The 144,179-nt window shown below is 38.2% G+C and overlaps 1 protein-coding gene across 2 annotated transcripts; it reads right to left on the bottom strand.

Moving 5' to 3' along the window:
• Nucleotides 1-26,033: 26,033 nt before the first annotated feature.
• rab3c (RAB3C, member RAS oncogene family) lies at nt 26,034-125,398 on the bottom strand. Of its 2 annotated transcripts, none has more exons than XM_028805435.2 (5): nt 125,241-125,398; nt 119,034-119,261; nt 44,384-44,502; nt 34,951-35,075; nt 26,034-31,531 (listed from the first exon to the last, which is right to left on the bottom strand). In XM_028805435.2, the coding sequence occupies exons 1-5, from the start codon at nt 125,256-125,258 to the stop codon at nt 31,341-31,343; spliced, it is 681 nt and encodes a 226-aa protein (XP_028661268.1). In that variant the 5' UTR covers nt 125,259-125,398; the 3' UTR covers nt 26,034-31,340. The 2 variants fall into 2 exon arrangements, with proteins under 2 accessions (XP_028661268.1, XP_028661267.1); XM_028805434.2 differs by lacking the exon at nt 125,241-125,398 and adding an exon at nt 124,452-124,601.
• Nucleotides 125,399-144,179: the final 18,781 nt, after the last annotated feature.

Here is a 144,179-nt window from a genome sequence, read left to right as displayed (position 1 = left end):
TGTTGTTTCACCAAATAGTCAATCAATCCTTTTCTCTCCTTAATTTCATAAGGGCCTTGCCAATGGGTGAGTAATTTAGAATGGGAGGTGGAAACTAATACCATGACACGATCCCCCGGACAGAATTCTCTGAGCCACGGTCATAATAACGGGCCTGTGCTGTAATTGCGTGATATATTCCAAAATATTTGTAGAGAGAAGAGCCTCTCCTTCCCAGCCTTCTTTCAAAATATTCAAAATAATTCGGGGTTGTCGTCCGTATAATAATTCAAAAGGTGAGAACCACGTAGAGGCTTGTGGGACTTCCCGATAGGCAAAGAGAACGAGGGGGAGGAGTTGATCCCAATTCTTCCCATTCCCACTGACCACCTTGTGAAGCATCTGCTTGAGAGTCTGATTAAATCTCTCCACTAGACCGTCGGTTTGAGTCTTTAAGTGCTTTATTTTCAGTAACTTGGCCATTTCCCTGAACGTCTCCGAGGTAAAAGGCATCTCCTTGGTCCTGTTAGGACTTCTTTGTCTTCTTGCGCAAAGACCCCTACTAGTTCCCGTGCAAACGCTTTAGACATAGCTGAGTGCAAGGGAACAGCTTCCTGATATCGAGTCACATAATCCACGAAGACTAATATATATTTATGTCCTCAGTCTGAGGGCTGTAAGGGTCCTACAATATCGACCACAATTCTTTCAAAGGGGACATCAACTAAGGGTAGGGGAACGAGAGCAGCATGGTCCATCCTAGGAATTTGCCATAACTGACATTACAGACAAGAAATACAAAAACAATGAACCTCCTCGTCAATTCCTGGCCAATAAAATCTGAGCTTGATCCGCTCTGAAGTTTTTTCGAATCCTAAATGGCCTCCAATGAGGTGGGTGTGTGCTAATTCTCAAACCTGCCGCCAGTAGAATTGTGGGATTAACAACACTCTCTGGACCTCCTCCCCATGTTCTGCGACCAGATATAATGGATCATTTTCTGTTACAAAGTGAGGTCCCTGTGGCATGGGCTGATGTGTGCGTTGGCCATTGACAAGGACTACTGCATTTTTTGCAAATTTTAAGGAGTCATCATTCCACTGCTCCCTTTTAAAAGAAGCTGGTGTTTTTCTAAATTGAAAGTGTATGTTGGAGAGAGGGTCTGGTCTGACCTCAAGGGGCGGGGATTCCTCCCGACTTGTCGAGGTGCAGGTGGATGACGTATTCGCCTGCGACGGTCCAGGAATCTCCCCGTCCTCCTCGTGGGCTTCCTTATCTCTCTCTACCGGCTGTGTACACAGCGTAGAGACAGCTTGAGATGGGTTATCCCCATCTATAACGAGGCCTAAATTTTTATCGGGAGTAGTCAATAGTTTACCGCATTTATTATCAGACCAGTCCCACCTCAGAATCACTGGGAAAGGTGGATTAGGGTGGACCGCCATGGGGAATTTTTTTTACCAATCCTCCCTGACTCACTACATAGGGCAGTATTGTACATACGGATGCCTCCTGGTCTTTTCTTCAATTCTTTGTTGCGGTAAGACATATTGGCAATCAACAATGGTAATGTTCCTGCCGGAATCAATTAAGGCATCAAGTTTGTAACCATTAATGACTATGTGTCCCGTATTCGATAACGTCAGGGGGTTGACAAAAGTGCACAAACCATCTCCTCCCCTCCACCTACATCCCGCCTCGTTCCCAGGTAGGTCGCATGCCCGGTGGAACTCAGAAACAGGCTCCGATTTATGTGGAAGAGACTTATTTTGTAGGATGTAATCTCTAGGAAATCCACTAGAGGACTGTTCTGTTCTCCCAGATTTCGAGACCGGCATGGGTGGTTTTATGAGCTGTATAAGCTCTTCCATAGAATGGAAATCTCCCCAGTCCAGCTGGGCAAAGTTTTTGGGAAGGCTTTGTAGAAAAATAAAGCAGGCTACCTGCTGCACTATTTGGCAGGTGGTCAGTTCAAATGGCCTTAGCCATAAGGCCACCTGCTCCCAGAGGGTCATAGCCTACCCCTGGATTGATCTCTCCAGATCAAATTCCCAATTTTTTATTATTCTTCCCTGCTGGACTGGGGATAGCCCATATTTAACTGGGACCTCAGTCCCAATGGGGGGCTCAGCTCTCTCCTCCGAGAGAGCATAATAAGCCCTTTTTGTTTCATCCCCAGAATCCAGCCTACGTCGCTGTGTCCCTTTCACACTCTCCACTTGGTAAGTTACCAGCCCAGGTTTGTATTTTGGGAGCGGAGCCTGCACTGAGTCCTTCCTGACCCCCAAACGCACTACCCCCACCGGAAAACTCGGCACCTGGTTTGTTTCATGTTTGTGTCCCGGTTTCTTCTGGGACTTCATCCTGCCGGCTATGCCACTGTGATAATAAAGCAACACAGACATCATAAAGATTTGGGGCAGCCACCCGTATATTGTTTTCCCAGCTGCAAAAGTTAAGTTTTTGAAGCACGATGTGCAGAGAACAGAGTCCAATTGATTATTACAGACAAAGATGGAGGCTTTAAAGGCCCGTAAAGGAAGTGACGTCATCAAAAGGGCTGGAATCGGAAGTGATGTCTTCTGGGCCGGATGTGACGTCAGCAAAGGACCCGGCACTGGAAGTTATGTCTTCTGGTCCAGAAGTGATGTCGGTAAAGTGGACGGCTCCAGGGATTGATGTCTTCTGAGGCGCCGGAACCTTGCTGGATTTCCCAGGAAAGGTCTGTAGAGAACTGAGAAAGACAGTCAGTGCACTCTGCCGCGCCCTGTTCGACTGTTTTATTACAATTACTCAGGCCCTTTAGCTGCCTCCTACTCGCACGTGTGTGACAATAGGTAATGAAATACCGTGAATTGAAATACCTACATGTTCCCAGTCTACAATGATGTGTGTAAATACAGAATGACAGAGGAAATCTGAGGCAAGAAATGCTGAACACATGGCTAAAACAGAAAATGTTTTCATATGTTACAGTATAATGTTGACGTAAAGTGTGATGACTGAAGCCCAAATATCCAATAAACACTTTCATAAAAGGTGTAACAAAATAAGTATGCCTATAAAGAGAAAACTGAAATCTTAGTGATTGGCAATAACGGATACAATGAGGCTATTAGAAATAAACTGGATGCATTAGGATTAAAAGTCAAAACAGAGGTAAAAAGCTTAGGGGTAACCGTTGATTATAATCTGAATTTTAAATCGCATATTAATCAGATCACTAGGACAGCATTTTTTCACCTAAGAAACATAGCAAAAGTTAGACCTCTTATATCATCGAAAGATGCAGAGAAATTAGTTCATGCATTTGTTTTCAGTCGGCTAGATTACTGTAACGCACTCCTCTCAGGACTACCCAAAAAAGACATCAATCGTTTGCAACTAGTGCAGAATGCAGCTGCTAGAATCCTTACCAGGAAAAGAAAATCCGAACACATTTCTCCAGTTTTGATGTCACTACACTGGTTACCTGTGTCATTCAGAATTGACTTTAAAATTCTGCTTATGGTTTATAAAGCCTTAAATAATCTCGCCCCGTCTTATATATCGGAATGTCTGACACCTTATATTCCAAATCGTAACCTCAGATCCTCAACTGAGTGTCTCCTTAGAATTCCAAGAGCAAAACTTAAAAGAAGTGGTGAGGCGGCCTTCTGCTGTTATGCACCTAAAATCTGGAATAGCCTGCCAGTAGGAATTCGCCAGGCTAATACAGTGGAGCACTTTAAAAAAACTACTGAAAACACATTATTTTAACATGGCCTTCTCATAACTTCACTGTAATTTAATCCTGATACTCTGTATATCCAATTCATTATAATAACTATTCATTCAAAATCTGTACTAACCCCTACTCTCTCTTCTGTTTCCTTTTCCAGTGTCCTGTTGGTGGTGGCGCACCCAAAGCACCATGATGTTCCAACAATGATGGATGGATTAAAAGCCAGAAGTCTGTATGACCATCAGCATCAAGTGACTCCATGAGAACCCTAACTACAAAGAGGACTATTTCATTAATATTAGGTAGAATGCCCAGAGGGGACTGGGTGGTCTCGTGACCTGGAACCCCTACAGATTTTATTTTTTTTCTCCAGCCTTCTGGAGTTTTTTTTTTTTTTTTTCTGTCCACCCTGGCCATCGGACCTTACTCCTTTTCTATGTTAACTAATGTTGTCTTATTTTAATTTTGTATTTTGTCTGTTATTTTTCTTTTCTTCATTATGTAAAGCACTTTGAGCTACTTTTTGTATGAAAATAAATGTTTTTGTTGTTGTTGTTGTTATATTCAAGAATAAAACCAAAGAAAAAGAAATTGCTCAATTGACATGTTGCTAAGCCCATCTATCATTCGGTACAAAATAAAAGACAATCACATACATGTGTGTTTGCACATTTCATTTACAAGCAGTTGTCACAGCTGTAGCACCTTTAGAATAAAACAATAATACAAATCATTCAAATGACATGTTGATGTAAATGTCCGTGTACGAGAAAAAAAGTGACCTCCACCATTGACACTGCAGTGTCTGTTTGCTCAACATAACAACAAGAAGGCGTTCGTTGAGTGTGTATTTTCACTGTGTGGCTATTTGTGCAGTAGATGTCATTGCAACATGAACAAATCTCTTGAAATGTGATGCTTGTTTAAAGCTTAACAGCAATGTGCTGCACAGACTGGTTTCTTGGGTTGAAACATTTGATCTTGCTGACTGTACTCATTAGGCCATTTAATAGTCAAGCTGTGTTTAACAGCATTATGAACTGTAAGTGTATTTTGTTGACTGAAACATAATTTGCATTTATGTGTAGGCCAGCATTTGTGGTCTTGCTACAGAAAAAAAAACTAAAATAGTACTAATATATAAAAAAACAACTAAATAAAATAAAAAGTAAAATTTTAAGCACAGAACTAAATAAAAATAAAAATTATTGACTCCACTGAAAACTAGAACGAAATAAAAATAAAAATTAATTTTATAAAATAAAATAAAAAAATAAAAACTACAATTAATATCAGAACTGAAACATAACTGCTGGACTCCAATTGAGAGGCAACCATCAAATTAAAGAAAGAATTGCTGTCAGCAGGAGGATCTACAGACTTAATGAAAATGTAGTGACATTCAGGGTGGTCCATTGGCCTCACCTCAGGCCTCTGCTTTTACATGCAGTTTAGACCTGAGCTTTCTGAGTTATACAGCATGAAAATTACAGGAGAAACAGGATACATAAAAACGGTGCAATGACCACGTATCATCCCTCTCCCACTGTGCCCCAGTATTTTTGGTCTGTTTTTTCCCTTTCTGTGTTAGACATTCTGCCGGATTTGTACTTCACTGGCTTACCAATGGCACCATTTGTTGCTAAGGTCATGCATGTGACACTCTGGTGTAGGTCACAACTTATTTAAGGCCAAGCAATATTGAGTTCAGCATCTGCACCAAATTTGAAATAAAGGAAAGCCTAATCTGTGAGAGAGAATGCTACCTTCTTGAACTTCTATGTCCACACGTTTTCAGGTTTAATGATTGTCTGATCTTATGCTTGTTCTTGGACTCGATGGCTGTCAAGCCCCATTCTTTGGCTGTTGTTCTGCACTAAGTGTACTGACCCTGTCTGTCTAATCACTCTCTTAAAACTGTGTAGCACTTCTTCAGAAATAACAATTCCAGTCAGCAAGATCTCTCCACAAGAAACCTTACAAGCAGGACATCATCAAACAATACACTGGCCAGAGATAAATGCCATGGAACCAACAAAGACGTCCATGCCACATCCTGACATTGACAGACCACGATGATGGCAGGTGTGATGGTAGCCAAAGCAGATGTCTGCAAAGCCGTAAAGAGCCAAGGGTGCACCCACAAAGGGTCTAAATAACGAATGTTCTCAGACGTCCTCATTTACCTTGGCTTGTGTAAGGAACACCTGAAAAAATTTCACAAGCCAGTGGATTCGGAGAATTAGAGGAACATGTTATGGTTAGCATATCGTTTTTGATTTTTTGTTGATTTTGGATGTGTTTTCTTCTTGTCGTTTTTTTTTTTTTTATTGCTTTTGCACACCTGCATCACAGAAAACTTTTCTTCATACACAGAACTACAGACACATGGAATAAGTTATCAAGTAGTGTGGTAGACAGTAGGACTTTAGGGACTTCCAGAACTTGACCTGATGTTATTTTGAAAAAATTAGATTAGTGTGCTTTGCTGGGCTAGATGGCCTGTTCTTGTCCAGATTGTTCTAATAAAAGATAGCAGTGCAGACAACTGTTGCGAATTGGGACACTTTTTTTTGGTGTCAAATACATTTTTTCCATTATCTGTATTCTGCCTGAAGGTGAAAAGAAGACCAGGAGATGAAGCACTTGTCAAACCAGAAACAAGTTGAAACCATAAAGAACACACCTATTACACCCAACCCAGAAATCAAAGTCAGAGAAAAAAACTGAAAGTCAAAAATGAATATGTGTTTCGTTTGGTAGAGTTTTTATCCCAATCCTGGATGCTGAATGAATCTTTGCAGCAGATGCAAAAGGTCATGATAATGACACCCTGCGTGATGTCGTGCTATGCAACTTCCACAAACTGAGTGTAATTGCAAACCACAGTACCTATGAGGTCAGTCCATAACATCACGAAACACCATCAACATCAGTCACGTAACACCCATCGCATTAGACTATGGTTAACATTATGGCCCCGTTACACTATGGTTAGGATTAGGGTTGTGGGAGGGTTATCTGATTCAAAGGGCGTTTCGTGACTGACATTGTGGGCATTATCTGACCTATGTCATAGGTATTGCAAGCTGTAGTTATGGAATGAAAACATGGGTGTGCCTGATTGTAAAACAAAAGAACATGATGGCACTGGGAATCATTAATCATTAAATTTAGAAAACGTGAAGAAACCACACAGAAGGTACTGGTCCAAATTCCCACGTAATGTATTGTTCAAAAAAAATATTTTAAGAGAGAAGTAAAAAAAATTAAATTCTCACAGTGTACAATTCCAAATACCCTGTTAGAGATCAATTGAGACTTCTCACTTCAAGAAATGTTTCTGTGTTTCCATTTTATTTTAATACTTCAGTTTAGGATAAATATAAATATTTTTCCAGTTTAATTTGAATCTCACCATTCAGTAGTCTGAGTCTTTTCATTGGGTTGCTAGGACTTGATGTACTGTTGCAGAAGGCAGCCTCCCAAGAGACACCATGTCACTACGCTCCACTTTATACAGAGCCTGAGATTACAGATTTCAACCATCAACCACCTCAGTCTTGTGCTCAGAGTCTTTAAGGCTTCTGGTTAACGACTCATAGCACTCCATCTCGACTCAGTGGATATGAAGCGTCTGTAAGTTGCCATTTGCAGGTCTCTCCACAGACCTTCTACGGGGTGTAAGTCTGGGCTTGCGCTGGGCCACTCAAAGACAATCAGTGACCTGTCCCAAAGCCACCCCTGCCTTGTCTTAGCGTTATGCTTCTGGCCACTGTGGTACTGAAAGGTGAGCCGCTACCCCAATCTGAGGTCACGTGCATTCTGAAGCAGGCTTTCTTCAAGGACCTCTCTGTATTTGGCTGTATTCATTCTCCCTTCAGTTCTGACCAGTCTCCATGTCCTTTTTGCCGAGAAGCAGCTCCATAGCATGCCCCCGTACATCAACATGGTACACCGTAGGGATGGAATTAGGCAGGTGATGAGCAGTGCCTGGTCTTTGTCAGACATAGTGTTTGGAGTTCTGCCCCAAAGAGTTCAGTTTTTGTCTCATCAGACCAGAGAATCTTTTCCCCCATGCACTTAAATTCCTTTAAATGCAATTTGGCAAACTACTAAAGCTCTGTTAGAATGACCATTGGGTTCTTGGTCACCTCCCTGTCCAAGGTCCTTCTGAGCCAGTTGTAGCAGTGCTACATGATTAACATCGTCTTAAATGTATTCTATGCTGAGTCGTGTCTTTCGTAGTGTTGTACTATTTACATGGTTTGTGTGTCTGTGTAAATTTTGTTCCCTGGAAACAAAGGGAGGAAGGATAACACAGTGGAACCGTGGTCCCTCGTGATAGTTTGTCCTGTCAATCCCATCATTTGCATCCAGGTCATTTACTATTTAAACAGGAGGACTAAAAGAAGGAAAAAATCCCGTTTACTACACTGAGACTTCATCACAGAGTGAAGAAAGAACACTGATCAAATCACCTACACCTTCCCATGCTTGCTGCTTTCAACGTCAGACTTTACAACTTCACCGTTATAATGCAGAAACTCTGGGGTTCAGGATTACGCCGAGATGCTGAGGATAAGAACGGTAATATTAAGCCATCATTTTCATCTGTGTATAATTGCCGTAGGCCACTTTTCCAGCCGAACAAGGTTCATAATCACTATTCATTCTCCATTTAATCTTCTGCACTTTTATGTGCGTTTTGTGTTACCGTGTGTCTTATTTGTTTCATGTTCAGTGTGGGGTCAAGGAAGGGTTTATGCTGTATATTAGTTTTTTTTGCTGCACCTTTTAATTATTATATTTCACCAGTCACTTTTGGGGTTGGGTGTGATGTGGGAGCTTTGGTGAATTATATATCATTTTGTTTCTTATCACTATTAATATATATACACATTATTATTTTGCAAACTGTTTGCTTTATGATTATTTAATTGTCGATTGGGGAAATTTATTTGGAAGAAGTACAGCTTGTTGGGTCTAACGTTCCTCAGCTCACCAGGCCACGGGTCTTGGTGGTGTAGCTGCCGTTCCAGGTGAGTGGGTCGGCTATCACACAGTTACTCATTTTGGCCTGACAGCCAAATCAAAAATGAGACCTGGTGGTCCCAAACTTCTTTCATTTCACAAGTATTAAGTGTTTTTCCACTGCTTTGTCTTCAGGAACCAGTGACTTCCTGTACAATGAAGGCCCGGACCAGGGGTGGCAAACTCCAACCCTGGGGAGCCACAGTGGCTACAGATTTTTGTTAAAAACCCAGTTGCTTAATTAGAAGCCAATCCTCGCCAATAACAGATCTTATTTAAACTGATGGCTTGTTAGTGTTTTAACTCTACCATGTCAGTTAATTCTTATGTAATAGATTTTTTTTCCTTTCTAATGATACATGTATCATCCAAGTGAGTTGAGGCCTAAAACGGATAAGTCATTTTCAGTTCTTCACTTTCTCTTCAGTTTCCTTCTAAGTGTTTAATTAAAACAAACAGTGAATGATGAATACACACAGGTGGAAATGGAGACAAGCTGGATGGAGAACTGCTGGTTCCTCTGTCATTGGCATCTTATTGCTAAAAAGTAGCAGTTAAAACAATGAAAACAGCTGGTTAAGACTAAAATAAGCAATTAAGGGTTCAAAATCTTAATGAACAAGACAACTAAAATGAAGCAGAAAAATGTCAATTGAGCAAGAACTGCATCATCAGCAATGAATGATTTCTCACTAACGTCGCTCGGCCCTAATTTAAAGGGTGTGAGTCTTAAATAGCAAATAAATGAAATGAAGTTAATCAGTAGCAAAATCTTAAGGAAATAGTTAGAATGAAAACCTGTGGTCACTGTGGCTCTCCAGGATGGGAGTTGGCCACCCCTTCCCTAGACCACTTATGGTTCCCTTCACACAACTAGAAGTTTATGCAAAATAAGTGACGTGCAAAGAAGAGTGAACAGATGTAAAGTGAGCCGCATTCGGGAGTTCATGGGGGTCCCAGCATCTTATTGCTTTGAAGCGGTGCATGGCATTGTAGCAGTGCTATCGTGGGAAGAACTCCATTTCCCAGCAGCCAAAGGGGGATTACCCACATAGGATGACTGAAAAGGAAGCAGGGGCTGCTGGAGACGAAAGAGGCCAGCGGGAAAGATGAAAAGGGGGGCCTGACGGAACAACAGGAGATGAGTGCTTTTGTGTATCCTGTCCAGCATGCCGTATAAAAAAGTCAATTATGCCCTGGATCGTTTCCTGTTAGGATGAATGGACTGTCTCGTATAGTGGTAGATTTATAGCTGTGCGTCATGAAAAGGAGCGCTCCTGAAAATCTCACCCCTAGCTGCTCAGGACTACCAGTAGGACTGTTTCACTCATTTTTTATGGAAGCTGTTCTCGGGATTCTGATCTTCACACTATATCATTTCACCTGCTTTTGCTGTATTGGCCATTGTTGTGAGTGTTTATTGTTATTGTTCATTGTTATGTTACAATTGTATCGCCGTAGGGGGAAAGGGGAGGTTTGTCTGATTGTTGTTGTTTTGTACTGGGCTTTCATTAAATATATTATTTATTCATTCATTGTTTTATTGTCTCTACTTGTTGAGTGTGTGCGGGTCAGGCCAAGGGTGGGTGTGTCCCTGGAATCTTCACCAAAATAATAAATAAATCAGCGTGAATCTTAGCGGCACTGGACCGCTACAGCGTAGTGCATCAGGAAGGTGGCTATGAAGAGTGATGTGGCAGAAGTGCCCCATTCCGTCTACATCAATAAGATAGATAGATAGATAGATAGATAGATAGATAGATAGATAGATAGATAGATAGATAGATAGATAGATAGATAGATAGATAGATAGATAGATAGATAGATAGATAGATAGATAGATAGATAGATAGATAGATAGATAGATATTATTATTATTAATCTCAAGGGGAAATTCACATACTCCAGCAGCAGCATACTGATAAAGAACAATATTAAATTAAAGAGTGATAACAATGCAGGTATAACAGACAGACAATATCTTTGTATAGTGTTAATGTTTACCCCCCCGGGTGGAATTGAAGAGTCGCATAGTGTGGGGGAGGAACAATCTCCTCAGTCTGTCAGTGGAGCAGGACAGTGACAGCAGTCTGTCGCTGAAGCTGCTCCTCTGTCTGGAGATGACACTGTTCAGTGGATGCAGTGGATTCTCCATGATTGACAGGAGCCTGCTTAGTGCCCGTCGCTCTGCCACGGATGTCAAACTGTCCAGCTCCATGCCTACAATAGAGCCTGCCTTCCTCACCAGTTTGTCCAGGTGTGAGGTGTCCCTCTTCTTTATGCTGCCTCCCCAGCACACCACCGCCACAATCGTCTGATAAAACATCTGCAGCATCTTATTGCTGATGTTGAAGGATGCCAGCCCTCTAAGGAAGTATAGTCGGCTTTGTCCTTTCTTACACAGAGCATCAGTATTGGCAGTCCAGTCCAATTTATCATCCAGCTGCACTCCCAGGTATTTATAGGTCTGCACCCTCTGCACACAGTCACCTCTGATGATCACGGGGTCCATGAGGGGCCTGGTCCTCCTAAAATCCACCACCAGCTCCTTGGTTTTGCTGGTGTTCAGTTGTAATAATAAGTCTCCAAAGATCAAACTAACAACAGATATGTGGTCAGCTAGTTAGCACAAATCATCACCCGAGTACCATCCACAATAGCTCTTGTTAAACAAAAAGTACAAACCCTGGAGTAGGAGCTAAAAGATGTACCAAGGACTACAAACGGCCCAGGTTTTATAGGTGGGAATGCTACAAAAGTTACACACTTTCTAAAAAGTCTCTAGTTCCTGAAGGATATTCCTGTGGTGGGAAAGCACCTATTGAGACCACTGTGCTCCTGGGAACAATGAAAGATTTAAAAATAGTTCTGCACCGTACCCCTGATCCCTGCCTCACCATAATTTGATTGTGGAGGTCTACAGTGAGTTACTTGGACTTCATGGCTTAGTTTTTGTCCTGACATGCAAATTGTGGGACCCCACAGATGTGTGACTTTCTAAGTGATTGTCCAATCAATTAAGTTTTCTGCCACCAGACTCCAGGCGAGCTCTAGAACACAACTCAAAGGGAATGAAAGCAAACAGGATGTACTGTACCTGAACACAACATGGAGTGACACAGCAATGGCCTGATTACTTAAATAAAGGAAAGATTTCAGTTTATCAGTTGTCATAAATATGCAAACCTTTTCAGAAAATCTGTTTTTACTTTGTCATTATGGTTTGTTGAGTTTAGATTCATAGGTGAAAAAGGAAGATTTAACACAAAAAATACTTGGTGAAGCCACTGTACATTAACACAGTTCTCTAATAAGACAAAAGACAACAAGTAATGACTAGAAAAGAAAAATTAAAAAAAAAATTAGAACTAGAAAAGACAAATTAAAAAAAAAAATCAGGACCTCTGATGAAGCTCGTATATTTTAAAATAATTGTAGTAAGTATACACATTAAATTATAAACCTGAACAATATAAAGGCTGGTAAAATCATTATTCATTTAAATTCAGATTTAGAACACCATACTGCAAGTTTTAAGGTACAAAACAGAAATAAGTGTATAAAACAATAAAACACAACGTGATCATAAATAAAACTGCATTACATGTCTCTCTGACAAGCCTCCACTTCTCCAGGACAAACTTCAGCAGCCGCACAAACTGCACATGTCAGCCGTCTGACAGAAACGAGGCACGAAGAGCCGCAGAGTTCAGGCAGGCAACTACAAGAAGCGGCGAGAAGTGGGACTGCAGTGCCCTCTAGCGGCCCTCAAATGTACAGGCTGACAAACACTGACTAATGTCTGGAAATTTACTGTTTAATCTCTATGCTTTTATTATTATTATGTTTTACTAATATCATATTTATTTGCTGTAACATCAATTGCATGCTTGCAGTAAGAAATTCAATGCTAATTTCAGTGTGATATGAATACTCTTCAATTATAATAATAATAATAATAAATACTGCGGTGGGTTGGCACCCTGCCCAGGATTGGTTCCCTGCCTTGTGCCCTGTGTTGGCTGGGATTGGCTCCAGCAGACCCCCGTGACCCTGTGTTCGGATTCAGCGGGTTGGACAATGGATGGATGGATAATAATAAATAATAATAATTTTAATTTTATTTTCTGTGTGTGTTTCAGGGGGCTTGTTGTTGTTAATTTGTTTTAATATTTATGTGTTTATTTAACTATTTATTCAATTTCTGTAAAGGCCTAATTTCCTCATGGATAAATGAAGTTCTATCTATCTATCTATCTATCTATCTATCTATCTATCTATCTATCTATCTATCTATCTATCTATGCATGACATGCTGGTCAGATTTGAATGTCAATGTACTATGTATGTGTGACAATACTATTATTGCTACTACAACTTATATTATCATTATTATGGTATCATTGTTAATAACCACAGAGGTACTGTAGTTCATTGTGTGGTGGGTGAGGCAACACACTGTATCAGTGCATGCTCCCAACCTCTTTATTGTTAATAATAATATTATTATTATCATTATCTATATATATAATTCACTAAGCCGCCGACAAGTAGACACCCATGGAAAGCACGGAAGACAGCCACGCCCACCAACTCTAAGACCATTGGATACGACGACAACTCACAGAGCCACGCCCACCAACTCGGACGTGACGCCTCGGAAAACACGCCGTCATTTATGTTCGTCTGTGCTACAGTCCACATGCACCTCTGAGCCACGTTGACTTTTCGGTTACGACGCACGACCGCGTGCACCATCACAAACTGTTTTACACACTACATACAGCAATTCACATCCGCGACAAACGTGTGTCTTCTTAGATGGTCCTGCAGGAACACAGAAAACGTTTCCCCGCCCACCAACACTCCTTATTCCCCGGCCCACGTCCACCCTCGCTCTCTAGGCATTCACACTGCCTGCTCATGTGCCCGGACGCAACAACTCACCGACCACCCCGTAAGTCGCTTTCGTCTGTGCTAGGAGTCCACATGCACCTCTGAGGCATGTTGACTTTTCATTATTCTTTTCGGTTACGACACCTAACCGCGTCCACCATCGAAAACCATGGGAAAGGAACAACGAAGCCCTGCCCAGAAACTCTACCCCTCCTCCCACGTGATAGGCAACGCACCTCAGAGCACTGCCCGCCAACTCGAACAGCTCATCAAACACATACTCATTCGCTTTGGTCTGTGCTGCGGTCCAAATCCAGCTGTGAGCCACGTTGACTGTTCATTTGCCCTCCATGGCTACTGCTTCAAATGTATTTTATGGAAACAACACTTCTTTCAATGTTATAGAAATTCCTGCATCAGGTAACTGTTTGTTTCTATCAGTCAGGTTTTTCTGCAAAAATGTCATTGACAAAACTGTTGCTTTCAAACTTCGCAACATGGCTGTTGGCTTTGTTTTCCAACATTGGGATAACTTCGGCGACATGGTGTCCGTTGTTGTTAGTCACAGAGGCATTGTTATACAGTCTGCTCAACAATATGCTGACTACATGAATACGTCCGGAGTCTATGGTGGCGAGGCAGAAATTGTGGCAATGTCCCAAATCCTTCCAGCTACTATCACCATTTACTTCCAAGAACGTCCTCATGCCTCTCCTGAGTTTACAATCCGGCCCAACGTCTCTCCATATCCCGGCTCTTTAGCGGTCCTTTGGATCATGGGCATTACGAGGTTCTCATGCCTCTAAAATACACACGTGATAACCTTCTGGTGACATCTTTTGACGCTGTCGGTATGTGCACACAGGGTGCACACCCACTTGCTCGCCACACTAATGTGACGTCACCTGCCCACTCTCCTCTTCCTGAAAAACATTTAAAGACACACTCCCCTGAACACACGCATTCCACACAGGACTTTCAATGCACCTTTTGTTCCAAAAATGTCCGAGTGCAGAGATATCTGAACGCACATTTAAGAAAACACAACACTAACCGAATGATGCAATCTGAACATTGCCAGCAATGCTTCAAAACAACTCGCGCTCTCAAGAAACACTTACGAACTCATTCCACTCTCACCTTCAATTGCACATTTTGTAACGAGGACTTCACAGGTGAGATGGATCTCCACAACCATATGCAGATCCATTCAACACAAACTTTTGTATGCAAACTTTGCGACAAACACTTTCACGCACGCAGATACCTTACTACCCATCTCAAAACATATTCCCTGATGAATTCTTTTCAGTGTCAACACTGCTCCAAAACCTTAACGTGCCAGAAATCTCTCAAAGCACATTTAAACACACACTCCACTGAACAAACGCATTCCAAACAGATCTTTCAATGCACGATTTGTTCAAAAACATTCCGAGTGCAGAGATATCTCAACATGCATTTAAAAACACACTCCACTGAACGAATTATGCAATGTGAACATTGCCAGCAATGCTTCAAAACAACTCATTCCAATTTCCTTCAGTGTCAACACAGCACTAAATCGTTCATGCACAAACATCGCATTCAGTTTTCTGCAGCTTTCAAGAAGATACTGCCATTCACGTCCAAGAACATAACATTGGCCTACCTACTGCACTATGTGCTTCTTGCAATGGTCTTCATTGGCCAGCAGAGGTCAACAAATCCGGACATTACACTAAGTGTTGTCATGCCGGCAAGGTGTCTTTGCCACCGCTATCCAAACCCCCTCTTTTTTTAGAAGACCTCTTGACTGGCAAGAACCCGCTGTCCCGAAATTACTGTGATCATATCAGGGAATACAACTCTGCTTTAGCTTTTGCGTCAATGGGCACTCACATTGCTCAACCATCAGGACAAGGACCGTATGCTTTCAGAATCCACGGTCAAATTTATCACCAGGTCTCTCCTTTATATACCAATCCTGACACGTCACCACAATTCGGTTAGCTATATATCTTCGATTCTGCTGAGGCTACCAGTCAACGTTTGCAAAAGGAATGTAATAGCGCTTGCAGTGACATTTTGTTGCTTCAACTAGACAACATGATATGACAGGTTAATCCCTTCGCAAAGTCTTACATGCAAATGCATGACATTATCACTCACGGTAACCCTGTTACTGCTGTACGAATGGTGTTCATGGAAAATCCAAGTCTGGTTATGAGAAGGTATAACGCCCCATCCTGTCAAACTGATGTTGCTGCCATCTTTGTAGGTGAAGACGGGGAACCTCCTGCAAAACGCGACATTTGCATATATCCAAGGGGAGATGCTTGCAAGTGTATCTCTGTTCTCAATATGAACTGTGACCCCATGGTTTATCCACTGCTATTCCCTTACGGAGATCCAGGCTGGCACGTACAATTGACCTATGTTGAGGAAAAGCGAACCGTGAAAAGAACGCGAGTCACACAGCTCCAATTTTATGCTTTCAGGCTTGCCATGAGATCTTCATTTACTGCACGCGCGCTACACTGAATGGATCAACGTGTGTCTACCCGGCGCAGAGAGGCGTGGGTAAGCCGTTGAACCTAATTCGTGCTGGAAACCGGGGCTTGCAATTGTTCCCCACGAACGAGGAATTCCCAGTAAGTGCGGGTCATACGCTCTCACTGATTACGTCCCTGCCCTTTGTACAAACCCCCCCGCCTCGCTAATACCATGGTCGGGTGACTTGGTGGATTATATATAGAAAAGCAGCCAGAACCACAAAGAACAATGAAAAGTCTACGTGACTCACAGGTGCATGTGGACTGTGCAAAGACGAAAACGACTCAGGTGACGAGTTGGGGGTGGGCACATGAGCAGGCAGTGCATACTGTACGAGAAATCAGCAGACTAGCATGATGGAGGGGGCGGAATGGGCATCCTTCCCCTCTCCTCCCGTTCTGCCCTCCTTGCCCGAGTGCCGTCCACCCCCGTCCCTCGCTCTGGGAGGAGAAGGCGCGACAGCGGTCCTCCAGTTTTCAGTCACGGACAATTGTATGTTGGTTCATACCGTGCATTGTTACAATGTTACTTTTCTTGGTGGTTTATTAAATTACGGATTTTTCAAATGTTAATTTTTTCCCTGTGCTTAAAAATCATTACAAAAACGGAGTGATTATGCGGCGTATGGTACGCCGCGGGTTGGCTAGATATTATATAAATTCCTGTCAGACCAGCATGCCACACATACATAGATAGATAGATAGATAGATAGATAGATAGATAGATAGATAGATAGATAGATAGATAGATAGATAGATAGATAGATAGATAGATAGATAGATAGATAGATAGATAGATAGATAGTGTCACACACGTGCGATAGATAGATAGATAGATAGATAGATAGATAGATAGATAGATAGATAGATAGATAGATAGATAGATAGATAGATAGATAGATAGATAGATAGATAGATAGATAGATAGATAGATAGATAGATAGATAGATAGATAGATACTTTATTAATCCCAGGGGGAAATTCACATAAAGGGCCTGAATGATAGTTCTGTAATTCCACGGCAGACAAGGGGACGGTGAGGTGCACTGACTTTCTTTCTCAATCTCCTGCAGCCCATCCACAAGATATCCCGCATGGTTCCGGCGCCACTGATGATGTCACTTCCGGTCCCAGGGCCACTGATTACGTCACTTCCGGTTATGGTGCCACTGTTGTGGACTTGTACTTGTGAACATCTCAAAATTATTTAACCCCTTTGCAGCCAAGGCACATTATATGGGTGGCTGCCTTGATGTTTTCACATCATTTTTGTGGCAGTGTCTTAGTCGACAGGATCCTTAAAGCCCAGAGGAAACTGGGACTGGACCTGAAGTATAACCAGGTGGGAAGAGTACCGGGGCAGAGTTTCCGAATTGGGGGGTTCATCCCATGGTCTGGAAAGATCCAGTGCAGGCTCTGCTCCCAATAAAGTAAAGAAACAAAGGGAGTATGTGGGAGTGGACTGGTTCCTATGGGAAAAGCAAAGGGCGCTTATTATGCTCTCTCGGAGGAGAGAGCTGTTCACCCCACTAGGGTCAAGATCCCAGCTAAACGTGGGGCATCCCCAGACCAGCAGGTAGAAAGATTAAAAAATTGGAAATTCGACCCAGAGCGGTCGACCCAGGAGCAAGCTGCCTTTTTTTTGTGACAATAGATAGATAGTACTTTATTTGTTGAGAGCACAGTGCAGGCTGAGGAGCTTGAGCCGAGTGTGCCACTGATGGATATACATCTGGTGCCTAGGCCAATGCCACGTCACGGTCAGAGCCCTACTCGAGGAAGTCTTGAGCCTGCTGTGCGCCTCCAGTCCAGAGCAGCTCAAGACCAGCGAGAGACCTGATGCTACACCTAGAGCAATTGGAGGTGTGAAAGGATGACATCGCCCACAGCTTTATCAACAGACACGAGACTGTCCATGATCTCATCGATGCCACAGCCGTCCGAGTATCCAGTGAGGCGGCTGTGAGGGTGCAGCGTCTTCAACAGTCCTTCGCACGGTGCGTGCAGTGCCTGGAAACGAGTATGAGAGAGGAGATCAGGAGGAAGGTGCAGATGAGGTAGCGTGCCGTCTCACCCGCCACTAAGATAGTTGGGGAATGACTGGAGACAGTCGTCCTTGTTGGTTGCAATGTCATGAATGGAGTTCCCTAAGCTTGCCCCTGAGTGTGCACCCACGAGCATTGTCAACTTTGTAGAGGAAGTTGACCTGTTCGTGGAGCTGCATCCACTGAGCAGTGTGGAGCTGTGGGGATTCCTGATCCCGGCACTGAACAAACCAGCTCGTGCTAAGTGGTTAGCTGAGCAGCACAAGTGTAATGACTGGGCGGAGTTTTGCACTGCCTTTCTGAATATGTTCCTCTTGGAGGAGTACCAGGCACTGTTGGAAGAGAAGCTCCGTACTTTTGTGCAAAAAGCATCTCAGAGTCTCAGAGACTTTGTATTCGAATTCCGTGCGTTATGCCTTAAGTGGCGTTCTGACATGCGCAAGGAAGAGATATTGCGACATGTCCTTGATACATGTCACCCTCGGGTGGCAGCTGCTCTGAGGGGTATCGTGAAGTCGGTGGATGAGTTGATAAAGTTGGGGTCCTGAGTGGAAAAGGACTGGGTGGCCATCGGGGTTGGGGGGTCTCGCAAGGGTCCCACGCAGTGATATCCCGTGTAGTGGGAAGTGGCCCCAGCCTACAGTCTGGACATCTGATAGTTTATGAACCGAACAGGATCAGTGGAGAGATGAGACACAGACAAAAATTGAAGGGTGAATGGTGCAAGTTTATTTACAAGAGTGCTGTACAACCAAAAATGCAGTAGTGTCAGGTGGGCTATGTGACAGAGTCCTTCAACACTGACACCTCCTCAAAAAAAAAAAAAACCAAAAAAAAAAAAAGGAAAAACATGGTGTATTTACAAAAACCGTGCACTCCTACAAAAACTACACACACACACACACACTCCAATAATGAAGGTTGTCTTCTTTTATTTCTGGCTCAAGAAGCTCCTCCAACAGGAAAGAAAAAAAATGCACAAAAACAAGTGTGTATATATACAAAAACAATTACACCAAACCCCAAATCAAAATTATCCCTGCACCAAATAAGTATATATACCTCCACCGAAAATGATCACTAGGAGATATATAACTCTGTATACAAAAGAATATTTATAAAGCCGCCAAAATCAAAACTGCTGCTCCAATAGCTCAGCAGTGCTTACTCGTACCTCGCCTTTAGGTCCACTGACGACCCCTGTTGGCCGGTAACTCCTTAAATATAACCGGCAAGATTGTCCAGCCAATCTACCACCCCGTCTACCTCATGCACCTATCCAGGTAGATGCTAGCGCGTTCACGCCATGCGCCACGACACACCAGGAGCAACTATGTATTTAAAATCGAAACCAGGCGGGTTGCGCCTATAAACCCCTCTAGATGGCCAACGGTTATGCTGAGCTCAAGGACATCAGCTGCCGACTCACCAGTAAGGAAACTCATTTATTTACAATATAGGATCCCAATCTCAGACTCAATCCTGTTTATACAAACAAATGCCGGCTTTTTCTTTCAGGTCCACCGAACCTCAAACCACCTGAGCTGGCCAGGCTGTGAGGACACCGGCGTGTAAAAATGAACACATGCAGAGGAACCCGTACTGGCCATTATACCGGCTCCATGTGTGTCCAGACAGACAACGTGCCTCACAGCGCTCACCCGCAAGACAAATGGTAAGCGCCTTTCCTTACAACCTTATAAATACCATAAATAGGCTTCTTCAACTTAATTTTGGTACCACACACACCTCGAGAAGTCCTCTGTCCCAAACCATGAGGAAAAGCCCTAGCAGAATCCCATGCCGATCTCACCTTGGTGCAAGCCACCGCACCCCTCTTAGTGGTGCCCATACAAGTGCGAGGGTCACTGCAAAGACGGTCGTAGATACAGGCAGCACTTACATCCTTATGCTTTCACGAGGCACACTAGGTGACAGAAGTAATTATTCTATCCATCTGTCCTTCCAGTGTCGTGCCAGCACCAGCAAGAATACAGCGCGAGGCAGGAACAATCCGTGAATGGAGCGCCAGCTCCTTGCTAGCGCTGTGACACCGTGTCCTCACATGTTTAATTATTAACAATGTAGATCATTTAAATGATGTTAACATTTTATCTGTATAATGTAATAAACATATTTTGCTGCATTTCATCTTAAAAATGATATTGTCATCATATGTAAATACGCACTTTATAAAGTGGCTCAGGTTGTGCAATATTGTAACTGTATTGCAAGTTTACAGTGAGGTGATTGTACTTATAAGTTCAAACAGTTCTACAAGGAGCACTTGATGGTCTGATTGATTGCGTTTATAGTTCTTGGGATGAAACTGTTTCTGAACCGTGGGATCAGTACAGGAAAGGTTCTGGAGCGTTTGTCGCATAACAGCAGTTCAAATAGTCAGCATGGCTGAGGCAGCGTGTGCTAGATGCTGCATACTGATAATTGTCTTTCCGATCAGCTGCACTAGAGCTGTGATTCCACACTCAGATGCAGTGATATAAATACTCTGAGTGGTGCAGTGAGAGTAATATGGAAAAAGATGATCCGTGGCAACCCCTAACGGGAGCTGCTAAAAGAAGAAGAAGAAGGTGCAGTGAGAGTAACAACGCTAAAGCAGCTATGGTATTTAGAATACTTTGGCTATTCTGTGGACCATTATATTGTTACGAGTTAATTACAATCAATGCCTTAAACTAATAAACAAAATGCAGTTAATTTCAGTGTATATGATAACGCCGCGTCAGGGATGTGGATCTAAAAAAGAAAGGGAAACCACACTGGAACAAAAGCACTGCTTTGACACTGAGTGTCGCCAGTTTGCAAAACCAAGCGGAGAAGCTGCGTACGCCAGAGTTTTAGCTAGTGTGAAAATGTGCTTGGCTTTGCGCTAAGTTTAGATTTTATACATCGCAATTTGAGCATGGAAACGGGAGTACGCAACATTTTTGTGCGTATGCAATGTTTATACATGAGGGCTCAGGTATCTTTTATTCGTAGTATGATTTTGATTTGATGGTACCGACAGACAGGAATACTAACATGGAGTTTTTTCCCCCTTTAATATATATAAAATTCATAAAAATGAATCTTTATTGTGTCTCTTTCATTATTACTATTTGATTTAGCAGACACCTCAAAGTAGAATGTGACAAGCCATGACTTTAAAGTTTGGGTGGAGGAAGAGTTGTCTATAGTGGTACACTCTCTTTTCCAAAACTATTTCTCTGAACTTACCTCTGTAGAAGGAGGTGGTGTAGTGTGAGACTGACAGGTCTAACAGGGTAAGAGGCAGGGGAGCGGTGGTCCAGAAGAGTTGAGCTGGCTGTACATGTGTCCGTGAGAGAACTGAGGTGTTCCTGTTCACCAACTACAAAGAAAATAGAACTAGATTAGTTGCTGGCAATGCTATGTATGAGCCACGAGAAAGTTGAAGGGCCTGAGATTAATTCATTAATGGAGCTCAAGGAGGTGAGGTGTCCGTTAATGTGTTGTATTTACATGTGTGCATGAGGGCCTGCATCCCCTAGTATAGGAATTAATTTGTGACTGCAGAACGTAGTGCCATGGAGGAGGCAGTATGTGTACCTACTGGTGGAAGTTTAGGGATTAGCTGCGGTAATCCAGGCACTGTATAAATCAGCAATGCTGAAACTTGCTTGGGAGACTTGTCTTGTCATCCTCATCATTTAGTCTTCTTGTAAGTTAATCTTCTCATTAGTTGGTTATCTGGTTTTTCGTCTTCTCGTCACTCCATCTACAGGTTTTATAGTGTGGCTGCAGAGAGGAACCCTCTGACCATTCCATACTGTGGAGAAGGTTGGGCATGATAAGGAGTCTTTGAAGGTTAATGAAGTTGAGGCAGGAATGTGGCTGTGAATACAAGCTTTCTGACTACTCAGTGTTGGGGAGAAAGGTGTGTGTAGAGTCTGATGTGCGTCCACTGATTTTAATAGAGAGAAGGCTGAAATCTGAGACTGGAATGGTGAGCAAGTCGTTTGTCATTTAAATCCTACATTTTTTTCATCTGTGGAGTGGGAGGCATTGAGCAAATCATGGAATGGTCCGGTGGTCTTTGGCCCCAATTAATATATATATGGGAGAATGTAGGTGATCACATTAGGTGCGAGAAATGGATTCAACAATTTTTTAAAAATATTTTTTAATTTTTTGGTGTCTGTATTTCTGTTTCTTTGACACAACTGTTCCGTTATGAACTACAAGATGCCCCACCAGGGATTTCACAAAGCATTTCATGGAGTATCACAAAGTGCAGTACAAATGTAGGGTTAGTCCCAAGGGTAGATGAAAACTGGAGTTGAAAACAATACCCACGTTTCTTGAAGATCAATCATGTTAGAGATGCTACAGACATTCGGATGGAGAGCAGAAAAAAAAGTCTAACATATGGGAAGTTCATTCCACAACATGGAAGCAAAACCTCAAAAATGTTCTGCTGCTTCAGTATGTCTGGCCGGAGTAGAAGCAGTCAGCAGGCAGGCTGAAGCAGAATGAAAACGTTTTGAAAGAACATATGGATAGAAGAGAGACTTTCTGTCTCAGCTGTGTGTCAGTTACACATATTGTGATTTTCTGTTAAAATTATTTCTTGAAAAGAATAATTAGGACTGTACCATCTCAAGAGGAAAATTATCTTAAAAATGTACAGAAATTTCAGTTTCACACAATTTGTACTTAATAGACCACTACTGAATTTAGCAAAATGATTGCAATTTGTGTCATCAGTTTATTACTATTTGATCTGTGAAAGTCCTTTAGTTTTACATTTTCATGGAGAACCTTATTGAAGTGGCACGCAATAGTACAGATAAGTTTTGTATATTATGTTAGCATCAATTTTAAGACACTCTGATGAGTCTTCACAATTTGAAGATGAGGTTGATGAGTCTGATATAGGTGTTGAAGTTGTACTTTCTGAAATAACTTTCATCCCTGGAATTCAAAAAAAATTCTCAGTTTAACTTCCTGAAATCTCAATTCTTATGTTATCTACTCTCGAGGTATAGGATGCTCACACTGTAGCTCCCTTCTTGTGTGCATAGGTCTGCTGATTAGTATAATCCATTGGCTCACTTTTCCACTAATTATATTATTTTAGTTTAGTCATCCTTGTTAAACCTTACATAATTAACTGTGACAGGACTTTTTTTTTGTCCTTTACTCACTTTATTTATACCTGACTAGCAGAAGTACCTGGCATTGCCAAGCTGTCCCCCGACGTGTACTTTTGTTTGAGAAGACACCTGGAAATGCTTGGCAGAGTTCTAACGCAGTAGAGTATCCCTACATAAATATTGTAATCATCATGGAGAAGACTCACTTGATGAGAGGAAAAGAAGCCTGCAGTAAAAGACTAAATGACACAGAGAATAAATAAAAAGAAGTGTGAGATAGAGAGAAACAGAAAAGTAGGATTTTAGAACACTGACGTCTTCTATCGAATGAGAATTTTTCCTGTTTTGAAAGATTAATATATACAGTTACTCTTTAAAGTTTCAATAAATTAAACATATACTTTAAGTATGAGTGAACAAAAGGCTGGAATTTAGAAAAAAAAAAAGAACAACAAAAAGAATTTCACATAAAGAACATCCGCAGTGGCCTTAAACAAATCTGAAATTATGTAAATTGTGTCTCTCACAATCAGAATGCAAGTTATACAACATACTCTACAGTGCCCGACTAGTAACATCTTTTTTCCTATACTATACTATAGGAGTGGTAAGGAGGAGGAGTATAGGGACCTAATCAAGGACTTTGTTAAATGGTGCGACTCAAACCACGTACACCTGAACACCAGCAAAACCAAGGAGCTGGTGGTGGATTTTAGGAGGCCCAGGCCCCTCATGGACCCCGTGATCATCAGAGGTGACTGTGTGCAGAGGGTGCAGACCTACGTATAAATACGTGAGAGTGCAGCTGGATGATAAATTGGACTGGACTGCCAATATTGATGCTCTGTGTAAGAAAGGACAGAGCCGACTATACTTCCTTAGAAGGCTGGCGTCCTTCAACATCTGCAATAAGATGCTGCAGATGTTCTATCAGACGATTGTGGCGAGTGCCCTCTTCTACGCGGTGGTGTGCTGGGGAGGCAGCACAAAGAAGAAGGACGCCTCACGCCTGGACAAACTGGTGAGGAAGGCAGGCTCTATTGTAGGCACGGAGCTGGACAGTTTGACATCCGTGGCAGAGCGACGGGAGCTCAGCAGGCTCCTGTCAATCATGGAGAATCCACTGCATCCACTAAACAGTATCATCTCCAGACAGAGGAGCAGCTTCAGCGACAGACTGCTGTCAATGTCCTGTTCCACTAACAGACTGAGGAGATCGTTCCTCCCCCAAACTATGCGACTCTTCAATTCCACCTGGGGAATTGTAAACATTAACATTATTCAAAGTTATTGTCTGTCTGTATACCTGCATTGTTATTACTCTTTAATTTAATATTGTTCTTTACAAGTATGCTGCTGCTGGAGTATGTGAATTTCCCCTTGGGATTAACAAAGTATCTATCTATCTATCTATCTATCTATCTATCTATCTATCTATCTATCTATCTATCTATCTATCTATCTATCTATCTATCTATCTATCTATCTATCTATCTATACAGTATTTCTTGATGTTATTTTTTCAGAGTATCACTTTATTGCAGCGGTTACCAGTGATGTGTCACAGTCCTGAGGTTCAAATCTTGCCTTGCTATTCTTGTGTGGTATTTTATCCCAGTGGATTTTGTTACGGTACTCTGTGTGTGCCCTGCGATGGATTGGAGTCACATGATGCACATCTCTGTTTCTCCATGCACTGTGACTGTATGGCAGGTATGGCTAATTGATACTAACTCTTCAGAATAAAGATCAAATGCTGCTGATTCTCTAACTCCAGTACCTATGATACAACAGATGCATACCAGCTTCATGTATTCTTCAGTGATCTGTGACACTTCTATGCATTGCTTTCTTAGCTTAGAAAACTGTCGACATTTTCCTGGAGACAATGTGTCACATACTTGTGTGAAACACAAATGTTAGTTCAAATATACTGCATTCATTTTAGCTTTAAAATCTGATATATCCCCTCCAGTGTTGATAATTACTTTTCATATTAATTGTATCTTCCATTGCCTCTGTCCTACAGTAAACCTTTACTCGGACAATATAATGTACCACACATGTCCACTTAGGGGGCAGCCAAAGTGTCCAAATAAGCATGAAATAACCAGAGATGGGGGGGTTGGAACAGAGTACTAAGCCTTTTCTCCTCTCCCAACAGACCAACCGAAGAAAAATAAATATTTCTCACCTGAGTCCCAGGCAACGGCACTTCCGGCTTCCCATGAAGACATCACTTCTGGTCCCCATCTGACGAGTTCATTTCCCGCTCACAATGATGATGTCATTTCCGCACCACAGTGATGATGTCACTTCCTTCAAAACCACTTCCACTTCCTCTCTGGTTCTAATTCCTTCCTGCCATTTTTCCATAAAAATATATTCTCTAATTGTCAAATGTTTTTTTTCAATTTTGACCATAGCAACAGTCCTTTATTTTGAATTGGACCACCAACATCATACAGGGAATTCCCCCAACTCTTTTTTTGTGTTTATCTCTCCTTTGTTCTTTACAAATGCCATATTTAAAATTTCTCAAAACTGAATCACGTGAGTACTGTGTTAATACAGCTTCATTTGACTGCCCAGATGCTGTTCTGTCATTGCCGTAAACATAATCATACCCACTCTTTTATCTTCGGAGGAAGACATTACCAGAAAATAAAGAAACATGAATCCACAATACAATGCATATATTTATTGTCATCTCCAAAACACTCTAAGTGTACATAAATCACATACAAACAAAATATCCAGATTTTTAGTATTATTCATACAAGATAAATAGAATAAAACAGTGCACAACAAAATATAAATTTAGTTGCTGGGGCTATATGTTAAAGACATATATATATTTTTAATACAGCTGTTTGATATAAGTAAGTCACCATAATATCATTATTTGAAATACACCACCTCACTAATTACAGGCAGTCATTAACCAGTTTATTTTTATAGGATCAGTAAAAAAAATTACTTATCGCTTCAAAAAGGCAAGAGGAACAGTGCAGAATTAGACTAAGTATAAAGCTAGTTCCTAAAATTGGCAGCTATTTAAATATACGCTTCATATCCAGTACTTCTTATGCTAGACCAATAATATTAGCTACATTTTGCCATTGGCCGTTGGGTATACAGTATGACCCTTGAATTCATTACATTATGAAAGTCCTGCAGGTTACAAAAAAGCTACGAAAAATGTACTGTCACTTAATATCCACAGGAGTATGGGTGCTTTTGAGGACAGAAGACAAACAGGATTGTGCTAGTTGGAAACCTTGAAAATGCTATGCAGCAAATGATTAACATACGGCATATGCACAGACATTGCTTTTGGCCAAAACACCAAATAATATTCCTTAAAAATGTTGCAGAATTTATTGTACTAATAGAGGACATTGGCACCAATACAAAACCTTAAAGAGTCTAACTGACCTAAAATCTAAATGTTTTCATGTTGACCTAGAGGGAATTCAGATCTGGAAATCTCCAGAAATACCTGATAAATCAGAATGAAACATATTTTTAACTATGTTTAATATGGTATGTAAAGCAATCATGATATTTGAGTGTGATTGGGGACTTCTTAACTCTTTATGTAAAACAACACAATCTTATTAATAATGATGGTTATGCTGGAAATGATTATTACTGCCTTGTTCACTGTTTTAGCTGCCTACGAAATGCAAACATATATCAAAATAAATGCCATACTACTATAGGTTTTACCAAATGTTACTATAAAATGGTACTTTAAGGTGCTACACTTTGGAAAATGTAAAAATACAGTATATACAGCCTAATTATTATTAGCAATCATTTTCCATTCAATCCTTATTTTCTAACAATATCTATTACTATCTGTAGTGTCATTTTCATAAATGTTTATATTTGATCATTTAGGAACCCGTTAGAGTAACAAATATTCATTTGCGGTTTGGGGAGCTAGTTCTGTCTATGTTTAGGCATCCTCAAAGAAATTAATATTTAGAAATTGTCTGTCCGTGCTCTTTCAGACTCATTTGTCATGGTTCAGGGGAGATGGAGCTGGAGCTAAACTCCAAATCAGAAAGCCACATTACACTTCTTCCTAGAATGCAAACAAACGCTGCCGAACACACACACACATTCACCCTGGGTGCAAGTCAGAGCTGCCAAATGACCTGCCAGCATAATCTGAACAAAGAGATGAAAGTAATGCAAACATATGGAGAACAAAGATAACCACACAGGCACGATTAGCCTTTAAAGGTGGATAATAATTTTCATTTTAAAGTAGTTAATCACACTATTTTTCAACATTTCACAAAGAAACAAAATTACATAGGAAAAGGATATTATGAATAAATTATTACACCATTCATCTTAAATAAGCACTACTGTACATGTACTTTATTAGCAGCTGTACCCATAAGAGTATGGGCAGCAGTATGACGATTGCACTTCTTTGTTTTTGATTATCAGCAAACAGCAACTTAGCCTGAGTTTTAAAACGCTTCATGTATTCTGCAACACGACGTAGACACAACAGTTTTTCATACTGTGTACAAAATATATGACAGTGTAGCAAGTTCAAGAAATAAGGCTATTGTCTATTGTTTACACTCTGAAAGGATAAAGGTAATTCTATACACTGTATACTTATTTAAAAGGATTATAACAGTCACATCTTCAATAATTTACTGGTAATTTTATAATGAATGTAAATACATATACAGCACCATTCACTTCTATAACAGTATTAAAGATACTGTGTAATACTGGAAACCATCAGGTTATAGAAAGGCAAGTATTTATAAAACACAATTATTATTTTGAATTTACTCACAGAAACTGTTGGGGTACAAACTAATCTTGATAAATATAGTCTTGGTGCAGCCCACCACCAGTTGACTGGCTATTACATACACAATAGATAAGTGTTCATACATTACAAAGTTGCACAAGGCACCTAATGCTAAATGAGATTTCTAGACAGACAGCCACTGCACACCTTTACATCTGAAAACACATGAATACACTTCATTATTTACAGGGAACAGCTCTTTAAATATTGCACTTCTTGGCCCATTTCACCTCAATCCTGAGGTTAATTTATAAAAGTATTTTACTATGGCATGCAACATTTAAGACACAAGGAAATACTACAAGGCATGAAACCAAACAATCCAAAATCACATTCAGTCAGCTCCATTCATCTCAGACACTAATGACTTTCTGATAAATCATTCATAGTAAAGTTTTTGTTTTTTAACTTACTACATTGTGAACTCTACAATAAAACGTTCCTAGCATTATATACAGTCTTTTCCACATGCATATATTGTTATGGATTGAAAAATGTACTACATACACTCTTATTACATATGAAACATGTGAAAAAGAAATGGTTTGGCATTTTTAGAGTGAGGGATGTGTTTTCGAAATGCTGGGCAATGACATTTAACAAGCTCAACAAAGAACAAATCATGAATTTGCATTTCCCTCTTAAACAGTGTATCTGAAAACAGAAAGTTATTGTCCTTTAAATTATCTGTTTACAGTTTGTGTGAATCCACAGACGTTTCTTTGATCTTGCTGCTTGTCGATCTGACCTGAAGTTTTCCCACTTAGACTGATATGAGGACTCTGACATCACTAGTTACATTGGCTATCTTTATGCTAATATTTCCTTTTAAAGTGAATATGCCCTGTATATTATTAGTGTAACAGGCATAAGGCAGTAGAGGGCAGACCTGGCACAAGACCATAACAGTTCTGAATCCTGTTGCGAAGAGTGTTGGCTCTAAATTTCTGACAGGCTGAATTACAGTGGAGTGCCTGCCAAACGAAAATGCATCTGTTTCTTTGTGTGGTGGCAACTTGGGACTGGAAATATTTGTACACTATTTGAAATCTTAATGGTTTAATGTTGTAGTAACTGAAAATGAACTTCAGGTGGATGTACTGTTTTAAGACATTTTTACTGATCAAGCATGAAATTTTAATTGAGACAGTTTCCTTATTCTTTTGGTTATACTTTAACTAAAATCAAATAAAAATGATACTCTCTTGAGATTTTTTTAAATCATATTATTCAGATAGAACACGAATTTTTCTAATGGGACATTAAATCGTTTCTAAGGGCATTTGACAAGCCACAAGGCTTTAGTGCCAATGTAACAAGCATAAAGCATGTTTTTAAATTCTAAAAATCTTGAAGGGTATATAATCAAATCAGAAGTTCTCCCCTTTCAAAGGGATTATTTAAAATAAAAACAAGCTATACTGTAACTATTTCCATGTGGAATATAGGCTGGGAGTATTTTAACTATACTACTACCTTTCTTTGGATTAAGGAAGTATACAAATGATTAATGATTCGTTTACTATTCTGTATTGTGATTGGAGAAAGAAATGCACTGATGGATTAAAAAAATCCTTAAATGGGAAACTTTTCAATAAAATTTTCAAATACATAACACCATCATGTACATTTTAAATAATGTACTGTAAGAATGCTACACATTAAAAACATCTTCTTGCCTCACACAAGAATTAAATTCAGGTAGCAGCTAGGGTAGAGTGACATATAGCAGCTAGAGAAAAAAAATGTGTAGAAAAGTAAATATTTATGTAGAAAAAGCAGTATTTATTTCCCCCATGCATTTATTGCATGTAAAAATTTAAAGACCTAACTGTAATGACAGTGTGTGTATAAATATAACACACAAATTCTTAATAAAATAAATTTAAAACACATTAGTGGCAAAAGTTTAAAAAAGAAAACTTGCACAAATATAAAAACCCTTAGACGAAGTATTAAGACAAACATGGTTACTCACAACGTTCCAAGCGTGAGCAAGAAGAAATATCAAACTGGAAACTCCACCAGAATGAAGGTAACTTTTGTATAAATTATGTTTTAAAAGAACAATTGAAATTTGACGCTGGACTATGCTGGCTTACCGTAACAATTTATTTTTCACAATACTGTCCTCAAATGTGCTTTTTTTCTGATGACGTATATTCAGCATAAATTATATACTACAACAGAAACTGTGAGTGGCTGCATAAAGAATACCACTGATTGCCTCCCAAACTGAAGGAACGTCACTTCAGTTCAGAAGGTTAACACACTGGCCTGACAGAGGAGCTGCAGTTAGTGTTATGAAACCAGAGTTCAAAACCAGAGTAGCACTGGATCAACTAAGGCCATACCGGTAACAGTGACTCCTTCCTGTTTGTACATAAGTCATTCAATAATGAATGTGTTATAATGCAAAGCTACATAATTGATTCGTATCAGAAATTTGTAAACATGTGTCACCCTTGGTAGTCAATAGTAAATTTCGCAAGTCTACTGTATTTTTAACACTTCCCCAAAACTGTCTGATATCTGTTACAGAAAGATAAACTGAGTAGACTAAATAAATAAATAAAGTAGAGGTCTACTAAAGCATTTTTCTGTTTCAAAGTGTTTGCATGCAGACAGGTCTACTGTTCTGTAAACATACACAACAATCTCAAGTTCAGTTAAAGAGATTTCTCAGATGGCCATCTGCTGCGTACCAAGGTTCCAAAGATAATCCAGTTACCAATGTGTATCAGAGGCATGAATCATTTATTCTAGTGTGTCCAGAGTGTGGTAATACATGTATTTTTCCATTTATCTGATAACCAATAGGATACTTTATTATAGATGGAACAATAAAAATAATCATACATTTTAATAAATCCAAATGAAAAATGCTGTATATAAACTTTTGTAAACAGATTATGCAATATAAGCCTGCAGTGATTGTGTGTTGATCCACCCACTAAAAGAAGAGGTATTTAGAAAAACTATACTGTGCACATAAAAACTAAAATATTTATTTTTACTCATTTATTAGGATCTGTAAGCTATAAATGAATTTTTAAATACTGTATCTAAGGATTTATACATATATATATCTATATATCTTGGCAACAACACACATCTCAACTACCTTTAAAATGCTACGAGATATTAACACCCACAGTTGGGCTGTTGTAAAGGAGTAGGGTTGTCTGTTAATCGTGTGTTTTGCTTCCCAGCATTGACGTTAGGATCAGTTTCTAAGCTTTCAGACATTTTGTCACAGATGATGTCCACAAGCCTCTCAAATGTCTGTTTAACATTGATGTTGTCTTTGGCGCTTGTTTCAAAGAATTCAAAACCTTCAGAATAAAAAGGAAGAATAAAGAGAGAAATGTGTGTTATTTTCTAGTATTTAAGTTTGCTTTGTAAACAGTAATACTCTTTTATATGCTGTAACACTGTCTGGAGAGTAACTATACACAGACCATTTACAATATAAAATAAATAATTAAGTCTTTTTCAGACAATAGCTGGTGGAACATGATATCATATGTATTAAATTACCGATTATAAAGCCAAAATAAGTACATCAACTCAAGAGAATTTGGTTATCATAGTTAGCTTAGGAGAAAATGCACCTCATCCTCAAAGAATACCCCATTCCCATTCCACCCTGCACACCCCACCAAGTCGAACAAAAGGATAATTTTGAGTTTGGGTGCCTCCTCTGAATACTTTTCACTCATTGTTACAGCATAAGCAACATAGACATCACAGGATTTTTTACAGTAACTTTGTCACTTTACTTCCTATGCCTTTGTCCCCTTCTATGGAAATAAAAATGAACTGTGGGCATATCTCCACAATTTGTAAACCCCACACAATTTAAATAATTTGCACATGCCATGTGTTGTTACATTACATTAGAATATTTAAAAAAAAATGTAAGGCAGGTGACCTGAATATTTTTTCCTTACGGCTCATTGTTAAATTCATTGTGAGTCAAGTTAGTAGTCAGTTTAACAGTTTGCTGGCTGAGGTAACCAAAATGAGTATTACCAACATTGAAAAGGTTCTTTAAGGCTCTTTAAAGAGGTGATTTGTTATGATTAAAAAGGAATATTAGAAATAAAGCAATTTTTATTTTCCCAGCTTTTGTTTGCTGGGGAGGATGCTTACCAGTACTGGCATAATATACTGTAATGGTAAATCTGCAATTTCGAGATAAACAGTGAACAGAAAAGAATAGAGGAAAACTATTTAAAAGATGTTTTTTACTACAATGGTAGATCTAATAGCAAAGCACAATGTAGAAAAATCTGTCCCAAAATGCTCTCTGAAGGGTTGTGTTCAAGATGGCCATTTTGCTAATGACAAGCTAACTAAACAGGATTTTACTGTAAGTGATACGCAATACTGATTTGTAAATACTGAAATTTTGCTTGGAGTACGAGTTATTACAATGCTAACATTACTATGAGGAAATATATTTTTTTTACATTCTTAAGTCAGGTTTTCCCTTTGAATACATTTTTAAACACTGTGAAAGATACCCACACACAGACAGACAGATGTCCAAAAGCACACACGTTTATTTACACAACACTACACTGCACTAACACAGTACACAAATTAGCCTAAACACAGCTCGCAGTCATTTTCTCCTCAGTCTATCGCCGCCTCTACTCCACTCCACTCCACTCAAGCTCCGTCCTCTTCCACCCAACTCCGGCTCCTCGAATGGAGTGAGGCGGCCCCTTTTATGGCCCACCCGGATGTGCTCCAGGTGTTCCCTGATGATCTTCCGGCAGGCTGCCCTTGCACCTGGAAGCACTCCAGGCGTATCTGGTTCCTGTTCCAGCAGCACTTCCTGGTGTGGCGGAAGTGCTGCAATCCATGGCTCAGGAACCATCCAGGTGCCCCCTGGTGGCAGCCACGGACCCCCACAAGGATGAACTTCCCAGCTCTGTATCCGTGGCCCTAATGGAATCCAGGGAGGCTACCCTCTTGCGTCCAGGGGAATATACTGCCACTCTCCCGGTCCTTCAGGGTTCCAGGCGTCCCAGTGGGGCAAGATCCCTGGCTGTCTGCCACAACACATTCAAATTATATTTGAATAGTAATGTTCAATCAGACAGCCCTTATTCATATTAGTGTAGGGCCTCTTTCAATTACCTTTGTTTGGTTGAACTATAGGTTTATTACTGGTGCTCATTGTACAAGCTGTCATCCAGTGAAGGGTCTCTGAACAAATTCAAGGTATCAAGCAAACAGAAAACGTGACTTGTATGTAGCAAATTAAAACAACAGCAATAATATAAAGATACTGAGAGACACCAACATACTGTATAATATAGTGAGTAGTATGGTGTAATTCTCAGGTCAAACAAACATAAACACAACTACTATATATACGTAAGTAGTACTTAACAATATTGTTTTCACTAATAAAACTTTATAAACCTTCACAATAGTGAATAGTACCAGCTTTAAATTAAGCACTGCAAAAAGACTTACAAATATAAATAAATGATTTATAAAGATGTAAAGAAGCGTTATATGTTTGCTAACAATTGACTAATGATTTATCATAAACTGTTACCAATATATGAATTATCATTTAATTTCATTTTCTGTGTAAACATATGAATAAACATGAACTAATAATCCATCCATTTTCCAACCCGTTGAATCTGAACACAGGGTCATGGGGGTCTGCTGGAGCCAATCCCAGCCAACACAGGGCACAAGGCAGGAACCAATCCCGGGCAGGGTGCCAACCCACCGCAGGACACACACAAACACACCCACACACCAAGCACACACAAGGGCCAATTTAGAATCACCAATCCACCTAACCTGCATGTCTTTGGACTGTGGGAGGAAACCGTAGCGCCCGGAGGAAACCCACGCAGACACGGGGAGAACATGCAAACTCCACGCAGGGAGGACCCGGGAAGCGAACCCGGGTCTCCTAACTGCGAGGCAGCAGCGCTACCCACTGCGCCACCGTGCCGCCATGAACTAATAATCTGTTATATAATGTTTGCTAATAACTGATTAATCAAAGTTATTATGAAGTATTACCACTTTATCTACATGTTGGTTAATTGCAAACAGTGAATGCCAAGAGTATATTGCTAATCATTGGCCAGTACAACAGGAAATATCAAACTAGTGGATGAAATGTTAGCCATAGCATTGTGCCCGCAAAGCTTGCCAACAATCTAACAGGGAGTACTTAAAGACTATTACAACCATTGTTATTACAAGCCTGCATAACAGAAAACATGCCACAAAGGAAAAGTTACTCATTTTTAGTGGACAATTGTACCTTTTAAATATGAAGGGAAAACAGAGCAATATTTTTCAAACAAGAGTTACGTGAATTAGATACATGGTTGCTTCCAGTCATATGAAAAACCGCAAGACCAAAAAACTGGATTAACTGCTGTGTGCTAGATTAAACATCTTTTGCAGCTTCAGGGCTTGTATATAAATTGGGCAAGGAATTTGTAACACTCAAATCTCAGTGAGGTGTAAACAGTCAAACATTTGGAGATGGAGTACGTTTATGCATCACCATTCATGTGTGAATCTCTGAAGGTATTCATTCAAGTGTATTGTTAAAAGTTAATGCATTATAACAGGTACAAAGGGGACTGAATTAATGATATTCTTACTCTACAATCTAGTATTGCGAAAATAATTTCCAAATGAAAGGTTACAGCAGTTTAGAATGTTATACAGTATACAAATGTTAAACAACATAACCTACCAAGTTGATCTGCTAGCTGTCTTCCTCTTTCAGCAGAAACTACACGTTCATCTTCCATGTCACACTTGTTTCCAACAAGAATCACTTGTGCATTGTCCCACGAATATGTCTTTATCTGGGTCGACCTAGATAAAAGATTAAAGTAATAACATGTGACAGTATTAAAAAAACATGCAATTTATTTTTGGGAACAATGTAAAACCATGTGAGGACACGGTGCCGAAGCGCTAGCGAGGAGCTGGCGCTCAGTTCACGGATTGTTTCTGCCTCACGCTGTATTCTTGCTGGGGCTGGCGCGACACTGGAAGGATAGATGGATAGAATAATTAAACATGTACTACGAAGATATTTCAATGTTCCTTAAAAGTTTTGAAGAATCGGCGTTCTAAGCTTACAGATGGCTTAACGTCTATTACAAAGCTGATTGTGTGGCAACTGGGTATTTGGAGAAAGAAAAGTAAGGACAGGAATTGGGGGTTAGTACGTTTGAAAGAGACAGTACTACTGTAATAAATTATTTAATCGAAGGTCGCGCACGGCGCAGCATGCATCTTGAGTGAGGCATGAACAATCACTGCGCCACCATGTTCCCATGTTTAATAACATGCTTTAACTCCTATCATCATGAAAATTATATCAAGTATACATCTCACTATTTTAATTATTCAGAGAGCTGTAATATCACAAATATAATGGATTCTGTGTCCTATCGGAGGAAGAGAAAGCCATTTAAGAAACACATAGTGATTCACACACATAGAGCACAAAGAAGATCAAATACAAAACAAAGCATTTAATGTGCTACTTTAGTTACGATGGGATTTGAGAAACTAGTAAATTAAACGATTTTACGATGCAGTTTATGATGTTCTACTTTAATGACAAAATATACTATGTGATTAAAGTGGAAATTCTGAGATTAAAGTTGACATTTCGTGCTTTTTTCCCCACTGTGTGCCTATTTTTTTTTTCTCTGTACCCTAATAAGCTTTCATATGACACTCAGACGGTGGGCTATGACTCGCCTTTTCACGGCGACTTTGATATCTGACAACTTCTTTTTTATTTCGGGCACTGTGCGACTTTGTAAACTTGAGCTTTCAAGTTTCTCCGACACTCTATGTCACTCGATCAACTTCCTTTTGTTGGTTATACCACCGTTTCAACCAACAAATAGTATGTTTTTCCTTGCAAAAAATTCCACTTGGTATTCGCTGAAATTCTTCTATTTTCCCCTGTGGTTTTGTCATTGTCATTTCACAGAACGCTGAGCTTAAGGGCTATTTATATTGATTTGCATATTCAAAGAGGCGTAATTCTGGGAGGAGTTTGGGGTGGGGCAGCAGGTGCATGCACGTGCGTTACTTTTCACGCTGACCGGGATTTATGTAGTGGAAGAACATGGAAGTTGGCCAACGCACAGATTTATGCATCTGGATTTTTTTGTGCGTACGCACATTTCAGCCTTTGTCCTTATGCCATGTTTTAGTGTGAATTCTACACACGGCGTTATGCATGAGCCCCCAGATCTGTAAAAACATGAAAAAACTCATTGGTGACATAAAAAGACACTGAATCACCTTAGAAGGAGGTTGAGGAGAGGAAAAGAGGAGATCAAAACCACAGAGAATTTACCGTTAAGAATTATCCCACTGGAAAGTTGAAGTCTCCTCCAGTTATGCAATTGTATGGATCCTGGGCATGTCAGCACCAATTTCCTCCTTTAGCGCAAGTCCATGTACTGTGCATGGGCCAAAGGCAGAAAATACTGTGGTGTTATGGTGTCTAATTCATATTCTTCCTCTCAACCTGGGTGGCTTCTTAAATGACTGTACTGTAACTTCTTTAATCAACGATGGTAGTAACATTACCATTGTTGTATACCATGTTGTTCATTCACAACAGTTAAAAGGAAAGACTAGTCTTTTTTTTTTCTTCAGAAAAGACTAGTCTTACCTACAGTCAGGGAGCTACACAAATATATTGTGAAAGATGGCCGGCAGTTTATCCCAGCCAACACTCCCAGGCCGCTAGATGGAGTCCTCCCTGCAACATGGAGGTGCCCCGAATTCTCGCAGGGCATCATGGACAATGTGATTTCGGCTTCACAGCCCTGCTGGATACTGTGGGGGCCGCCAGGGGACGTTGCAGGGAGGCACAGGGATTTATATTTTCCTTATAGCCCGGAAGTACTCCCTAGTCACGGGGACGGAAGAAATTAAGTACTTCCGGGCTGAAGAAAAAGAAGTGTTTTCATCTGACCCGGAAGTGCTATGGAATCACATGAAATGAAGGACAGAACCACTTCTGGGTCGAGTACTATAAAAAGGACTGTGGGAAACCTAGCAGACTGAGCCGGAGTTGGGAGGGAGTGCGACAGAGCTGCTGGGTGGAGAGAAGAGATTGATTTACTGTTGATTATTGTTTATTATTGATTATTATTGTGTATCGTGGAGGTGGAGGTGCTTTGTGCACAGTATTGAAGAAATTAAAATTATTTTGATACTTTTACCTGGTCTCTGGACGGGTTGTCTGCGGGTTTGGAGGAGCGACAGCGCCCCTTATTGTCACAATATCCACTCGCTGACTGTACTGTGTCCTTCTAAAGACACAACAAATGGGGGGTGGGGCTTGGGTATTTGTCAAAAATGTAAGCGTAGAGTGTGTTTCACGGGTATCAGGTCACCTAATATTATGAAAGATTTTAGTGTGACAACGTCACAAATCCATTTTCTTTTTGCCTTAAAATGGAAGTGATCCATATAAAAGACTAGGGACATAATTTCCACCCAGGATGACAACCGCTCAACCCCTTCCATTTCTGCCCTGTTATTTTTCCTCCATTAACAACAGACATTAAACCATTTGGTGCCTCAAACCACTTCTGTCTCCTTCTTATAATTTTACAGCTGCTTTTTGTACCTCCTCTTGTCTATTATTTGTTTAATATCCCTTTGAATCTCATCCAGTTTTTTTTCCTTTTCAGTCACACACCAGATAAAGGCTACAGAGCTGAAGCAATGCGTCTTCAACCTTCTTTTCTTTTTTAATCATGGAAATTGTCTTTACTCTTTTCCTTATACCACATAGCTTCAGTAATTGTTAAGAGATTCATACAAGAAACATACAAGACAATGCATTACACTTAAACAGTTAGTTTGGGTGAAAAATACTATTTACACCATATAGAAATTTCAAGTTATTAATGTGTAACATTAAACAACACATAAAAAATAGGAATATTAATAATAAGACTATTTGACCTGACAAATAAATTACATTTAGTCAAATGATTCCTGGAGCAAGGTAATTTTCAATATATTTTCACTTTAGGCTGAAATAATTTATACTTGAAATATACCTACGTCTGCACAACTCCATTGTTACCACCTAACAATGATACATGTTACAGATTTTGTCAGATAGCTTTTCTTCATACAGTTGTTATGCACCCATAATTGGGAGTCAATTTTAGGGCTCTTCTATCACTGATACCCCCCAAACCATGGGGTGGTGTTGTCACATACTGACTTTCCTGTCCTTCGATCCCCAGACCAGAAGATCAACGGTGTGTGGACCTCTGATGTCACTTCCGGACTCGTTCTTTCTTTCTGAAAAGCCATAAGAGGGCCACCATGAATGCAGCTGGGGCTCATGTCTGAAAAGATGTCATCTTGTTAACTGTTCATTCGCTTTGCCTTATTGTTTTGATCTTCATTTACACGGGAATCACTGTCTGTTGCCCCAATGCTTAATGACCTTTTGTGTCCTTTTGTTACAAAGAATTTTGAATTCTTTACAGGCTAATTTTTTTTCTGTCATGGACGTGGGCTATTTTTTTATAATAATATTAATGTTATTTTTTTTTTATTTAAATTTCGGATAATATACAGCTAACAACTACATGAACAGTCAATACATGATCATTTTGAAGTGTATGACACCAAGACAGCTTGTTTAGAAATTTTTTTAATCTCCTTTAACAAAGTTCATTGTTATAATGCACAATGCACCTGTAAACTAAGAACGCTGACTTAATGATGGCATTGCACAGGAGTAGAAAGCAAAGCACAAAGCTGTGCAAGTACATTATCGATAGGCAATGTCTGAAGAGGAACCAAATAATTTGCAGTACTGTTTGTTTTTGTGGGATTCTACCTACTCAGCATGAAGAAGAGTTTCAGGGCATAGTGATATGAATATTACATCAAAGAGAAGGGAGGCAGAGTACCCCTTTGAGTTTTGAGCACCTGATATACCTGCATTTTATCAGTCAGTTGGGGGGGCATGCTTTCCTCATCGATTTTCTAGAGCACTGATATAATTTGGTGTTTTCAGAGCCTGAGGGGCCAGAATACATCCATTTACTACTAGTAATCACTTGCTTAAGCTTAAGATATGGCAATGGGTATGCATTAAATAAAAAGGAAAAAGTGTTTCTGACCACTTTTAAATGTTAATGGAGAGTTCCGATCTCCAACCAGTCACAAGTGAATGTACTCCTTACTTTTAATGTGGTCAACTGCTATTCAATCAAGATTGGTTCAAATGTTAATGTCTGGAGTTAACAGAGCCAGAGTTTGGTTGGATTAGAGAGAGACGGCTCATTTCTAGCAGAGTCCAGAGAAGAACCAAAAGCTAACAAAACTCAATACAGTGCTCATTTTATTTAAAAAATGTATATTTGTTTGCTATTTTATTATTTTAAAAATCACTTGTTACTCAAAGATCCTGGCACAGTGCTGTTACTAAACCTCCTGCCTTCAAAACAAATCATTCCAAAACCTTTTCTTGAAAAGAATGGGCAAACATGTCAAATTCATGCATTTGTGTACAAAGAAAGTACAGTATCCATCCATTTTCCAACCCGCTGAATCTGAACACAGGGTCACGGGGGTCTGCTGGAGCCAATCCCAGCCAACACAGGGCACGAACCTATCCCGGGCAGGGTGCCAACCCACCGCAGGACACACACAAACACACCCACACACCAAGCATACACTAGGGCCAATTTAGAATCGCCAATCCACCTAACCAGCATGTCTTTGGACTGTGGGAGGAAACCGGAGTGCCCGGAGGAAACCCACGCAGACACGGGGAGAACATGCAAACTCCACACAGGGAGGGCCCGGGAAGTGAACCCGGGTCCCCAGGTCTACCAACTGCGAGGCTGCAGCGCTACCCACTGCGCCACCGTGCCGCCCAAGTACAGTAGATTATAGTAATATTTTAAGTAACAATGTCACATAAATAAATACATTATTTAGATCTGTATAATTATTAGTTTCTTTACATTGTTAATACCATATATTATTTCCCTTTAAGAGGTTTGTGTGTAATCTGAAAAGGGTATAAAACATAACTTTATACTTAATATAGTCAAAATGAGTATGTGAAAGCTTTTCCAAAATAACCACAGCAACTAACTGAGTAGCTGGAGAATTCAATATTAAGTGGGTTTTAAACACTCATAAAAATGAGATAAAATGAGGCAATCATTTCACTAACAGGTGATGCGTCATGAGCTTCATCTTTAGGTCATTTTGGCAGGTCAAACATGCACTGCAGCATACTGCATGTGAAATACAACAGTATAAGGTTTCTCCATGTATCTTGCATTACTACATCTGTGTATTTAATGTTAAGTTATATTATATTCCTTTCTTTTTGTTTCAATTTCAGGTTTTTATACAATATGATAGTCATTAAAACTGAACATTCTTCAAAAGGCTTTAATTTTAATATAATACCACACCCATAAACATCCAAATTCATTTCCCAAACTATCATACTGTATTTTCACTTGAAATTTTAATTTTTCCTGTCTGTTTCCTGGTTTCCTTCTTTTCTTTTGACATTGTTTTTGGGGTTTATTGATTGTCATATTTATTTTGTGTTTCAACATATGTACAGCATTTTCTTATGGGTGTTATTGTATTATGGTACAGTTGCCTTGCAGTAAACTGCTGGTTGTTAGGGGACATGTCCTGAAAGTTGTGCTGTATGCTGTCATCTGACACTTTGTCCAAGATTGTGGATTCATCGCAAACACGCATTTGTTCTTTTACTTTGTTTTAAATCTTCTGGTTACAAAATTTATCCCATTCATTTACTATTATTTAAGACAATTTGTCTGTGATTATGTGTTCATTTATTGGTTAATGAATTTCCTACACCATTTCCTGAATATAACTTTTGTTATATATTGTAAGATGTGTTGTCTTGATCTTCTTGTTACCAATTTTGGCTTGTTACCTAAACTTTGAAACATTTCCTGGTTCCATTTCCATTCAAAACTGCTGTCACCTTGAGTTATATTTCAGCCAGGCACTGTCTCCTGACTAAATTATGTTGTTTTTAAATTTTTATTTCTCTTGTGTTATTTACCAATTTGCAAATTTAAAAAAAATACTGTTTTCTTTAAATATGATTTATTATTATATATTTGTGCAAATTTCATTAATGGTTATTGTCTTTGTGTTTTATAGCTGAATCTCCAAGAGGTGGGGCCATGACATCATGCTTAAGAACACCATTTGCCTTTATGTTCATGCTGTGGAGTTAACGTCTCTCAGAGGATTACTGAATGCTGGAGGATTTGGATCAATTTTGCAAGCACTATTCTGATGTTCCTGTGTTATATTACAGCCAGGGTTATGTGTATTTTCCATTTTATTGTTACTTTTGCCATTTTGTCACCATGTCATTACTAATACAGGACAGCCATTAGCCCTTATATTGAGGTTGAGGAGATAGTCCCACTAGTGTGTCATTGTAGTTTGTGGAGAGAAGATCTTAGGCATGATTATGACATTGTAACAAGCTGCAAGTGTGGACCATGTGATTGTCACACCTTGCTGTCACCAATGAAACAAGATGCAGTCAATCAAACCTTTTCAGACAAATCCTTTTTCCTCATTTATGCCTCCTTGCCTGGTTTTGCCACATTTTTTTCATTTTTATGTATGTTATGAACAACATTGTCTTATTTTAATTTTGTCTTTCAAGCCACCATGCTTTTTGGTTTTCTCTACCTTGAAGGATATTTTTGTGTTTTTTACTTTACATGCTGGTTTACAATGTACGAGCTAGGAAAAAGTACTTTTAATTAAAAGTGAGTGCACATATAGATTATATAAAGAAGTTAGCCAGGATTTGTAGGTTTCAGCTGGTAGAATACTAATGCATCAAAGAGTCAGGAAATGATTAAAGGAACTATTTATTTCAGAGGCAATGCAATGATGCTGCTTTCTATGAAGTGTAATCATACTATATTAAACTTTCTTATGCTCTGTGCTGTATTTTATAAAACACACTAACTAACAATTAGTATCAAATAATGGGAACTACTAAGGTGTTAAAACTGTCCTAAAACTGGAAGTATCATTCTGTTGTTTTATTTCTGCAAAAAAGATCTTTTAAGTCAGGGTATTAATGTGTCAGTGGTGCCAGTATCCTTCAGCAGAAGACAACCAATTACAGCTGTAAACAATCTTCATACTGTATCTGTACTAATTGGTAACTAATCCCATTATTCACCCACTAGGTACCATAATGTGCATGCAAATGACAAAGCATATGACTAAATTTCTTCATTTTTTCAGATGAACATTTACAGTATAATGACAAACAGAATATCTGATTCACAGCACCGTAAATGAATACAGTGCATCCGGAAAGTATTCACAGCACATCACTTTTTCCACATTTTGTTATGTTACAGCCTTATTCCAAAATGGATTAAATTCATTTTTTTCCTCAGAATTCTACACACAACACCCCATAATGACAACGTGAAAAAAGTTTACTTGAGATTTTTGCAAATTTATTAAAAATAAAAATACTGAGAAAGCACATGTACATAAGTATTCACAGCATTTGCCATGAAGCTCAAAATTGAGCTCAGATGCATCCTGTTTCCCCTGATCATCTTTGAGATGTTTCTGCAGCTTCATTGGAGTCCACCTGTGGTAAATTCTGTTGACTGGACCTGATTTGGAAAGGCACACACCTGTCTATATAAGGTCCCACAGTTGACAGTTCATGTCAGAGCACAAACCAAGCATAAAGTCAAAGGAATTGTGTGTAGACCTCCGAGACAGGATTGTCTCGAGGCACAATTCTGAGGAAGGTTACAGGAAAATTTCTGCTGCTTTGAAGGTCCCAATGAGCACAGTGGCCTCCATCATCCGTAAGTGGAAGAAGTTCAAAACCACCAGGACTCTTCCTAGAGCTGGCCGGCCATCTAAACTGAGCGATCGGGGGAGAAGGGCCTTAGTCAGGGAGGTGACCAAGAACCCGATGGTCAATCTGTCAGAGCTCCAGTGGTCCTCTGTGGAGAGTGGAGAACTTTCCAGAAGGACAACCATCTCTGCAGCAATCCACCAATCAGGCCTGTATGGTAGAGTGGCCAGACAGAAGCCACTCCTTAGTAAAAGGCACATGTCAGCCTGCCTGGAGTTTGCCAAAAGGCACCTGAAGGACTCTCAGACCATGAGAAAGAAAATTCTCTGGTCTGATGAGACAAAGTTGGAACTGTTTGGTGTGAATGCCAGGCGTCACGTTTGGAGGAAACCAGGCACCGCTCATCACCAGGCCAATACCATCCCTAAAGTGAAGCATGGTGGTGGCAGCATCATGCTGTGGGGATGTTTTTCAGCGGCAGGGACTGGGAGACTAGTCAGGATAAAGGGAAAGATGACTGCAGCAATGTACAGAGACATCCTGGATGAAAACCTGCTCCAGAGCGCTCTTGACCTCAGACTGGGGCGACGGTTCATCTTTCAGCAGGACAACGACCCTAAGCACACAGCCAAGATATCAAAGGAGTGGCTTCAGGACAACTCTGTGAATGTCCTTGAGTGGCCCAGCCAGAGCCCAGATCTGAATCTGATTGAACATCCTTGGAGAGATCTTAAAATGGCTGTGCAGCGACACTTCCCATCCAACCTGATGGAGCTTGAGAGGTGCTGCAAAGAGGAATGGGCAAAACTGGCCAAGGATAGGTGTGCCAAGCTTGTCGTATCATATTCAACAAGACTTGAGGCTGTAATTGCTGCCAAGGGTGCATCGACAAAGTATTGAGCAAAGGCTGTGAATACTTATGTACATGGGATTTCTCAGTTTTTTTATTTTTAATAAATTTGCAAAAACTTCAAGTAAACTTTTTTCACGTTGTCATTATGGGGTGTTGTGTGCAGGATTCTGAGGAAAAAAATGAATTTAATCCATTTTGGAATAAGGCTGTAACATAACAAAATGTGGAAAAGGTGATGCACTGTGAATACTTTCTGGATGCACTTTAAATATTACAGAAATCTTACCCCTAAAAAACCAAGAAAAAGAAAAAATAACAGTTGACACACATGCATAAAAAATAAAAAATAAAACTGGCAATTTTGAGATTTATATCTCAAATATTGTATTTACTCACCAGTCCTGAACAGCGTTGAAAGATTCTTCATTGGTTATGTCATACATTAAAATAAAACCCATTGCCCCACGGTAGTAGGCTGTAGTAATTGTTCGATACCTCTCCTGTCCAGCAGTATCCTGCAACGACAACCACTTATAAAATAAAAAATAATGGAAAAATACAATAACTTTCTCATATATAAATATGATCCTACAATTGCAATAATATGTTTCATCATGAAAATGTCAATGTCAATTTATTTATATAGCACATTTAAACAAACATTGTAATGCTGTGGCCAAAGTGTTTTACAAAAACAGAACAAATTAACATAAAACATAAATAGAAATAAAACATATGAACATAAAATAAAATACATAATAAATAGAAGTAATGTTATATACATAAAAAATAGAAGTAATGTAATATAATCACAAAGAGGAAGCCATCAGTATTACTGAAGGTAACTGAATGCAAGTGAGTAAGAAAATGACATCATCTAGTCAAATGTAAATTTATTTATGTACATAACACTGTCATGACATAAATTTTACATGCTTCGTATGATGACCAGTGCCTGTTGTTAAAGTTGTCAGTGGTAGTCACATTTCAGAAGTCATTTAACGGTTAATAAGATTATAAAAAGATTTAACTTTTTACTATGGTATGGTAAGTACAGAGAGATACAAGTTGGTAAACAGGAGTAACTAGTGGATAGTAGGCATTACTTAATCATTACATACATCTATTATGAAGAAATCTTGAAGGACTGGTGAACACACCATAAACTCTGGAAAAACATGCAATATAGGGACATGGCTGTGAAGCTTGTCTGTAGCATTTTTAAAAATCTAAGCTGTATTCACGGGAAAGCTGCTTTGGCATAATTTTTCACACCCGTTTCTGTGTACTTTTATATAAGCAGTGATATAAGTACTTGTCCAAGTCCAGATATTTGCTCAGTTATGTTGCGGATAAGAGCTTCCCACCAATTGAGAATTAGTCATCACATAGAAGCTCTCTTATCTCACTAAGTAATAGAAGAAGACACCCCCTGTCAGTGAAAAGAACAGTTTGTAAGTTGCAAACAGCATGAATTTGTGTGTGTGATGTCAGGCTGGCTCTCTCTTAGTTCCCAACTTCAACATGCACCTCTACTGTTACTCTCCACCACCTGCAGAGCAAACCCTGTCTGCTGCACCATTTGTCTAAGCCCAGGACTGACATGTTGCTGGCTGCTAATCACTGCCTGAAAGTCAGAAATCAGAGTCGTTCTGGTTCTAAGCTTCTAAGGTGCACACAGCATGCTTCTGTGTGTGTGATGTTACTCTCTCAGCCCCCTACTCCTACATGTATGTGGACTGTTAAGAGTACTGACTTTTTTTTTTTTTACTTCATTATCTTATACAAAATTTTAACTGTGCCCATCCCTTGTAAAACATCTTTGCACTCAGATAACATACTGGCCACTATTCTTCCATGATGAATCTTGACAAGATATAGCTGAAGAACTAAGCATCAAAATCTTCAGCACATTCCATACAACATTAACCGGTATATTTTTGTGGATAGGTTTTAGTTATACAATGCAAATCAAAAAGTAAACTCCTGGATTTTCAGTTTTATTCACAATTTACATTGATTATTGTGATGCTGAATAAATGAAAAAAAATGTATCTGATGCTTAGAACAATCTGTCCAACATGCAAAATGCTCTCATTTTAATTTTGTTTATTACCACCATAAAAGTACATGGTTTGAAAAGATATAAAGTGTGAATACTTAAATTAATTCTTACATATATATTTTTTTTGCATATAGCAGAATGATAAACTACAGATTCATGCAATTCTAGCACCGGGCATTCATTTGTAGAATGTCTATATTATTTAATACGAGAAACCAAAGATGTCCAAAAGCCTGAATCACCAATAAGTGACTTTTCATTGGAGTATACCCATGCAAACAACTATAACCTTTTAATCTTGTGTCCAATAGAAAATGCAGAATGCCAGCTTTCACTTATAGCCTACTTTACTTTCCTGTGACATCAGGCTACTCAGACTAGTTTTGTAAAACCTTTACAATGAGTGACTGCTTACTTTGTCATCAGTAAAACAGATTATTCACTCAGTAGGTTATTGGGCCTACTAGATTATTTGAAGATGTCACTTTGTCAACTTTCAAATTATTGCAGACATTTACGTTATTTGTATGTAACTGTTTTTCACATATGAGAGGAGGGAATCAGATTACTGCTCTGGAAATGTCATTGTTTTAACTTTCAACCATCGTCTTGAGCTTGAGTTTTTTGTTCTGTTTATTTTGATGTATCAAAGTAAATAAACATATAATCTAGAACAAAAGAAAGACTGATAATAAAACAGACTTTACAAGTCATTTTACATGACAGTGGTTGTAAGAGCCAATTTTAGAAACTTAAAGTTTTGAGTTAAACTCATATTAATGTTTGCTTTATTTGAATAGAATATAATTTCTTCTATAGTCATAGACAATGGTAAAGTCTTTTTCCCCCCCTATAAGTTAGTAAGAGATAGAATCTTCTTGCTATAATTGAGAAACAGTGTGATATTACGTTTAGTTGTGTTTAGAGCAGGTCCCAGTAAACAGGGACTTGAAAGACCCATTTTCAAGTTAGAAATGGGATAAGCATACAGTTCAGAAACGCTTTGAAATGATTCAGAAACGTTTTGAAATGGTATTATAAGTGACTAGTAACGATTTAAGATGTAACAAGATTAAGCTTAGAACTAAATTTTTTTCTTATTATAATTTTTCCTTTTTTGCTATTTTTAATTTTCTTTTTTGTGTGAACTGTTTTACTTTCAAACTTAACTAAACTTTTAAAAACGAAGATATTTTGTCTGTGGAATCATTTCTGCGCATCAGGCTTTTGTTGAATCCCATTTTTTTTAAGTTGGAGCTGCTGAATTTTGGAAACTTTGGGAAAACGCAGCTACAGTGGTTGTAACTCTTAGACTAAACATTTTCATATTGAAACACAAATAGCAATTTTTAATTGAAATAAATTCATCCATCTATCCATCCATTATCCAACCCGTTATATCCTAACACAGGGTCACAGGGGTCTGCTGGAGCCAATCCCAGCCAACACAGGGCACAAGGCAGGAAACAAACCCTGGGCAGGGCACCAGCCCACCGCAGGGCACACAGACACACACACACCCACACACCAAGCACACACTAGGGTCAATTTGGAATCTCCAATCCACCTAACCTGCATGTCTTTGGACTGTGGGACGAAACCGGAGCACCCAGAGGAAACCCACGCAGACACGGGGAGAACATGCAAACTCCATGCAGGGAGGACCCGGGAAGCAAACCCGGGTCTCCTAACTGCGAGGCAGCAGCGCTACCCACTGAGCCACCATGCTGCCCTGAAATAAATTCTCACCAGAAATTGGAAGATGAACATACTGTATGTTAGACCATTTCTTAAATATTTGTATTGCTTTTTAAATTGTTTTATTTTGATGCTATAGTTGTGTATACCTCATATTTATTATAACTTTCCCTGTTTAGATTAGTTTGCTTATGGAATAATGAACTCTGAATGAAGCATGCAGAAGATATAGTGCATCCGGAAAGTATTCACAGCGCATCACTTTTTCCACATTTTGTTATGTTACAGCCTTATTCCAAAATGGATTAAATTCATTTTTTTCCTCAGAATTCTACACAAAATACCCCATAATGACAACGTGAAAAAAGTTTACTTGAGATTTTTGCAAATTTATTAAAAATAAAAAAATTGAGAAAGCACATGTACATAAGTATTCACAGCCTTTGCCATGAAGCTCAAAATTGAGCTCAGGTGCATCCTGTTTCCCCTGATCATTCTTGAGATGTTTCTGCAGCTTCATTGGAGTCCACCTGTGGTAAATTCTGTTGACTGGACCTGATTTGGAAAGGCACACACCTGTCTATATAAGGTCCCACAGTTGACAGTTCATGTCAGAGCACAAACCAAGCATGAAGTCAAAGGAATTGTCTGTAGACCTCCGAGACAGGATTGTCTCGAGGCACAAATCTGGGGAAGGTTATAGAAAAAATTCTGCTGCTTTGAAGGTCCCAATGAGCACAGGGGCTTCCATCATCCGTAAGTGGAAGAAGTTCGAAACCACCAGGGCTCTTCCTAGAGCTGGCCATCTAAACTGAGCGATCGGGGGAGAAGGGCCTTAGTCAGGGAGGTGACCAAGAACCCGATGGTCACTCTGTCAGAGCTCCAGAGGTCCTCTGTGGAGAGAGGAGAACCTTCCAGAAGGACAACCATCTCTGCAGCAATCCACCAATCAGGCCTGTATGGTAGAGTGGCCAGACGGAAGCCACTCCTTAGTAAAAGGCACATGGCAGCCCACCTGGAGTTTGCCAAAAGGCACCTGAAGGACTCTCAGACCATGAGGAAGAAAATTCTCTGGTCTGATGAGACAAAGATTGAACTCTTTGGTGTGAATGCCAGGCGTCACGTTTGGAGGAAACCAGGCACCGCTCATCACCAGGCCAATACCATACCTACAGTGAAGCATGGTGGTGGCAGCATCATGCTGTGGGGATGTTTTTCAGCGGTAGGGACTGGGAGACTATTCAGGATAAAGGGAAAGATGACTGCAGCAATGTACAGAGACATCCTGGATGAAAACCTGCTCCAGAGTGCTCTTGGCCTCAGACTGGGGCGACGGTTCATCTTTCAGCAGGACAACGACCCTAAGCACACAGCCAAGATATCAAAGGAGTGGCTTCAGGACAACTCTGTGAATGTCCTTGAGTGGCCCAGCCAGAGCCCAGACTTGAATCCGATTGAACAGCTCTGGAGAGATCTTAAAATGGCTGTGCACCGATGCTTCCCATCCAACCTGATGGAGCTTGAGAGGTGCTTCAAAGAGGAATGGGCGAAACTGGCCAAGGATAGGTGTGCCAAGCTTGTGGCATCATATTCAAAAAGACTTGAGGCTGTAATTGCTGCCAAAGGTGCATCGACAAAGTACTGAGCAAAGGCTGTGAATACTTATGTACATGTGATTTCTCAGTTTTTTTATTTTTAATAAATTTGCAAAAACCTCAAGTAAACTTTTTTCACGTTGTCATTATGGGGTGTTGTGTGTAGAATTCTGAGGAAAAAATGAATTTAATCCATTTTGGAATAAGGCTGTAACATAACAAAATGTGGAAAAAGTGATGTGCTGTGAATACTTTCCGGATGCACTGTATATTGAATTAGATGAAACTAGCACAGCAGACTTGCACAATATTTATTATTTTTTTGTCATTTCATAACTTTTTTCTTATATTTTCATTTCAGGCTTTTATGAGTTTAGGTAAACACATCTGACAATATAAAGCATGTTTATTTGCTGAATATGCACAATTTAGAACATATTGTGTTACATTTAATATGCACAATGTAATTTATTCACCAAGTATAGACATTCTGAGAGAAAAACACCTGGGATTTCTTTTGATATATGGGGTGTGCATTTTGAATGGAAAATGCTGAAATTATGCAAAAGTAATTAATTATTAAAAGTAGCAGAAAATGATAAAAAAAACATAGATTGAATAGAGTGCTGAACATGTACTGCATCAGTTGAGCATGTCCCCTAATAAGTGCAGTCATAAAGAATGTACTGGACACCTCTGAGACTGTTCAAGAGGATTCTGCTAAACTCTTCAGTTGTGAGCAAGATGATACTTCACAGAAGCTGAAAAGTCCTTCAGACTTTGGTTATTTTTACCAGTTACTGCTACTAACTGCAAACAACTGACTTCTATTTTTTACCAACTTTAAACAAAAATTCAAAGCAAAATGACAGTACAACCAAACTAGTCTAAACAATGACACATAGGCTTGATAATATTTGTAAAAAACACAGTTTTTTCAATAATAATAAATTTATTCAACATAATGTAATGCAAGTCTATCTTTGTAGTTGTGTGACTATCTGTGACTATTTGTATTTTCTTTATATCAGGCAGCCTACTAAAGATGACAATATTTGAATTATAATATACAGTACTCTGCCAAGTACAGTGGAACCTCGGTTCACGACCATAATTCGTTCTAAAACTCTGGTCGTAAACCGATTTGGTCGTGAACCGAAGCAATTTCCCCCATAGGATTGTATGTAAATACAATTAATCCGTTCCAGACCGTACGAACTGTATGTAAATGTATATATTTTTTAATTTTTAAGCACAAATATAGTTAATTATACCATAGAATGCACAGCGTAATAGTAAACTAAATGTAAAAACATTGAATAACACTGAGAAAACCTTGAACAACAGAGAAAAGTAACACTGCAAGAGTTCGCGCCATAGTGCTAGGAACTGCTTGCTAAAAACACTTTTTTTAATGAGTTTTAAGCACAGGGGAAGAAATGAACATTTGAAAAATCCGTAATTTAATAAACCACCAAGAAAAGTAACATTGCAACAATGCAGGCTACGAACCGATCACTGTAAACAGAACTGAAAACAAAAACAAGCCTTCTCTACCTTATGCGTCCCTCCCTCTCTTGCTCTCTCTCTCGCGTGCGCCTGTGTGTGTGTGTGCATGTGTCTCTCTTTTGCGAGCCTGGAGCGCCTGTGTGTCTCTGTAGCATGCTCCTGTGTGTGTGCGTGGCTCTCTCTCACGCTGCCTGTGTGTGTGCACGTCTCTCTCTCTCTGGCGCTGCCTGTGTGTGTGTGTGTGTGTGTGTGTCTCTCTTTTGCAAGCCTGGAGCGCCTGTGTGTCTCTCTCTCAAGCTGCCTGTGTGTGTGTGTGTGTCGCGCTCTCTCGCTCTCTCTCTTGCTCGCTGCACAGGAAATGCACAGGGAGAGACTGAACATGTACAAACTGAAAGGGAACCTGGCTTGTTCGTATACCGAGTGTGTGGTCGTGAACCGAAGCAAAAGTTTGGCGAACTTTTTGGTCGTAAACCGATTTGTATGTGTACCGAGACGTTCGTGAACAGAGGTTCCACTGTATATGGTAAAATGGTGGCACAATGATTTGTACTGCTGCATTGTACTAGAGACTAAAACCTGGTAATATCTAACACATGTTGTTATAATTATTTGAAGACTGTCTTGATTGAATACGTTTGAGTCATACTTTTATATTTTAATTTTAAAATGAATAATGTTACATCTCCCAGTAAGGGAGCTGGACAAACCAGCGCAGGGCAAAATTAGGACTCACAGAAACTAACCTCTGCATTGAGATGGAAGATGAAAACACAAGCAGGTTTGTTGTGACCAAGGCTGCCCTGGAGAATTGCAGATGGATGAGATGAAAAGACAAGCATATTAGTTCTGGCCAGGTATTGACCTGGGGTGTATGTATGCCTAAACAAGACTGAACTGGTCAAAAGGCTTGAGAACTGAACACAGCGGAGAGTCTGCTATGCCCCCTATGGTTCAAGACGTATGCCAAGTATTACAGGACTGTCATAGACTGACAGAGAGACCATACTGTCTCTGCTATTCCATATATACAGAGGACATGCCGTGTTTCTGCTTCTCCCTCGATATAGAGGCCAGGCAGTAACTCTGCTACTCCATCCATACCGAGGACAGGCCATGTCTCTACTACTTTTTCCAGAGGCCATGCTGGAGAAGAGGCCATGCAAGACCAGAGACCAGTCACCATACTAAGAGAGAGGGCCACTTGGTAGTCTAAGCATACTGAATGTTTAAGACTCCTAGCAAGATGAACTGCTTATTATCCAAGTTGTATTAGGATTATTTTGCCAGCACTCATTTTACTCTGTTATGTTTTGGGCATAATTAGAAATCTTAAATTAATCTATGCAAGAATATAAGTATACATCTTCTTTCCTGCCTATTTTTGTTAGCTAGCTAGCTGGCTAGAGAAAAGATAGAGGACACCATTAAAAATGTGATAGACATGCCTTATGCCAGAAGCTGCCAGGATAGACTCCTGCCACCCTGCAAACCTTATCTTGGATTATCCATGTTTAGAAAATGGATGGATATTTCTATAGTCGCAGTAGTGTTTTATTGTGTGTGATTTTGTGATGCACTACACTACAAACATATATGATTGTGTAATGTCAATTGTGGTATGGCAAACAGTGGAACAGATACTGTGAAGGTACTTTTGATCATTTATGAAAAAACCTTGAAGAAAAAAAATGAATAGACAAAAACTTTTTGAAACAGATAATGATAATAATAATACTGTAATATTAGACTGTTAAATTGCAAACTGTGCCTTTTGACATTACACATACAGAAGAATTAAATAACCAATAAAAAACACTACATCCATGACTAATTAACAAGATTAGTAAGTAGTGACGAGTAAACCCCACTAATTTCACAGAATCACAGAAACGTTCAGGAATTTATCCAAGCTCGGCAAAATGAATTGAAGTCAATGGAGAAAGAGAAACTGAACTAGTTTTGAGTGAATTATAATAGTGCAGTGATCTTTGAAGGGTCCCAGAGGACTAGGGGAAGCATCCTCCAACTATCCTTGACTAATTAATGTGGCCAAAAATGTGACCTGAGCTGTGAGGCAGCATTAGGGGTGTGCAATATTGGCAAAATATTATATCTCAATATTTTCTGGAACAATATTTTGCATTCTTTAAAATGTGTTTGTAAAAGTCTTATTGATCTAGTCTGATCTTGTTAATAGGATATTGATTGTAAATTATTGATGAGCTTAATGGAAACAACAGTTAAGGAAAACAGGTCTTCTTTCTTTACTTAAAAGTGAAGTAAAATAACACAAAAATATTAAAATCACCAGTCAAAGTATTTCTGAGATCAAACAGTACAAGTATGAGTAAACCATTTCCAAGTGGCCTACAGGCTTTACACAAAATATTGCACTAAAACCAACAAAACTATTATAATGAGAGCATTTTAAACAGACACCCTTAAGGTAAACAACATATGAATCTACAGGGAATAAAATACTAATCATGACTAAACTAATCAGCATGAACATTGCAGTCTGGATAAACATAAACTGCTCTGCTGTAAGGAGAAATGTACAAGTAAGAAAAAAAACCTAACATACTGTACTATAGTGTAAAAATCCAAAGTTCTGACAAGTACTGCACAAGAAAAAAAAACTATAGTATCTGTAAACAAGTTCTGTCATATACAGTAATCCCTCCTATATCGCGGGGTTGCGTTCCAGACACATCACCAAGCGAAATGTGAAAATCCGCAAACTAGAAACCATATGTTTATATGGTTATTTTTATATTGTCATGCTTGGGTCACAGATTTGCACAGAAACACAGGAGGTTGTAGAGACACAGGAAATTTATTCAAACACTGCAAACAAACATTTGTCTCTTTTTCAAAAGTTTAAACTGTGCTCCATGACAAGACGGAGATGACAGTTCCGTCTCACAATTAAAAGAATGCAAACATATCTTCCTCTTCAAAGGAGTGTGCATCAGGAGCAGAGATTGTCAGAGAGAGAGAGAGAGAAAAAAGCAAACAATCAAAAATTAATAGGGCTGTTTGGCTTTTAAGTATGCGAAGCACCGCCGGACAAAGCAGCTGCAAGGATGTACAATGTAAAGGTAGTCTTTCAGCATTTTTTAGAGGAGCGTCCGTATCCTCTAGGCCAGTGTGCGAACAGCCCCTCTGCTCACAGAGAATGTCAGAGAGAGTGAGAGAGACAGAGAAAAGCAAACAATCAAAAATCAATACATGCCCTTCGAGCTTTTAAGTATGCGAAGCACCGTGCGGGAAGCACGTCGCTTGACAAAGCAGCTGCACAGAAGGGAGCAACGTGAAGGTAATCTTTCAGCATTTTTAGACGAGCGTCCATATCGTCTAGGGGTGCGAATAGCCCCCCTGCTCACACCCCCTCCGTCAGGAGCAGAGAATGTCAGAGCAAGAGAGAGAGAGAAAAAAAAGCAAACAATCAAAAATCAATACGTGCTGTTTGATCTTTTAAGTATGCGAAGCACAGTGCAGGAAGCATATCACTTGACAAAGCAGCCATATGTAAGCCCAGCAAGGAAGAGAGCAATGTGAAAGTAATCTTTCAGCGTTTTTTGAGGAGCGGCCGTATCCTCCAGGGGTGCGAACAGCACCCGTGCTCACAATATATTTGAGGAGTTTTATTTAATACGTAATACGCGCTCTGGTTGGGTAGCTTCTCAGCCATCTGCCAATAGCGTCCCTTGTATGAAATCAACTGGGCAAACCAACTGAGGAAGCATGTACCAGAAATTAAAAGACCCATTGTCCGCAGAAATCCGCGAACCAGCAAAAAATTTGTGATATATATTTAAATATGCTTACATATAAAATCCGCGATAGAGTGAAGCCGCAAAAGTCGAAGCTCGATATAGCGAGGGATTACAGTATAGCACAAAGATAAAAAAAAACTATAATATATTTAAACAGATTACTAACCTCAAGTTCTGTCCAATATTGCACAAAGATATCAGAAAAAATAAAACATTTGTAAAGTCCCACTGAGGAAACCAAAACACTAGTCTGTCCACAGCATCTGGCTTTAGAGCAGCACAGTTACATGTTACAACATTTTATCCGGTACTGAAAGCCCTCTAAGAAGCACTGCTTGAGGCAGGGATGTACAGATCATTTTTGCAAGCTTCCCCAAATTGGGGAAATGCACTTCTGTTTTCCATTTTCATCACTGTCCACCTCAGTTATCATCAAGCAGCTCTTGACTTCATTTTCAATGGCAGTGTGCAAAGACTTGTGAATTACTATGTGTTTTTTAAATAGCTGCCAAAATATTTTTTTCTTCTTTTCTGCTCCCCTGGTGTGACATCACCTGCTCCAACTTCTGCAACCATAGCGGTGGAATGGAGTAAGACAAGGAGGTGGGGATATGTGTGAGGTTATTTAAATAATTAAAGAAAAAAATGGGCTTTGGAATCGAAGACCCCCAGCCAAGACGACTTGCGAAATAAAAACACTCCTGATAGGCATATGCTTCTTACGGAAATAATAATCAGAACGAATTATGTAATTTGTTTGAATGGATTAATAATCCGTCCAAACTGATTTTTTTTTTTTTTTTGCCTGACACCTATGGGGCTTCATACTAGATCAATTTCACTTAATATTTCATGTTATAGAGGAACCCAACTTACTCATCAATGGCAATATGAACTCTATGTCCAAAACAAACAAATCTCATCCAGTTGATAATCCATAGTGCAATGACAACATTAGCCCCACTGTTTGTTGTCATGCAAACCATCCAGTCCTCTTGCAGCCATGTCATGCCATCCTTTGCTTATCTTGTCATATGGTACTTTTTTGAAGATTGATTCTGCTAAAGTTTGCTGAGTGTGTTTTTGTGCTTGTACCTAAGGTGACTTAGGTCTGTCGTGGACAGCTTTTTACTGAAGCGTTTTGTATTCTTCATATTCTGTGTAGTGGTTGTTCCACAGATGGTGAAAAAAGTTTGTTGTCAAGCTGTCTTTAACTGCAAACGATTTCTGATATAGTTTGTAGATTGACATCTTTTGAGCAACATCAGTCTTTTCAAAGCCAAACCACCATGATCTACATCCTGTAACTAAATCTAACGACATATATTGCGAGGCTGTTTTATCCCAATGCTGTTTGCTTGTTTATTTTACTCATTTTAGGCAGCTAGGAGCTGACCAATGCACACCTATGGGCTCACTTTGCTTACGCGCAGTAGTTTATCCTGTTAGGTTACATGAGACAGCGCATGCGTGGGTTCTCAAGGCATGTTTTTGATAGTTTTTTTGCAAACTGAGTGACACACTCCATAATTTCAGCTCTTTTTGCAAACTGAGTGACACACTCCATAATTTCAGCTCGCACATTGTTAACACAACAATTAAGATATTACCGTACATGATACATATCGCATACTCCTAAGCAGCAGTACTAACTACTGTGCCATTGAGTCACTTTCCAAAGTTGGTTTATTTACAGAGAAAACACACTTTCACACAGAAAAAGTCAAGAGATATACTGGGTCAGCAGTGGCCATGCACAAATCTCATATCTCACGGTAATAAAAACACTTACAAGTGAGTGATTACGTGATGCAATCGGCTTAACTTGTCTAATATTGTCTTGTGCCTTGTGCAATCCTGCCTCCTCCAGTGGGACAGCCCACTACAGGATGCCATGAAATTCTTTCAATTTTAGGAAAAATGTTTTTTGTCTTGAAAGAATCCAAGTTCAAGAATAGAGTGCTTTCTTTAAAGAATTGTTTATATTTTTATTGGTTCAACTCTGGACCTGACACATGACAAATGATTGTACAACACAACTGGCAATGGCAGTTTTAGCTATTTTGGAAGATTCCACCAGAAGAGAGTTTTCAGGGGTTGTACTGATTTGTGTTCTGTGACTAATTGGACCCTACATTACAGAGACCATCATGCAGAAATCGGGCGATATCTGCTCTAATACAGGTTTTAACAACTGTAGGGTATTTGACAATGAGTGCTTTTCAGCATGAAATGGCTGATTGATCAAGAATCTTGGGGTCATCCGGGATCCGTGTCATGCCATCTGTATAAGATGGTATAATTATGAATACTTAGAGACATTTATTTCCTTATGGTCAGGGCAAGCTAGCTGAGATCAAAAAGCAATTTGTAGTCATTGCTAATTTTTAATGTAATCAGTGGAATTGACTGCACACATGTTGTGTTAAAGGCACCATAACATATTTGCTTTTGTAAGCAGAAAGCAGTTTCATTCAATTAATATACAACAAACATGCAATGCTCAAACATGTCTGACTATTGCAAGGTTGCAAGGTGGCCAAGATTCCTTTACTTTACAAATAGTAGTGTGAGCAGCAGATGTCAGGGTCATGCTGTGGGTGACTGTTGGCTTCTTGGTAAATAAGCCTAATTGATTGGATTGCAATTATGTTTACTATATTACAAACAACTTTAATAATCTTTCTTTCAGGTGACAGTGGGTACCCACAAGAGAGGTGATACAATGAAAGGGACTCCTACACACGATCGGTGAAACAACAAACCATCTGTACATGGAAAAAAACATAGACGAATTATGCAGTCATTGACTTGATACTATAATGATACCATTTTTCTGGTGGAGTCCACAGGTGCCAACTGGCTTTTTTTTTCTGAATATTGAGATATCAACATTACCCTGATGCTGCTCATTGGACAGTTCCAAAATAATAAAACAAGTCCCCCTTCAACCTGCCTACCTCTTGTTGTTGTCAGCATCCCGCCATGCTATATGAATATCTGTGGGTTCTTGTGAGGTTTTCCCATAAGTACTGTATATACACAGAAAATTAACAGATACTTGGACATCTGTAGATGTGGATATTGCAATTAGAGAATGAATGCGAAGGCTCTGTTTCCTTAGGATCTCTGTATTAATAAGTGACTAATCTCATCAACATTTTGTTTTCTTTTACAAATTCATGACACTCCAAGTTAAATTATTACATTTCACTTCTGACCAGTCACATTATTGCACTCTCAAAGCATGCACAAATCTATTTCTAAACTAAAACTATAATGAGATAATGAAAGCCTATGTAGGTGTTTGTTTTGGTGTGTATGTTTTTTTTGATAATAATCACAATTCTCACAATTGACTTCTGATGTTTTTCTTTCTGACATTTGTTGAGGCAGTGTCTTTTTTATATACAGTATTTTACTTAAGTTATTCTCACTTATTACTGTGTCTTCTGAATTAATGTGTCTACTTGCTGTCAGTCACGCATGAGTGTAGCGCCGACTTTTACTTTGTACTACCAATAGTGTAAAAAAGCTAGTACTGTTACATTTCTGGAAGCCTTGTACAAATTTGGTACCAAAGTACCTGTTCTTCTGGCATCCCTAGCTGGAACCTTTCTTTTAGCTACCCAAACCAACAAATATTTTCTTTGTAATCTAGGTACTGTGGATGGTGTGATAGGAATGTGTCAGCTGTCTTCATCCTCACAAAATGAAATGTTAGCACATCTTGCCTAAAGCAATGAACTATTGCTTAAAAACAATTATTTCAAATTTATGCAAAAAATAAAAAAGAAAAACATTTTTAAGGTTTCAGCTAATTAACTCCCACTACTAATATTTCTATTTTATCATTTAATGGCTGGGGCTGCACTTCATAGCCATTACCACAGTTGTTAAAATCGATTGTTTACAAAAGCCACCTTTAAGAACTGCCTTTTAGCATTTTTTGTCATTTTAATTGTGTTTTACACTTTGACCTTCACTTAAGTTTGTATTTACAATTTTATGGATTTTATCACTGTTCTCTCTGCTTATCTGAATATGACCATCTGCATATTTTGTAACAATTCTCAGGACAACATACTCAGGATTGAAATAATACAATTAGATGTTTTCTTCATGTTTGTTTTGTCATATCATTTTATATGGTGTGATAGATTAAGGTCTCCGTGACCCCTTGAACCCTCTGATCAGACGTCAGACACCAGGTAAAAGTCCAAATATTATATTTATTAGGACAATAACGTGCACAAAGCACCCTCCTCTCCACAATACTCAATAATAAATCAATAATCCAATAACAATAAACACAATCCTCCACTCCCAGACGCGTTGCCACCCTTCCACCCAGCTCAGCTCGACGTCTGGGATTTCCCATAGTCCTTTTATAGTCCTTGATCCGGAAGTGTTTCGCCCTCTCTGTCCACGTGACTAGGAACACTTCCGGGTCATATAAAAACTCTTCTTCACCCCGGAGGCATGTCGTTTCCTGTCATGTGATCATGACGCACCTCCGGGTTATAGGACACGTAAGAGTCCGACAGCCTCCTGGTGGCCCCCATGGTATCCAGCAGGGCTGTGCATATAAACTACAGAGTCCATGATGCCCTGCTGGAATTCGGGGCACGTCCACGCTGCTGGGAGAGCTCCTCCTGGCGGCCTGGGGGTGAGGGCCGGAGTAGAAAGCTGGCAATCCTTCACAATGGCAAATACTATGATCTGGAAATTAATTTTGTTGCATGATACAGTCAATCATATGTGGCATATTTCCTACAGGCCCTTGCCTGATCAAAAGCTCACACCTTGGTGTGAACTATGTGCACTCTTTCCATTATGGGGCAGCAAACCAGCACAGTTCTCTTGCCTTTATCTTAAAGGAATATTTCAACCAAAAATTTTATTTTTTTATTTGTCACATACCCCATGCAGCTTGAAGTGACAGTCAAGAAAAAATGTTAATCTTATGTTTTCATGCAGAATGGAGAGAAAAAGGTTTAATTCAAAAGCAAGGTAGCACAGTATAGTGTTTATGATGAATGATAATTTTTACAGAAGTAATAATATTTTAGCAAACAATGCATGTGTTTTGCATTGTGGACTATGCGATATGAGTAACGTGAGAATTTTTTTCTTTTTTACATGGATGTTTTTCACATCATTGAGATTGTACAGCATTGATCACCATTGGATTTTATTAATCATACCTATTATATCATAGCTGTATGTGAGTGTTCTGTAATAAAGATTACAAGACACATTAAAAAAAAAAAAAAAGTTTACACATTCCCCCAACAGTAACAAGAATCTTACCCATTCTGGAATGACCATTCCAAGTTGTTTAAATTTCAAAATGTAGTACACGTAAAAATGATGACTTTTATTAATTTTTAAATTGTTTTTTGTAATTCAAAAACACAATTATAGGATATATTTTTATATCTTTCCTTTGTCACTGAATTTATGTTTAAGAGTTATTTCTAATTAAAATTACTCCTAGAAACAATATGATAGTATCAGAAATATACTTCTGAATTAACTTTACACAGATAATTATGTAAATTAATTTTATACTGTATATGTTAATGATTTGTCCTCAGTTAATAAGGCTATTCAGGAAAACTTGCTCTATTAAACAGCCATGTCTGTTTTTTGTCTTGCACTTCCACTTTGAATACAGTATTGATCCCACTGTCTCGAGTCTACCCTTTATCCTTTTATTGTTTTGATAAATACTGTAAGTATAGATACACTATAATGTTGATTAAAATAAAACTTCCTGTCTTATACAGGTTATCTTGCATTTATTCTGTAAATTTTAAATATTCAGACGTCTTAAAGAACACATTACTTTCCAACAAGATAATGTAATACAGTGTTTTAGCTTGTAATGACTCTTAGAACTTAAATTTTCTTTTATATGTGGCATCAAACTAAAAAACTCCTACTGCCAGAAAAACACTAATCAGATGTACTGTAGATTCATGTAAAACAATAAATATAACAACAATTCCCTTTACTGTGTCTTGGGTAAAATTTGAACTCCAGGTCATCACTTCAATATAACTGACCTCTAATGTAATAAGTTACTGAGTTTGACAGACAGCAAACCTATATTGATTTAATTGTCTGTGAGCCACAGAAAGTGGGGTTATAACTTCATGTCTCTGTAACAGACTGCCATACACAGTCTGTTTTATTTTACCATTACATAGGGGGTTTTCCCATTGAAAGTCTAGACAGAACATTACTCATTTCTACTTTGAGAGTACATGGGTGAAAGACATTAGGGAAGAAATATCACAGCAATCCTGTCAACCAAGTCTAGTGTGATTAAGTACCCTGGTTTTGAAATAGAAAAAGAAAATACTGGCAAAGCAGTACCCACAGTGATACAATAAATGGCAGAAGAAACACAGCTATGTGCATATGAATGAAAGCATCATTTTATTTCTTAATGCTGTTCAGTCATCTTTTCAGTATCATGAGAGAGATTTCTAACTTTTGTTTATTTTTATAGGCAAAAACCTCCAGAAGAAAATCTGCTCTTGTGAAGTAATTTGTCCATGTACATGTCTAAATGAAAAACAAAACATGTGGCCATGTTGCCTTATAGTTAAATGTCCAACAAGCTAACACTCACCCTCAACACATCTTTTTTTTCATTATTTGCAAAATACCAAAAATCACAACTTTGTTTCTTTCATGTACAGTATTGCATCATGTAGGCTCTTTGTTATATTTGCTTACAAGGGGTTAGAAAAAGATATTTTATTTTTTATTCTCAAAAGCTAGCTTTAAGAATTTTTATTTTAATTTTCCATGAAATTCAAAATATATGCAACACTTGCCATTTAATTTATAATTGAATTCAATTTGCATTTACAATTATGGAACAAGAAGCTTCACAATCACAGGATTATTATCTAAAATGGCTTTACAAAATGACTTGTAAATGACTTTTATATAAAAAGCACTAATATTAACATTTTTCCATTCACATATGGATAAAAGATCATCATATCACTTGTGACACTTACATTCTAGTTATACATTCTAGTGGATAGGTTATATCTACAGTAATGATTATACCAGCTGTTCTATAATATAGCCTTTGCCTTTCACTATTTTAAGGGCCCAGTTGATCAGATCATTTCTGTGAGTGTCTGTTGTTTTATTAAGCTTTCCAAGAGAAAAAGACTTCTCATAAACTGTTTTGATTTACAAATAATGTGGAATCAAAACAATCACTGATAATGTAAGATCAATGCAGGGATAGATAAAATACATGATTTAACTTAGGTCTCATAAAATGAAATACTGTGCCAGAATAAGTTAAAGGCCTGAGGCATCTTATGCTGAATGAATGGTGTCAAGTTAAGAAGAGAAAGTTCCATAAAGAAAATAATTAAATACTTTATGGTTGGATAGTAGTTTGTACTATTCCTTTATAGCAGAATAGGTCTCAGTTGAAATTCATAACACAGGTTTCGGCTCTTGGGAATTTTGCATGTTCCATCTCAAATATATGCAAATTAAGGAATAACAATTGTAAACAACAATAAGGACAAGGATAATTCCAAAAATTAAGCTGAACAAATCTGTATATTTTCAAACTGGACCGTAACTAGTAATCATAAAAAGTACAGAAGTAAAACTATAAAAAAAACTTAATACAGCAAGCTCAGATTTGTTTTAATAGGTTCTGACAAATTTGTGACAATACCCTTCATTAATTACTTTCCCCCTATTTTATACATTTTTTTTCATCTGTCCCTAGAAAAACACCAAATGGGGATTCTGCTGTATTGCAAATCTCTCCAATGAAGTAAGAAACTATTCAAATAAGCAGTTTCTCAGAGACCAAATTAAACTATACCTATATTGTGCAAGACAAATATGTTGCAATTCGGGAAAAACTGGGGGTATGTATACATAATGCTGTATACAACATAATAATGAAACATTTTGAGACCCCAGTATTTTATTTCCATATTTCTGCACAAATAATGAAGATTCTACCTGGGGCTGGGGCTCGCAGATCGCTTGGCATATCATATTCTTATTTATTTATTTGAAAAATGTACAAAATATTTCTGTTTTCAAAAATTATACATGCATTTTTGTGACTGGCTTTGTGGAGGTCTGATAAGGGGGCCTTATGGGTCTAGGGATCTCCCCAAGTGGGGACAATCTCCTATGCCAGTGGGGAGTCAGTTGACCTAGGTCTCCAGGACTGTGACTGTGTCTAACTTTGTCTTTTGACTTTCGGTATTTTTTTCACCAAGGATGCTGCTGATTCAAGGTTTTGTTTTCCATTCCTCTCTTGTCAACAAGGACTTTATTCAGTTAATCAGATTGGAACTGCTTTGTTTTACTATGGAGGTGAGACTGACTGGGGATTCCAGTGTAAGAAATAAATAAACACTGGATTTTTGCAGCCTACCTAACACTTTTATTGCAGGGTTTTCAGCACTTACGTTTAGGCTAAAAGGGCCATATACTTAAAAACACTGTTGCCTGACAATGCAACTGTATCATCAAGAAAAATGTATATTAAAATTCTATTTGTTTGGTTGTTTTTAGGCCAAAGGTATCAAAACCAATTAAGTATATTAGTTACATCATTACCTGCAAGTCACTATGATGGAAATTAAATAATGCTAAAAAAATGTTGATTTTGATATTGGGCCATCACAGTTGGGCAGTGGTTAACCTTATAGTTCCACAATGCTGGGTTAAACTTTTAACTAGGTTACTGTATTTATGAACCTTGTTTTCTCCATGTTTGTGTAATTTATTCCTTGATGACCTTCTGACTCCTGCTTTGCACCTAAAGATACTGCGCCACATGTCACAGTGTACTGGAACAGCAAAGTTCTTAAAATTGATTTATGGTTGCAGTATAAACTAATTAATAAGATTACAGTTTAATTTATTGATCGCTAATTTTCTCCACTGGCAACACAACCAAAACCAATAATCCATTTTTTGTTTGCACTGTCAAGACTGTGTTAACATTTCTCCACATCAGAGTCATCTTTTCTGTAAAGCACTGTCATGTGGCAGATGTTACCATCTTGCTCAGACTGTTCTTGTGTGAAACACTCTAAATTAACTATAAAGTTTCAAGGATAAAGTTTAAGCTGCTTTCACAAAAAATAAAGATATGCTTTAAACACAGAGGAGGAACAAAAAATGAAAAATAATAACAGGAAACAAAATCATTTGTGTCCAGAACACTGTGCTATGTCAGCTTTTAAAAATCCACATCTGATGACACAGTTTTGCTGAATTTCTGACAGGAAGGTTAAGTTTGTCCACCACAACTAAACAGGTATCAACCACCAGTTTTACTCTACTCCAGTTTTATGCAGCATTCTCCTCTTTTCTTCATATTTTGAACTGCAAATATACTGTATACTTTTTTAAATACTAAAAATATGCAAACTCCTCATTATCTGTTCTATACCCTATTAAAGAGGTCATTGATGCACTTATATCACTGTGCCCTAACTGTGCCATAAAACAAGAAAGACCCCATGAAAAACTCCATCATACTTCTGGCAACTGTAAATCCACCTAAAAAGTATAATTATATTCTTAGTAATCTTTTTCAAACATAGCAAACATAGAGTATTTGCCTGTGCCTTGACCTAATATAATACTTTAACTCTAGTACATCTCAAACTCCAAAGCAGATGCGGGACATTGTAGGGCCATTAAATAGGTACACTAGGAAACAGGCCCAGGGTTGTAGCTGTATCAACATTAATCCCTGCACAAAAAATACTGTATATCTGGAAACAACATATTTTTACAGATTATAGTATCCCCAAAGATATAAAAACCTTGTGCTTCACAACAAGTCACAACATCTTAGTTTTTAAAATGCTCTATTTTGTTCTGAAAATAACCACCAGATGGCAAACTGCGTCCTGTAAAAGTCTACTATAATAATGCACAGGCTTATTGTGCAGCCTCTTAATCAATGTTCTTGTTAAAAAGTTGTTTTTTGTTTATCCCCAATATTCTAGAGGCTTATTCATGCCATTATTTTTCTTTTTAATTGCCATTAATTATAATCATTATTATATGACAAATGTACTACTTAGTTTAGGGAAATCCAGCTGCACCTTCAGGTTTGATTCTTGCTCCAGACCCTTCCTGCAGATGTAGACTCTTAATATGTTCTGCTTATACTGTGTGTGTACTTCTGTCCTATTGGAATATGTGCAGAAGAAAGTTACATAATGTGCTTAGCAATAAGAGGCACATAATCCAGAGGTAGGGCATTCATAACATATAAATCAAATATGTGCAAACATGCATCACTTGCAGGCAAACCAACAGATTTACAGTAGGTACTCTTTTTGTCAACTTCAGAAGGAAACATTTACACAGATATAATTAAGAAAAACAGTCTCTTGAAATGGAACCAAAGTACTTGGGCTCTGATTTATATATGGCTCTGCACTCTTCACTATACTGACAACATCTGGTGTAAAGTAAGAAATCACTGGACATGTTGCCAGTCTATCACAGATCAGAGTAACACACAAATTCCACCCTCACTCCAATTAATAGTTGGTCAACAACAATTGCCAGCAACGCAGGTTATGTTAGCCAAAGCCTGTCATCAAGATATGCAACTCCACTTAAAGCAACACCCATCAATCTTTTTATAAGATGTACAGAAAGGCCTGCTTAAAAGAAAATTTCCAGAAACATTTTTGTCTTAGTTTACCACAGGACTCAACTTTCTAAAATTCTCCAAAACTAACATTTCAATTGCCTTATACAGTGGGTGTATACATTGTTGATAGCTTCAAGCAGTATCAGAAAATGACAAAACTGATACCAAAGTTAAAAACAGATGATTTTTAAATATCAATTTGAATATTACCAATTACAACCTTCCAACATTATGAATTCTGTCTGGGTTTACTGCGGTTTAGGGTTCCAGTCCCTATCCCAAGTGTTATCTATGTGGAATTTGCATGTTCCCTCTACCACACATGGGTTTTCCTTCCAAACACTTTATTTCAAGACTCAAAACTAGCCCAGTCTTATTGTGTACGTTAATTTGCAGCATAGACTCTTGCTTTGAATGAAGTAGTTTTGAAACTCCTAAATTCCTCAGAATGTGTGTGTGTCTGTGTGTTAAGGTGTTTGAAAGTTACCACAGAGAAGAGGAAAGAGATTTGGTGATCTCATGGAGAGAGTTGAGCAGTGCGTCACTTTAGAGAGATAATAAAAACAATTCTTGGAATTAAGCTTCTTTGTCACTTCTGATACTGAATCAATCTAATTTAATTAGCTGTTCTTTTTATTTCTTCTTCCCTTGTTCTGCATTCAGAAAAACACAGCAGGGCGAGTTTACATTTACATTACAAGATATTTATAAATATTAGTATTTTTGGTAAAGATTTAAACGCTTAACTTTTTTTTTGTTGTTTTCCATTCATCTGTTATTTTTCTGTGTAGTTTGGTCCCTTAATTGTATCCTAATAATGACAATTAACAATGACCACAGCAGACATCCAAGAAAACGGCATTGAATTCTAAAACTACTTCAGCAACAGATCCAGTACCATGCTTATTAGTAAATAATAGATTAATAACAAGTACACCATGAAAAGCAGAATGAAAATCATGATGATGACGAAAAATTGAATTAAAAAACAAATGCTTAACACATTCTAATAAAAAAATAAACTTTTGTAATTTTTACATTGAGGCCAAAACACAGAAACTGGGAAATAACAGGTTATTTAATTAGTCTAGGAGAATTAACACAGACGTTAGTTACAATAAAAATCTGTAGCCACATGAGGTCTCCAGAACCAAGTTTGAGACCCACTGGTTTAAGGCATAACTTTATTATTTTATTTTACCTTTTATTAAGTAAAACATTTATTATGTATGTTTATAGGGGTGAAGGGCAATGTCAGCCACTGTGCCACAGTTGATATTACATAAAATATGTTGGTTTGATTTTAAGAAGTAATAATGTGCAAGTGGGTGGTGGTAGTGAAGAGTAAGGAATAACTAAATGCTGCATTCTGCTATTATATGTAAAATAATCGCTTTTCTTTTTGTACACTCCTTTTAATGTTCAAATAATTTACAAACATGTACACTGTACTGATGAGAATTAATTTTGTGTAGCAATGCCTTCTGATGTACCTGCACTTTGGAATCTGCATCCTGTCTGATGATGTGCAAAATATGAAAAGCTTTTCATTTTATTTGGGTTTGGGGACAATGTACTTGAGCCAGTTCTGGTAGCTAAGTAGTTTAATTTCATTTGCTGATGTACAATACTGCATGAAAGCAGAATAATAAAACATTAAGGGATGGAATCATATATTCAGAGAATATTAACAAAACTAAAATATATCAGTAGTAACTTGCTGTAGTCTTTTTATAATAACAATCTTGCACTTTAAAGTTCAGCTGCTACTTAAGGAGTGCTCATAGCTGTCAAAGTGTGTTTCAATAATTGCTCAATATATTGAATTATACTCCTCCAGTCCTCACAGGTAATAAATATTTGAACAGAAATGCTCAGAATTGGCAATCTGATTCAACAATCAAAACCAGCCAGAAGAAAACTAATTGGTGCAACACTATTAAGTCATTTGGGTATGTGCTTGTGTCTTTTTATGAACATTCATGCTCCCAAAATACTGTCATGAAGAGAAAAAGAAAAAGAAATGCTAGAGAAAATGAAACTTCGTCTAAATGCCTTCTGCAAATGAAGGGTGTGTTTGAATATATTGATGGAATTTCAGTATTGACCTGGTTTAAACTACGTAAGGTACCAAATGCTTCCAGTATGTCTGAAACTGATGGCACTTGCTCAGTAATCAGATACAGACAGAATATGTTCACACTGCGGCTCAATTCAGACTTTTTCACTCACAAGTTACACACGTGTGAACAGCAAAAAAGATGGAATCAGAATGCTTCAGATAGGATATAGGAATCATTACACTATTTTACTTCACTGTTCTGCAAACTTCATCATATCCTTGCCCTGTAAATCTAGCTCAGTGAAGGTACAGACTTATTGTGTCAACGGAAAGAAAGGAAGCTGGAGGACTAAATACAAATTTAGGGTGGCTGTAGCTAGGCAATACAATCCACTTTCTACTTATTTTCCAAAAGAAATGTTGTGCCTAGGTATTGAACAGGTATTTTAACAAAGTGTGTCAGACAGCTGTTGATATAAGTAATCGAACATCCTCCTCGACATTCTGATATTGTAATGCAACAGTTTTGCACCAAACTCTTTCACATCTCGCTCTCACCAGTCCTCGGTCCTCTTTTGTGTGCTCTGGCTTCTCTAAACACAATTGTGGCCAGGCTCCTTTCAAAATGATCTCTAGAATTTCTATCCTAATTACATCAAGCATTCAAGCTTTTGAGCACAGTTAGCTATCTTGAACTACACTTCTATCGCACTGGCAGAATGAACTGAATATAACTGGGGTCACTTACATGAGCCTACAAATGGAAGAGAGCCCAGTCAGTAGTAGCATACACAAGTGGGCTAGTATAAAGGAGAAATCAACAGTGTCTTGCATGCCAAAGACATTGCCACTTGATGGTGGCAATGCTCCTATTTAATTGAAAACACGGAAATGTAAGATACATCCAAATATTGTACCACTGATCATACCTGCCACTTTTACAACAAAGAAAATATATTTTAGTAAACAACAGATAATGCTTTTATATGCATAAGAGAATATCTGATTTAGTTTAAAGAAAAACTTTGTGACTGATGCTTGAATGTTATCCAGAAGAATTTGTTGATATTGGGTTGAATTCATCCGACCCTCAACTTTAACAAGGGCCCCAGTCCCTGAACTAGCCACACAGCATAATAGAACCTCCACCAAATTTGACAGTAGGTAGCAGGTGTTTTTCTTGGAATGTGGTGGTGTTCTTCCGCCATGCAAAGCGCTTTTTGTTATGAGCAAATAACTCAAGTTGTGTCTCATCAGTCCAAAGCACTTTGTTCCAAAATGAATCTGGCTTGTCTAAATGAGCATTTGCATACAACAAGAGACTCTGTTTGTGGCGTGAGTGCAGAATGGGCTTCTTTCTCATCACCCTGCCACACAGATATTCTTTGTGCAAATTGCGCTGAGTTGTAGAACGATGTACAGATACACCATCTGCAGCAAGATGTTCTTGCAGGTCTTTGGATGTGATCTGTGGGTTGTCTGTAACCATTCTCACAATCCTGCGCATATGCCACTCCTATATTTTTCTTGGCCTGCCAGACCTGGGTTTAACAGCAACTGTGTCTGTGGCCTTCCACTTCCTGATTACATTCCTGACAGTTGAAACTGACAGTTTAAACCTCTGAGATAGCTTTTTGTAGCCTTCCCCTAAACCATGATACTGAACAATGTTTGTTTTCAGATCTTTTGAGAGTTGCTTTGAGGATTCTATGCTGTCACTCTTCAGAGAAGAGTCAAAGGGAAGCACAACTTGCAATTGACCACCTTAAATACCTTTTCTCATGATTGGACACACCTGCCTATGAAGTTCAAGACTTAATGAGCTAATCCAACCAATTTGGTGTTGCAAGTAATCAGTATTGAGCAGTTACATGCATTCAAATCAGCAAAATTACAAGGGTACCCAAATGTTTACACAGCCAGTTTTTCACATTTGATTTAATTTCATACAACTAAATACAGTACAGCTTCACTAAAAATCTTTGTTCGGAAAACATCCCAGTACTCAGATGTTCCTAGGAAATGAAAGACATACCACTGTTATCTTTTTTGTTGAAAGTAAATTATTATGCAGGCTGAGAGGGGTTACCAAACTTTTTCATATTTTATTGAGCACATCTATCTCATTTAAAAGTGTCCAAAATGTTTCCAAGACAAGATCCAACCCATGAACATTGCAATCCACTGCCAGCTTCACATAGGTCACATGTTTTGGGCGTGTACCAAATTAACATCATTCTGGACCAAATCTTTAAATGCCTATCAGGCAGCCTTGGTGTCACAATCCCTTCTAATCCATTAACAGCTGTGTCGGGAGTACTCGCTTAAAGTGGAGATTTATCTTGTTCAACTGGAAGAATCCTAGCCCACCTCTTTTACATCAGTGGGTAACTGATGTTATATACTATTTGAAATTGTAAAAAATCAAATCCTCACTTAGAGGATCTGTTCAAAACCTTTTTAAAACCTGGCAGGATCTAATCAATAACATTTAAGAATAAGCATTTATATTGGAGAAAAGGATCCTCCTCCCTCTTTTCTACTCTTTTAAAGTTTTACTCTCGCTGTTGGCCTTCCTCTCTCTCAGGTGGGGGTTAAATTTAGTTTTCTTAAGCTTGATTTGATTGTATGGAATGTTATTTGCTTTTAATAAAATAAAAAAAGAATAAAAAAATCCTGGCTCCCTGACAATGCTCAAAATGAGCTAAAAGGACAGAACTTCTAGCATTGACTAATGTGTTTTCAATTATTACAGTACATATATAATCAAAGACCAACAATTCTTGAGACAGGTGGCAGTTATTTACCAAGAGTGATGGTATATTGAAATATACACACGTTTACTTCCCCACAATTCTAGAATATTTGGTAATTTAGGAAAACTGGACTTAGAAACCAAAATAATTACTAGACTATTGAGTTGTGCATTTGATTAACCTGTAGTTACTCTTATTTGACTGGCTTACTTGCTAGTTTTATTACTGGCAATAAAGAAAAATATTTTTAAAAATCTCAGTTACAAAATAACTATCTATTTAGTGCTTTGTTTAATTCACTTATCTGACTAACATAAAACAACTCCCATCTATTAGCTAAAGATATAACCTTTTTGTGACGAATGGCTTGGATCAACATGTTCCCTATAAAAGTTTTCTGTTTTTATAAAACTAATAAACATTGAGAATGAACACAGAAATGAACACGTCATCCCTCTCGTAATAACACATTTTAATTTTTCTTAGAAAAATCGGGGCATCAAGTGATTACCAGCATAAATGCATTAATAAACAAAGTAAGTTAAAATACTGGGCAAACTGAAAGTTTATTTCTTATTTAAAAACAATTTTACCAGATAATACATTAGGAATGCAACCTTTTCACTTTGGTATGATTGCACTGCAAGGCTTATTTGTTAAAAAAATGAAGTGAATGGCTCCATCAGTGAGCGTTAAGAATGCATTGATATAACATTTTTGGATTAATACCAGCAAGTGACCTGTTGACTTTCTAGTTCAGTTGCAGCATCCAGCACATTGTATTTACTTGTCTTGCCTTTGCTCTGTCTATAAAAATACATTTAAACAGCTGTACTATGCATCTGTAATTGTAAAATGAATTGAGATGGTGCTTACTACGGAAAATATCTATATAAAATTAATGTTTTCGTGCCAATCTTGATAGTGTCATTAATATGTTTCTTACATTGTATTTATATGTAAATTACAACATTTTTCTGCATAAGCTAATAACTTAACCTCTAGTGCCATGGTCATTTATCATTTTATGTTTGTTTCCATTAATATTTTTGACCTTTCTCAATAAGTTTAATTTAATTAAAAATTAAGCAAAAATAACATAAACTCCTACCCTTTTTAAATAATTTCTTGGTTGTTTTAAATGGAAGCTTAGCAATGAACATCAGAGTAAAGAATGTTGTTTCTAGGATACCTTGACTAAATGTTTTAATTTTCTTCCATATCCCCCTACCAGATCAAACAGCATCAAGATGCAATAAGCACAACAAAGGTTTTTGCCTTTTATCTCTGAAGAAGGCATCATATGTGCATATGCAATGACCTTTTAGATGATTATTCAGGTTATAATTTTCCACTATAACCCACCCAAATTGTCACAAATAGATATTTTACTGTTGCTGCCATATACGGTGAAAAATGACCAAACAGCTGATATTTTACCTAGCAAAACAGAGTGTTCAATGAACAGCTGTTAGTGACAAACTATGTACCAACATGTGGGTCTAGCATATTAAAAAATACCTTGCAATATACAACTCTAAACCAGTAAGATGCCTTTTTTATTAATGAGCACCAATATCCTCATTAAATAACAAAATATTCACCAGTCTCAGGAATAGCAAGTCAATATGCCAAGAGGAAGGAGGAGATTTTCAAACAGCTGGAGCATATGTATTTGAAAGTCACAGATGAGGTAAGGGATCTAAGTAAACTTCAAAGTCAGTGAAGATGCCTTGCAGTTTAGTAGAATATGGGTAATATAACTTTCACATCTATGTACCTGTAACTCTTTTCTAAACTGAAAATTTCCACAGTTAGGAAACTAGAAAGAGATGTCACTATGTGGCCAGTACTAAAGTTCAAAGAATTAAAAAAGGCTTATGGGTGATATGGGATAAAATGTTTCTTCAATCAATCAATTAAATTCTGAACTGTAATGGTATGAAATTTCAAATCCCACAAACAACTAGTACTGTAAGTATGATGAAACATTTTCAAGTAAACATCAATTTAAATGAATACCTCAGATGTTTTTCAGTTTTATGTTTTATATGTTTTAACATTGTATCTCTTATTTGAACTTAATTAATATCAGGTGTACCAATTCACTGCAGTGTTTTACCTTTCTTTTCAAATCTTTATTAAAAATGTTTTTCTTAAATATTTAAATATAAATATATATTAAAATATATATTTAAATATATTAAATAGGTCGTGTCGTCGGACTTGCGGCCACATGTCTTGGACACTCGGGTGAAGAGAGGGGCGGAGCTGTCAACTGATCACCACCTGGTGGTGAGTTGGCTCCGATGGTGGGGGAGGATGCCGGTCAGGCCTGGTAGGCCCAAACGTGTCGTGAGGGTCTGCTGGGAACATCTGGCAGAGCCCCCTGTCAGAAGTAGCTTCAACTCCCACCTCCGGCAGAACTTCGACCATGTCCCGAGGGAGGTGGGGGACTGAGTCCGAATGGGCCATGTTCCGTGCCTCTATTGTTGAGGCGGCTGACCGGAGCTGTGGCCATAAGGTAGTCGGTGCCTGTCATGGCGGCAATCCCCGAACCCGTTGGTGGACACCAGCGGTGAAGGATGCCGTCAAGCTGAAGAAGGAGTCCTACCGGTCCCTTTTGTCCTGTAGGACTCTGGAGGCAGCTGATAGGTACCGGCAGGCCAAGCGGAATGTGGCTTCGGTGGTTGCTGAGGCAAAAACTCGGGCATGGGAGGAGTTTGGGGAGGCCATGGAGAACGAATTTCGGACGGCTTCGAGGAGATTCTGGTCTACCGTCCGGCGTCTCAGGAGGGGGAAGCAGTGCAGTGTCAACACTGTGTATGGTAGGGATGGTGCGCTGCTGACCTCGACTCGGGACGTTGTGGGTCGGTGGGGGGAGTACTTCGAAGACCTCCTCAATCCTACTAACATGCCTTCCAATGAGGAAGCAGAGCCTGGGGACTCAGAGGTGGGCTCCCCAATCTCTGGGACTGAGGTCACCGAGGTGGTCAAAAAACTCCTTGGTGGCAGGGCCCCAGGGGTGGATGAGATACGCCCGGAGTTCCTCAAGGCTCTGGATGTTGTAGGGCTGTCTTGGTTGACACGTCTCTGCAACATCACATGGACATCAGGGACAGTGCCTCTGGATTGGCAGACTGGGGTGGTGGTCCCCCTCTTTAAGAAGGGGGACCGGAGGGTGTGTTCCAACTACAGAGGGATCACACTCCTCAGCCTCCCTGGAAAAGTCTATTCGGGGGTTCTGGAGAGGAGGGTCCGTCGGATAGTCGAACCTCAGATTCAGGAGGAACAGTGTGGTTTTCGTCCTGGTCGCGGAACAGTGGACCAGCTCTACACCCTTAGCAGGGTCCTGGAGGGTGCATGGGAGTTCGCCCAACCAGTCTACATCTGTTTTGTGGACTTGGAAAAGGCGTTCGACTGTGTCCCTCGGGGAATCCTGTAGAGGGTGCTCCAAGAGTATGGGGTACCGGACCCCCTGATAAGAGCTGTTCGGTCCCTGTACGATCGGTGTCAGAGCTTGGTCCACATTGCTGGCAGTAAGACGAACCCGTTTCCAGTGAGAGTTGGACTCCGCCAAGGCTGCTCTTTGTCACCGATTCTGTTCTTAACTTTTATGGACAGAAATTCTAGGCGCAGCCAGGGTGTTGAGGGGGTCCGGCTTGGTGGACTCAGGATTGGGTCACTGCTTTTTGCAGATGATGTTGTCCTGTTTGCTTCATCAGGCCGTGATCTTCAGCTCTCTCTGGATCAGTTCGCAGCTGACTGTGAAGCGGCTGGGATGGGAATCAGCACCTCCAAATCCGAGACCATGGTCCTCAGCCGGAAAAGGGTGGAGTGCCCTCTCAGGGTTGGGAGCGAGATCCTGCCCCAAGTGGAGGAGTTCAAGTATCTCGGGGTCTTGTTCACGAGTGAGGGAAGAATGGAGCGTGAGATCGACAGGCGGATCGGTGCGGCGTCCGCAGTGATGCGAGCTCTGCATCGGTCTGTCGTGGTGAAAAAGGAGCTGAGCCATAAGGCAAAGCTCTCAATTTACCAATCGATCTATGTTCTTACCCTCACCTATGGTCATGAGCTATGGGTAGTGACCGAAAGAACGAGATCGCGAATACAAGCGGCTGAAATGAGTTTTCTCCGCAGGGTGTCTGGGCTCTCCCTTAAAGATAGGGTGAGAAGCTCAGTCATCCGGGAGGGGCTCAGAGTAGAGCCGCTGCTCCTCCGCATCGAGAGGAGTCAGATGAGGTGGCTCGGGCATCTGATCAGGATGCCTCCTGGATGCCTCTCTGGTGAGGTGTTCCAGGCACGTCCAACCGGGAGGAGGCCCCGGGAAAGACCCAGGAAACGCTGGAGGGACTATGTCTCCCAGCTGGCCTGGGAACACCTTGGGATTCCCCCGGAAGAGCTAGAAGAAGTGGCCAGGGAGAGGGAAGTCTGGGCATCTCTGCTCAAGCTGCTGCCCCCGCGACCCGACCTCGGATAAGCGGAAGAGGATGGATGGATGGATGGATGGATGGATTAAATATTTCTTGGCCAACAAGAGCTGCTCTCTTTGACATTGTGTACTCTGAAAAAGATTATTATGCCTGTCATTATCTTCCATAGGAAGAAAAAAATATTGTGGCCAAGAGGCTTTGTTCCTATTAATTTAGGAAAGCCAGCACCATATTCAGCATTTTTCCTAAACAGGAAGCTCTGGAGCCTTATGACTTAATTCCATAAAAGAAAATCATAACCTCCAAGTTTTTAACACTAGAATTACCAGAGTCTACGAAAAAACTCGTAGATCCGGCCCACCTTAAATCGCTTCTTAAATCCGTTCACACCTCTCCGCCAGCGTCTTTTGTCCTCTAAATGTGCTGATAAAAGACAAGCTGCAAGCAGCCGGCTATTCCATCACCCCTCCAACTTAGAACGTGAACGCACTTTTCCCAGCTCATGCCTTGATTGATTGTCTGGGAGTGAACTGGAGTTTTAGAGTTGAAAGAATAGATCGTTATTTGGAACACACGCATTCCATGTGTGTACCGTTTCTACAGTAATCTGTGTAAACACATTGTTAAAACAGAAACTTTTTCATATTTTAGTAATAAAATGTTACAAAATGTAGGCATAAACTATAGAATTTGTAAAGCCCGAGTTCCTAAGATCAAATAAACACTTCCACAAAAGCTCAACACCCCATACAACAGTTTCCGTGGTGTAGCGCGCTAAGATTTGCCTCTCAGAGCGAGTAGCTTTTCTCTGCCTCACAAACATGAGTTCAATTCCCCGCTGGGGATAAAGTGTTACTTCTTTTTTTTTCTTTTTAACCTCAAACGGACATAAAATTTGTAAATTGGTATGCACTGTCAGTTAATGAGATCGTTATATTTTCATGTGGAATGCTCCTTTTAAAATATTTTTTTAACAATTGAGACTGCAATTAACATGAACAACTGTCCTTATAACTTATTTTTTTCAAGATCCATAATACACAGACAGACAGAGCACTGCGTAATACAGAGACAGACAGGCAGAGATATATAAATAAACAGGGAAGGCACATGTACTGAAAGAAAAAAAAATCAACATGTGCGTTGTTCCTGCAGCACTGAATAAGCTCACGTGCTCTAACATCACCCCTCCCCCGATCTGACTCTCTAAGTAACAGCGCAAGTACAGACACAAATCAAGTGCATGTGTGTACTATATAATATTAACAAAAAGAGTAGCTTACTACTGAAAACGGCAAATATAGGAGTGAGTGGGGATCAAACCGGGACTCTTGATTACACTTGGTTTGCGTCTGTACTTGCGCTGTTACTTAGAGAGCCAGATCGGGGGGGGAGGGGTGATGTTAGAGTGTGTGAGCTTATTCAGTGCTGCAGGAACAACGCACATGTTGATTTTTTTTTTTCTTTCAGTACATGTGCCTTCCCTGTTTATTTGTATATCTCTGCCTGTCTGTCTCTGTATTACGCAGTGCTCTGTCTGTCTGTGTGTTATGGATCTTGAAAAAAATAAGTTATAAGGACAGTTGTTCATGTTAATTGCAGTCTCAATTGTTAAAAAAAATATTTTAAAAGGATCATCCCACATGAAAATATAAAAATCTCATTAACTGACAGTGCATACCAATTTACAAATTTTATGTCCATTTGAGGTTAAAAAGAAAAAAAAGAAGTAACACTTTATCCCCAGCGGGGAATTGAACTCATGTTTGTGAGGCAGAGAAAAGCTACTCGCTCTGAGAGGCAAATCTTAGCGCGCAACGCCACGGAAACTGTTGTATGGTGTGTTGAGCTTTTGTGGAAGTGTTTATTTGATCTTAGGAACTCGGGCTTTACACATTCTATAGTTTATGCCTACATTTTGTAACATTTTATTACTAAAATATGAAAAAGTTTCTGTTTTAACAATGTGTTTACACAGATTACTGTAGAAACGGTACACACATGGAATGCGTGTGTTCCAAATAACGATCTGTTCTTTCAACTCTAAAACTCCAGTTCACTCCCAGACAATCAATCAAGGCATGAGCTGGGAAAAGTGCGTTCACGTTCTAAGTCGGAGGGGGGATGGAATAGCCGGCTGCTGGCAGCTTGTCTTTTATCAGCACATTTAGAGGACAAAAGACGCTGGCGGAGAGGTGTGAACGGATTTAAGAAGCGATTTAAGGTGGGCCTGTAATTCTAGTGTTATTTGGTCTGGGCAGTCTCTTTATAACCACCTTCAATATATGTTTATAGCTCATCAGGAAGTACTCTTGTCAGTTACAGATAAACATAATAAGGACAGTAACAAAGACATTTACAGAAGATAGCTATGCAGGATTACACCAGTGGGAAGTACAGTAATTTCATTTTAATATGTCACCTTCCTGTCAATCCATGTTTTGTGTACTTTAAAGTATGATAACAACAATCAGCTTCTATCAGTGCTAATTTAATCAGATTCTATACAGTATGTTCTCTCTCTGCAAAGAATATTTTATTTTACTGCTTCATCGCTATATTGTTCACTTTGCCTCTGCAACAGTGAAGCATTCTTTACTGCTGAATTTGCAATGAACAAAGAATTTCATGAGATATGAGATATACGGTTAATTTATTTAGCATTGTTGCCCTGTTCTTTAATTAATACTTGGCAACAATAGAAATCAGTCATTTCATTTTATAACTGATAATAATTAGGTAAAGATGACCTGGGATTACTTGCACTTATTACATACAGAACACAGTCATCCCTTTATAAATGCAACAAGTGTATTATATAATCACATTTCATATTTTTAGGTTTATTTTAATAACTACCACATGAATTCAAAACATATGAATCGGCTTTAAAAATAACTGACTGAAAGAAAATGCTCTCAACAATCCTTAATCTAAGACAATATTAGTGAACAGGTCAGATTACTAAATTACTAAGCATCACAGTGCTTTATCTTGGTACGTTCTAGGGTAACCCTAGTCTCACTTGTATGTTTACTCTTACCAGTCTGGTCAGGGTTGAATTCCATTGCAGTTAAATATTTCCCCTTTTCTTTTACGTCTATAAGTTTACCCAACTAGATAAAGTAACAGAATAGTCAGCAGAGAAAGTTTACACATTTGCTCATACATTATAGATAATATGCCAGATCTCTCATGTGGTGTACCCTGTGGATGGTTGGAATGGCAGAGACTTGGCATTAGCTCTGTATTGATGGAAAAGCAGAGACACTAATCATCTCTTTTAGCTCTGTATTTATGAACCTTGACATGTCTATCGGACCAGTGGTGGTGTAGTACAAAGTGATTCTCCTCTGTGTTCAGGTCTCATGCCCTTTGACCAGTTCAGTCATGTTCATGCATGACTCGCCCATTTACTTTATCTAGACCAGATTTTATAGCTTGCTTGGCCTTTCATGTTCCACCTGCATGGAAAAGTCAGTTTATATATATGATCCAGTGTGTCCTAAATATGCCCTAAGCAAGGAACAGTTCATCTATGTTTCCTCACTGTCAGCTTAAACAGTATTCTTTTTAATAGTAACGTAAAAAAATATGGCTCAAACTTTTTTAATAATGACAATCTACAAATAATTTTGAGAATATATGCTAGATATTAAAAATGTTTACTCTCCAGTACATATAGTAAATCTGGAAATTTCTCAGTGACAAATTAGTGAGGCTTAATCTGAGCCAATAGGTTGAATTAGGGTGATAAGGAGCTCTAAGTTACCATTATTTCAAATCTGCTTTTACACAGTCAAAAGGTTGTGACAGTCTTAGGTCCTAGAAGATAATGGAAAATTAAAAACAGAATAAACAACAAAAAAAAAGAATATAAATAATAAAATTGTAAAAAAATGATCACAAAATTAGATCAACTATGAAACCTGTGATTTCACAAAATGCTGCAAACTGAGACTAGCCAGGTTTCCATCCAAGGAGTTTTTGCGAAAAAATATTTAGCGCTTCAAATTTTTTTACCGATATAGCTGATGGAAATGCTAATTATCGATAAAATGTTGTACATGTCGACATAATATTTTTCCGTTTAACTTTAGCGCATAAATTCCATATCGATACTTCAGATGTCGCAAAAGCTACATTGGAAACACTTTTTGTCGGAAAAAAGGGCTTTAACGCAAATAAATGTGTCACATTTTCATCACGTGCAATCAAAACGAGAATGGCGGAGCGGTTCGCATGGTCTGATGAAGAGAGTTTTTTTTTTGATTAAACATCGTTATTTTGGATTAATTCAAATTTCAGTTTTAATTAAAAACCTTAAGGGAAGCAGGTTACAGTACTAATTCAGTTGTTATCGCACTGAGAAGGGATGTTGAAAGGTAGGCTCACCTGTACAGATCCAATGCTGCAAACACTGCTGCATCATGGGCACTTCCAGGAGTGCCAACGCAAATGTCTCGTGTCATGCACCTGTCATCAACAAGGGCCTGGAGAACAATAGATGGCCACCCTTTGTGATTAATGTAATCGCGGTAGCCTTCCGTCGGGGGAAGAATAGGCACATGCGTGCCATCCAGCGCACCGTAAATCTGTGGCACAAGATGCACCAAGGAATTGCGGTATGCAATTTCATTGGCCTCCGCTACAGTCGGAAGTCTGATATAACGGCGCATTAATTTTCCTTTAATAGCGGTGCACACAGCATATACACATCGATGGACGGTAGTTTTACTAACCCTGAAAGTTTCTCCAACTACTCTATACTCGGCGCAGGTTGCCAGCTTGTAAAGGGCGATGGCAATCCGCTTTTGGGTTGGAACCGGTGGTCGGTGGCAACCTGTGATGGGTGCAACATCAGGACTGATGAAGCCACACAACATCTCAAACGTCGGCCGTGTCATTCTAAAATGTTGTAGCCAGAGATTTTCTGTGAAGTGTCTCTCCACCACCTCCTCCCAGAAGGTCTTATTCCGTCATCTCTCCCATACCCGTGGGTTTCGTCGCACTGGGGTACTTTCTTCGAGCTCTAGGGCTATCAGACAAGCAACTGCTTCATTCTGCTGTCGTCTTCGGATATTATGTACAATTCCAATTATTTGTGAAACTGAAATAACAGTAAGCTGGCAAATTAAAAAAAACTGTCTGAATAATCTCTCCATTTCTTTGTTTCTTTGTTTAGTGGAGGGGGTGTAACGTGGAAAACAAAAGGTAGATAATTTGCGACATACACAAAATTATGTATGGAAACGGCTCAAGGGCAGATTTTTTTCGCGATACAACAAAACTTATGCGACAGTTCGTTTTGGGGGGGAATGACGTCATCACGCACACCATTTTATCGATAAAAAGCCAGTTGGATGGAAACAGGCTGGAGACAGCAAATTTCGCACATTTTTTTTACGTATATTCTGTTTGTCGATAACAAAACGTCGCAAAAAACTGGATGGAAACTTAGCTAATGACAGGCACTCACAAAAAGGAAAATAATGCAAGGTTTTAAACAGCTTGAACAATTATCTGTTTTTCTTTCAAAATCTTTCTGTATCCATTGTTTCCTAGTACACATACAATTAGGTTACAATAGCATTCTTAAAACTGAAAAACTGAAAATGAGGTACCTTCAAATTGTTATCACTGTTTTGGCCTCAGCACATTAGTCTCCCTTTCACGACGGAAATTTATAAAATTTCACTTTTACCTTTATTATTTGTATCATGCAGTACTACTTAAAAAGCCTGTTACTAAAGGCATAATTCACATTTAGAATTGAATTAATCAAGAGCAAGAATCTATATAGTGTTTTAAGTTTATTGCTACTGTTTCTGTTTAATGTTCTGACCATTAGACTTACCTGAATTAGTGAAATTTTCAGTTGTATTTGTGTTATACTGTATATCTTATAAAGTAAGAATGTTCATTGATGCATTATATTTTTTTCAACCTGTAGACATATTGGTTAGCATTGCCTTTGGTACAATTCCCAATCAAGTTTGTCTGTGTAGAATTTACATGTCCTCCCCATAGGAGGAACATATATCCTGGGAAGGCTGTCTACATTGTCCATCCCCTATAGCGGCTTCCCTGCTAAATTGGCTCATTTGAAATGAGTGTGCATGAATTTGTCCTGCGATGGTCTGGTCCTCCCTAAATTCCAGCCTTGTATCTGATGCAGTCAGATTAGTGTTCAACTCACAACATCATGTATTGGATTACAGGGTACTTTAATAGACAAATGGTTCATTATCATTCATCTTAAATGACAATAATATGTACCCACAACCAATAAACTGTTTGTTTATTCCGTTCTCAGTGTTCACATCATTGAACCGTTAAATGATATTCTAGAAACTGCTGTGTTATTGATTTTCTTGAGCTCTGTGTTCAAACTAGGGATGGGCGTATCAGGCAAAATTGATATTGTACTTCTTAAGGTATTAAATAATGTTAACCCATTTCCCCTAACCATGCCAAACTATTTATTTATATATTTTTGTTGAATGTTGAAAGACCATTTACAATAGTAAAGTAATAAGACTTGAAAGTAATAATTATTTCATTGAGCATGCCAGACTAACAGGCCACAGCTATAGTAAATGTAATTTAGTCTAAAAAATGTCCTTGCTATTTATGCTAATAAAAATTTTATAACATTCCTTGTAAATTAGCCTACATTAAAACTTTAGTGCGATTGCTAAAGACTAAACTACAACTCCTTATCTGGCATATAATTCACTTGTCTATTAAGAAGAATTTACATGTCAACATGTTCTGGGTGAAGTTGGAAGTGCAGACAGTTTAAGTGAGTTCTACTGTGGAAAACACTCTCTCTGAAAACGTGGATGTAGCAGGCACACATAAATATATTTTTGCCAGTACACTTAATGCTCATTTGCCTTCCACCAATCCAAGGGATCCAAGTGAAATGGTATGCCAAGGGATCCATGTGAAATGGTATGCTGCTTCTTTTTAAAGGCAGTTATGCACTTTAACTGCCAAAGCACGTTTTACTATACTTTTCATGAACTTCAGGTGTATCTTTGGGTCAAGTAAACAATGTATTATATGGAACTTTGTGAGCGCAGTCAGTATCTCTGGATGTTAGTTAATACTCTAGTGATGCAGATACAGTGTGTTTGAATAGAATGACTTTGGATGACACTCCTTGAGTTTCACTCAGAAGTTTTCAAAGAAGAGTTGCTGTAACACAATATATCATTGAGACAGACATTATGGATTCCCAACACAATCCTTTACTAGCACATTATAGAGAGTCTAGCCCAGGTATTACCTGTTCCATAATCTCCCAGCGATCATCACTCAATTGAGGATAAAGTCCCTTCTCTCTACATTTAGTTCTTTTTTACCTTTGGTTTAATGCCCTAGCACCACGTAGAGAAGCTATTAGGTTCCATTCCTATTTTGCGCTAAAATACCCCTATTTTTCATAATGAAGCTTTGCTTATTGGTGTATATCGCATTTCTTTCTTGCCTCTTCTAGGGATTAACACTCAGGGGGATATGTTTGATGACACTAAACTCTAGACATTACATCCACTTTGGTCCAGGTTCTCCATCCCTTCCTATTCTTCTTTTATCTTCAACTGAGATCAGCTCTTAGGACTTGAAGTATGTTGCTTTCTTTGCATCTTTCTCCTCATCTGCCCTTGACCTACTGTATATTCAAAATGGCAACGTGGTGTTTGATCTTCCACTACCTTGTCATGGAACACCTTCTTTAAGAATATCACTCTGTCCTCCAGGGGCCCCAATCATCTATCTATCTATCTATCTATTTGCATATATCCATCTTCTATTATTCTTACATCATAAATAAATTGTATTATTTGGTTTATTGTTGGGGTTATTTGTTGTAAATAAGTCTATCGCCATGTTCATACTACAACAGAGAAAGTGAATGTATTTAATGTAGACTAACAGAGGTCAGTTATTTAGTGGCCTGTGATGACAAGATTTTTTGATTAGTGATGCTGGGTCTATTTCTTCATATATAATTGTAAGGTTGGGGAAGGGTGACAATTGAGAGGATGAGTTCATCTTTTAATTTCTCACATACTGTTTCTCTTTGTATTTATTGTATTCTCTTAAAAAAAATGTTTTAACAAAAACGTAACTCAATTTAAGTGTGCTGCATCTGCCCTATGTTGGAATATAGGGTTTTAAATTTAGGGAGTGCAAAGAGAGAACACATAAAACTAACATTTTTGTTTTAACTTAAAATAAGTAGTAGTCTAATTTAATATATTATGACTTTTGTGGCTATTCAAAAAGTCAAGAAAATCACACTCATGCCTAGCTTAATCATTTACTTAACTGTACTCTTCTCTTAAACATACAATAACTTCCTTCTAGGTATTCCCTGTGGACCTTCTGTTTTCTATAATAAGAAAACCTAAAATATATGACTGTTTTACCATTATAAGATCTCTTCATTTATTGTAGGAGTCGGCAAACAATGGGCCGCGGAGCAACTGTTGCCTGAAAAAGTTTTTTTTGGTCCACATTAGTGTCATTTCTTTCCCACCTCTTCTTGCAAAAGGGCAACGTCACCTACTGCAATTTACTTTCTGTTAATTGCTGTGTTAAATTGAGGTCATTATCACTGTAAAATACGACTTAATCTTGAACACCCCCCTTACGGTGAGCTCCTCACCTAGTGAATATAGCTTATTTGTGTTGAAACTATAGGTCTATTGCACACCGCTAGATTTTCATCACATCAAAGAAAGGAAAGACTGATGCACAAGGTCGGAAATATCAAGAAAAATTACCAGAAGAATACCTTTGTATTCCCTGGAAAAAAGGGTAATTTATCTGATCTGCCAAAAAAACTATTGCAGTAGTTAAACAATACAATATCAAAACATTACAAGATGAAACATGAGGCGAAGTTTTCAGAATACACAAGAGACAGGTGGAACACCTAAAAAAGTCACTTTCAGGACAGCAAAGCATACTTAGAAGAAAACATGCAGAAAATGTGGTGGTGGTCAGAGCTGGCTACTGAATATCACAAGTTGTTGGTAAACTCTTCACTGAAGGCGAGTTTATTAAGCAGTATATGCAAGAGATTGTGGAGGAGGTGTGACCAGAGAAACCGGACTTGATATAGACAGTGAGTTTGTCAGTAAAAACTGTTATCAAATGAGTGGAAGAAATGGCAGACATCTGCTACAGCAGCTCAAAAGCAAAGCACATAGATTTGTTAATTATTCTATTGCCCTTGGCGAGAGTACTGATGTAGTGAACACTGCACAATTGCTGGTGTTTTTAATAGATGAATGTTTCAATATCACAGAGGATCTAGATATCCTTCATAGTTTGACAATAAATGTAACTGGAGAAGAACTATTCAGATGTGTGTGTTAAATACTTAAGCAGTTTGATTTCAAATTGGAGAATTCAAAATGTGTTATAACTGATGGCACAAAGAACATGGCAGGAAAGAAAACTGGCCTAATAGGGAGAATAAATCATCATGTTACCTCAATGGGCATCCTGAAACTGCATTACTCATCAGCAAGGACTCTGTGAGAAAGCTCTCAGTCTTGAAGATATAATTACAGTTGTCACATCTACTGTAAATTTAATTCGCTCACATATACTAAATCACAAACAATTTCAAAGTTTTTTGGATGAAACCAATGCACAGTACAGTGATGTACTGTATCATACCATGCCTGATACTGGAAGGATTTGGAAGTTGGAGTTTCTAACTGATCTCACCCAGCACATCAATGAGTTAAATTCTAAACTACAGGGAAAGGGAAAACTCATATGCAATTTGTATAGTAGTGTCAAAGCATTTGAATTATGTCTGCAGTTATTCAAGGAACAGATATCATTGTGAAAACTGGATCATTTTCCAGTCTGTGCAGAATTTAAAAAAAACACATTAGATACAAGTTTTCCAAAAGACTCAGTTGTCCAAAAACTTGAATTGTTGCAGGATGAGTTTGTTTAAAAGCAAGCACACACATCTCACTAAAGGTTTTGTGATGGATCAAGCTGTCTGGCCCCCAAAGGTGAGTTGAGTTCTATTACTGGCCCTTGGGGTAAAAAGGTTGCCGACCCCTGATTTACTAATCTTCTTTCTGGCATTTTTCTTTTGTCATCTCCACAAATTCTATTTTTTGTAACACTGACATTTTTTTCAAAAATTTTACATGAAAGTCTTGCTGCATTAACTCTTTCAAGCTGCACTTCCAGAGTCTTCTACTATTGGTTTGTCATTTTCAAACTCATTTCAATAGCACTCTCCTACTCTCACTATAATACCACAACAGTCATCTCATCATCATACCATGGACAAATAATTTCCTTGAATTACTTCCCCCGAGTTTACTTAATTGTCATGATATTAATTATATTTCTTAAATGTTATAATAATCATTAATAATAATATTATTTCTTTCTTGCATTAGACTTGGAAACTACTGTTGACAAAAAATAGAGGCAGGATTACAGTACCTTGAGACTAAATATTTAACACTAGAATCCCTGAAGCCTACGAAAATATTTGTAATGCCAGGCCACCTTAAATTCCCTCACATCTCCTCGTCAGTGTCTTTGTTGCATGGAACACACATGAAATTAATGCATTCTAAATAATGATATATATACAATTCCAGACACCTAACATTCAGATAAAGAGACTTCAGCTTTGAGAATTTTACATCTGACTTGACTTCAGCTGCCTCGTTGGGAGATGGGATAGCAGGCTGCTTGCTACTTGTGCTGACTGACACATTTGCAAAACAAAGACATGGATGAGGAGGTGAGAGGGAATTTAAGGTGTCCGGGGATTACAAATATTTTTGCAGGCTTCATGGATTCTAGTGTTAATAAATATACTCATTATAAAAATCTAACAAAGTCTATATTCTAATAGAAAGAAGGTTAGTAAGACAAAATGCACCATACAGTATATAATTAGCATGATAAATTGAATTGTTAAAGGAAATATGATGAAATTCAAAGCTTTTAAAATAATAACATTAACTCACAGTTTTCCAGTTATTTTACAGGGTATGATATTAGCAAATGATATTAGCTGCTAAATTGTGCACTTGCAGGCTTGTGTGTCAGTGTTCCTTGAAATAGTCTGCCACTCCATTCAGAGTTGGTTGTTGTTTAATGGATAATGTTGCACCAAAACCGCTAAGTGATTAAAAAATAGATAAATGGATATATATAATATAATTTAATTATTTTTTTTGTCTGAAATTGTGCTTATCTCTTTTATTAATACAAAATCTGGTTCCGATATAACATGAGCATCATGATACTACCTGTATAGTATCATGTCACGGCATCATTCTGTATTTACTTGAATAATCCCAAACAACATGCTTGTAACGTAGTACTAAAACACCAAACAATCAAAGTAATGTACCAAACAATCAAAGTAATGTATCAAAGTGCAAAAGTGACGCTGGAGTATTGGATTTGGCTAAAATAATCGTTTCAACATAGGAAGTAGAGTACTGTATATATTGTAATTTTTATTGAGAGTAAGGTAAAATACAAAAAAAGTAAATATTGCAGACATTACTTTTTGCACCCTAAAAAGATACAAATTAGGGCTGAGCCGATGATTGATGATTTTGTGCATCACTCTCAGACTCTAAGGTAAGTGCCCATTCCCAGGCTAATGCAACATGTCAGTGACGTTATCATATTTTTTTTTATTCACCATCCTTTTTCCAAACCTGCTTATCCTGGACAGGGTCATGGGGCACTTGTGGTGTTATCTATATATATAAAATCCCTATGTGCGTCCAGGTGTCCGTGTGTGGGTGTCTTCTGGTGAAGTGCGCATGCGTGGGCACGGTGCGATGCGCAATATTACTGTCAGAGAAAGGTTGAGGCGTTTTACGGAAATACAAACCAGTATTACTGCGAGAGGAAATTAAAGGTACACAATACAGTGACGCATATTACAGCCACATACAAGCCAGTATTACTGTCAGGGGAGATTAAAGGCATATTACCGACGCGCACGCCTGTATTACCGCCAGAGAAAATTAAAGGTATATTACGGACGTACAAGCCAGCGGACGTACAAGACAGTATCCTTCAATAAGGGCGCGCACAAAAAGGCGAGCCTCAAAAGGGCGACCTCAATTGGGCACAGAGAATAAAGGCACGTGTAAATAAAGATCTGCACCTTTGTTGCTCTTCACATATTCCAGAGCCATTTGAACTAAATTATCTACGAACGCCTTTATTCGCCGCGCTCAATTGAGGTCGCCCTTTTGAAGCTCGCCTTTTTGTGCGCGCCCTTACTGAATAGAGCCGTACAAGACAGTATTCTAGCGGCCGTTATTGGAACAGGCTAAATGACTAGTATTTTATATAACCTATGCAGGGAGATTTGAAAACAATGAAAGTGGCAGCATTGTGGTGCTTATTTGGTCTTGCTGGCTATGCTTGCACGGGGGCCCCAACCTTGAACCGAATGTTTGTTTATCAAGGCAGATTTATCAAGGTAGATTCAAGAGGACCTCCCCGCGCCCCAATAGCATATACTAACATACACATGCTCTGATGTCCAAGGGGGGATCCCCAGCCCTTTAGAGGAAAAAAATGCTGACTAAGCAGAGTACTGCCAATAACGTAGTTCCACTTCAAGCACTGCTTGCGGGCAAATAGGAATATAATTGTAAATAAGATAATTTAGCTAAAATAAACTTATTGCACTATATATCAAAGTCACTGCCAATGTACACTAGCATGTCATCTGCACACGTGATATGAAATTGCAAAATACAGTATTTGCTATAGCCAAGCCATTTTGCAATAATCAAAATATGATTTTGATTATGATTTATATCACATGCTGAGTCTTTATTTTTGTTCAGAAGATGGTAAAAGTAATTAGTAACTTTTAGTTTTCTGTTGGTTGACATTTATTAAAATCCACTTTGTGATAAGGCTCTTCTAATTTTAGAGTTTAGTGCCAATACGGTATTTGTAGCAATTTAATTTGCTACAAATATTAAATGAAGTTGGAATGAATCACCTTTGAATCATCATAATAACATTACCAAATACGGCTACATGTGCTGAGTTGCAGCAATCTATGAGACAGCAGAACTACTGCATTCTGAGCTAAAATGCCCATGCACCATTCCTTTATCACCCAGTGTAGATAGAGATAGATAGATACTTTATCAATCCCCAAGGAGAAATTCAAATACTCCAGCAGCAGCACACTGATAAAAACAATATTAATTAAAGAGCAATAAAAAACGCAATGCAAGTTAAAAAAAAAAAATGCAAGGTGGAGAGTGCAAGGCAGGTATAATAGACAATAATCTTGTATAGTGTTAACGTTTAACCCCTCCCCCCGCCCCCCCACCCCCCCCCGGGTGGAACTGAAGAGTCGCATAGTGTGGGGGAGGAACAATCTCCTCAGTCTGTCAGTGGAGCAGGACAGTGACAGCAGTCTTTCGCTGAAGCTGCTCCTCTGTATTGGAGATGATACTGTTCAGTAGATGCAGTGGATTCTCCATGATTGACAGGAGCCTGCTCAGCGCCTGTCGCTCTGCCACAGATGTCAAACTGTCCAGCTCCGTGCCTACAATAGAGCCTGCCTTCTTCACCAGTTTGTCCAGGCATGAGGTGTCCCTCTTCTTTATGCTGCCTCCCCCAGCACAACACCTCGTGGAAGAGGGCGCTCGCCACAACCGTCTAATAGAACATCTGCAGAATCTATGTATGCCAGCCTTTTAAGGAAGTATAGTCAGCTCTGTCCTCTCTTGCACAGAGCATCAGTATTGGCAGTCCAGTCCAATTTATCATCCAGCTGCACTCCCAAGTATTTATAGGTCTGTACCATCTGCACACAGTCACCTCCGATAATCACAGGGTCCGGGAGGGGCCTGGGCCTCCTAAAATCCACCACCAGCTCATTGGTTTTGCTAGTGTTTAGGTATAGGTGGTTTGAGTCACACCATTTAACAAAGTCCTTGATTAGGTTCCTATACTCCTCCTCCTGCCCACTCCTGATGCAGCCAACGATAGCAGTGTCATCAGTGAACTTTTGCACGTGGCAGGACTCCAAGTTGTACTGGAAGTCCGATGTATGAGGGCAATCCCAAAAGTAAGGTCTCCTACTTTTTTAGAAATACAAACAACCGTTTATTTTCTATAATGTTTACATCATTTTAAAGGTTAAAGACTTATTTATTTTTCTACATAATCGCCATTTCGGTCGATGCATTTTTGTAGACGCTGTGGTAGTTTTAGAATGCCCATGTCATACCAGCTCGCCGCCATGTCCTTCAGGAACCGTTGAACCTCATCTTTCACCTCTTCGTCGGAGCAGAATCACCTTCCGGACAAATGTTCTTTCAGCTTAGGGAACAGGTGGTAGTCACTGGGTGCCAAGTCCGGACTATAGGGTGGGTAGGTGGTGAAGTTCCAACCGCCGATCTTTACGCATGTTTTCCTCAACCTTCGCAACTGTCTCGTCGGAAATTGACGGTCTCCTGCGCGAACTTCGCACTTGGTGGTAGCGTTCAACGGGAGCTCCATTTTCAAGGGCTGCCAAGCCAAGATTGAGCATCCCAGCGAAGCCGCACATGCTTGTTTGGGAGTGGAGGAAGCACCAATCACAACAGTGTGGCCAACAGCCATACGAACAGTTTCTCTACGTCCCCACTGCTTTGGAGACCTTACTTTTGGGATTGCCCTCGTATATAGGCTGAACAGGACTGGAGAAAGCACAGTTCCCTGCGGCGCTCCTGTGTTGCTGACCACAATGTCAGACAGACCTGCAGTTCCCGAGATGCACATACTGAGGTCTGTCTGTAAGATAGTCCACGACCCATGCCACCAGGTATGAATCTACTCCCATCTCTGTTAGCTTGTCACTAAGGAACCGAGGTTGGATGGTGTTGAAGGCGCTAGAGAAGTCCAGAAACATAATTCTTACAGCACCACTGCCTCTGTCCAAGTGGGAGAGGTATAAAGTGTAGACACTTTCTGTGGTTTATGGGTACAGCAACTAATTATCTGTAATCCACAAGCATCTCTCCACAAATATACCCACCACCCCACCCCAGCAATGGTATTGTATATCATCTTGTATGTTTTGAAATGAAAATGTGATGTGAACTTTTAAGACATCACACAGCCCTAATACAAATATATTCCAAAATCATTGGCCTCCATAAATTCTAGATAGAAGAAGTCCTGTACTTCCACAAGATACAGGAGAGGTGGTATCTTACAGATTTAGCATCCTGAGTTAGAATTACATGCCTGAGTGATGTTTCTGTGGAATTTGAATGTTCTTTCAGTGCTTGTATGAGTTTTCCTTTCATATCCCCACAGACATATTGGTTAAGCTAATTGAAGGCTCCGACTCACCTGTGTATGCGTACAGTAAGTGGCCCCTGTGATGGGCTGGTACCAAGTTATGTGCTGTTTACTGCCTTGTGCCAATTGCTGCCAGGATAGGCTCCAACCCCCTGCAACCCTGAATTGGACTAAGGAGGTCGAGGAATGTTATGTCATATCATACAATGCAAGAAGGACATTTAATTTGTAGACAGAACACTGCAAATACATGATATTAAAATGACCTGTTAGAATAATAATCATTGTGAGGATGACATTTAAAACTGGTGACACAAATCAGAAAAGGCTACTTAAAATCCACTCATCCATTTCTTGAGCCTGTTTAATCCAGATCTGGGTTGTGTGTTGGCTTTGTACTCTGATAATTAATAATCAATAAAGGCAATATTTTTCTTTAAATGAGTTAATTTGTATGAAAATTATGTCCAAGTAGTTCATGAAACTAAAACATTATTTTACTTTAAAAACGAACTGTAAACAATTTAAACCCTTCTTGTAATTTTAAATTGCTCACAGACAGCAGTGTCTAACAGAAATAAACATTGTTCTTTTCGTGTTAAAAATAATATGCTCTGATCTTGCAGACATCCTGTTCAAAGACTTAATTATTGTAATACCTTTGAATTTTTCATGAATCACACATGTTTGCATAGGTTACCAGTTAGGGTCCCATCAATAATAGACTTTAAAGCACATATTGTTTTTTTAGAACAAATGATTGCAGCCAAGGCTATAAAATAAATGCTTTTCCCTTTCAACAGCTGGGTGTGCCTGCTCTTTCTTCACTGGATCTCATTGGTTTATTACAAGAACTATCTGCTATAGAGCAGTGGGTGAACAGTGTAGATAACCATATTGCAAAACAGATGATACAATAATGGATGAATAATGCCTTTGGGCTAGATTTGCTCTTTTCTTTTCCAGAACAGAACACTGAGGTTGACTGGCACACTGAACTGGCATTGACAAGCAAACAAGACAAGTAGGCTCACATTCAAAATGTCTGCCTGTATGCATTGTAAAACTATTATACAGTGCTATAATAAAAGCATAAAACTATACAAAAAATATTTAACACTCACAACATAATACAATTTTATATAAACCTCTGTAAGTTAAAAAAGTAAGGCTGCTTTTTTGAGTTAATCATACAGTCAGTCAGTCATTCTCCAACCCGCTATATCCTAACACAGGGTCACGGGGGTCTGCTGGAGCCAATCCCAGCCAACACAGGGTGCAAGGCAGGAACAGATCCTGGGCAGGGTGCCAGCCGCAGGACACACACACACACACACACACACACACACACACACACACTAGGGACAATTTAGGATCGCCAATGCACCTAACCTGCATGTCTTTGGACTGTGGGAGAAAACCAGAGCACCCGGAGGAAACCCACGCAGACACGGGGAGAACATGCAAACTCCACACAGGGAGGACCCAGGAAGTGAACCCAGGTTAATCATACAACAAAATAATAAAAACTAAAGATACTGTATATCAACATTCACATCATTAAGTTTGACAGCTTCAATAAGGGCTTGAATTTCAGTGCAGGACATCACGTTAAATTAAAAAATTCTACATTGTTTATCTCAAGAAAGCAAGTAAATAACATTGACCTTATAAGACAAGAAAGACTATGTTTATTCTTATGTGCTTTAAGAGAATAATGGAGTGACCAATCACTTTTAACATGTATCATCTAAAATTGAATAAGGGAATTACACATTGTAGCAAAATAGATCACAAGCTAATAAAAACACTATTCCAAACTCAAAATAAGGACTTTTTTATACTGATCCTCTGAATGAAGTGGATACAGCTGTAGTTGTGAATCCACTCATCCATCCATTTTCAAATCAGTTTGTTTAGTTCAGGAGCATAACAAGTCACTGTCTATCCCAGCAATACTGGGCACAAGGATGAGAATCAGCTTTGGATGTGGCACCACACTCTTGCAGGACATGTGCACTCAACCAGATTCACTCACATGAGAACAATTTAAAAGTAGTCTATACACCATTCTATTCATCTTTGAGATGTGAGAAGAAAGCCAGAGTATTTAGAGAAAAGCCCAAAGAAACCAGGGAGAAAAAACAAACTTCACACAGGCAAGTTGCAATCTCTGTAAATCTGGCTAGACTAAAGCAGTAAAAACATTAGCTACCCTAAATGATTATTCCCAAATAAGGTTTAATAGTGTTTCAAATTTTCTACATTGGTCATACATTTGTTGTGCAGCTCAGCTCAACAGCTCATGATGCTACATTGATGCACAAATCAGATAACAGTAACAAAAAAAAATTAATTTGTTAACGGCAGTACATAATCACAGATCTGGATAGACAGCGGTGGGAATGCTAAAACAAAATACTTCAGTGCTAAAAAATAATTAGCACACATTGACTTTGTGGTACTCAATGGGTTTTTGAGGTCTGTGAAGTGTTTATCAGTACAACCAAAGAAATATGACAAAAACAGTGTATGTATAATCTACTAAGCATATTTGAATAGTTTGCAATTCAGTGATTCAGCCTCACCGATGGATGACAAAATTAATTGCAAATAAAGCCAGCAGCCCTGTTCTAGTTATAATGTTGAATGGGTCCAGGCAAAGCAATAACAAACCTCTGGTCCCTTATGTGAAACATCTTAGAAACAAAAGACCAAAGACAGTTTTTACAGAGGTTCTGAATTCTTGGATTTATTTTAAACAGAGAATTTTGGTTTGACAAAGGCAGCCTTAAACTGGGGATAAGTATAACCTATCAGGAAGAGATTTGTTGAAATAAATATTGATCATTTCATCCGCTTAAGCCTGTAAAAGTCTCAGATTTATAGTTACATAGGTCTAATATCTAATTAAAACAGTGTGTCTTAGGCACCTCTAAAAATCATACAAATATTATAAATGTGCTTATTTCATTGGGTAAAGTTTGTCTATATTCTGTAACTTGAGTTGGAAATAGGAAAAATATTTCATTGCCTTGCTGAAAAATGGACATCCACATTTAAGGAAATCCAATGCAGTACAAAATTGAAAACCTAGACAAAATGAAATGACTACAATGCACCTTATTCAGGCAAAAAGTGATGCAAAATTAGAAGGCTCTGCAGGACAATTTGGTTAATTATCCTGAACACCAAACACAGGGCAAGATATTATTTTTATTTAGCTATTGTATTGCCTATTGTTTAAGCAGTATGTAGTCATACTTACAGATTGCATACTAGCACCAAACAGTATAAAAACAATCCTGACAAATAATTGGTTAATTATTTATACTACAAGTACATTAGAATTTGATGGGTCAATACTTTTAATCTAATCTCATGTATTTATTTTTGCTATGACTTAATACATACTGTAGTTATTTGTATTAAGATACAATTCCAATTGAATACTGAGTAAATGCGTACCTAAAATAGAAGGATGTTGACTAGTTATTCCTAGTCCTAGTTATGGACCACTAATCCAGAATTACTTAAGAAATTTTCTAATAGAATGTTTATGGCTTTACTCTTTAAGATGTGGTCTCTTTTGTACCCTCCCCAACAGCACCACTATATTCATTACATTGAAAACATTATCCAAGTGTTTATTTGTAGACTGGGTTTACCAAAATTACTGTAAAACTGGCTTTGTTCTAATGTAAAGATTTTGAATGACAGTTGACACCGAAATATGATAAATATTGAATAATACAATATTTAGAGCAAAGGATTTAAATAAAATATGTTTGATTTACATGTTGAGTATGTCTAATCCGAAATTCCTGGGACAAGAAGTATTTTTTATTTTGGATATTTTCAGATTTTCGAATATCTGCATATACACAATGAGATATCTTGGGGACATCCTTGATGAAGTAAGGAAATGTAGCCAAACCAGCGAAATGATGACTCACGTGTATATAACTCATATCACCAAGTCATTATTATTGACATAACAAATATATTAAACCCTCTAAAGTGATAAATATGACATACTGACTCTGTTTTAGATCCCTTTTATAAGGCCAACGCTATGCATTTGAACTGAAGAACTTTTTTGTTTTTTTGGTCAGTTTATATCAGCTACCTGTTGTCACTTCTCAGCAAAGTGGCCGACAAGTCAGGAATATCTCATCCAAGTTGCACTCCATCATGCCTGCTGTGCTGGAAGCCATTAAAAGAATGAAGAGACACTATATTCAGTTTTCATATGAGGTTGGTGTACTTACGTAAAACATGTTTTTAACAACATAAAAAGGCAATTTGCAGCAGTGTCCAGTTTTCCTAATGTAATTGGAGCAATTTACTAAACTCATATTGATATAAGGGAATCTAGAAGACTGAGGCTGCTTTTGTGAACAGCAAGTCTTCCAAAATTTGAGTGATATCTAAAGATGGTAAAATATTTGAAAAGACTATGGGAAGCAGAGCACAGAGTACAGTATACTACTGGGTCAGGTGCACGTTGAAATGGTGAGGGCTGTAGCCACTATGACACAAACATCAGGAGGACTATGACAAACAAATGAGGAACATTACTTTAGTGAAGCCTCTGATGGTTGGAATACTATTCACAAAAAGGGGAAACAAATGTTGACAGCATACTATTTATAATTTCATAAACCATTCAGAGATTACTTCTTAATGTAGCTTATTCTAATAAACATTAGAACTGGCTGCATGTCTACTTTATACACAACATGAGGGAAATAATCTTCCACAATTATGATATTCAAAGCAAGACATTCAAGCATATAAGAATGATTTCCCTTAAAACCATCTCTAAGGTTAAATTAGTTATTCTGTAAGAAAGGCATTTTAATTAGTCAGTATAACTATGATAAAAGCTGCTTTTTGGGATCAGTCAGGATTTCAGTTTGGGCTACCTCTTTCATGTTTTTTTCTGGAAACTACAGTTACTTGAGCATCACCAGACAGAGGAAAATGTTATTGTTCTCAAAAGGGACATGCACTCCAAACAAAAACAGAACTAAAAAAATATAGGGTAGAATTGGTATACTTTTGCATTGAACTCCAGAATATGTACTTTTTCTTAAATGTATTGTTATGCATTGTTGTTCTATGATGCATGATTAACATGTGCATTTGAGTTGTCATTTTTTCACTTTTACTTTTGTATTAATTGTTTAAAAGGATAGCAAGCAAGAATTCTAATGTAATTGAGAGATTTTAATGCCCTATAACAAAAGTGAACTAATATCTGTCGGCATCCCTAACAAAAGGGCACATTGTCCCTAAATTTTTCAACCACTTCTCCAGTGTTATATCATGGCTGCAAATTATTCTGTAAATTCAGCAGGATGTTGTATTTTTATTGAAATACCAGTGACAAGAATGGCATGGGTACATAACGACAGCTCCAGAGAAAATGTATCTGTTTGATACACTTTGCTATTCCCTAGATTTCATATGTTTTTGCCATAGTGCTACTGTAAACTGAATTTGTTTACAGCATAACAGCTGTCAAAACTATTCATTTACTCAGACGTATGTGTAGCTATAGCAACAACAAAAAAAAAGCTCCTTTTGATAAGTTTATGTACCACATATCCTAAATGAAAGGATACATTCAATAGAAACAAAGACTCTTTAAATCAGTGTTTGTGCATGTTCTGTGACCCTGTGTTTGAGCATACAGAATAAGTAAAGAACAGCAGTGTCCCTGACTTGCAGTGAAATGAAAACTAATTTGACTTACATATTCTGCTTTTTTACTGCAGGTAATGCAATTTTAGAATGAGTTTAGTAAAAATGTCAAGCATTAAACGGCATGAACTATCATAAAAAAATAACATTCTATAACCTCTACTTTATTTTTCAGAATCCTATTTGTAGAATTTAAATGTGTGTGTCTTTATTTATCAAGCATCTCAAAATTACTCCTAGGAATTACACTAAAAGTCTGACTAGTATAAAAATTTCCTCTACCACAGAATAGGTACAGAAGTATTTACAGGAAATAATATACTACACTATAAGTATCTATTTACTGTATATACATGATTCTTTTTTAGTAAAGGTGGAGGGGAGTTATGATGTTTTTACCTAATGTGCAATGTAATGTGCTTAAAGATAAAATAACTTCAACTAAAAAAATGAACTAAAGCAGATGAGGATAAACAAATGCTAAAGACAGGTAATGTAATCTTTAAGACTCAATTGCAGAACATTGGTGTCATTTACAGATAATCCAAGGAGTATCTTATTTATTATATATAAATGTAAATGTTATTAGGTCCTGCGGTGGGTTGGCACCCTGCCCAGGATTGTTTCCTGCCTTGTGCCCTGTGTTGGCTGGGATTGGCTCCAGCAGACCCCCGTGACCCTGTGTTCGGATTCAGCGGGTTGGAAAATGGATGGATGGATGGATGTTATTAGGGCTGACTCATTATTACAGTAATAATTTCTTTTATTTCATTACTTGAGATGCCCCTCAGACTGCCCATCTTTAAATGATTACTCCAATTTGAGAAGCAAGGGTATACAGTATTTATCATTATTTTTTTTTATCATAATGACGGTACTCTTGGTTTCCATAGTATCAATCATATCCATATAAAATATGCTTTCTTGTTCACACATTCCTTTTATAGTGAGTTCAGACCCATAGGCTACAGCACACAGAAGAAATTAGCTCCCCACATGGACTAGCAGCCCCACCTCCTCTCACTTACCATGCTGCCGTTTAAATTTAGCCTTCAAAACGATGTGTACCATGGAATTTGTTGCCTTTTTAGATTTAGCCCAAGAACGTTAAGGTGAAGCTTTTTCTCATCTCTCTGTGTTCATATATGTTTGCTTACTCCCTTCGATATAATGTCAGTAAAGTGCATGTGCAACTTGTTCCACTACTGTTTGCTTACAAAGGGTAATCCATCCCCACGTTACAAGTAATTTTGGCATAGGTTACCCCTTACATTTGTTCAGTCTGCATTCTTAGGTTACACATTTACTGCACATTATTTTCGTTTTAGCTTGGGCTCCTTTATTGAGAACAGACGGTAAACTTCATTAAAAGAGTGTCGAAAAATGCCACTTTTCAGAAAGCAGTTTTATCTTGAAACAGACTGTTGCATATATTGTGTTCTATTAGCAAAATATTCAATTCTGTAATGAAATATTATCAACAAAGAAATATGCAAATATATATATATATATATATATATATATATAATATATATATATATACATACAGTATATTAGTATATATATATATATATATATATATATATATATATATATACAGTCATGGCCGAAATTATCGGCACCCCTGGAATTTTCCTTGAAAATTTCTCCCAGAAAATTGTTGCAATTACAAATGTTTTGGTATACACATGTTTATTTCCTTTATGTGCATTGGAACAACACAAAAAAACAGAGAAAAAAAGCCAAATCTGACATCATTTCACACAAAACTCAAAAACCAGGCTGGACAAAATTATTGGCACCCTCTACTTAATATTTGGTTGCACGTCCTTTGGAAAAAATAACTGAAATCAAGCACTTCCTATAACCATCAACAAGCTTGTTACACCTCTCAACTAGAACTTCCAACCACTCTTCTTTTGCAAACTGCTCAAGGTTTCTCAGATTTGAAGGGCACCTTCTCCCAACAGCAATTTTGAGATCTCTCCATAAGTGTTCAATCAGATTTAGATCCGGACTCATTGCTGGCCACTTCAGAACTCTCCAGCTCTTTGTCTTCAACCATTTCTGAGTGCTTTTAGAGGTATGTTTGGGGTCATTGTCCTGATGGACCACCCATGACCTCTGACGCAGACCCAGCTTTCTGACACTGGGCCCTACATTGCTCCCCAATATCTTTTGGTAGTCTTCAGATTTCATGATGCCTTGCACACAGTCAAGGCATCCAGTGCCAGAGGCAGCAAAACATCCCCAAAACATCTTAGAACCTCCACCATGTTTGACTGTAGGTACTGTGTTCTTTTCTTCGTAGGCCTCATTCCATTTTCTGTAAACAGTAGAATGATGAGCTTTACCAAAAAGCTCTACCTTGGTCTCATCTGTCCACAAGACGTTCGCCCAGAAGGATTTTGGCTTCCTCAAGTACATTTTGGCAAACTCCAGTCTGGCTATTTTATGTTTCTGTGTCAGCAGTGGGGTCCTCCTGGCTCTCCTGCCATAGAGTTTCATTTTGTTCAGATGTCGACGGATAGTTCGAGCTGAGACTGTTGCACCCTGAGTCTGCAGAACAGCTTGAATATGTTTGAAGTTGATTGGGGTTGCTTATCCACCATTCGGACTATCCTTCGTCTTTTATCAATTTTTCTCTTCCGTCCATGTCCAGGGAGATTAGCTACAGTGCCATGTGTTGTGAACTTCTTGATTATGTTGCACACAGTGGACAAAGGAACATGAAGATCTCTGGAGATGGACTTGTAGCCTTGAGATTGTTGATATTTTTCCACAATTTTTGTTCTCAAGTCCTCAGACAATTCTCTGCTCTTCTTTCTGTTCTCCATGCTTAGTGTGGCACACTCAGACACACAACAGAAAGGTTGAGTCAACTTTTCTCCATTTTAACTGGCTTCAGGTGTGATTGCTATATTGCCAGCACCTGTTTCTTGCCACAGGTGAGTTCAAACAAGAATCATATGCTTGAAATAAAATGATTTACTCACAATTTTGAAAGGGTGCCAATAATTTTGTCCACCCATTTTTGGAGTTCTGTGTGACATGATGTCAGATTTGGCTTTTTTTCTCTGTTTTTTGTGTTGTTCCAATACACATAAAGGAAATAAACATGTGTATACCAAAACATTTGTAATTGCAACAATTTTCTGGGGGAAATTCGGCCATGACTGTGTATATATATATATACTATATATAGTATACTATATATACTATATATAGTGTATACTAGTATATATATTATATAATATATATATATATATATATATATATATATATATATATATATATATATATATATCTATACAGTATACTAGGGGGCTTTGCCCCCAACTCGCTTTGCTCGCCCACCCCCAACCCCTCTCTCCAGGGGTGCGCTTCACACTCACCACTTTGTGTCTCTGCCGCTCGAGTTGTGAAGGAGGGGGCTGATTGCACACTAAGGAGATGCGGACGAATCAGCTGCTGGCTTGCAGCTGCTGCTACCGCGCTGCATGATCTGCATGTCGTGCTGTGTGACGATAATTTAAAAGCCTGTACAGCAGCGCAACTATCATTTAAAAGCCTGTACAGCAGCTGCGGCTGCCATGCTGCGTGATCTGTATGACGCACTGCACGACGATCATTTAACCCCTTAACCGCCCTCTGCCGGATATATCCGGCATCGTAGCCTTATTGCTGACGCTTTACTGCCGGAATTATCCGGCACATTTGCCTATGGTTATGTGAATGCCTGGCGCGTAGTATAACTGACAGTTTGGCGTGGGTATTATTACTACATTGTATTTCAACAACTCTGCGGTTGTATTGGCCGCTCACGTGATGTGATTCGAAAGTGAAAGCTGTGAATATGGCGAAACGTAAACTGACTTCAAGTGAGGTTTTGCAGGCGATTTTGGACAATAATTCTGATCATGATTGTAGCAATTCTGAAGAAGATTTTAGCGACAATGATGATCAGCAACGTGCGCTGCATGATACTGTGAATGACGATGCATTGGATGATGGCGATGAGTGGGTGTATCCCCAGCATCTCAACTGGACTGCTCCCCGTTATCTGAGCCAGATAAGAAAGATCCAAACCGTGACCGCTTGTTCAAGCTACGTCCTTTGATTGACCATTTATTTGAAACATTTCAGCAGGTATTTCAGCAGGTAAATACTGCTTGAATAAATGTAAAGTAAAAAAACAAAAATTGTTCAGATTTCTCCTGGCATGGGGAATATTTAGGGAGTTGGCGGTTAAAGGGTTAAAAGCCTGTACAGCAGCTGCTGCTACCGAGCTGCGTGTTCTGCATGTTGCGCTACATAATGATCATTTAAAAGCCTGTACAGCAGCTGTTCTTTTGTCTCACCTCCTTGTCTCCCGGGATGTTACAGTGTCTCCTAGAAATTGTTTGTAAGTAGGGCGTGATGTGCAAGTAGTCTCATGGGACTTCACAGTGTCTCACCGAGATGATTACATCTCGACCCAAAATTTTTTTATATATAACTAGCTGATTACCCAGTGGCTTCGCTCACTGAGTGCAAGGAAAAAAAAAATGTAGTATTTATAAAATAAGTTTGTTAATTACCAATTTTATTTTTCAACAAATAAAGAGCACTTACAATAAAATAGAAATCAATATAAACAACATTATTAACATCTTTATCATATGAGAATATGAAGTAATATATAAGAAGCACATTGCAGATAAATAAAAATTATTAAACAGTAAAATCTTCTTCTATGTGGCTGTTCATTTGTTTGTCCAGGATTTTAAATCACCTGCAGCTCACAAACCGTTTCACCTATTGACTTGAAATTTGGTACACATATACTACGTGACATCTACTATCCACTTTCGGGGTGATGATTTTATCACTCTTTTTATTTTTATTTTATTTTATTGTAGAATCAACTCTCGGCAGCGCGCAGCAGGGTGGCCATGCGCGCATGTGTACGGGCGCCGTTCTCATTCCCTGTTAACAGGCCTTGTTTGCCACTAAAAGCCTGTCCACTTTGTCCTACATATTAATACCCAAAGTTCACATTATTCCTACTAATTACCCCTTTGAATTCAAAAGAGTATAGTTTCCCCTAAAACTGAGTTTTGCAGGGACCATTAACAAAAGTCAAGTCACTAGTAAAAGCAAGAATTGATCTATGGCAGGAATGTTTTGCTCATTGGAAGTTGTACATAGCATGTTTAAGAGTAAGGAGCTCCAGTGAGCGGTATTATTCCCTGGGAAAAAAGAAAAATATACTGTATACAGAAAAGTACTAAGTTAGTTACAAACTACTTCTGATAAATCTGATTAACCAACAACACTATAATTGAGGCCCACTGTCTTTGGAAACACAGTAATAATAATATTTTTCTTGACACCCAAGAACTCTGTACAAACATATTTTAAAAGACAAATCATTAAAATAAATCTACTAATGCACTTTGTATACTTGGTCCCTTTCTTTTAAATATTCATAAACTTCCATCCATCCATCCATTGTCCAACCCGTTGAATCCGAACACAGGGTCACGGGGGTCTGCTGGAGTCAATCCCAGCCAACACAGGGCGCAAGGCAGGAACCAATCCCGGGCAGGGCGCCAACCCACTGATGTGCAGGATAAAGATACAGAATGCTCATTGTGAGATGTGTGGGCAGCAGGCTGCTGTGTGCCTGTTCATAAACTTTCACTACCTATTATATTTGTGCATTGAACACAATTTAAAGTCATTTGTGGGGGGAGGGTCACCATGAAAAAGTTTGGAAAGCACTGCTTTAGGCTACAGCAGTGTTTACATAAAACTGCAAGTGTGCAACCTTAGGAACAAAATATTGTTTTCATTAATCTCAATTTTTGTAAATATTGCTAATGATTAAAGAAGTCTATAGTACAATACTGTTATGCTTCTGACATTTCATTGACTTTTGAATGTGTGGCAGTCTCGTATGCTTCTGAACAAATGCACTTCCTCAAGAGGAATCTGTTATCTTTGTGAAGTTATTTTTTTTTTATACTTGTATATAAGTAGTTTAGATCTTCAGTTTTGCACAGGCCACTCATTCCTGAGGTATCAAATAAATTGGTAATTTCATTATCATTACAATCTTATTTAATACGTATAACTGTGTGGTGTGTGGCCGGCTAAATATCCCAGCCCTCACCCCCAGGCCGCCAGATGGAGCTCTCCCAACAGCGTGGACGTTCCCCGAATTCCAGCAGGGCCTCATGGACTTTGTAGTTTATATGCACAGCCCTGCTGGATACCTTGGGGACCACCAGGAGTCGCTGTGGGGAGACTGCCGGACTCTTGCATGCCCTATAACCCGGGAGTGCATGTCAGTCACGTGACTCGAGGAAGTGACGCGCTCCCGGGATGAAGAGGAGGACTGTTTGCCCTGACCCGGAAGGAAATGGACTTGTGGGTTTGGTTTGGAACCACTTCCGGGTCGGGAGCTATAAAAGGACTATGGGTAAGCCCAGACATTTGAGCTGAGCTGGGAGGAAGGGTGGCAAAGTGTCTGGGAGTGTGGAGGATTATTGTTGATTGATTATTGTTTATTATTGAGTATTGTGGAGAGGAGGGTGCTTTGTGCACTGTATTGTCTAAATAAATATAATTATTGGACTTTTACCTGGTGTCTGGAGTCGAGTCTGAGGGTTCAAGGGGTCACGGAGACCTCTAAATCATCACAACTGCTATACAAAATAATGGAGAACCATTACAGTGCATCCGGAAAGTAGTCACAGCGCATCACTTTTTTCACATTTTGTTATGTTACAGCCTTATTTCAAAATGAATTAAATTAATTTTTTTCCTCAGAATTCTACACACAACACCCCATAATGACAACGTGAAAAATGTTTACTTGAGCTTTTTGCAAATTTATTAAAAATAAAAAAACTGAGAAATCACATGTACATAAGTATTCACAGCCTTTGCTCAATACTTTGTCGATGCACCTTTGGCAGCAATTACAGCCTCAAGTCTTTTTGAATATGATGCCACAAGCTTGGCACACCTATCCTTTGCCAGTTTCGCCCATTCCTCTTTGCAGCACCTCTCAAGCTCCATCAGGTTGGATGGGAAGCGTCAGTGCACAGCCATTTTAAGATCTCTCCAGAGATGTTCAATCGGATTCAAGTCTGGGCTCTGGCTGGGCCTCTCAAGGACATTCACAGAGTTGTCCTGAAACCACTCCTTTGATATCTTGGCTGTGTGCTTAGGGTCGTTGTCCTGCTGAAAGATGAACCGTCGCCCCAGTCTGAGGTCAAGAGCGCTCTGGAGCAGGTTTTCATCCAGGATGTCTCTGTACATTGCTACAGTCATATTTCCCTTTATCCTGACTAGTCTCCCAGTCTCTGCCGCTGAAAAACATCCCTGCAGCATGATGCAGCCACCACCGTGCTTCACTGTAGGGATGGTATTGGCCTGGTGATGAGCGGTGCCTGGTTTCCTCCAAACGTGACGCCTGGCATTCACACCAAAGAGTTCAATCTTTGTCTCATCAGACCAGAGAATTTTCTTTCTCATGGTCTGAGAGTCCTTCAGGTGCCTTTTGGCAAACTCCAGGTGGGCTGCCATGTGCCTTTTACTAAGGAGTGGCTTCCGTCTGGCCACTCTACCATACAGGCATGATTGGTGGATTGCTGCAGAGATGGTTGTCCTTCTGGAAGTTTCTCCTCTCTCCACAGAGGACCTCTGGAGCTCTGACAGAGTGACCATCTGGTTCTTGGTCACCTCCCTGACTAAGGCCCTTCTCCCCCGATCGCTCAGTTTAGATGGCCAGCCAGCTCTAGGAAGAGTCCTGGTGGTTTCGAACTTCTTCCACTTACGGATGATGGAGGCCACTGTGCTCACTGGGACCTTCAAAGCAGCAGAAATTTTTCTGTAACCTTCCTCAGATTTGTGCCTCGAGACAATCCTGTCTCGGAGGTCTACACACAATTCCTTTGACTTCATGCTTGCTTTGTGCTCTGACATGAACTGTCAACTGTGGGACCTTATATAGACCGGTGTGTGCCTTTCCAAATCATGTCCAATCAACTGAATTTACCAGAGGTGGACTCCAACTAAGCTGCAAAAACATCTCAAGGATGATCAGTGAAAACAGGATGCACCTGAGCTCAATTTTGAGCTTCATGGCAAAGGCTGTGAATACTTATGTATATGTGCTTTCTCATTTTTTTTTTTTTTTTTTAATAAATTTGCAAAAACCTCAAGTAAACGTTTTTCACATTGTCATTATGGGCTGTTGTGTGTAGAATTCTGAGGAAAAAAATGAATTTAATCCATTTTGGAATAAGGCTGTAACATAACAAAATGTGGAAAAAGTGATGCACTGTGAATACTTTCCGGATGCACTGTACATTATGCTTCCTTATTTTGATCCTTAGAAAGTTCAGACAATTTCAGCTGTTAGTACTACATGTAACTTACATTTAGTTGCAGGTAGTGATGCTAACATATCCAATTGCACTTCTTCAAATGAATCTTAAGCAATAATTGGCCATAATTCGAAATTATGGTTCTTTGGTACTTTTGCAGATTATAAGATTTCTTGTCAAAGTACTATTTTTGGCAATTGTAACAGTCCAATGGATAGCTAGAACTCTTAATTGTGATGTTTTTTGTAAATATTCCATAAAAATCTCCATGCTACTATTTGTATAGGCCCTCTGAGGAATAACATGTGGCACATTAAAAGTGTACAAGACCAAATATAAAAATGATTTGCTCATGAAAATAATTAAAAACATTATAAAAATCACGAAGATAAATTGACAGAGAATGAGGATGACTTTCTCACAGCAACAAGAAATGTACTTGAAACTGACTGTCTGATTAACTAAGACATCCTTACATCATTGGTCAAATATACATTTAATTTTATATTTTGTTCTCTGAAAACAATTTACAATATACGAAAAATAAGTCATTTCTATGAACCAGGTATTTATTTAAGAATTTGAATATGTTTAAGTAATTTGTGACTTTACATGATACTTAGTGGCATAACTGATGTTACCAGAATATAATTTATACAGTACGTGTGCTGATTGGTGCAACTTAAAATATATTAAAATATTATGTAAATTAACCTAAACTGAAGAAATTGTTCTCTTAAGACTAACCAGCATTGCTATGAAGAGTCTAGCTGTTCACATGGAAAGGCTTTACCGTTGTTGTGCCTACAGGTTCCTCATTTGTGCATGTCTGTGAAACGTATGCAGCTCTGTTTTTAAAAAATGCCTTTAGTGCAGCTGCAGCATTGCAATCTAGTTTTGAAAGTTTCTGAGAAAATGATTTGATGTTAAAGCTATAGCATGGCAGGGAAAGTATATTTAATAAAGCAAAAAGCTGATCAAAGATGTTTCCATGAGTTTTTTTGGATTGTGATTATAAAAAAACTAAACCAAAATTGCATGTACTCTTGGTTTGAGTGCCTACAGGCTCACTTGTAAACTTTGATTCTTAATGGATGTTTGTCTTTTAAGTTGTTCTACTTTATTTTTTTGATCATAAGAACAAGTTAATAAATTTCAGATTTCAGCCTCGACTTCTATGACTCTTTTAATTTTGTTTATTTTTTTGTGGCCATATTAAAAGTTTGTGAAAAAACATTTTTTTCTAAGGTTTTGAATACTTTAGATTCCAGTTCTTACTGTACTTTTATTTTGTTTTATAATGTATAGTTTTATTTTAGCACTAAACTTTCACTCTGTCCCTATGCCATTTTGTTTTTAATGGAAAGTACCATTTTTCAGTATGGTTACTAAGAAACTGGTGTCCGTTTCCAGACTAAACAGCCTGGAAGCATTGCTAAGTGAGGTTACTTAAACCCTTTCCATATGCTAACACTGTCCAAATCTGTGGATTTAGTATATCCTAAAACCTTGTTGGAGTCTTCCATTTTAGATACTTTTCGATTAATCAACTTTTGGCTAAGCTTTCAAGACTTTGAAACTGGGCTTTGTTACATAATTGTTTGGCACCTGATTTTGAAGACTGCTAATATTTCGGTTTAAAATTTCATCTTTTTCACTTCAAGTCATTTTTGGTTTAAGATTTCTTTTATTTCTTTTTACTTTGTGGTCTAAAAATTACATCCATGGTAGAACACTGACAGGCTCTCAAAGGATTTTAATCAACCAAGTATATGTGGATTTTCTAAGGGAGCATCGTCAAGAAAAGGCAAGATGTCAGTCCAATACAGAGATATTTTAATAAGAAGTCATGGGCTAAAAATAAAGTTATTAGTTTATGAACATGAACAGCTATGGCAACAGCCTTAAGGCAGGTCAAGTTCGGAAGCATGCACTGGTATAGCGTGTTGCTGCACCCACCTCATGACGAAACACCTCGGGATCCTGGTTGGCAACCTCCCAGGCAGACACGCGGCCCAGTCCCTCCCTCCGGAAATGACCAGGCTTACGTGAGAGGTTAAAAAAAAGAAAGAGGGTACCACTATCTAGCACCCATGGAAATTTAGGGGATAACTGAATCTGAAAGGATAACCTTCATGGGAGAGGAACATAACATTGTGACCATATTAATGTACCACTTCCCAAATACCATCAAGTTCATTACCAGACAAGGAAATTTCCAGTGCCTACCATCAAAGCCTTTTCCACATCTAGTACCAGGACAGCTACCAAAGGTGGCAAAGCTCAAGCCCCATCTATAATGTACATTTGCTGTCAGACACTAGCTGTCTGCTGTCTTTCACTAGCTGTCTGCTGCCTGGTGAGAAAGAATGAAATCTATCTGATTATGGTGAATTTTCTTAAGGAGAGGCACAGAGAGAGAGAGAGAGAGAGAGAGAGAGAGAGAGAGAGAGAAATAGTGGACTGAACAATAACACTGCAGATCTTTATTCCGACTATGTATTTTAACCAAAAATAATTAATGTAAACAAATATCTTAAGGCAATTTTAATGTACTTAAAGAAATTGTCAGAAATTCCAAGTTTGTGAAGATAGTTGAATCAGCTTTGTGATGTGAAAGAGAAAGAGTGATCACCATTCCACCAGAAGCTTCCACTGACCCGATCACCCAGCTGAGATTTCACGCAGAAGACATAAAATGATTATGTCACTTGGTGCTACTGGGTGCCTCTATATTTTTTGGCTGTAATATATTCTTTTGGATCTTGTTAAATATTTGAATGCTTTGAAAGATGCCATTAAATTAATGCAAAAGCTTGTAGCTGTTTTGTATAAGGATGAGTTGTCTGCATTCATGCAAGACCACCAAATCTATATTTATTCTATATATAATGCAATGTTGACAGAATCACTCACCAACAAAAACACTATTTCCCATTTAGCTAAAACATTTGGCAGGATGGTACATCTAGGACAGTTGGTATCCACTAAGAAAGGACATTTCCATATATCAATATTTAGAAGTAAAAAATCCACAACAGAAAAACTAATATCCCAAAATCTCAAAAATGCCTTGACGGATTTGATTGAAATTTGGTGATATTATAAAAAAAAGAAAACCCACTAACACATTTTTTGTTTGTTGATATCTGTCCTTAATAATGCTCTAGCAAGTGTTACATTCTTATGCACTGCTGCCCCTTTTTACCACAGTGCTAGCAGCGATTACCCTAAGAAATGGGTTGTGCTCATTATACAAATGAATGCCCCCTGCAGAAGCAAAGTGAAGGGAGCAAAGTTGCAAGGCACTGTTCTTATGAGCGTAGTTAATTTTGCGTAACTGATCCAATAAGAAATATATTTTATATATATTACCACGCCATCTTATCTGCAACCTTGTAGAAAATACTGCTGTGGGAACTACAATTCCCTTAAACAAGTGCGCTGCTTCCGAAAATTACATCAGAGTTCACAAAGTGTAATTACAGGCATCGACAAACATGGCATGTCATCAAAGGTAGCATCTGTTGCGTTTTTTTTTTTTTTTAAACATTTTAGGATAACAATTCTGAGTACTTTTTTGTCTCATCTTAGACAGGCTATATTTACAAAAGACACATTTCTCTTGTTTATTTTATTCTGGATCCTTTTCTGGAGAAATGTGTTACTAAAACCAGTGCTACTACAAACTCCGACATCAAATGAAACATTTTCAAAAGGAAACTCAGCTATTTTGCTTATCATTACCTATTGTGATGTTTTATTTGACATAATCTATGAAGACAGACTTGGGCAACTAGACGATGGTGGCGTGATGTGTATGTCCACCATATGTGACAATATGTCGGAAAGGAACTGATTCCACTATATTTAATCAGTTCATACCAATTTGTTTTTGAAAAAGCCAACACTTATCATTCGGAATTCTTGGTAATGCTCTACTCCTCAAACTGATACGATTGCAAACCCAGTACAAGACATGGCTTCTACATGTCATCTGTTCAAGTTTGCACAACTCACCAATCAGACTGAACCACACAACACTTTAATACTCTTAAACGGCGTAGGTTCTCTTGTTATACACAATTCACATACAACTTCATATACAAAGACATTAAGTTTAGGATGTTTATCATACACTAACACAAAGTCACATTTTCCATTTCCTTTCAAATACACGTTTTATGTTGTATGTAGGAGGGCAATCCCAAAAGTAAGGTCTCCCATTTTTTTAGAAATACAAACAACCTTTTATTTTCTATAATATTTACATCATTTTACAGGTTAAAGACTTATTTATTTTTCTACATAATCGCCATTTCGGTCAATGCATTTTTGTAGACGCTGTGGTAGTTTTAGAATGCCCATGTCATACCAGTTCGCCTCCACGTCCTTCTGGAAGCGTTGAACCTCATCTTTCACCTCTTCGTCGGAGCAGAATCGCCTTCTGGACAAATGTTCTTTCAACTTAGGGAACAGGTGGTAGTCACTGGGTGCAGAAAGCATCCAGAGTGATCCGCCGATCTTTACGCATGTTTTCCTCAACCTTCGCGACTGTCTCGTCGGAAATTGACGGTCTCCTGCGCTCCTTTGTTCGTCGTGAATTTCAGTATGACTGGCTGTAAACTCTCTACACCACTTGCGAACGTTTTTGACATCCATGCACGACTGTCCATACACTTTCATCAACTGGCAATGAATTTCAACCGGTTTAACGCCTTTTGCGTTCAAAAATCGAATAACTGCGTGAACTGCGCACTTGGTGGTAGCGTTCAACGGGAGCTCCATTTTCAAGGGCTGCCAAACCAAGATTGAGCATCCCAGCGAAGCCGCGCATGCTTGTTTGGGAGTGGAGGAAGCACCAATCACAATTGTGTGGCCAACAGCCGTATGAACAGTTTCTCTAAGTCCCCACTGCTTTGGAGACCTTACTTTTGGGATTGCCCTCGTATGTTTTAACAGGTTTGCAATTTTCCATACCAGTAAAACTGCTTTCTCAAAATCTATACTGGAAAAATAATTAAACCCAATGTACTGAACAACTGGCATGTCTCCCATTGCTAACTGTCATAGGATTTTTCAGGCAAGAAAATGACTGCAGAAAGCTTTTTAGAAAGCCAGGAGCAAAGAAGTTCATCGATGATAATGAACAACATAGGGTGTTGTCTGCCAAGTTTTAATGCACACGTTAATATAAGCCTGTTCGAGAGACTTTTACTTTTGAGTTTAGTTAAATCTGTTTTTGGCAATACATTTAAAGCCTAGAGTTACAGTTACATAGTTACATTTATCATTTAATGTTATTTGATTTCATCTGTGTTTCCTATGCTACTGAAGTTGGAGAATTACTAATCTTGTGACTGCTGTTTTATGCAACTTGAAACACTATTAATGTTAGTTTCACACAAAGAATTCATGTCGGTGTTGGCTATAAATCGAAATTAAAAAAAAAAAAAAAAAAAATGAAGCATACAAAAACCTTGCTCCACTGCCTGTTGAGGACCAGACACCTCAGATTTACTGGAGTTTTTAACGTGGCATTTAAATAAAAGTGTTACTATGGTATCATGCCGCTGAATACCAATATTTGATCTCTGAATGAGTGCTGTAATTTGGCCAAATTTAAATAATATTACTTATGTTGTACCAGATGATTTTTTTTTGTTCCCCCAATGTTTATAAAAAGTTGACATCCATGTCAAGAGGTAACCCTATATAAAAACCCCTGGCAACACAAAGAACTCAATTAAAAAAATGTATTTAATTATAGAATAGCAAACCATGGGAAAAATATGTTAATTCAGTTAATCAAAAAGGGAAATGCACAATGAGCCAAGTAAAAATACTAAAGTAATAATAGATTTTTAAAAATGGCCAAGATACAAAGGTGTTATGAAATCTGCTTGTTATCACTATAGATATTTTGGGTCACTAACCCATGTGTTGCATTAATTTCTAGCCAGAATTCTATAGTTACAAATATTTTGCTTCTTTCCTGACATCACTGTGTTTTTCTTAGGTTGCCACCATTTTGAGTAGCAGTGGCTACACCATTGCAAGGTAAACACTACTAGCAGTGTGCAACACTGATGCCATCATCTTAACAGGGTAAAGGTTAGCATTGTGCACATTCTGGTCATCCGAGTTTGCAGATAAATACAAGCCTTCTTGAGAGTATATGGATAGCATTTAGGTTTCATTTCACAGTATCTAGTCTCTAGCTTCTGGCAAATGACTAGCATTTTGGGATATTTCTTCTGAGTTTGAACAAAGACAGATTGGACTTTTGGCTATGAATTTCTGAATAGTTTATCAATGTTTCTTCCCCATGTCTTCTCCATTACCCTTTTGTGCCTTTCCTTACATTTTGTTAAAAAAGAAAAAAAGTACATTCCAAAAGGGACAAAAGCATAAAAAGTAATACAAAAATATTTACAATAACCTAGAAGTAAGTCAAGCAATTCAAAAATGAAAAACTAGACTTGAAGCTAAGTGTCAAGAAAAACAAAAACACAGAAGCATATAACAAAAAGGACAAAAATCTTCTACACCCTATAAGAAAGAAAATGGGACATCATGAACTAAAAGCTACTGTAGAACATGACCCGGAAACAGACAGGCAGACACATTTGAATCACCCCACACACATTCATTAAAGTGCTCCGTTATTTACAAAAGTGCTCATAAGTCCCCAAGTCCCCAAAGTCCTGGCCACAACACAATGCCTTCTCTTCAGGCCGCCTCCTTGTCTCTCCTCCCAGACCTTGTCCTTCTTCCACCCGTCTCTAGTCACAATATGAAGGGAGGCGGCCCCTTTTATATTCCTCCGGATGTGCTCCAGGTGTGTTCCGGCAATCTTCCACCGACACGCCCCAGTGTGGCGGAAATGCCGGCTGCATCCCTGAAAGCACTCCAGGTGTCCCTGCTCCTCTTCCCCCCAGCACTTCCGGGTGTGGCGGAAGTGCTGAGTTGCAGGGCTCCAAAGGCATAGGGGTGCCCCCTGGTGGTGACCACTGGCCCCTACAGGGTTGAGCTTCAAAACTCTGTACCCGTGGCCCCCAAAGGTACCAGGGCGGTGGCCCCCACATGGTCTGGGGAAGGCGTAAGTCCTCCTCTGGTCCTCCTGGGCGCCCCGGCCGGGTCGCCCCCCCATCCATCTCCGACACTACCTAATGCCATCCATTTAGTTAGCAACAAACAAAGAATATTATATCACTCTGTTTCCATAGCTTGACCTAGCTACAGCAAGCAATTACCTAAGCAGGTGACTTACCCCACAAATGAACGACCTAATTAGCAAAAAGAGGGAAATAACATGGGACTAACACAATATACTGAAAGAAATTAATTAACTAAACATAAACTAAAACAGAACTTTGAAAAGAAAACTGAAAAACAACAGCGCAAGTGAGCAGAGAGCTGAGGAGACTTCGTGCCAGCAAAGCAGCGGGTCCAGATGGAGTATCGCCACGACTGCTGAAGGTCTGTGCATCGGAGCTGGGGGGTCCTCTACAGCGCATCTTCAACCTGAGCCTGGAACAGGGGAGAGTCCCGAGGCTTTGGAAAACATCTTGTATCACCCCAGTCCCAAAGGTATCACGTCCTAGTGAGCTGAATGACTTTCGGCCTGTTGCTCTGACATCACATGTGATGAAGACCATGGAGAGGCTGCTGCTTCACCACCTTAGGCCACAGGTTCAACACGTCCTTGACCCTCTGCAGTTTGCATATCAGGAGAAGGTGGGAGCGGAAGATGCCATCATCTATATGCTACACCGATCCCTCTCTCACTTGGACAGAGGCAGTGGTGCTGTAAGAATTACGTTTCTAGACTTCTCTAGCGCCTTCAACACAATCCAACCTCTGCTCCTTAGGGACAAGCTGACAGAGATGGGATTAGATTCATACCTAGTGGCATGGATCGTGGACTATCTTAAAGACAGACCTCAGTATGTGCGTCTTGGGAACTGCACGTCTGACATTGTGGTCAGCAACACAGGAGCGCCACAAGGGACTGTACTTTCTCCGGTCCTGTTCAGCCTATATACATCGGACTTCCAATACAACTCGGAGTCCTGCCATGTGCAAAAGTTCGCTGATGACACTGCTATCGTGGGCTGTATCAGGAATGGGCTGGAAGAGGAGTATAGGGACCTAATCAATGACTTTGTTAAATGGTCCGACTCAAACCACCTACATCTGAACACCAGCAAAACCAAGGAGCTGGTGGTGGATTTTAGGAGGCCCAGACCCCTCATAGACCCAGTGATCATCAAAGGTGACTGTGTGCAGATGGTGCAGACCTATAAATATCTGGGAGTGCAGCTGGATGATAAATTAGACTGGACTGCCAATACTGATGCGCTGTGCAAGAAAGGACAAAGCCGGTTATACTTCCTTAGAAGGCTGGCTTCCTTCAACATCTGCAATAAGATGCTGCAGATGTTCTATCAACCAGTTGTGGCGAGCGCCCTCTTCTACGCAGTGGTGTGCTGGGGAGGCAGCATTAAGAGGAAAGATGCCTCACGCCTGGACAAACTGGTGAGGAAGGCAGGCTCTATTGTTGGCATGGAGCTGGACAGTTTAACATCTGTGGCAGAGCGAAGGGCGCTCAGCAGGCTCCTATCAATTATGGAGAATCCACTGCATCCACTAAATAATGTCATCTCCAGACAGAAGAGCAGCTTCAGCGACAGACTGCTGTCACTGTCCTGCTCCACAGACAAATTGAGGAGATCGTTCCTCCCCCAAACTATGTGACTCTTTAGTTCCACCAGGGGGGGTAAACGTTAATATTTAACATTATACATAGTTATTGTCTGTTTTTTTTTTTTTTTCACCTGTATTATTATCATTCTTTAATTTAATATTATTTATTGTATCAGTGTGCTGCTGCTGAAGAATGTGAATTTCCCATTGGGATTAATAAAGTATCTATCTATCTATCTATCTATCTATCTATCTATCTATCTATCTATCTATCTATCTATCTATCTATCTATCTATCTATCTATCTATCTATCTATCTATCTATCTATCTATCTATCTATCTATCTATCTATCTATCTATCTATCTATCTATCTATCTATCTATCTATCTATCTATCTATCTATCTATCTATCTATCTGAAGAAATACAAAGAAAATAAAAGGGTAAGAGCCATAGCCGAAGATAGTACTTAGCTTTGTAGACATGGAATACTGATGAAGTGTGACACTGCACATTCACCATCATTATATTATATGTTGTGATGGAAACCAGGGCGTCAACAGCTCAAACCCCAACACAAACACACAAGCATAATCCTGGGTTCAAATAAAGGTTGATTTATTAATCAAATCCTCTGAAATATGTCATCACAAGCACATAAATACTGCTTTTCTCTCCACAATACTTTCTTCCTACCACACTACCCTCCTCCACTCAAGCGTTGTTCCACTAACTCCCAGCTCCAACTCACCTGGATAAGGGAGTGTGGTGCCTTTTCTTACAGACCCGGGAGTACTTTCGGTGCCAGGGCTATTGCCCGATGGAAGCACTTCTGGGTCCATTATAACAGGGAGCTTGTCTCCCTGCATCACACTCTCATGGCCCCCAGTGACTCCAGCAGGTCTGCTCTGCCAGACTACATCTCTGGGCATGCCTTGCTGGTTTCCTACTGGGAACCGACATCCGGAGTTGCTGCCATCTAGCATGCTGGAGGAATAAGAAGCTTCCAGCGACATCTTTCTTTCCCAGTGGGCAGTCCATCCATCCCTTTTGGTCCATCCTTCCGGGTCTGATCCCTTCTTCCTCCCCAGCCGGGATGCTTATCTGCTTATTAGGAGTCTCCCATCCAGGTAAGGAACTATCCCCTCTCCTGGCTGGGATGCCCATTCAGCCAATGTGGCATCTACAATGTATTGCACTAATCAAGTGTAAAAATGCTTATCACAGAAGAACTTTCCAATTAGTTTCTTAAAGTATGCTCACCAATACAGGTCCTAAGGTAGCTGAATGAAAAATCTTAAAATTCACAGTACCTGGTACTTTGAGAGAAAAGCTCTAAAATAAATACCACAAAACAACTTCAGAAACATGAAAGGAACAAGGCCACATATCATATCAAAATTGTGTAAATAAAACTACAGTTGCTTAATTTAGACAACCTGAGTGGAAAATAATTCCTTTTTCATAAGCTTAGTTAAACTAAATGCCCTCTGAGATTTTACATATACTGTATAAGTAACTATTAACAAGCGGTTTCTAATTCAGGAACAATTATTATCATTATTATTATTATTATTATTATTATTATTAACTTGTCTCACATAGGTTAGCTTTTTATAAGTCTAATTGATCATTAGCATATACATTAAGCTATTTTTTATTTTTTAGGCTCGTAACTTTATTATTGTACAAAGTGTTTTTTTTTCCAAAAATGATTTCAAATGTTTCTGTTTTGGAATGAATGATCCAAATGGAATGTTTTTATGTACAACTGCACAAGTATTTCCATTTTACCATTTTATTCTGTACATGCAGTTATCACCAAACCTGAACATTGCTTAAGTATAACACTGTGCCATTTCAAAAAAGATTAATTTCATTGATGTCTAAGTGATTCATGATGAGAAAACAACAACCAAAATGATAAGTACAGTAAAAATATGGCTTAAATAATTTTGGTTTATCTGTCAATATTTTTCTACTACTTGTCTTGTGAACAACATAAGGGTCCCTTCTAATACCATCTAAAATATATCCTTTCTTCAGCTATCCCTCTTTATTATCAATATATTACTTAAGTGTAAAAGTAATCTTATGAATCTTTTGTGAAAATGATCTTTCACAATTCAAAAAAATGCAGTTTATGTGCATTTCCTCTATGTAAGTGTAATCACATGTGTGTGTGTATACATGTGTTTTGTTTGTATACAGTTCATTGCTATTTAATGCATCTCAGTTTCTTATGGTATTTATACAATATATACAGCTTGGTGTCTAACAATTCCTCTTTGAAATAATAAAAGTAATTAAAATATCTAATATAACAACCTCAGAGGAGTAAATCCTTTGGTAGTGTTTCCTAAAAGTAAAATGACCTTTCACATAATGAAGTCAAGAATATTGCTCCCAAATGACTCTTATAATAATTGCTCAAGGACTTGCATTCATCCCTCTTAAAAAAGGACTCACAATCAGTCTTTCAAGATTTCAATTTGTTAATACACCTAAACAAAAATGGATTACTGTGGCATGACAAAATTTAATTTTCTGTATTTTTGATTTATATGAAAGGTACTATAACAGACAGCCAATAAATTAAGTCATTTATGCTGATACCAAAAAGGATAGACACTGCATTTTATATTACATACAAAGTAATTTTAACCACGAGTTAAATTTGTTGGGACTTTCATAAAAAGTAAGTATTAATAAAAATATACAGTATTTTGTGAAAATATACATAATAATACTATAGACAGAAACATAATATGATAGAATTCTATGTTTTAGAGATTTACTTTAGGTATATGAGATGAAACTAAAAAGTTTTGTTTTTAGATGTATAATCTTATTCACATATGTCGCTTAAAGCACAACTGAATGTAAAACTAAAGAACAAGTGGGTACAAAACAAAAGAGTCCATCCACATCACGCAAAATTCCCACTCTTCCTTTAATCCATCCTTAGCTGTCTCTGCATTGGCCATTACTGCTTTTAGCCTGCTAACCTCCCAAATTACAGTCCCATCTGGACTATGCTTCAGGGTGAACATTAAAACACCCTTGGGGAATCAGACAGAGTAATGGCACTCCACTCTGATCATGATAAAACTATTGAAAAAGCAACACAGGGTAATGTTTTAAAACAAATCTTTGCACAAAGATATCAGGTCATTTCTTCTCTACTTTGAGGAAACTATCTTCTTAACTATGCTATTACAATTTCTCTCAATAATTTCGATTATAATTTCTATCAAACTACAGCAAATGCATAATTGAAAGGCAAAATATCATAATTACATTATGATTATGATGCCTTACACAAACGTACCATATAAAACATTAATCAGTGAGCCTGTTTCTTGAAACAGAACAACACTGTTTACCTTAGCAATCATTTTAAAAACCATCAGCTCTACTGAATGCATAAATACGCAAAGCTGGAAAAAGCCAACGTTTGTCCTCATTTCAGGACACTTCCTAACCAATATTTTATTGCTCTGCAAGGAAATAAAGGACTTAAACTTATGAAAACCGAATATTTGCTATATTAATCCCTACCTGACAGCACTTACAAAGAAAATACACTCACTTTTGACATGCTCTTCTTGGAATAGTGGATTTCCTTTTTAATATACACTGTACACATAATGATTTTCTGAACAGGTTTACATCCCATAATAATTCAAAGCAAATCAAAGTACAGGTGTATCATTAAAAAAATTAAATCAATGTCTGATGAGCAAAACCAGGCAAAAATTCTTACTACATAGTCCAAGTGCTTCAGGATGTGCTTAAAAAAAAGTATGCAGTATTTTTTGGTATCTGAATTGTGCTAAAAATGCTGAATATGCTTATGATTGCAATCACTGCTTTTTAAAACGAGTGGTACATTTATAAAATATGCAGATATATAAATATGGATAAAACATGCTAGACTACTTAAGTGTCCAAATGTTAATTTAATGAGCCTCCACTTTTCCATTTCTGAGTATGGGTACAGCACCGGGAGCAAGACAGTAATAAACTGTATGGAGTCACAATCTAATTCAAAGCAATACCCAGAGAAAACCTAAACAAATGAAGTGGAATACATATAGCTAGTGATCAAGAATCAAATCAACTTACCTGCAAGATAACAGCTTTAAGTACTACAAGTCATGAGCTTACTATACTACAGTGATATGAAAATCAATACAAAAGTTACAAAATATACAATTACACAACATTTTATTTGTAAGAAAATAATATTCAATCAGTAATTATAACCTTTAACCATAATCAACATTTTGAAAGGTGAAGACTTCTTTTTTCTATTACTGCTTCTGTAAGTTTGTCAACAGAAGATGCTAAATATTCTTTAATGAAGAGGGTATTCATTCTATTCTATTCAACATCAAAGTCAAAAATTCAGAGTAGTCTAATGAAAATGACAAAATAGTTCCACTTTACAGTGTAGCATGATATTAATGTGTACCATTAATATATATGTATATGCCTCCCCTACAAATAAATAGATGACTAGGTTTTGTACATATTATCTATATTTATAACTATCCAACCTGTGCACAAATGCAGGAAGTATAAAAAAATGATAACTTTTAATTCAAGCTGGTAAACTGTTGGCTAATTAATGATATTGAAATTATAGACTTTCATTAAGTAAATGAATGAGAGAGAATAAACTAAAAAAAAAGCAGCAGACAGCATTACAGTTAAATACACTAAATTTAATATACAGATATCTTTTTTGACACTTTCTCAGAGAAACCAATTTCTTTTTTATTAGAAAGTTATAAACCCTAATACCCGATAAACACCTGATTACTTAAAGCAAACATACAGTCAAAATATTCAGTTCTCACCTTACATCGTTTACATGCAGCATTAGGTCAGGTTTTATTTCACATGTTTGATAAAGAATATCTTTGGCAGATAAATACCATTCAACTAATGTTTAATATTTATTATTAGTTAATATTAAGTTGAAAATTAGGGTACACCCAATGAATATACAGTAGCATAAAAAAGAGTGTGTGTTTTAGGTAATAATGAACAACATCCTTCTAATCTACAGGCATATTGTACACAGTAACAAGATGGATGGGTATGAGACAATCCCTTGATACTGTATTAAAAAATTATGCAAATCAGTAGTTATACTCCTGATAATAACCTAAGCAGGTTGTGAAAAATAAAGAATTGATACTTAGCTCTTATATTTTAATAAAATAAAATAATGTTGTACAAAAGAACATTAGCTAGACCTATTTGCACTTTAAATGTTTAATATATTTGCATCAGAGCAACACAGCATAAGCCAACAGTGTACAGTAATTCCTCGCTATATCGCGCTTCGACTTTCGCGGCTTCACTCTATTGCGGATTTTATATGTAAGCATATTTAAATATATATTGCGGATTTTTTGCTGGTTTGCGGGTTTCTGCGGACAATGGGTCTTTTAATTTCTGGTACATGCTTCCTCAGTTGGTTTGCCCAGTTGATTTCATACAAGGGACGCTATTGGCAGATGGCTGAGAAGCTACCCAACCATAGCGCATATTATGTATTAAATAAAACTCCTCAAATATATTGTGAGCACGGGGGCTGTTCGCATCCCTAGAGGATACGGCCGCTACTCAAAAAACACTGAAAGATTACCTTCACATTGCTGCCATCTTTGCTGGGCTTATATGTGGCTGCTTTGTCAAGCGATATGCTTCCTGCACTGTGCTTCGCATACTTAAAAGATCAAACAGCACGTATTGATTTTTGATTGTTTACTTTTCTCGCTCTCTTGCTCTGACATTCTCTGCTCCTGATGCGCACTCCTTTGAAGAGGAAGATATGTTTGCATTCTTTTAATTGTGAGACGGAACTGTCATCTCCGTCTTGTCATGGAGCACAGTTTAAACTTTTGAAAAAGAGACAAATGTTTGTTTGCAGTGTTTGAATAAAGTTCCTGTCTCTCTACAACCTCCCATGTTTCTGTGCAAATCTGTGACCCAAGCATGACAATATAAAAATAACCATATAAACATATGGCTTCTACTTCGCGGATTTTCACCTTTCGCGGGGGGTTCTGGAACGCAACCCCCGCAATCGAGGAGGGATTACTGTATAATAATATGTAATTAAATTAAATTCTTTGATAAAATGTGAAAAAGTGAACAGGCACCAGTAAAACTGTCATTGGTTCTCAAGAAATTAAGGATATAATAATAAATAAGCATATTATTATAAGCATATAATAACAAAAAAGCCACTATTAATATAAATTCTTAATATAAAAAAATCTTACCCATATTTGCAGTTTAATTCTCTTCTCATTCTTGAAAACTGTTTTTACTTTGAAATCTATACCAACTGTGCTCACAAATGCAGAAGTAAACGAGTCATCAGCATAACGAAAAAGAAATGATGTCTTCCCCACACTGCTATTCCCAATAATTAGTAGTTTGAACATATAATCAAAGTTCTGGTCTGATGTGTCCTTTTGGCCAAATTTAGCCTCTTGAGTAGCAGCCATCTGTAAAGTAAAGGGAAAGACAGTAACACTTCTAAAAGTCTTAAGCAAATAATGGTATCAAGTAAACCTGAAAAAGGTTAAAATGTTAATAAAGGTTTAAGTTGAATTAACTGAATACTGTAAAAGTACAATGACTCTCAGGTCATCAGTAAACTTATTCTGGTAACTCATTTTTCACAAACACAAATTTTACCAACGGAAATGACATATGATTATGTTTAGAGGGAAAAAAACAAGTGCATGCAATCTTAAAGTAGATAAATAGGAAAAATGGCATGATATTACACCCAAATTAAAATTTTCCAAAAATGACATATTAAACATTATAGAGAAACAGCACTGGGATTAGTCTGAATGTGTTCTGTGATTTTAAAAAATAACGGAAGTGATTTGAAAAAATGTATACTGTTTTCAGCTGATCATGTGTATTTGTGTTTATGGTTTCATAGTAACCCAGAACACTACATTATGAAGAAAACATATTTTAATTAATTAATGTTGATCTCTTATAGAATTAATAGGTTTGAAGCTAACACTTCCGAATATTCCATTTAATATAAAATTTTGTCATAGGCAAAGAATCTGTAAACAAAAAAGGCCGTGCCCATTGGGCTCATTAATAGAAACTGTGAAACAAAACATTTAATAGATATGTCAGAGTTATTTTCACTTTACAACTCTATTTAGCATTTTGAATATTCTTTCAATAATTGTTCATGTTCCATGGTGGATGAAAGGGCACATTTTCTCTTAATGATACAACAGCTGCTGAACTTCTTAAACATATTAAAAATAAACACAAGGGAAAATCATGAATACAATGATTTGCAGTATCTTTCTCATGAAGCTTGCACATAGACAGCTGACTTCTAGATATCTAGCATAGAAGATTATTTTGTCCCTATGACTTACACTACAAAAAAATGAATGTGCAAAAACTGGAAAAACAAACTTGAAACTAGGAGTTATTTTTCTTTCATTAAAAAAAAAATCTGCCAATAGGGTAAGTAAAATTTATGTGACAAGATTTCTTAGAATAAGCTAAATGATCTTAAGTACAAATGTCATGAAAATTTAATAAACCTTAAAATAAGGATAACAAGATTTAAAGGCTTTAATGTCTTGATATAAAAACTTTTCACCTGTTTAGATTTCAATTTTTGCAGTTTGGTTATGAGTGTGTATGTAATGCCTTTCTTCATATTTGCAAAATGTGTTTAAAATGACATTAGCAGGCAATATCTAGTCTTGAAAGGGAGGTAGGAATTTATATTATATTATAGTTTTATTTTTTAGAACAGTATGGGGAAATGTGGAGATTCTGTAATTACAGTGGCAACAGGACTTGACTGGCGCTTCTCCTTAAAGGTGACTACTACTACAGAAGGGGTCATATCAAATAGATTTGACCTGGGGCCATATTTTTACAGAACCAATACAACTATTTGGGCCAGACCCCACCATAACAAAGACACACCACACCCCATACACATACACATAACGCTTCAATATTTAGTCCAAGACACTCTCATCCATAAACCTACTCATTCACATCATACACACATGTGAAGTCAATCTAAACTTAGCAAATTTACATTTATATATGATGAAAGCACCAAGCTCATATGTTGCACTGAATTAATTTTGATTTTTACCATCTTCCCAAATGAACAAGCTCAATTACATAAATTGCATTTCTTTTTAAAGGAAAAGCACATGCACGTACCCAATCATGTAACTTTTACTGATTGGCCAGAAATATCATTTGGAATTCAGGTTACTGGTAAGCTATCAAAACAAATTATCTAACAAAAATGTCTCTGTCAAAATGTCTTTAGAGACATATTGATACTAAGGTATTAAAGAAGTGCATTACAAGCATTTTATCAGAGCTTGCTGGTAATGTTGCTGAATCTGTGAGACAAGTACCACTGTCAGCTACAACTGCTGAGAACCTGCCTCTTTTGCTGTAAGTGCTGCCTTCAAGTTTTGAATGCTCCACTTCTAGTCTTTAACTTTAGTGAATGAAATTAATTTTGTTGGGGGGAGGGGTATCCTAATATAACAATACACAGGGGGATTTTATTGGCTTGTGGTATTTCAGCATAGCATTTATAAACATAATGTAATTATCATGAACTACCTTATTTATCGTACTTATCTGCATATTAAAGAATCTACAAATTATTCTTAATTGAGCATTAGGTACTATATGAATATAGGAGTTATAATGACAGCCAACTGTGGTATTATTAGAACAATGGAAAATCAAGCAAGTGAAAGCATCCGTGAAAGATTCAAATTCAAAAGCACAGACAAAATTGTGTAACAAGCCAAATGAAGTAAAGAGTAGCGCAACAGTACTTAAGGCAAAAGACAGAGTGGTAGATACAGTCATAAGCATTTGTAAAATGTATAGCTAATTACAGGTTCCAGAAAGATAAACACAAGCTACAAGAACCACTACCTAGGAAAGCTCACCACAAAGAAAGCATGATTTATGGAAAACCAGTGTCTGAAAATGGAAAGCATTATATGATATAACAGTTTCTTTTGAAATGGGCAACCATTATTTTGATTAACAGCGCATATATACAATATCCACATATGATCATCTCTGTAAGCAGGAAAACTGGGAACCAGAATTGATATACACATAGTATGCTTCTAAAACAAGGCAGCCCGAGTATTGTCACAAAGTGCTGCAGTGGCTGCTGGTTTTTGTTCCATTTCAATTCATAAACAGAATCCAACTGTTTTTGTTGATGATATTCTGCTTCTACTATCTTTGTTCATTTCCTTGTAGCAGAAATTCAATCAAGTCTATAACATTCTGGAAAAATGAAAAAAATAACTAATGACAACAATAAACTAGTAAAGTAAAATGTAACCAAAGAAGTAAAAAATTAAGAGGCTCCTATTTGGCAAAGACATGGCAGCAGTAGGCACCATTCTAAATTTCAAGGAGAAGTAAAAGTCATGGTATTAATAATTCTCAGGCTGTAGACAAAGCTAGTGAATCATCTGATTAAATGACAAATTGAATTAACAAAACAGGCATTAAATTAAGAAACAGGTTGGAATGAAAACCTGTAGCCACTGCAGACCTTCTATAATGGAACTTTGTGCAATTACCTAAACAGATTTTTTTTTCATTTCGTTACTTTTATTCACCACTATTCCCTATGCAGTAAACGATTAGTGTATTTGGAAAACATGCATTTAAAAATAGCTGTTCCACTGCTCTGACTACATATAGATAAGGTCCATCCTATGTATATGTATATATATATATATATATATATATATATATATATATATATATATATATATATATATATGTATATATATATATATATATATATATGTATATGTATATGTATATATTATATATATATATATATATATATATATATATATATATATATATATATATATATATATATATATATATATATATATAAAATTCAGTTTTATAAAGAAGTAGTAATTCAACCTTTAGGTTGATTCAGTTCTGATAGTGGGTGCAAAGAAACAGTTAAACCATAAATGCAATTACAATACACTGGTTCGAAATAGTAAGCAGTAAATTAAGAGCATGAACAGAAAGGTCAATAATATAATTAAAACTGTTAGGGAGGAGCACAGCATTATACAGTTCATAGCTTAAAAATGCAAGTAAAAATGAAGTTAGAAGCATATGAAATATGGAAATGAAAATAGTAGACTGGTGTCAGTTGTAGAACCTGAAGACAAATATACATATGTCTAGAAAAAAGTGGGCATAGACAGGGTTTTTTTATCAACCACTCTACAGTAAAAAACTGAACTGTTCAGTATAGTGGATGGATATGGCATCCTTTCAAATGAATCAGTATTAACTATACAGTTATTGTATTCAGTTTTTTGTTACACTTCTTCAATATATATGGGAACCACAAGAGAGAAAGACACACATTATATATTTAATTATATAATACCAGAAATAGCTATTTGTCTGTTTATTTTCATAACTTTCATTTAAGGCTGAGTGATGCACACATTGGCCTAGATAAAATTCTACACTGACTCTACTGATCTACTTCTTAATACAAGCCTTTATGCTATACTAATATTATGTTTTTGAAAAGTCTGCATTGTTAACAGAAAAGTTTACCACACAAATGTCCACATATAAGGGGCTTCTTTCCCATACCACCTACTCTAATGAAAGGTAATTCTGTCTCACTTCTTTATAAACTATGTTTTCCTAGGTAAGGGTCGATGCATATATATGTGTGTGGTAGTTGGATGAAATGTGATTTTATTTTTAATGAATGAACTACCTTATTTATTGCATTGACAAAATGTAATGCATACCTTTTATTTTCCTCAAAACAAACCCATTTAATATCGTCAATGGTGTGACGAATCAGAAGCTAACGTTCTATTTAAAGCACGTCCTTGTTTTCACAGAACCAAGATCTACTCATGTGTAAATTATGTGTCATATTGTTAGATAAATGCCTTCATACGCCCTGAAGCGCAAATCATGGGTGTTTATATGACACGTTTTTTCCACACACACACAAAAAATGAACAAACATTCTCGTGACTTATTATTCCGATATTTTGTTTACACACAAATTTAATATTGCTAAATGTTTCATTAATTTTACTATTCACAACGAAACAAACACACTACAGTAAACATGATTAGTTGTATTATTTTAACTTCTTCTGTATGATTTAGCTAAATAGAAAACACAAATTTAATTTTCCAAATGAATAAAATAATCGCCTATAATTTAGCTCCTTCCTTTTCATCAAGCTGCTTGCTTTAACATTTCTAAATGCATCACACCGAAGCGTTATGAAGCAAATAAAGAAAATAAACGCTAATTAGTTTCTCGAATCTTAATGCTCCGCGTAAAGCGTGAGCACTCATTCATGTTTTATTATGTCTACACTTCTAGTCGCTTACCACTCCCTACATAAAGCGCTGAAAACGCTGGTTATTGTTATTTTTATTATTTAGTCAGATGCACGCACGGACATTTCCTTACGATTACCCTACCTCGCCCATGATAATAAAGAGGTTTGCCCTTTTTCATTTGTCAGGAAATAAAGTTGAAATTTCCATCTTCTGCGTCAATCGCGACGCGTACATTATTAATTTAGAATTTCCAAATAAGTGGTTGTTTCACGAACCTGCACAGTGGCTTCGTGTCTCATCCTGTCGGTCTCTGAACTCTTTCACAGATACCGTTTTAATGCAATGAATATTTCGCAGATGCTCGTCCTCTATCTCTCGACCCTGCAGCAAATCAGCACTAGAGCTGTCCGTTTCACAGATCTAGGAAGCCGCACGAGAGAGAGAGAGAGAGAGAGAGGAAAGGGGTTTGGGGGAGGGAACTCGCGCACAAACCCAGCCAGGCGAACAGCGACAGTTAATATGGGAAATGTAGTTTTTCTTCTATGTATGTGGACCAACTTCTGCAAGCACTGAACGCTATAAAGACTCAAATACCCGGAATGCATTTTGCTGCTATTTGTTTGACCAGCTGTCGATATTACAGGCGCTTACGGTTTTAAAAGTAAATGTATAATCTTTGCTTAACTACAGATTATTTAGCAACGGGCGTTTTTTATTACTTGTAAATTTTCAAATCATAACGCAATAACCATATTCGATATCAAATTTTAAGACATGTAATTGGTTTTTGACGTTCTGGTTTACTAATACGGACTCATTTTACAAAAGAGAAAAACAAAGGGCAGTCTTACATATATACGGTTAATGACCGGGCTGTCGTTGTTTACAGTTTGTGTCAAAATCACTTGCTAATATATATATATATATATATATATATATATATATATATATATATATATATATATATATATATATATATACTGCTAATAATATTTTGGGCATGAGCTCGCTGTGGGAGCTGCTTGCTGCCATAAACCATTTATTGATACCGTTTTCAATCTTACCTTCCCGTAAAGCTCCATTCACATCAAAAACAGATTTATGAGATTACAATCTGTGTATCCGGTAACACAAGTGTATCGTCTGTAATTCCGAGTCCCAGGCTAACTGACGAGGTAGCTTTTCTAAATCTGTTTTTACCACGGACTGTACCGTTTGATATGCGGTCTCATTTCCCAACCGTCGCAAAAACAAACAGAAAGGATGAAGAGCCGAGGGCTACGCCCAACGGGAGAGCACCTTTTTAAAGAGACCCCGTCATGGATTTGGGATAGCTGTCCCTCTATATATATATATATGTATGCTTTATAATTTTTTAATTCTTTAGTTTGACTGGGTCGATTTTAGGATTTTTCTCTTAAATGTTAGTGTACATCATTTTTATATTAGTTAATTTTGATTTTCTTAACGTTAATCAAGATAGACCTCTTTTTTTTCTTGTAAGTTTATAAATGAAAAAAATAGTTCCTCACCCATTGACGGAAAAGAGGAATCTGCGCACTAAAGAATTAATCATTTTATCAGTATTTTACTTGTATATTGGGCATGAACTGCTTCAGCACGCAGTTGCAAGCAGTGAAATTTACTTTTATACTTAAAAGTGAACCAAATAATGAAAGATAAATTAGTTTGACAATCTCAGTATAGTCTGAAGAGCTTGGTTTTCTCTGGCTTTAAATACAAATGGATGGGATCAATGCTATAATTTTGTAGAACTGTGCAATATGCACTTTACAAGTAATTGATAACATAATAAGAAAACACCTTTCTACCAGTCACAATTCTGGACACACCCAGAATTTTTCATATTTTTTGATAGAAATTTGTAATTTTTTAAAATCAAGATACCATTAAATTGGTATAGCGAATGGCTATTACTGCTTGAAATTACTGATTTTTTAATAAAGTAACTGAATTAGCACCACTGAAGCCTGCTATCCTGTTCACTTGAATTACAAGATAAAGGCATTCCTAAAGTATATTTTTTAAATTTATTTATTTATTTTTTGCATAATGAAGATTATTGCATGTGACAGACTGCCAAGAAAGTCAAGATTTGCAAAAAAAAAAAGGTGTCTAAAACTGTCTTGAGAGAAGTTTTTAACCAGAATATAAAAAGAAGAATCACAACTGTGTAAGAGGATGAGTACATCAGAGTCTGTAGTTTGTGAAGCAAATGCCTTACGGGCCCTTAGTTAGCTACTTCTTTAAACACACGTCAAATACCAGTTTCATATGCAACAGCATAACGGCAACGCTGATGAACTCTGGTCTCCTTAATACGAGGGAGCAGCACAACCATTGCACCACCATGCTGGCCATGTCTTGTCTTCTAAAGTAGAAATGAAGACCGCTACATACATTATAACCTATAACCTCATTGGTTTTAAAAAGGTCAGTTTTATTGGACCATTTTGAAACATAATGAACCTAGGCTCTGTTCCTTAACAGCAGTTTTCTTGCTTTTCAGAGTGAATATGAGCCTTAAGTCGAATATGTCAGCTCTCCTAATCATACCTTTGATTTCCCATTTGCTATGTTCTAGTTAAAAACATGGGTGTACAATTTAATTTTTTTTACTTGTCTGTAGATGTGGCCTTTCACTTTTTTAGACACTTTTGTACTAATAAAATGATGTTGAATAGTAACGTGGCGCTGCCCAGTCCTCCTAGCTGTCACCCGAGTAAAACTGCCATGTGTGTTTTTTATTTAACATGTCTTAGGCAACACACATTACATGCCATGCACTTTCAAAACACATACCTGTTATAAATGAAACAAACAAAATATGTATGTCTTTTGTCTCTTTACAAAGTCTAATTAGCAATCATTCCCGGAAATGTTTTAGGGATTTTATAGATGCCAGCATGACTGCTATTTGTAAGTCTTCGGAATCCACTTAGGCTATGTGCCCAATTCACATGGCATATAGAGGGGACAGCAGGAATGTGGTCGGTAGCAGAATGGAACTTTTTGCTGGCATGGTAGAAAGTGAACAAAAATGAAATGGAAGTTTTTGGGAGCAGGATGAAACTATTGTGGGTGTGGGACTGAAATATCAATACCGTGCAGGCCTCTAGTACAAGCTGCAAGAACAGTTTCAATGTGCCTTAACATAGCTTTACAAGTGTATGAAACTTTACACATGAGACAAAAGTAATTGTAAGTGCCAGGCATGGGTCAAAACTAGTAGATCAAAAAGTGGTGCATGAGCAACAAGAATACAGGGTAAATCAAAATCAAGTCAGAAAAGGATTTCAAAACTAAAATGAACCTAGCACTTGGCCTGCTTGAATCAAAGCTAAATATCGCTAAAGTTTTCTTTTGTTTTTATCCAATGAGGAATAAACTCCAATGGAATTGTGGCCATATTTGTACCACACATCCAACAATCGGATGAGGTCCCAACACCAGTAATGAATACAATAGCATTTTTTAACTCAATAGATATAGATAGACAGCTGAAGAGCAAAAAACTAAAATGGGCTTATATAATATCAATAGTAACAAGTAATTAACCAATAAAGAAATATTAACTAAGTTACTAAGTTGTACTAAAAAATACAATTAAATTTAAAAAAGATAAACAGAATTAAGACAAGTAACAAAACTGTAATTGGGGTAAGACCATTGTGAAATTCTGACACTCATAAGTCTTCATCTGAACTGATATTTGGCAACTTAGATAGGTATGCTGTTTGTTTTATATTGTTATCAAGATCAAGATTATTGCCATGTGTATGTAGCACAATGATTTTTTAACCAGATCTATCTATCTATCTATCTATCTATCTATCTATCTATCTATCTATCTATCTATCTATCTATCTATCTATCTATCTATCTATCTATCTATCTATCTATCTATCTATCTACTACTGCACTGTGGATGGGAGCATAGTCATTCTGTAAGATTTCAGTGCCTACAGAATAGACCTGGTTCAGCACAGTATTAGCATCATCACTAAGAATCAGTAAATGGCAAGTGGATTATGTCTCAGGACACAGTGTTACTGAACATTGCATGTCTAGTTTCTCAAGGACTATTCACATCACCAACTGACGATCGTTAAGTCCTTTCAACCGACCAAACAAATTTCTGTTGACATGTTGGGTTTTATTTATTTGTTGATTCTTCCTGGTCATTAAACCATATGGTGTAGCATTCTCTTGCCATTTTTGTTTTTTTAGGAACAGCTCTTTAGGAAGGCTGAACACAAGAAGCCACTATGTCAGAATTGTCTGCACAGATGGCCAGCTTCCATCAATATGGTTGTTGCCTTTGTTGTCTGTCAACTCCCAATTCTTTGGTTGTTGTCCTGTTACTGTTTATCTGGGCAGCAGGGCAATCTTATCTAGTGTCAGCTGTTGGTTTGTCTACATCTTTTTGATGAGGCACCTATTTAGCTATGTAGCCCTGTTTCAGTCTCACGGCAGATACAATATTTAATAGAAAGTTCTTGTAATAATCCCGGCAAATTGCTGATCATAATTCTAGTTGTTTTCACTGTTCAACATTAACAATTTATTCTGATTTCAAGCAATGGTTGTCTTTAATTGGGAGTTCTAGTTGATCTCATCTTAAAATATCTTTTACAGGGTATGTAAAAGTATGTAGAGTATGTAGAGTTTCTAGTTATGGCACTAGATTTGTTTTTTGACCACAATTTTGTACAACATTTAGATACTTAAACATTGTTACTTCAAAACCTTTAACAACAGTACATCCTGTGCAAAGAAAAAGTGTACATTTTGGTTGTTTTTTATCTGCACAACTGAATCATAACAAAAATAATTTGGAAAAAACGCTAGCCCAAAAATGTATTAATTATAGTAAATGTGACTCTGTAAGTACTGCAGTTGATTTTCTTTCAACGATCTAGCTGAATGGGGTCTTAAGGACACATGGCTAGTTTTGTTTTAGAAATTAGTGGTAGTATTTGCTGCTCTGTAATGGGCAAGTAATGCAGTAACGTGCAGCATAAAGTTACATTATAGATGAATAATTGGTGATATGAGGGCTCAAGGGAGTAATCACTAAAGACCTCAAAGTGGAGAAGCAGTTTTAGCATTACACCTGCTGTGGAATAGACCTCTACAGGAAAGTAAACACTAAACAAACAAGCTGCAGAACAGGGACACAAGGAGAAACTGTTGAATTGAGAAGCAATGTGTGAATACAGTATGCAAAAGATTACTTTTTATATAATGCTACAGAAATATAACAATTATTATTTTAAGTGGTGAGATATGATTTTGTCTAGTTATTTTATTTTTGGAAAACATACAGGAAAGGTTTATCAAGAAGAACACATATAAAGCAACAAAGTCCCAAGTATTGTTTATTACAGCGTTTCTCAACCTTTAAGTATTTGCGACCCAAGTTTTCATAACAGTTTTAATCGCGCCCCATAACGTTTTTTTGAAATCCTAATAAAATTTTTTCCTATATTTTTTGCTGCCGATACAGCACTGCGAATAGCGAAATTACGCTACATATGGCAACATTCATGCCCCCTTTTTTGTTACTTTTGTTACTTCACAGTGCCCCACAGTTTGAGAACCGCTGGTTTATTAGATCTTGTCAAAACATGAGTAACAAGTCAATGTTACATTATAGCTCCAAAGAATCTCAATAGAAAACAACAAAGACCATTTGTTTTATTTATAACTAGTTATAACACTCTCACATATCAAATGTGTGCCATATTCCTGTAATTTATTAAGACATTTTGCAGTTTGACCAACACCTCATCTATTGTTGGTTTATGATTGACATCCAGTGTTATAACTGTAAACTGCATTAAATGGGTTTGACAGGTTAGTTATGGTCAGGAGACTGTTTGGGGAGCCCAAGTGCTGTAAAGTAGCACATGATCTCATCCAAACTCAAAAACAAACATTTCCAGGTTCAACAAGTACTTGAATAGGTGTGTGCACAGTGTAAAAGAATGAGTCTCAACACACTGAAAAAGGTTTGGGGCAGCATCCCATATATTGTTCCTTGCTGCAAAAGGTTTAAAGTTAACACAACGATGTTGCTTGTTTGAGTTCCCAGAATGAACTGAACTGATCTGTCAGAAGGGAGGTTTTATATACTGGAAACTGGATGTGATGTCATTAGACCGGAATAGGAAGTGACGTCCGTCTGAGCGCCGGAACAGGAAGTGACATTCGTCTGGGCGCCGGAACAGGAAGTGTTGTTAAACCAGGCAGGTTTTCCCGTATTTGGCCTTGTAGCCTTTCTTGACAGCAATGAAAACAGGGCAGGAACAGTCAGTTGCAGAGAAATGTTGTCACAGAGCTTACTCGCTGGGCTTCAGTTTTCAGAAAATAGGAAGATTTCTGTCTACTATACTTCATAGCCATTGTCTATCACTAAAATGTTTCAAAATTGTCTATAAAAGATATTGACAATGTAAGACTTCACATGCTAAACATCTTATTGCCAAACTTTGGGAATGGTCAGGGGACTTCTTGGGTGACATGCTCTTGCTTGAATGTCTCTGATAAATGTTACTTGCAGATTTGTTTTTGAATTGTGACTCATTAATGTTTTGTCAGCTCTGTGCCCAGCTCATGCTGTCTTAGCAGTGCAACTGGTCACTCCTTTTTTCTTCAGTACAATATTTTCTGTCTTTAATTAATAAGAAAACAGTTTTAGTAAATAGGTACATTTAAAATAGCACTGTACTGGTTGTTGATTTTTCAATAGATTGAGGAATGTGTTGTTAATACAGTAATGCAATTAACAAGCCACTGCTTCTTTGCAATCATGCAAGCCAGATCTCCCACATTCCTTCTTCTCTATCACATTGCCAAGCCAGTGGGCATTCACTTTATTTTTCCCCAATTAGATTTTCATACCCTAACCCCCATACCTATGTAATTATGCTGAAGGATGTGAAAATGTACCATATTTTTTCTCTTTAATATAATTTTAAATTCTGTTTGGAACAGAGATAATTATTTCTTTCAGGGAAAATGGAAAATAGTCCAACTGCTAACTTTTCATACCACCTCCTTGTCTGCTTATAATTAGCTGTCAGGCTGGCAGCTAGCTGTCACTTTAACCCTATAATGAGTATCACATATGTAGAAAGGCACAGACTATACCTGAGTGACCTCAGTTGAAATATCTGTGAGCCAAAACCAATAATGTGGCTCATTCTTGGCTTGTCACACTGCTGAGCAAAGCCTTTCTGAAATAACTGATTAATTATATGCACTGAAAATGTTTCTGCTGATAATAAGTGCATACAAGTAGATTTTATTTAGATTTGTATAAATATTACTGGGAGGTGTTGAAACATCGATTTCAAATTTGTTTTAAAAAGACAGTGTTTGAGAGCATGAATTAAGAAGTGTTTGTATAATTTTCTGTTTTATGTTAATACAATAATAGCCATCTAATTATCCATTTTGTAAGGTTCTTATCCAATTCAGACCATGAAGGAATAATAAAATTAATGTGAAATAGGGAAAGTTTGATAAATATTATGAAGAATCCAATAGAAAAACAAATCAAGTAAGTTCCTTATAACATTTATATAATTACTTTATGCCAGTTTTTAAGCATGGTGTCATTGGCACTCTTTATAGCATATGTAAATTACTTGAAAGTGGGTTAATGGACAGGAAATAGTATACAGACAAGAGAAAAACAACCACCATGGACCGAGGGCATTACTTTGCTTTAATAGTGATTTGGATTCTAACTATTACTATATCTAACTATACCATAACAAAAGTTAGACCTCTTATATCATTGAAAGATGCTGAGAAATTAGTTCACGCGTTTGTTTTCAGTCGACTAGATTACTGTAACGCACTACTCTCAGGACTACCCAAAAAAGACATAAATCGTTTGCAACTAGTGCAGAATGCAGCTGGTAGAATCCTAACTAGGAAAAGAAAATCCGAGCACATTTCTCCAGTTTTGATGTCACTACACTGGTTACCTGTGTCATTCAGGATTGACTTTAAAATTCTGCTTATGGTTTATAAAGCCTTAAATAATCTCGTTCCATCTTATATATCGGAATGTCTGACATCATATATTCCAAATCGTAACCTTAGATCCTCAAATGAGTGTCTCCTTAGAATTCCAAGAGCAGATCTTAAAAGAAGTGGTGAGGCGGCCTTCTGCTGTTATGCACCTAAAATCTGTAATAGCCTGCCAATAGGAATTCGCCAAGCTAATACAGTGGAGCATTTTAAAAAACTGCTAAAAACATTATTTTAACATGGCTTTCTCATAACTTCATTTTAATTTAATCCTGATACTCTGTATATCCAATTCATTATAATAACTATTCATGGTGACTCTAAAATCCGTACTAACCCCTACTCTCTCTTCTGTTTCTTTTTCCGGTTTCTTTGTGGTGGCGGCTTGCGCCACCACCATCTACTCAAAGCACCATGATGTTCCAACATTGATGGATTAAAAGCCAGAAGTCTGCATGACCATCATCATCAAGTCCTTCCGTGAGAACCTTAAATACAAAGAGGACTATTTCATTTTTGTTAGGTAGAATGCCCAGAGGGGACTGGGCGGTCTCGTGGCCTGGAAACCCTGCAGATTTTATTTTTTTCTCCAGCCGTCTGGAGTTTTTTTTTTTTGTTTTTTCTGTCCTCCTTGGCCATCGGACCTTACTCTTATTCTATGTTAACTAATGTTGTCTTATTTTAATGTCTTACTTTGTCTTTTATTTTTCTTTTCTTCATTATGTAAAGCACTTTGAGCTACTTTTTTATATGAAAATGTGCTATATAAATAAATGTTGTTGTTGTTGTTATTTATAATTTATACCTAAACAGGGATGCACAACCCTTTACCTGTATATGTAATATGGATGTACATCAAGGGAGAAAGAGAGCTCTAAAGTGAATAGATTAATCCCATATTCATTATTACAAAAATGCATTTTCTAAGTAGACAGGTTTCACATAAGATTGAGAATTAGTGACAATTTTATTAGGAACACATACCCAGTAAGCAGTTAGTTCCACATTTACTGTTATAACAGTCTTAAAGTGTAAGGCATGGACTCAGCAGGTGTGTACTACCTTGTACAAACTGCTGAGTCCAGTTGTTGGTGCAAGGTGCTGGGTGCTGGACCTCTAGTCTGAAAAGCTTGTTCCACAGATTGGGGTCTGGTGATCAGGAAAATATTTGCACTAAACTAAATTTACTACAATTTTCCTAAAGTATTCAAGGGTTTGTCTAGTGGAATTAAACATTATTTTCCTGAAAAAGAACTTTTGCAAACTATTAACTGGCTCTGAGGCTAAGGATCTGTGCTGGTATCAAGAAGGTTGCCGATTCGAATCCCCGTCACTGCCAAAAGAGATCCTACTCTGCTGGGCCCTTGAGCAAGACCCTTAACCTGTAATTGCTCCATGGGCGCTGTACAATGGCTGACCCTGTGCACTGACCCCAAGGGGTATGCGAAAACTAACAAATTCCTAATACAAGAAATTGTATAAGGCAAAATAAAGAAAAAAAAAATGCTGCTATGATGGGATGGGATCTATCCTTGGACATCCAACTATTTCTCTCGTATCAAGGAGTCCAGCACATGCCACTGTAACAGACCCAAACATATATTTCACATTCAATCAAAATAATCATTGTTAATGTCTAGTGGGGTAGATCAATAAAGTCTTGAGGTTTTTCCATATCCTGTTTCTCCTAGCTGCCATGAATCAAGTGGAACCAATATTCATAAGACCAGACATTATTTTTCCCATCTTTGAATATCCACTTTTTGCACTTCATAGCTAACTGTAACTGTACCTTCTTGTTTTTCATTAGCCAACTCATTTACTTTATTATTAGGTAGGTCTCATCTGTGACAAGCTACAACAAGTTATGTGTTTTATAATACTCAGCAGTTAGCAGTCTAATCTTAGCTAATGTTACTTGAGATAAGTTATATCAGCTGGCGTTGTTCCCTCTATCTACAGTCTGGTTTTGATCATAGGACAGAATCTTTCAAGATTTTTTGAAATTAAGTTTTTTGTGTCCGCCGATCAATTTCACTAAACCACAGCACTTTTTGCACTGTATAATGCTGACACAGCGTGGAAATTCTGTGATATTTTTTCTGACAGTCATTTACCCTTGGTGTTAGAAGCCCTCTCTATGTGTCAGGATATTACTGATATAGTTAAGCATCTCGATCTCACTTGTACGGATGAAGTAGGCATTCAAGGCTATGCACTGAATTGGTTCATGTCCTTCCTGAAAGGCAGATCTATGTCTGTCATATAGATGGGAATTTCTCTCGGCCAGCTCCTCTCACACAAGGCATCCCTCAAGATTTTATCCTGGCTCCCCTTCTGTTTTCCCTTTATCTGCTCCCCTTGAGGGCCATCTTTTACAAACATGATGTCGCGTATCATTGTTATGCCAATGATACGCAGCTGTACCTCAAAGTTAGTTCTGACATCACTTCATCTGTAAAAAAGCTGTTGAAATGCTTTGAGGATATTAAATATTGGATGGCACAAAATTTCTTGCAATGAAACAAAAATAAAACAGAAGTTATTATTTTTGGTCCTACCACATCTGCAGTTGAAATTGGCATGCAGTTAGGACCTTTGGCAGCAATGATTCATAATGATGTCAGAAACCTAGGTATCATCTTTGAGTCATCACTAAGTTTTGAAAAACAAATCTCCATGGTAGTAAAGTCCAGTTTTTACCAACTGAGGCAAATTTCTAAACTAAAATCCTTTCTATCACAGAAGGACTTGGAAACAGTCATTCATGCCTTTATTACATCTCGCCTAGATTACTGTAATTCCTTATATGTGGGTCTGCCAAAATCTGCTCTGTCGCGCCTTCAGCTGGTTCAGAACGCGGCAGCTAGATTTTTGATTGGGTCGAGAAAACGGGATCACATCTCCCCCATTTTAGCCTCTCTCCACTGGCTACTGGTGAGGTGTCACATTGATTTTTAAATCTTGTTGTTTGTTTTTAAAGCCTTGCATGGTCTTGCGTCAAAATATATCTGTGACCTCCTTCACCCCTATGTGCCACCAAGAACACTGAGGTCATCTGGACGACAGCTGCTTGTAGTGCCAAGATCTCGGCTGAAGTCTAGGGGAGACAGAGCTTTTTCAGTTGTTGCTCCTAGGCTTTGGGATGGCTTGCCTCTGCACATCAGGTCTTCATCCTCGATCGAGGTTTTTAAAAGTCGGCTTAAGACCTATTTGTTTTCTTCTGTCTTTCATTGTGTATGATGGGATTGTCGTCGATGTTACAATTGGTTGTTTTATTAATCTGCTTTTGCATGATTGTTTGTATTGTGTTTATTTTAATGCTTTTATGTACAGCACTTTGACACAACCTACAGTATGTCATTTTAAATGTGCTGTTATAAATAAATAATATAATCTAATCTTTATCATCAGTTGTTTGGAGTCCCTGTTTAAAGTTCGCAGATGTGATTTTATGTGCAAAGCAGTGCTTTAAGTGCATCTACTGTACATAACTGTCAGTACACAATGTGACGTGCAATTTTGGCATGATTTTAAGCCCAATTTGCAATCGCCAACTGATTTTCTTAGTTGGCCCGATTTTTCAGCCATTGATTCATGTGCAGTATAAGAGGGGTTGTGATGCCCGATTACTTTTTACGAATGGGGTCTTGTACGATCAGGAGGATTTCTGCCATGTCAGAAATTTCCATTGATAGTCTTGTAGTGTTTGTAGTTTCACGACGCGATTTTCTGATGTTGCTATGAAATTTTATTGTACATCGATCACAGTAAAATATAAATTGGGTCTTGTCATTGCTCATTTACACATTTTTGATTCAAAAACCTAAATATCATATATTAACACACATACAACCATTTGACTAATGGCAAAAGCATCTGATGTAACCTTAACTTGAATAACCCAAAATAAACACAATGGTAAACTACATAGACCATGTACCTCTAATTATCTCTGTAAAATTGACAGAGCATAGTGTTCATGCCTCAACCATCCACATGTCCAGTTACACCTTTTTCTTTTCTTTGTACATTCAGTGTACAGTATGGCATGAGTCAGAAACACACATCTTTTAAGTGTTGACATTTTGAGAAGCCTGTGGACATCATATTTGTTTTGAAAGTGTAGACCTCTCTGTCAGGTCCATGTACACACATAGTCTAAGCACCAATGTCATGACATGTCAATCAGACCAAACATGTTCGTACAGTTTGAGCACATATATAACTGGTGACTCTGTCATGCAGTGTGAGTATTCACTTGACCATAATTTTAAAAAATCACATCTTGTATGCCCGACATAAGACTGCTATTTCTCTCTTAGAGTTTGCAGCATCAGGATCGAAGAGTGAGGGGTGGGGAGGATGGGTTTTCAGCTCCACAACCAGAATGACAGCCTGTTCGCATTTATGAGTACCAGTAGTCATGTGCTAACCATTTAGCTTTGCTCCTTCCTTCAACTTTGCTAAACTTTCTCTTTGCATTTTGCAATGTGATCATGTCTCCTTACTTACATTCAGGACGCCACCCCATCTTCAGTTATCCATCCATCCTGTTGGTTAAGGGTGCTACTCGTGTGGCCATCAATCACTTCTGCTGCATCCTTCATTTGCTTAAATCATGCTCTCTGGGTAGCCATGAACATGTAAGTTAGCATAATATTAATAAATATTAACAAATAAAAAAATAAATGTCAGCTAATTTTCTTTTTTCTATAACATAATCACATTTTAATTTAAGATTGTGGGGCATTTAGTTTTCTTTTTTTTACAATAAATATTGATATATTGAAATGTCCTTTCTTAGATACCTACTGACCTTAATGTACCATCCTGACATATTTCTGCTTTTTAACTAAATGGGAAATAGTGTTTTTGCTGATAAGTGAGTGAGTAAGTGTATAAGTCAACTTTACATACAGTTAGGTCCATAAGTATTTGGTCAGTGACAAATTTTTCATAATTTTGGGTCTGAATGGCACTACAATGGGTTTGAAGTAAAACAGTCATTACGTGATTGAAATGTAGACATTCAGCTTTAAATATTGTATGAGCCATTGAGGAATAGCAGATATTTTTATACATGGTCGCCCTATTTTCAGGGGCTCAAAATTATTTGGGCATTTGACTGACAAGCTGTTCCATAGCCAGGTTGGAGCAGTTCCCTTATTATTTCATTAATTATTAAGCAGGTAAAAGGTCTGAAATTGATCCCAAGTGTGGAATTTGCATTTGAAGGCTGTCAATATGAACTCTTAATATGAGATTCAAAGAGCTGTTCATGCAAGTAAAAGCAGTCCATCATTAGGCTGGGTAAACAAACCAAACCCTTTAGTGAGATAGCAGAATCTCAAGGAGTGGTCAAATCAACTATTTTGTACATTCATAAAAAGAAGGAACACACTGGTGAACTCAGCAACTCCAGAAGATCTGGAAAACCACAGAAAAAACTGTTCTAGATGATTACAAAATTCTGCCTTTGGTGAAGAAAAACCACTTCACAACATTTAGCCAAACCAAGAACACTCTCTAGGAGGTGACCTATCATTGCCAAAGTACAATCAAAAGACGTCATGAAATTGAAGACAGAGAGTTTACAAAAAGTGCAAACCACTGGTAAACCTCAAGCATAGGAAGGACAGATTAGATTTTGCCAGAAAATATTTTTTAAAAGTCTGTCCAGTTCTGGAACAATTTTCTTTGGACAAAGGAAACTAGGACCAATAAATACCAGAATGATGGAAAGAGAAGAGTATGGAGAAGAGAGGAAACGGCTCATGATCCGATGAATACCATCTCATCTGTGACACATGGTGGAGATAGTTTTATGGCATGATTGTTTAGGGCTGTGAATTGAAGTCAGTTAGTAGTATTTAATGATGATTTGACTGCTGGCAGATGTAGAAGAATGAATTCTGAAGTGTATAGGGCTATACTATCTGCTCGGATTCAGCAAAATGCTGGAAAGCTAAAAGGACAATGCTTCACAGTACAGATGGACAATGAGCCAAAATGTACTGCAAAACCAAACCAAGTGCTTTTTAATGCAAAGTAGTATAAGATTATTCAAAGGCCAAGTCAATCAACTGACCTCAACCCAATTGGACATGAATTTCACTTGCTGAAAACAAAACTGATACCAGAAAGTCCAATAAACAAGCATCAATTGAAGACAACTGCAGTAAATGCCTAACAAAGTATCACTAGGGTAGAAACCCAGCACTAGAGATGGTCATGGGTTCCAGACTTCAGGCAGTCATTGACTGTAAAGGATTTTCAACCAAATATTGAAAATAACCATTATATTTATGATTAGGGGGTTCCCCCTGCTCGCTTCGCTCGCCAACCACCCCCCAGCCTGCGCTATTCGCCAGCCACTTCGAGTCTCTGCCACTGACATTGAGAAGAGTGGGGCTGAATGCACCCCAAGGAGACGCGGTCGCTCTTCCGAAACCGCCTCTTAAACGGTGATACAATGGGAAACAAATACAGTTTTTTTTTTTAACCTCCTCTTTGCTAGATCAGCTGCTGGTTACTGCTGCTGACGTGCCATGTGATCTGCATCTCGCACGGTGCTTCAAACATTTAAAAGCCTGTACAGCAGCTGTCCTACTCTTTGTCTTTTATTTCCGGCTCCGGGCGTGGTTAAATCTTTTGGCACAAAGTCTTGTCTCACGGGACATGAGTTCTTGATACTTTTTAGTTTATAATTTAAAAACGATATAAGAATCTGAAAATCTAACAACATCACATTAAAGTTCGATAAATTCTGAAAAGAATGATACCAAACATATATATGTAGGTTTTACAATTAACCCGATTTAAAGTGTGACAAAAAAGTCACATAAAATCGTTGCACTTTTAGGTTTAGGATTTTATATACAGTATATAGAGTAGATTATGTTAGTTTGTCGAAATACTTTTGAGATGCTGGAAAAAAAATTAGAGGGTGTTGGGCTATACAGAAAAAATGGTAGTCATTCCTAACACTTTAATCATATAATGATTGCTTAATTTCAGATCCATTGTGGTGGCGGCCAGGGTCAAAATTATGAAAATTTTGTCACAGACCAAATACTTAGAAACCTAAAGGTATATATATATATATACACACACATATATATATATATATATATATATATATATATATATATATATATATATATATATATATATATATATATATATATATATATATATCCATCCATCCATCCATTTCCCAACCCGCTGAATCCGAACACAGGGTCACGGGGGTCTGCTGGAGCCAATCCCAGCCAACACAGGGCACAAGGCAGGAAACAATCCTGGGCAGGGTGCCAACCCACCGCAGGACACACACAAACACACCCACACACCAAGCACACACTAGGGCCAATTTTAGAAACACCAATCCACCTAACCTGCATGTCTTTGGACTGTGGGAGGAAACCGGAGCGCCCGGAGGAAACCCACGCAGACACGGGGAGAACATGCAAACTCCACGCAGGGAGGACCCGGGAAGCGAACCCAGGTCCCCAGATCACCCTTTAAAGAAGCAATATTCTCAAAGGTTCATTTATACTCTAACCATTGGCCCCCAAACACATCAATATAGACACACTTCCGCTTCCACTCACAACTCACAAAACCTTAAGCCAAATGCCTACAGGATTTCCAGGGGAATGGAGACCTCTAGTCCCAGGTTTTAAATCCCATGCATGGTACGTTAATTGGAGATTGCAAATGGAGATTGCAAATAAACCTTGCATGGTTGGGCTTTATCTCCCTCTGAATTAATTTGACAATTTTTTAAATTATTATTACAAGGAACACGTTAATAATAGTTTGCAACATGCTTTATTCATTTTTTTACCTGTATTTAAAATTTTTACTTTGATGCCATTTTCAAATAGCATTTTTGTATATTTGTTTGCATGAGCTCCTTGCGAGAATTTTTTTCTCTATTTGAAATCACAGAATGAATGTAGCAACAGTCCAAAACAGGGCAACACTTTCTGCCTTTTGAAATGGCTTTTCAGAAGAGCTAAAAGATGACGTGACAAATTATGGGGTTAGTGACCCCTTAGAAGAAGCAACTAAGCACTATGTAAATGCTAACATTTCAGGGAAACTAGCCTACACATCCTAAGCAGGGGTAGTTACAATGAGTAGTTGTTCCCAACCATAAAGCTTTTAGTTTTACAATGCTGGTTCATTTTTTCAATGAAAATCACAATATAGCTCTGATTGATTCAGGTGTACTTGTAAAAATTGCAACAAAACATGTTTGGTACAACAATTAAACTTAAATAAAATTAGGATAGAAACAAATGATGGTGGTTATATTCTTAGTGTACACATACCATAGCTATATCTGACCATGGGGTTATGGTAGGAAATCTTAATTTTTTTAAATTATGAACTCATCCATTCCAAAGCCAATATCTGGATACCCATGTTTAGAATGTCATAATCCTGGAATAAATTGAGAAAGGACCCATTTAGAGGCTTACAGTGGAAACTGATTACTCCACAGCATTACATACCATAATCCTTGTTGTAGTTGACATATTTTCAAACTCTGCACATTGTATCTTCTTCTTCTTCTTCTTTTGGCTGCTCCCGTTAGGGGTCGCCACAGCGGATCATCTTCTCCCATATCTTCCTGTCCTCTTCATCTTGCTCCGTTACACCCACCACCTGCATGTCCTCTCAAACAATATCATTAGACCACCTCCTAGACCTTCCTCTTTTCCTCTTACCTGGCAGCTCCATCCTTAACATCCTTCTCCCAATATACCCAGCATCTCTCCTCATGTCCAAACCAACGCAATCTTGCCTCTATGACTTTGTCTCCCAACTGTCCAAGCTGGGTTGACCCTCTAGAGTACTAATTTCTAATCCTGTCCATCCTTGTCATACCCAGTGCAAATCTTAACATTTTTCACTTGGCCACCTCCAGCTGTCTCATGTTTTCTAGTCAGTGCCACTGTCCCCAACCTACTTAACATAGCTGGTCTCACCACCGTCTTATAGACCTTATCTTTCACTCTTGCTGGTACCCGTCTGTCACAAATCACTCCTGACGCTCTTCTCCACCCACTCCACCTTGTCTGCACTCTCTTCTTCACCTCTCTTCCACACTCCCAGTTACTTTGTACTGTTGATTCTAGGTGTTTAAACTCATGTACCTTTGCCAAATCTATTCCCTGCATCCTTACCATTCCTCTGACCTCCCTTTCATTCAAACACATATATTCTGCCTTATTCCTACTGACCTTCATTCATCTCCCCTCCAGAGCATATCTCCACCTCTCCAGGGTCCTTCAACCTGCTCCATACTCTTGTTACAGATCACAATGTCATCTGCAAACATCACAGGGACTCCTGTCTAATCTCGTCTGTGAACCTGTCCATCACCATTTCAAATAAGAAAGGGCTCAGAGCCAATCCCTGATGTAATCCCACCTCTACCTTGAATGCATCCTCAGACCTCACCACTGTCACGATTCGAGCATACATATCCTGTACCACTCTTACATACTTCTCTGCCACTCCCGACTTCCTCATATAATACCACAACTCCTCTCTAGGTACTCTGTCATATGCTTTCTCTAAGTCCACAAAGACACAATGTAACTCCTTCTGTCCTTCTCTATATTTCTCTGTCAACACTCTCAGAGCAAACATCACATCTGTAGAGCTCTTTCTCAGCATGAAACCATACTGCTGCTTGCTAATCATCACCTTCCTTCTTAACCTAGCTTCCACTACTCTTTCCCATAACTTCATGCTGTAACTCATCAGTTTTATCCCCAGTTAGTTACTAAAGCGCTGCACATTCCCTTTATTGTTAAAAATCGGTACCAGTACACTTCTTCTACGCTCCTCAGGCATCCTCTCACTTTCCAAGATTCCATTTAACAATCTGGTTAAAAACTCAACTGCCATCTCTCCTAAACACCTCCATGCTTCCACAGGTGTCATCTGGACCAACAGCCCTTCCATTCTTCATCCTCTTCATAGATGTCCTTGCTTCCTTCTTGGTAATCCGTTATACTTCCTGATTCACTATCTCCACATCATCCAACCTTCTCTCTCTCTCTCTCTCTCTCTCTCTCTTTTATTCTCTTCATTCATCAGCCTCTCAAAGTACTCTTTCCATCTGCTCAACACACACTCCTCGCTTGTGAGTACATTTACATCTTTATCCTTCATCATCCTAACCTGCTGCACATCTTTCTCAGCTCGGTCCCTCTGTCTAGCCAATCGGTACAGGTCCTTTTCTCCCTCCTTAGTGTCCAATCTCTCATACAACTCATCATATACCTTTTCTTCAGCCTTCGCCACTCACTTAACTCCTTCTACCCCTGGTTACTTTCTGCATCTCTCTGACTATCACGCTTCTTCTTCGCCAATCTCTTCATCTGTATACTCTGCTGTACTTCCCCATTCCACCACCAGGTTTCTTTGTCTTCCTTCCTCCTTCCTTCCAGATGTCACATCAACCACCCTTCTAGCTGTCTCCTTTACCACTTCTGCTGTAGTGGCCCAGCTATCTGGTAGCCCTTCACCACCACCCATTGTTTGTCTTACCTTCTCCCTGCACTCCACCTTACAGTCTTCCTTTTTCAACTTCCACCATTTGATCCTTGCCTCTGCCCTCACTCTCCTCCTCTTTTTGATATCCAACGTCATTCTACAGAACACCATCCTATGCTGTCTGACAACGCTTTCCCCTGCCACCACTTTGTAGTCTGCAATCTCCTTCAGACTGACCCTCCTGCATAGGATATAATCTACCTATGTTCATCATCCACTCTTGTATGTCACCCTGTGTTCCTCCCAGTTCTTAAAATACATATTCACCATGGCCATGTCCATCCTTTTCACAAAATCCACTATCATCTGACCTTCTTCATAACCTCTCCTTGACACCATACCTACCCATGACCTCCTCATCCCCTCTGTTCCCTTAACTAACATGTCCATTTAAATCCGCTCCAATCTGCACATTTTATAGCATTTAAGAAACTTCCCATCAGCTCATGAATTAGCACATATATATATATAAATATATATATATATATATATATATATATATATATATTTGGCGATTCTAAATTGGCCCTAGTGTGTGCTTGGTGTGTGGGTGTGTTTGTGTGTGTCCTGCGGTAGGTTGGCACCCTGCCCGGGATTGGTTCCTGCCTTGTGCCCTGTGTTGGCTGGGATTGGCTCCAGCAGACCCCCGTGACCCTGTGTTCGGATTCAGCGGGTTGGAAAATGGATGGATGGATGGATATATATATATAGTGAAAGGTGCTATATAGGCGCTCGACCCGACACAGACTGACAATGGAGGCACATGAAAAAATAAACACAATACAGTCCCAAAAGCACAAACAGAAACACCAAAACAAAAACACTCTTCTTTCCTCCACTCCTCTCGGCAGCTTTGTCTTCCTCCTCCCGACTCTGGCTCCCAGAGTGGTGACTGCTGGCTCCTTTTATAACACCCCCGGAAGTGCTCCAGGTGCTCGTTAACCTACTTCCGGTAGCATTTCCGGGTGTGGCAGAAAACCCGCCTAAGAAGGCTCAGTAGTTGTTGCAGCACTCCCTGGCAGCACCCTTGGATCTCAACAGGGCTGTAACCAATTCCAACTCCTGTGAAGCCTTGCAGGAGTCAGAGGCACCACCGCAACCCAGAGGGGCTGCCATCCAGTGACCTGGGGGAGGTATTGTGCAGCCCATGTCTGTTCCCCCGGACCATATACAGAAGGGGTGTCCTGGCTGGGCATGGGCCCTGGCCATCCACCACAATATACAGTATATATATATTCACCAAAGTGATATTTTGGCTGTGTGAGCTCCCTAAATCTAAAATTGATGATCAGGGTACACAGGTTATCATCTAGAAAGTATTAAACAGTACATATAAATCAAGAAACTGAAAAATA

The sequence above is a fragment of the Erpetoichthys calabaricus genome, chromosome 7, assembly GCF_900747795.2.
Source record: "Erpetoichthys calabaricus chromosome 7, fErpCal1.3, whole genome shotgun sequence".
Classification (NCBI taxonomy): domain Eukaryota; kingdom Metazoa; phylum Chordata; class Cladistia; order Polypteriformes; family Polypteridae; genus Erpetoichthys; species Erpetoichthys calabaricus.
The sequence above is the reverse complement of the archived record's forward strand: the minus strand, read 5'-3'. Positions and strand labels throughout refer to the sequence as shown.

Excerpts from the sequence above, each read along its gene's own strand:
- rab3c (XM_028805434.2), bottom strand. The coding sequence starts at position 124,475 with ATGAGACACGAAGCCACTGTGCAG. Across the intron at positions 119,262-124,451 it reads GACACGAAGCCACTGTGCAG|ATGGCTGCTACTCAAGAGGC; the intron begins GTTCGTGAAACA and ends TTTACTTTACAG. Across the intron at positions 35,076-44,383 it reads TTCAACGCTGTTCAGGACTG|GTCGACCCAGATAAAGACAT; the intron begins GTGAGTAAATAC and ends TCTTTTATCTAG.